Source organism: Cyanistes caeruleus, chromosome 20 (genome assembly GCF_971803275.1).
Source record: "Cyanistes caeruleus chromosome 20, bCyaCae1.hap1.1, whole genome shotgun sequence".
Classification (NCBI taxonomy): domain Eukaryota; kingdom Metazoa; phylum Chordata; class Aves; order Passeriformes; family Paridae; genus Cyanistes; species Cyanistes caeruleus.
This window is the reverse complement of record NC_141720.1, coordinates 10,140,536-10,284,714: the sequence shown is the minus strand read 5'-3', so window position 1 is coordinate 10,284,714 and position 144,179 is coordinate 10,140,536. Positions and strand designations below refer to the sequence as shown.

The following is a 144,179-nucleotide window of genomic DNA, read 5'->3' as shown; positions in this document are numbered from 1 at the left end:
TAGCTCCTTGGAAGCAGTTGATAAATTAATGTAAACAATGCCCTTGGGATAACAGATGATACCACTTTTTAATTTTTTATCTGTAAGCAAAATAAGACCCATTTCCACTGGAAATGCAACTGGCCTGGTAATGGGATCCCAGGCTGTGCTAGCTTCCACATTTCTTTATCAAAAGAGGAGACTGGAATGTCAATACATTATCAGGGTCCCACACTTGGAAAGAACAGCAGATGGGATAAAACATGGAAATAAAATATGAGATGAGATGTCTTCTTTTCATGAGAGCCCAAGTGTGATCAGTAGATGGTTGCAAAAAAATAAAACATGTGCAAAGATACCAACACTTCTGTGACAGCTGCTGAGCATTACTCCTCCTCCTCACCCAGCTGCTGACAGGTTAAAGAGCTTGGATCAGCAGCTACAGGAGAACTCTCTCGGCAGCTCCTGCTCCAGAGATGAATTGTTTCTTCCTTGCTAGCCCTTGTCAGGCTGGGAGAGAAAGGGATGCATCTGAGGCAAGATTGGGGAGCTGCAGACCACTGGAAAATGGCACGAGCTGCTGCTGCTCTGGCTTGTTACTGAGCTCTAGCAGTTCAGGAGAGGCTGGGATTGGCAGGTAAGCATGGGAAGGAATACAAGCCTGCCCTTACCTCATCTTTCCAATATTTTTCCTCTTCTCAAACATTTGGTGACATATGCCCCATTCCAGTAGATATGCAGCTACAGACAAACTGCAGTTGCCTGGTCACTGTGTTACGTAGCACAGCAATAATCCAATGCCAAGGTGAAGGCAGCAGTCCTTTGCCATACATCTATATTCCCAGATATATCTATATTCCTTTAGGATATATCTGTGCTGCTGCTGAAATCATACCTGTAGTCATAGCTTTGCCTGAAGACAACATATAATTCCTATGGAAAAGATATATCTTCCTTTAACCTGAGCAAACCTATATTAATGCTATTTGCTTTAGTAAATGACTCTGGAGCAGCACAGTTTTGTGTAAGAGCAGTTGTTTGGGCTGGTAGGCGTGAATCACTCTGGGTAGGAGGGCACTAGCTTCCATCAGCATGTCTTCAAGTGCTTTGCAATACTGAGAACAAGACTAGGTACATTTCTCTGTTCTTGTACCACTTGAATAATATATATGGGGGTTTTTTTGGTCTCGGTTTTTGGTTTTTTTTTTTTTTTGAGAGTGGAATGTGTGTGCTTTTGCAGAATCTGACACTCAGGATGCTTTGGTATGTGTGGGCATTCCTTTTTTCTTCCTGACAGAGGCTCACAATTTTTGACTCAGTCTAATCCCTCTCTTTGCCCTCACTGCAAAAGAAAATGGGGGGAGCTATACCTGTCACATAAATGCTTCTCTAAAATAACTTCTTTCTATTTTAAGTTTATTCTTCAGCTTATCAGGGGGACACCTGGAACTACCATCTGAAATGGACAGGCAGACTCTTCAAAATAATTCTTCTGTTTTTAGGGTACAGAAATCTATTCTGTGGGAAGGAGGGGAGAATTTGGAAGGATATAGCTGGCAGGATGTTTTTACAGAATATTTTATATTTGGCAAAAGTGCTTGTGTTATGGCGAGTAGTGCCATGAAACCTCTCCCCTGCATCCCATTTCTCAAATGCTGGAGAACCTGGTATCTCAGCATGATCAGTACAATGCCCACACACCTACTAAAAGCAGATTAGAAAGATTTTTTATATCTTCCTGAGATATTGCTCTCCCTTTCAGTAAGTTTTTACATGTGTCTTGGATGGACTTTTTAGAGGTTTTCAAGGTTCTTGAGACTGTTAATAATACTGCTCAGGGCCTCAGGGAATAAACAAGATGGTCTAACAGGTTGTTTCCGTCTCTTATTTCTGTGTCTCTTTGATTTAAAGATTTTCTGCATTTATTGGTTGTTGCTTCTCTTGGCCTCTTTATACACTGTGTAGTGATTTTACCAATCATAGGGAATGGCAGAGGCTACTTGAACCCCCCCTGTTGCCATAGAAACACAATAGCATCCAGCTGGCTCTACCCTCACTCTCCCATACCAGCCCCCATGGGAAGCAGAAATTCAGGCCTTAAAATATAATCAATATGATGTTAAGTTTTAGGACCAATTTTCTTTTTGTTGCCTGGTTTCCTGACAGATGTTTTCATGCAGATTTTATTATTTACACTACTAATATTTTATTAAAACTACAGCAACTAATTATTAGCACCAGTAACACTGTAGATTCCAGAGCCATCATAATTCCTGTTGTTTGTGTGCTTTAAAGACTAACAGTGTTTGCGTTTCAGTCAGCTACTGATGCAGTCACAGAGGGAAACTTGCAGCATAACAGGAGAGATGTGAACCCAGAGAGATGGGGAGAGCTGTTTGGGGGTCTGTGGGGCTGATGGCTCCTGTGCTGGAGTGTGTCCCCAGCCAGTCCCTGCTGCAGCACCACTGCTCCTCTTGCACGGGCTCACATTTCTGTGTCTGCAGCCCTAGGTGCTTCCCAGTCCCTGCAAATCCTGTCAAGTGCACAGTGCTGTGGCCTCATATTTGAAGCTATCTCACTCAAAACTGATTTTCCTCTTTTACTGATGGCTTTCAGATTTCTGTACCTTATATTGGAAAGTGCTGGCTATCCCATGGGCTGCAGCTTGACATAGGCCCCGTGTGAGTCCCCTGACATGATTCCATGATCACTTTAGCCTCTAGAATTCTGTTGCTTTCTCCTCTTACTCACATTTAAGCATGACAAGATCTTCAGGTCTCAAGACAGGGAAGCACCTTTGTAGCACAAGTTCTGCGGTGGGCTGTTCCTGTGGTGCTTGTCTCAGGTAGCATGACTACATATTTACATGCATAGAGAACAATAATTTCAGGTAATCTTTAATAATTTGCAGCTTCTAGGAGTCCCTGAGAACCAGAACATTTTTTCTGCATTCAGTCAGTGTGAGTTGTGAGCTTGAGTTGGTTTACTGTCATTGCACATCCTAATAAGCACACACTCTGGCATCAAAGCACAAGATTGGAGCTGGGACACTTTAGGCAGGGTGGAGAGAAACTACAGAGCTATTGCTTTAAATTGCCATTACCGACTAAAAAGTGATAGCAAAGGTTTTTGCTGAGTCATTTCTGCATCATGAAGTGAGCAGAATCAGGCCCATGGCAGATAGTGTGCTAGGAAAGGAAGGTTGCTGGAATCATCTACTTCTCCCATTTGCTTTTCTCTGGTGACTGCTGCCAGAGAAGTCTGGAGAAGGAAAAAAAAAATTATAAAGCATTTGCAATATGAACAGCTTCTGGCATTTAAATACTGTTTCTCTGATTACTTGGAGATGACATCAGGCCTTATAACCTGTTTCTTGTGCTGGTCTATGGGAATAGGAAGTATAAGAATTTTACCTGGGAGCTGGCTTTCACAGAATTTGCTTAAACTTGCTGTGGGAACAGTGGCAAACTTACCTCTAGCAAAACAAAGGAATTATTTGAGGAATAGCTCTCTAAGAGTGGTTTATACTGCAAAGGTTTTGTCTTGCCAGGACCGGCTTAGGAAATTACAGATCTGCCTGTAGGATCCCTGTTTCCTGTGCTCCCATGATTAGATCAGGCTGTAACCATTCAATACAAAAAATGTGCAACTCCAAAACTTTAGGAGACAACCTTAGAATCTACATGGAGTATAACTGGCTGTGTGTAACACAGGGACAGCTGCCTGTGTTTGACCAGAGTCTGAAGAGATAACTCTGACACAGTAAGAACTCCTGGCTATTTCCAATGGGTGTTTACTTCAAGAGCAGGAGCTCCCAGAGGTTACCTGTGCCTCTGGGATGGAGCTGTGCATAGCCAGTGAGGACAGTGCTGATGGCTTGGACATGATCAGAAACCAGCTGATCATGCTGCTGGGATTGCTGGGAACACGCTGCTGTCCCTGGGAGTCACCCAGATTCTGGGGGCCCCTCCACATCAGTACTGAGCTTTGCTGATAGTTTCATTTCTGCAACAGAAATGTACATGTTTTTCTTTTGTAAAACAGCAAAAGCATTGATGTCCTTGGTGTTGTTAAACTGAGTTTACCCCTGTAAAATCCTATGCTATTTTGGAGCTGGAAGTTTATTTCCCCACTCTATACTTTTATGTTTCTTGGAGAGCTTCTGTAACTTTACTCTTCCCTTCCCTCTCCTGGCTGACGTGTTTCTGATCTGTACCAGCCCATATAAAAACCTAGAGAGGAGAAGCACTTTCTGCTCTCTTTCCATGAACTGGTAAACTTCTTCCTGAGCCTTCACAATGCTTTGGAAGCACACAAAGTACATTTCATAATTTCCAGGTACAGTGCATGAAAATTCTGCTAAGTAAACACTATAAAGTGGGTTTTGAGAAAATATTAGTCACCATTATGCAATTCCAAAACCACGAAGAGAGTGCCAGTATATTTTGTTTTATTGGTTGTGACTGCAAATACTATGCACACAAAGGAAACCTTTGAAAACCAACCAGCCTATGTTTGCATGCATATTACTCTTATAAGGCAATTTGTCTAGTAATCTCAGTGTTAATTTTTTTCATCTGGTACACACTGATGATACACCAGACAGTTTTCTGTAATGTATCTGAAAAATTCCATGTGGAGTGGGGTTTTTTTTTGCTTATCTTATTCGTAATTTTCTAAAAATAAATTTACCTGCTTTTTTTTTTTTTGTCTTTGCTATTAAATGTATTGAAGATAATATTTTCATACAGTGTCTTTTAACTTCAAAGTTTTCAAAGTAAATAGAAGCAATGTGCACTCTATTAGAAAAAAATGCACAAATCCTAATTTTTCAGGTCTGCCAGAGCTGCATCTGTTTAAACACATTACTTATATGCATGTGTACAGTACAGGAAGCTGGGCTGCTTTTCAGAATTGCCTGGAGTTGTATCTTTTTTATTCTTCTCTTTCTCAAAACAATTTTAAATCTACAAAAAAGGTCAGGGGAGGTCATGATTCCTGACCCAACGCTGAACTGAGCCTGCCTATACCGTCTGTTTGATGATCCGACCAGGGTCACTGAACTGGGGGTTATTACTGGCTCCCTGTGTCTATGAGGCACAGCCTATCCCAAACAATTTTTAAATTACCACTGGCATGAGCCTGTCAGGAAGGATAGTAGCTGGGAATGTCTAGACACTGCCGCCAAGACAAGCTCCCCTATAGCGGAGCCACTGTGTGCCGGGGGTCAGCGAGAGGGGCTGGGAAGCTGCCTGGGAGCCCCAGGCTGAAAGACGAAACTCCCATCATGTGCCCTGCAATTTGCTTCAGGGGCTTAGCCAAAGAATTTAAGATAAGGAAATCTATAGGCATTGCAACTGGGAGAATTTTTAACTGCTTTATTGCTTTCCATAGATTCTAAAGCCAGTTGTCTGCTTTTATGAGCTCTTTAAATCACACATCAGTTTCTCTTGGCTTCAGTCACACTAAACTGTCTCTGAATTTATACTGGTTCTTCTTGACTTTATTCTTTAGAAATTAACATTGCAGTATGACTTTAAGGTTGTATCAATGAATTCTCATCCTTCTGCAAAGCTGCAGCACCTTCCAGGGCTAGCCAGCAGTCCTTTATGGTGTGCAAGGCCTGGGGGTCTTTAAATTGTGTCTTTTTCTGATCCGTCACTCTGCTTAATCAGAACTGCAAGGCGAGAGAGATTAAATACACCTATTCTTTCCAGCTCAGCTCATTGCAGTTTTTAGGAAATTTCGTTCAGAATGTGCTGGCAAATTATTTAATAATGATATATCGAAATTTATTAGTATCATCATTCACTCATTAATAAACACCCTGTTATTCACAATAACAACAGAGTCATTTTGAACTTGATGCTTAAGGATATTTTTAATAGAAAAGTGCCCTGATCAGTTAGGTTAGATTGGTAGTGGGCACTGCAGTGCCAGAGCCCCATTACACCGTGTAGGCACCACACCCTGGAGCAGGAGCAAGGAGTGAGGAGGGTGTGCCCTGCTTGGCATCCTGATTGCTGAACATAAAAGCAGCTCACAAAATCCCTGTGAATTTCTCTAAAGGCAGCTGAATGGTGATTATTTCCCTAAGGAAAAGTAAAGCTGTATGAAAACTGGAGTGCTTTCCCTTATGTCCCTTGTTAAGATCCACCATTCTCCAAAGGGGCGGCTTTCCTGCTTTTCCCCTTGGCTACACTATCATGCTGTTTCACAGTATTTTTGGGCTAACCTACATGTCAGTGGGAAAAACCTTCCATAAGCCCACACTTCCATTTCTAGTGTGAAAGCTGTGATGTGTCACACAGCAGAGCTCCAGCCCCTCAAGCCATTGCTAAGCACAGGGCAGGCTGGCACACAGCAGGGACACCAGTTTGGTGACAGCACAGCCAGACCTTCAGCCAGTACACCTGTCTGAAGTGAAACAGTGAGTGTTTTCACTCACTGAGTGAAACATCAACTTGCTCTCTTACTGAGCAGAAAACAGGCTTATACAGTCAAAGCTAAATTTCAGCATAAATTAATTTTGCTTTTCAGTTGTTAGCTTGTGTGCAATTTAAAAACAAAAGAAAAAAACCCCAGAGATGATACTACACTTACTATATCTAAGCTCTTCTAAAAGACAGTGGCATTAGGGAAATGACAGTCCTTACCTTGCTCCCAGCAGAAATCTTTCAGTGAAGCTATCATCACACCTGCGCCCCAGCCTCAGCCTGAGGGGTGCAGATGGACTTAAGAGAGATTCCTTTGCTCATGCACTGCATCCTGCTAGCCCGTCCAGAGTGGCACTGGGGCACACTCCTGGGAGGAAGATTACAGGTGCTAAGCTTGTCATAACCCTCAGAGGTCACAAGCAGTGCTCTGCTGTTGAGGTTCATCTCTAGGTCTGAGATGCAGCTGGGATGTGAGAGCTCCCAGTGCTCTCACTGGCTCTTCCTGCTGCTGTCTGCGCTTGGGGCAGCATCAGCACAAGGAACACAGCCTGCTCAGCCTGCTGATGTCCTGGGAAAGGAGAGTTGCCACGTTAAGTTTAAGGACAATTTTTACCTCTTCCTTTGGCTAAACTACATTGGAAAATCAATGTACATAAAGTAATGCACTTCACATTCCTCACACAAGAGGAGCTGCTTCTAAGGGTGCTTTTCTTTGCTTTTTTCCCCCGTGTTTCTCCATTAGTTTATTCCATTTTTTAATGCCTGCTAGTTCACTAGGAAAAAGATGCCTTTGTGCCTTCAAATGGGAGTTAATCAAGAACAGTAGAGGCAAGTTATTTTACACTAGTTGCCTTCAGGAGCTGGCTTTCATCTGCTGAGATTTTCAGCCCAAGTACAACTACAGGTTAGTGCACCTTGCATTACTTTTTCTTACATCCTGTAATAATTGTGTAAAGCAACAATTTTTCTGAAGTTGGATCTGTCTGTCAATAATCCTATTTTAAACTAAGCCTCTTTCTCATGAGCTCATACGCAGTTTTGTGGGGCAACAGATCCTGTTTCTGAGGATGCAAGAAAAATCAGTCTGTTCTTCTTAAGGCAAATGTTTGCAAAGAAATGTATTGTTCATCTATGACCTGCCTGTTACTGCTTCAATCTGTTAAGCCTGGGATGTGAGTGCATGTGCAAGTAAGAACTCTTGCATGACTTTCCCTGCTCATCCTGGCAGCTCCTCTCTGGTGCATCTGATCTGTGTTGGCCTAGGTGTATTGGCAGCTTGCTCTGTGCACCCAGTGCCATCCTAGGCAGCTCTGAACAGCATGGATAAACAAGTGACAGACTATGGCTGCACAAATTAGCCCCAAATGCTTTTAGAGACTGAGGGGTCAGCCACTGAGTATGGGAAGGGGCAGGATTTAACTTGTGCTGAGGTAGATGAAAATTCAGTGAGCAAAGAATGAAGTGGGACAAGAGCCTGGCCAAGAAAGATTCTCCTGGGCACTCCTGTGAGTAATATGAGTTATGTCATCTGGAGCAGTACTGGTTTTGCTGAATGTGATAACTACATATGGCATAAAAATGCATTTCTACAGAAGATGATGTCAACATTTGTGAGCAGAAAAGAGGGTCTCTGATTTAAGGCATGAGATACAGTTTTGATGCCTATTTTTAAAGAATGCTTCTCTGGATACTCCAACTTGAAAAATGCTGTTGAATGTTAAATCACAGAAGCTGAATTGTCTAATTCAAAAGAGAAAATTTAGAATGAGAAAAAAGAACCCTATTAGTCACCATTAAGCACAAAAGGAAAACACAAACAAACAGTGCTGTCCAGAAATCAGTCAGTGAAATATCCCAGTATCTCTGGACTTTGCTCACAGTATAATTGTGCCTCTCTTTCCCACTTGTGTTTCTTGCAACTAAGACCTTCCTGGCTCTTAAGTATTTAAAAATATGTTTTAAAGAAAAACTGGTAGCACTTTTCAACAACAACAAAAAAAATGAAACAAACAATTTATCTCGCAGTGTACATCAGAATTAGAGAAGCCCAAGGAATAAAATTATTGCTGTAACATCCATGCTTTTCATGCAGTTGATGAGCAGAGGAGAAGGCACAGCCCCCCACCTGGGACCCCCAGCAGCTATTCTCTGGGGCTGGGAGCATGTGAAGCCACCCCAGCCCCAGGAACAGGAGCCACAGAACAGGTCCTGCTCCAGCTGGCCATTTTTGCTTACCTATGGCAAACAGCTCAAAACTCAGGAGTAAGGCAAATTATTTGTGGAGATAATTGTTAACTGTCTTCTTCACTTCCAAAGCAGCCTCTCTCTGTGCAGTAGGTGATATAATGACACTGGTGAGGAGCCATGCTGGAGCCCTGCCCTGCCCTGCCCTGCCCTGCCTGCGAAGCAGTGGCATTGCCTTTCTGCCTTTCCTTCTGGCTCTTGCAGCCTCTTTGGGATTTTTATTTTTTATCTCCCTGGTTCTCCACACTCTTGTTTATACAGAGGCTTCCTGTGTTTCTGGATGCATGAATAATATACTTGATGGGATGTATTTGTGTGTGTTCTCTCTCCTCAGAGGTACTGGCTTGCCCTGATTTGTGTCATCTCCTGGGCAAATATTTCAGTGTCATGTACAGTTTAGGAATTCATTTTGGAAGCTTCAAAATAATTGTAGCAAGCGGGGGAAATATAGCAAGTAGAGAAAAAGAGCATTTCCCTATAGATTTCTCAGTCATGGGAGCACCATAGTTTTAGTGAGGAAATAATACTCCCCAAGAAGCTGAAAGTTGCAGGTTTAGTGTTAAAAAAATTCTGAAAATTAAAAGAAATCCTATAAGAAACCCACAGAATAAAATTATAATGTTCAATTGGATGAGAACAATTTTCTTTTAAAATATAAATTTGAAAGAATTTTCACAATTATGTCTAATATTTTGTGGATAAAGTCACTTGTGTGCCTAACTACAGGGTAAACCTTTAAATAAAAAAGTAATTGATTTATGTAGTCTGAAAATGTTTACTGAAAAGAATTAAAAAATAAACACACGTTTGTGCTAAATTATTCAAATCCAAGCCAACTGATTCTAACTTGCACTATTTTATCTATTGTCACATTTTTCTTCTAATTTTCTGATGTGTTGATTACTATAAGCTCACAGCAAACCCAAGCTGGATGTAAGCCTGTGTATAACATGTCTCTCTACATGGGCTATGAAATAAATTATTTTTTTTTACTAATTATAGCAACTGCAAAGCATTTTCAGTTCAGTGATCATTCAAAAACAAAGTATTTTTATGTAAGCAAAGCACTGTACCTTACAGCACTGACATAGTGTAATTTCACACATTTTTGTAGGACTTCTGTATTCTGCTTTTGACCTTTTAAAGTATTGCAGTGTATGATGATAGTTATCTTTTATGGAAAAAAAGTTAATAACTTTCAAAAAAACAAAACTAGTTTTCATTCTTGAAATTGTTAAAACGATTTTTTTGATACAGATTATTAAGAAAGGCCAGCAGTTAAGAATCTGCTACAAATACTCTGTATTGAGCGTGATTTAAGGAACACAAGTTTATTAATAGCATGTTTAATAAAAGGAGCCTCTTGGTTCTTTCCGTGCCTGACTATCAAATCGGTTGGTACTTAGGATGATGAGATGTAGTTCCAAGTGTAATACCCATTTCAAAAGAATTTTTGATTGCTGACCTTCATAGAAAGCTGCACTTGTTTTTAAGTTTAAATTGTAAGATACTTTTTAAAACAAGGTGAAAAGAATCTTGTTAAATCACACATGGACTAAATGCTTTGAAATTAGAAAATGCCCCTAAATTCTGGGGGATGGCAAGCATCACTCTTGCCCTCTTAACCTCCTCCAAACTTTGATGATAGAGACTGATTTCAGCATGTAGCAGGAAAGTAACTGGGAAAAAGAATTCAAAAAACCCACAAAGCTAGATGTGAAATTTCGACATCGAGTCGTTCAAGAGCAAGAATCCTTTATATAACATGAGGGCAGTAAATCAAAGGATTTTGTTGTTCCTTGTCATGCTGATACTCCAAACAGTAGCACCCACACTGCCTAGAACAGAAAAATTGTTTTTTAAAAAGACTTCTTTCTTTTAATTTTCCATCACTAATAAGCTGTGATTGTGGAGTTCTACCTGTGAAACTCACCCTAAATGACACTGCATTTATTGGAGAACATTTTAATCCTTGAAAAGATGAATGTGACTAAATTTTGTTTTCTTAATTATGATACAATCCAAAAACACTTGGAGAAGATCAATGACATTTACAAGGAGAAATGATGGAACAAGGTGTGATATTCTTCCCTTTAAAAAAGTATTTGTCTCTTTTCACTCATTTCTTTAATTTAATGTAATTTGAATTACAGCTGCTTCTGTGGAGGATTATTTCCCATTAGCTAATAAAGAGTAACATTTTTTTAAACTTTTATCTCTTATCAATGCTGTAGTTTAGCAAATAAATTTGTATTCTGATTATAGTTTTCAGAGCATTCTGTTTCTAAATCTCAGCATACTAACTATCCACATAGCATATTTAATTTTAAAAATAAAATTAAACTCATATATTAATTTATTGGGGTAGTGGAGTAGCAATAATACAGACACAGTTTCAACCCAAAGACTATTACAGCTTTGTTTTTCATTAGGCGTTTGAATCACAAGCAAGGTATGTAAAGCATCTATTTTGTCTCAGTGTTCAACAAGAATTTAATATTTATTCTTATTTAATCAGATTCTTCAAAGTCTGTAATAAACCAATTCTTTGTTGTTAATTTTAACATGAGTGAGCTTAATTTTTAAGTGTGTAAAGGAGCTTAAGGTAAGTAGTTTGGAAGTTAAATAGAAAACCCAGGGAGCAATATTTATGAGGCAATGTGGACAAATGCATTTAAAATGCAGAATATTTGTGACTTTCCTAACCAGTAAAGCCTTTTCTATTCTCTGCTTAGCTACAGCAGCTGGTGATTTTTCAGTTTCCAGGTACAGTATCAGCAGCATAGCCTTTCTTTTGTGACAAAGGAATATAAGTTGCCTTGGAGATTTTTAATTAACTCTTCTCCTGTAGCTCTGCCTGCTTATCATTTCAGCAGTTATTTAGGCTTCATATCAGATTTTGGACATGTTCTCCAGAAACGTCTTCTTAATCTACACAAATTAGCATTTCAGCAAAACAATGGACCATGGACCATTCATTACACATTTTTTAAAGGTGTAGATACTATTTACATCCATTAATTTAGCCTTGAAAAACAGATGAACCCTAAAGAGGGTAATGTGTGGATTCTGCACCTAAAAGAAACTATTCTGCATGAAAGAAGTGATTGTGATATCTTAATCAGACTAAGATACTCCTTAATTACTTTTTATGATTTGTTCTTGTCAATAAATAAAGGTGAATAGACTATTTTTGGATAAATTTGGATTCCTCAGACTAATTTGTTATTTAATGCACTATTATTCATTTAACAAATAAATTTACCTTGCAAAATGTTCCTAGCTTGCTCACTGCCATTTTGAAATGGCTAGTTGTCTCACCCAAGTGAGTGAAGATATACATATATATATTTCTATGTGTGAAAATAAAAGAGAATAAAGTTGAAAGAGGCAGAAAGGTGCTTATGACAGTCACATCCCCTGATGTCACAAATTTTTTCCCTGTACCGCTTTTTTAAAAAGTCTGGAATTTACTGTCATCCTTGTTGTTAATGCCATTCAGCTAGCAGCTGGGCTTTAGGGCTTTTTTTTTTTTCCAGACGAATTATAAATGTCATAAATGCTTCCAAGAATACAGAATCAGAAGCATTTTCTACCCTGAAAATGGAGGTAGGAGTTTGAGCAAATATGATTTACAGGCACGGGGTTAATGCTATAAGCTAGAGGGAGCTCCACCACAACGAAATGCAGAGGCTCCATTTCATTTATCAATGTGCTTCCCCGGCTTTGTCTGCTCGTGAACATAAAAGACCCGGTTTTATTACAGATATTATCTACACCATTCTATGATATGAATGTTATTGTCTAAACTGTTGCTGAGACATAAAACAGCTGAAACCCTCCACCAACACCATATTTATGCCAAACCTTTTGATAAATATACAGGTCTTTTTGTTCACCTTCACTGTCTTTGTCTCCATCTTACCACTCAGCCATTTTTAATGAAAATGCATCCTCTATAAATTCTGAGCACAGAAATGCACCAAGAGCCAATCTGGTGGCCATAATTGTGCAAGATAGTGTCCAGCAGTTCAACAAGAATTCTGGGCCAGCCCCAAGCCCTAGGTCTACAGATAAAGATATCTCCCCAGTTATTTCATAGTGCTCTTTCCAAAGCAATCTACACCACAAATTTATCCCAGTAACAACCTGGTTTATTCCACAACTGGGCCTAAAGAGAGATCAGTGAAGGGAGGTTGGAGTGACCTGCTTCAAAAGGACATAGTTATTATAACTGAAACATTAATGATCTTTAATAATTGCTTCTATTGAGCATCTCAGAGACACAGTGACCTATTCACAGCTCCAATAATTCTCTAGGAATCCTGTTAGCCTTTCTGTAGCATTGGCTAAAGGACAGTGTTTGTCCACTATTGTTATTATTAAAGATACCTTTCTAGTGTAAGAAAAAATTCTTAGTTAATTTGCATCCATGCCTCACCTTTGTGCACTGAAGTTCTGGAGCCTACATTTGGGGTTCTTCTTTCTTACCTCTTAGTCCTCTATCTCAGCAGATGATATTGCACTGCTCATAGAGATAATAAAAAATCACCTAATATATTTTTATTGATTTTTGTTAATAAAGTGCCACTTCAAAGAGAAAGCAACAGCTGAAACCATGAAGGTTGAGTCATGGCTGTGTTAATGAACTTTATTTTTGTCTATATTTGGTGTCTAATTCATGGTGAATCATTTACTAAGTAAATGTGTCCTCCTCCCTGTTTGTAGGATACCCACAAGCAAATTATGACCTTATTCCACTTTTTAGAAACAATAGTATTGTTTTCTTCTATCAACTTTAAAAAACTTTTAAACATAATTGATCAAGTCTCTTCTTCTTCATGTCACTTGACCGCATCTGCAGGGTACAGTGCTCTCAGAGCAGAGAACAGGTATCAGCTTTCTAAGGAGCCTCACCACCAGTGTTCTCCCAGTAAATATTTAAAATGGGATTTCCAAACACAGTGCGAAGAATATTTTAAGATTTACTGCGTAACAGCATTCCTGAGTGTAAAACCTGGTAGGCTTGACCTCATTTGTGGGAAAAGGCCAGAACAAGGCTTAGAACTGGGTCTGGGGTTGGTCATCCGAGACTCAAGAGGAGGGATTTGTCCCTTTGTTTCCACCAAGACTTAGAGCCTTGCATTCACACAGCTAGCTCATGAGTTCCTTGAAGCTGGAAACAAAGTATAACCACAACCTTAAAACAACACGTAGTTATTAATCATATATATGATCTATTTTCTACATTTAATGTTTATTTTCTAACTCCTGAAGAGTTATTTTTTTGAATGAGACAACCAGAATGTCTGTTTCTCACATATTTATGGGAGACATTTCTGCTCCTTTTATAAGTTATGGCACCTTTACTGAGTTATTCACATATTTCTGCACTATTTTTTTATGTCTCTATGCTTTAAAAAAGAATTCTGAGTGTTCTGCTCACATATGGGCTTTCCAGGATACCGAGAAGGGAAGTTTTGCTTCTGGCTCAGGGCAGGGAATAGAAGTTTTAGTATACCTGTTGGCAATTTAGGACCCACTTTTAGGGCTGTCTGTATACAGGCTAGAGCTAACCTCACAGGGCTTTAGGGCAAGGCTGTTGTCTGCTTCATTGGTCTCCAGAGTGGGTGAAGGGCGGCTCTGCCTCAGTAAGTATGCCAGAAATGTTTATCACTCTGAGAACTCTACCCGCAGAACTGGCATTAGCTTGCAGGTCAGGATGTTTGTTTCCAGCAAAATATCTGAATTTATTTCTTAAAGGGTTTAAAAGATACTTAATAATCTCAATACTTCATAATCTATAAATATTCTCAGATATCACACAAGAAAAAGGACCTCTTTTTGAAAAGGACCTTTTTCCTTTCCCTTTCTCAACCTGGAATAAACTTTTCAATGCAGATGTTCTAAGCAAAATATGCTTTGGTCAGAAGTGGTGAAACAAAACTGGTGCTTTCCTGACAAGTTAAGGCTGCCAGCAGAAATGTTTACCAACATCTGTCTTTAGAATATGCAGTCATTCTCCTCTATTTCTTTAAAAATATATAAAAAAAGTAGAATGTGATTTCTCATTTCTGAACCTTTGGTATCACTTAAAGTCTTTTATCTGAGAAGTTCTCTCTTGAAAAGTTTTTTTTTGCTTAATCTGCTATTTAATATTAAATAATGCAATGTTAACAAGCTCTTAGTGGTCTTACAGACAAACATGAAAGCAGCAACTCTTGGATTTGCTCCAAAGGTGAGCTGTCAGGCATCACCCCTGTATCACAGTCACGAGGGGCTAGGGGAGTGATATGGTCAGAAAGGATTTCCAAATGGCAATTTTACAGGCAGCTGTTCGCCAACCTTCAGTTTGCTTTCTGAGTTTGCTGTAAAGTCCTGCTGAACATCTTTTTAAGATTTTAACCAGTGTTTGCTTCTTTTCCATATGGGATCACCCTCAGATGCAACCAGGGAATGCAGCCCCAGTGCAGGTTCTGCTGCACAGTGCTGCATAGGTTGCCATAGTGACAGACAGGAGAGACTTTACTTCAGAAACGTTGCTTTATTGCAGCTAAAGTGTACTTTGAAACAGGATCACATTTCAAGTTACTCCCTGTGTTTCATATAGGAACAAGCAGTACTATTGGCTTCTCCAATTAAGAATTAGTTTGAACTGCCCATTCCCCAGCAGTCTCTCAGAAATCCATCACAATGTGCTGCATGTGCTTTCCATTCCTTTTGAGTAAAAGAGGCCAGAACATCCCTCCTCCCTCTCAGTATATTCACAAATACACTTTGCCTCTCTGCTGCCTTCAGAACTGCCCCTGCTTCCAAACAGGCCCACAAATCCATGGCACTGCTGCCTCTGATGTGCCATGTCTTTTATTAATAGAGTTTCTTACTTTGGATTCCATTTTGATTTTTTTTTCCACAGCAATGCAGAAAAGACATCAGGTGAGATTTCTGAAGGATTCCTTGTTGTGTTATGTCCTGACAAATGGACCAAATAAGGGGCATTCTGCAAGAACAGCACTGCCTGGCCAGCCTAGGCTGAGACGTCCAAGCCAATGGAAATTCAAGGTGCAGAATCCATCAGCCATCCTCTCCCCTGCAATGCCAGCTCCATCCCAAAACTGGGGCAGGCCTAGGGCTACCAGCATCCCCCTTCTCCGCCTTATGGTGGAGATTAAACCATCTCCACCATAAATAGGATGAGGGGGTGTGCTGGTGAGGGGAGGAGCGTGGGTACAGTTTAGAAACAGGTGAGTTGGCAGTTTGCAAGAGGAATGTTCAGCCCTGAGAGCCTTCCAGCCACAGGGCTCCTTCCTGCAGATGGGGTCACTGGACCCTCTGTACATGCACAGCCAGCACCAGGACATTGCTGACTGACTTCTTAATATAGGAGCAATGCAGGACAGAAAAATCTCGCTGCTTTTTGAAATGGAGTTTTGATCTATGCCTTGGATTTTACAGCTTGTTCTTTTCCATCCTTTCCATTTCCGTAAGTTAGACAGGAATTATTTTTTCTGCAGTACATAGCTACAAAGGTCAGAGACATGATACAAATCCTGTGCTCTTGTGCATCTACTGTGCTCACACTATATACTAACAGTATAGTCACAAAATAAAATGTTGATTTCAAACCTGTCCAGCACACTCCTTCCAAAACACACAGTCCAAGTCAGATTTCTTTATAAGAGAATAAATAACATACTGTTCCACCAGCTCCTTCCTTCCTGGCTTTGTGACCCTTTGTTCCCTGGGCTGTGAACAATTAGGAAGATTAAACTTCTTATTTTACTTGCTCATTCTTTGTCTTTCTGCCGAAGCAGATATGACTCTATTTCAAATTATTTTGCACAGATCTCAACTACCAAGACAAGTAACAAGCACAGGCATTGGATGAATTCTTGTCTGCCTTAATTTTACTTTCTTGTCCATCAGTCTGCAACTAGACAAAGAACTGGATTAAAGTGAAATGCTCCAGGTTTGTTGTGATGCTAAAGAACAGCAAGAATAACTAATATGGGGAAAGCATCCCTATTTTCCCATCTGGAAAAAAATTATTCTCTCTTCTATTGAAACTTCAAAAATAAGAGTAGACCCCTGGAACAGAGAACTGAAGGCATCAGCTTCAGTTTGCTACAGGAATAGTGATCACAATGTGCCTATAGGTGAAAACCTTCGTGTCCTGCACAGGGGATCCATGATTTGAAGCATTCTGTGAATGAGGAGGACACAGAAACCAAGGGGCAGTTTGCTGCTCACAGCAAAGCCTGTGGAAGAAAATCTGTGCCAGGAGTTACAGCACTGGCCTGTCACAGAGAGCCACGGGTTTGCGTCAGGAGAGGTGAGCCTAGCGGAGGATCTTTTTACTGAGCTTAATTTAAGCTGTGTCCTGTCTTCTCTCAGGTGCAGGAAATGGGCTGAAAGGAGACAAAATGCAACAGACTTTATGCCTGGATCTTCTGTACACCCTCATGCAAACACTGACTTTTCTTTCATTGTATTCCTGCATAAAACCACACACTTCTGGTTTGCTTTGTAATTAGCTTTGGTGCTGAGAGAAGACAAGAGAACTTCTTGTTAGACGGATTAAAGGGATCTGTGCTCTACGCCACTTGAGTGACAAGAACCATGTCAGACCAGTCTGCTGTCAAGTGAAAAAAAGTGACAGCACAGTCTGAGCGAGACGAGTTCTCCCACTTGGCGAGTGGTAAGAGGCAGGCATGAACTAGCCCTGTCAGAGAGCAGCCACAGGTGACTGGGTCAAAACAACTGGGACAGAGATGAAAACACACAGCGTGACTCCTCCGTAACTCAGCTGAAACTCTCCTGCTGAGACTTGTGCCTTCCTACCAGGAGAACTGGAGAACACCTTCAGGTCGAGGAGTGGGAAGGGGAGGATCCTGGAACCAGCTCTGCACAAGTATTTCCTAGGTTGCAGCCGCCGCTTTTTAGCAGTGTTTGCGTGCAATGTGCAGTAACAATAATTCTTGCTGAGTAAAAGAGGATGGAAAGTAAGACAGAGCTGTCTGTGCCTGTGGCACAGTGTCAGTGTGGCTGAAATCCAGGCTCCGAGTCAGCTCAAGCCAAATTACGAGTCAGGGGGGTGCGGAAGAGATTCCCCTTTTGTTTGGTAGGGCTCTGCTGAGGTCAGTGCAGCAGGGGCAGAGCCTCTTGCTTTCCAGTCCCGGAAAGCTCACTGGGGCTCTGCCTGCTCATTGCTTTAGAATTACTGGCTCAACTAGTTCATTCTCAGCTTCACAGGCTCTTAACATCATGCCAGAAATATCACAAATATTCAAGATCCAAATCCTTCAGGTGCTGTAGAAGTAAACTAGTTGGGAATGAATGGCCCAAATTTGAATTCATAGAATAAGTCCATGCTGGAAAAACTTCCTTTCCTCTGAAATTCTGCCTTAGTTCTGATTACTGAAATTCTGAAACCTACAAACAAATCAAATCTGCTTTTTCTGCCTCTAATCTATATAAACACATCTTTTAATGCAAATTTTACCAAGCATGACAATCAGTACCTTGAAATTATATGTCAGAAACCATCCCATGAGGTCTCTCCCGTGAGAGACTGTGAGGTTTGTTTAACTGTTTCCAAGGTATTGGAAAAGGGACACTGCAGCTCTCACCCAGCCCCCTGCACAGAGCAGATGCCCACAGCAGTGTCCTTTCCCCCATGGGCTGTGTCTGGCCTTTGCTGTGGCTCAGGAGTGCTCAGCTCTGCACGCCTGTGACCGCAGGCGCACACTGCCATGGCAAATACGCTATCAGAGCATTGGCACGGCTTCAGCTGCACGTGTGTTGTGACTATTCTGACCACGTGGACCAGCATCAGCTCATTGGTACTTGATGTTCTGCAGATCTTTGTGGTCTTTACCTGTTGTGAATTGTCCTATATTGAGACTGTCAGTGTCTCAGGGCAGATAATAATAATGCTAGCACGAGTACAGCTGCAGCTTAGAGGGCTTCATGTGTGGCTGAAAGATGTGTGCCCCAGCCATGGTGGAAGTGCCATGAAATATGTGAAGACTAACAGGGCAGGAAGGACAGACAAAGTGATCCAATTGCTTTAAAGAAGAATGAACAGGTCTGTAATACTGATGCAGGAGATGAAGAAATAAATAATTTTGTGATGATCAGAAAAATAATGGCATGAAAATAACTAGTGAGGTGACAACAAAACCAGTCATGTGCAGAGTGCAAGTGTCAGCATTGCAGCTATTGGATTAATGGCAAGTGTTGAAGTTGAGAATTGTATGCAAAGCTGTCAGGGCACATATAAACCATAAAATCTACTGATTTTAATCTAAGTCTCTGATTACAAAGTGACAACTGGTTTTGGTTTTCTTTATCTTGGTTTGCACCTTACTCTATGACTCCGAAATGTGGACAAGTTAGGACAAGAACATCAGAGGAAGCAGAAATCATTAATCAACAATACCTCCAAGTTATTATGCATGTAATTGTCAAGACAAAGATTATGAGTAATGATTTTCTGCAGTACATTTTAGTAAATTGTTTTTTAAAAAGTGCTTAGAAAAATATCAGCTTTTCTGGACAGCACCTCTTTTCCTGGCTAAAAGGAATTATTATAAAATTATATTTTAATGGATAGATAAAAATTCCAAAAAAGGGATGGAAGATCTAGGAAGAGCTTTTTATCATCACTAGGAGCTCAATAGCAGCAGGAAGTCCTTATGGCACATTGAGAACTACTGTCATAGGTTGGTTACCAAGCAAAGAAGGGCTTCTGCAGAACTTGCCAAGTTTTGAAGTGGCGTAAAAATCAAAAGTCAGACTTTTTATCTCTCCTGCCTCTCACAGAAGCCTTGGAAAAACTGAAATTCATGATGGACAAAAGTGACTAGGACTTCTTCTTTTCCTCAAATTTCTGGTACAATGGGCTGTCTCCAGCTGAAGAACATCTTTCAGCTTTTCAGGCCAGGAGCTCTAACTGACAGCATGCAGGCATCTGATATTTCCCTGTAGCCTAGGGTATCTGCAATGTGATTTTTGAACACTCAATGCTTTGCATACATCCTGCTCTGTTACCTCCTTTTCATGATCTGAAAATAGAATTTCTTATTAAAAGTTTTCACACCAGGAATTTTTTCATTGCATATGAGATGAACAAACACCTCAGGAGAAATAGCATCAGCAGGAAAGGTCACAGTGGTTGCTCTGTAAAACATTTTAAAAAGGTCTTAAAAACAATATTGGGATAGGTCTGACAAAGTTTTCAAAAGTCAAATAACTGGGAAATGGTCAGTCCACTTCAATTAAATGATCTTACATTTATACTGTCAGCTGCAATAACACTCAGTTATTAGTCTCTGTGAATTTTAAAGCTTGCATTTTATACTCCTAAAGCAAAGCACTAGGAAGGGAAAATGAAAGCCAAGGAGCTGTCTGTGGATGCAAAGTTTCCTACTGACCTCACCAGGTGGGGCCAAGGGCCTTGGTGCAGGTGTGTGTGGCCAGTCCCACCTGGCCAGCACTGCCACAGGACCTGCTGCTGTGTCCCAGCTCTGTGCTGCCACAGCGGCTGCCCTGGGCACAGGCTGACAGCAGCCACAGAGACTGGCATGGCTGGGGAGGCCAGCAAGGTGATCCTGCTGCTCTCAGCCCTGCTGAGGCCAAACCTGGAGTGCTGTGTCCAGTTCTGGGCTCCTTGGTACAAGAGAAACGGGGCCCTCCCAGAGCAGATCCAGGGGAGGACCACAAAACTGATTGAGGGACTGAAAGGGACTGAAATTTCTCTCACTCAGGAATGGCTCAGGGAGTTGGCCTGTTCAACCTTGAGAAGAAATGACTGAGGAACGTCATCAGCTTATCAGTGTCTGAAGGGAGGATATCAGGAAGATAGACCCAGGCTCTTCTTGGTGATGCTGTGTGGTGACAAGAAGCAGTGGACAGAAACTGATGTGTAGGAAATTCCACCTGAACATGAGAAAGAACTTCTCTGCTGGAGGGGTGACTGAACACTGGAGACCAGAGAGGTTATGGGGTCTCCCTCACTGCAGATTTTCCAGAACCATCTAGACACAATCCTGTACCATGTGCTCTAGGATGACACTAGCTGAGCAGGGAGGTTGGACCAGATGATCCACCATGGTCCTTTCCAACCTGAGCCTTTTTGTGATTCCGTGATTCTCAAGCAGTGTACAGCACACAGTGGCTGTGCCAGTGGGGAGCAGCTGGGTTCCCTCCCCAGGAAAGCCCCTTGCCAGTTGCCCCCAACATCTCCTTTTTACGTTTTCCTCTCTGGAAGATGCCATTTCTTCATTCTGTACTGCAGTCACAGATCCCATGTCCTTATCTTGACATTAAAGAAAGAGATTTAATTGTCAGTCCTCTTAAACAAGCGTTTAATTCCATTCTGTGGGGACTAAAGACAGTCTTAAATAATTGAGTGGCCAAGAGATTGGTTATTTCTGTTTTCATTGCCCATATTGATTTAAGTGCAGTTAATCCTTTCAAATACCCATGTCACACTGGGCCTGATGGCTCTCTTTAGGGCAATATTGTTCCTCTGGCTAGATTATTTGACATCAAGCATTGTAATGTCACAATAAATCCTTCATGTAGGCTGTTCTTTTCAGAGAAGTAGCAGATGGGGACTTCGGCTCTTACATTAAGCTCTTGGTTTTACTAGTCAGAAGTTGGTCTTGTGAATAATTTTCATTAAATTTTCTTTTGTGCCTCATAAAAACTACCTCTTCAGCAGTGACATTAAATAATCAGAAGTCCAATTAAAGAGGCATGTTGGCATAAAACAAACCAAGGTGTTCCTCTCACTGAAAATTAAATATAGTTTTTTGTGTAAAATAATCTCATTTGGGGTATTACTCAATACAGAACTCGTGCAATGGGTTTTACAAAGAAAAGTGGGGATGGCTTAAGCCAAGATCAAACAGACATGTTTTACAAGTCATTGCAGCATTTCTCACTTTTGGTTAAGTCCTAAATTTGTCTGTCTACCTCAAGCTCCATCCAATTAGTTGAATGATTCTCCTCTTGCAATTCATCAATGGATCCAAGCGAACACAATAAATATCTGTTCTCTGAAACTTCCCTTGGCTGATGTGCTCATCCTTGCTTCCTCCTTTACTGTGCATTTCATCACTGCAGAGCCTTTAGAATAACTCTGGAATTAGTTGCCAGTGGGAAGCGGGAAAGCAGAGTAGTGGATGAATTTCCCTTGAAGCAGAAGGTCTTGTGCTTTTGCCTGCGCTATTAATGTGGACAGCTGCTCTATAGAAGCCTTTCTAACTTTTTCTTCTCTGGTCTTCCTTCCCTTTGGTAATGATTGCGTTGTCTGCTTTTATGGGGTTTTTGGTGGGGTTTTTTGTTTAGATTTATTATGAGAATGCTTAATGACCAAACAGTAAAGAACCTGCATGGTGGTTCTTTGTCTCTGTATCCAGAGAAAGTAATTACATGCACAACTTTATGCTGCCCAGTTAGATGGAGGTGTCATGGGGTGAGGCACCACAGGACCTCTTGGCAGCACCATGGTTGGGGGGACTAGGCTCATGGCACGTGTGCATTGTCCCCATCTCCCTACTGAGTACTAGGGGAGCAGTTTTATCAAATTCAAGATGAAGGGTTTTTTTTGAGTTCTTGTTATTCAGCCAGGAGGTCTAAAGTTCTGGACAACTCAGCAAACATGGCTAAACTCTGCTAATTTAAGCCATTTCTCAGCATTGCTTTGGAAGCAGCAATGACAGGACTTGGGCTCATGGTCTTCAAGTTGTACTGTGGGGACTGGGTCCCTTAATATCAAGGATCTTCATGCCATATGCACCAGCAACCTTTATATTAACCAAGGAAAATAGATTCTTCAGTTATTAATAAGAAATTCTTCTTTTATTACTGCTTTCTTACTACACAGATGTGAAGTTGAAATTGCTGAATTTTAAACTTCATCTGGATGAATCATCTGGGTCCACCTCACTGGGTAGCCTTTAGTGACAGAAAATATTTTGGATTGGCAGCTAAAAGGACACAGAGTTTATCAGCTGTTTCAGCTCTGCGCACATCATCCTTTTTATAGCATCTCCCCTTACTTAGCTCTCTTTTTCCTGTTGCCACACAGGTTGCTGGTGCACTCTGAAAGGTGTTCTTACACTAGCAACTTTCAGAATAAAATTATTATCTACTTCTGCAGCGGGAGCCATCTTCATTGAACATGAATTAAATGATGTTAGAATCTGTTCCCTGTGGACACCCTGTCTGTCAGAGCTGCCTTTCTTCCTAAGCAGAAATATGATGTCCAAGAGCAAGAGTGTACTAGAAAACCAGTCAGACAAACGAGTTCTGCAAACCCAAAGAGGTGTGTGTTTTAGGCTCTGGTTTTCTGGACAAGGATACAGATATTCACTGCACTTGTGGGTTGTACCAAAGAAGTTTCACTTCTGTTGACTGAGCAGATTGTGTAAAGTACTTACCACTGTTTCTTGTCTGCTTGGGGTATTTACAGCATAGCAGCACACTTTTTTTTTTTACAGTTGACTGCCATTCTTCTGTTCACTTGCCTCAGACCTGCCCTAAACTCATTCTGGGCAGCTTCAACTGCTCTGGGATCAGCAGCAAGGCACAGATAAATGTATGGGTCACTTCTGCTGTCCATTTAGTCACTTTTTTTCAGTTAATTTTAAGTACAAGTTACTGTCAATTCCTATCCTGATTAAGAGTTTACATATTTGATGCATTTTTAAATGACATTTTAAAGGAGTTTTCTTAAGATCATAATGGAGACAGTCTGTCAAGAATGCAACTCACAGCAGCGTGAGAGCATTCCAACAGCATTACCAGCTTGACAGCCACACACCCAACGTGGCTCTGCCTTGTTATGCCCAGAGGTATAAGAATAGCTGTGAACAGCTAATAAGAATCAATGCTATTGGAGACATCTGGTTCAGTTTTCATTTTTCAGTGTTATTAGTGCTTATTGGTACAAGGCTCAGGAATGCAGCCAATCCCTTTGAAGTGGAGTGTATTGTAAGGCTGGAGGCATTGTGAGCCTTGTTGATGACCCTGTGTGTAACCTTTCATTTAAACATCCGTAATGCACAGAATCAGAAAGGCCTCCTGAAAAGAGAAGACTGGTATACTGGAAATCTTGTTGCTGACATTTTAGTATTCATTTTAGATTTTATAATCTCCAAACAAAAAACCAAATTCTTCAATCTTTCAAAATTCCTTAATTTCTAAAAAAAACCTTTTACTCTGGTCATGTGAAGGCATCACCATTCTTTTAGTTATTAATATGTAATGGAGGTCCTTAATTTGTGCACACTACAAGCAGACAGGGAAGATGTAGCTCTTTGACCTCAGCCTAGAAAATAAAGCAGAGACCAAGAGGAGCTGAAGTCAGCTGCCACCTGTGTCTTGTTCCCCTCAAAATCTCACCACATGCATCTACAGCAGCCTGGAAGAGGAGCATAATTTGACTTGTGAATAAATTGATCTGCATAAACCCTGAATTTTGGAGTGAGGTTTTCAAAGGCATTTTGCAGAGGGAAGGTCACACAAGGAGGTCAGCAGAGACTGAGGAAGCTCCTGTTGCAGGTCAGGCTCAGAACAGCAGCATGGTGAGGTCAGAGGGTTCTGTGTGTGCCATGCTCTCTGGAGGCTGATTTGAGTAGAGACTGTCACTAATGCAACAGTGACGTCACCTGGAGAAAGCTGGGAGGGATGATTTGTGTGACAACCATCACTACTCTGAAGACAGTGCTAGTGTACTTTGATCTATACACAAGAAAACTTTTTTGAGCTCCCTCCAACAGTCTGATTAAATCAGTTCCTGCCACCTGTGAAAGGCACTTTTATCAAGACAAAGAGAAGGTCCCCCAGCTACTGAGTATTGGATGGTAGCTAGCTGCTGCTCATTCATGGATCACAGCACAAAGTTTTGCTAATCCTCTGCACAGATGTGGCAAATCTATCATAGTGTTTATCTTACCATGAATGATGCAAGCCCTCCCTCCCAATTGCCTTGAGGGGAAGCAAGTGACAGTGTCTGCCCTCTTTTTCTGACTGCTGAATTGGGATGAAGCTGATGCTCAAACAGCAAGATGTAACTCCAGTACCTGGCATGTGTTAGTAAAAGACACCTGGTGCTCTCTGACTTCAGCATGGACAAGTAAATGCAGATGAACAGAAGTGGAATCAACCATACAGCATGAGACAAAGCAGTACAGTGGGTGGCAGTGGAACCCCCGTCAATGTTCTCTGCTTCTCATTAGCAGAGGGGAGTGTCAGCTTGGATTTTTCAACAATTAGTGAGAAGATTGAACTCATTAACTGGTGGGTTTTTTATAGATTATATAAAAATTATATAGATTAATACAATTACTGAAATGGAAATAGTCACAAATATTAATGAGAATTAAAATATAATAAAAAGAGGTCAGTAGATGAAAAAAGTGGCAGAAGTTGGTTGGCTTAAAAGGCAAGATGTTGTAGCAGATTTGTAAGTGGGAGAGGAATAACTTAGGGTCATAAAAGCAGGAATGATGGAAGGAATGAATAATGGCAAAGCTTGGGCTGGCAGTAAGATCTTCAGGGTTGTGAGAAAGTCTCATAAGTGAAGTGTCAATTGTATCACTAAGGACATTTAAATCTACTACAACAAGGTAGATCAGAAAATGTCATCTGAATAAAACACCTTAGTCCTTTGGGATGAGATCTAGGATGTTACAGCGCCAGCAAGTTCTATCTGTCTATTTGGAGTGGCCACCAACATTGCTGCTGGCATCATGTGTGAGGAGGACAAAAAGTGTGGTAGTGATCATTCTGAATGGTATGGACAAAATAGGATGTAGATTTAGTTAGAGATGTACACCAGTACAGAAAGTATATCTTTTCTGCATTAGAAATACACATTTGGTTAAAAATCGTCCCTTTCAACTCCTGTTTGCAGGAACCCTTGAGTAGCAAAAAAAGCAACAAATCAAGTAAAGCTACCAAGATAATTTTTCTTCACATGGAAAGAGTAATCTATGATTTTTTTAAAAGTCTAGACACTTTAGAATTCTTGTTTCCCAGTACAGATAGCAAGGATATGTTTTAAACCAAGAACATTCTTTCTGTGTTAATCCATATAAGAATGAACTAATGTATTCTTCATGTCATGACAAAGAAACAAGGTGGCACATTGGGCAGTGTGTAAAAATCTAGAACAAAGAAAACTAGCCCACCATGACAGTGGAAATAAGAAAACTCCACATTCCTCTGCCTGGGGCTTCTTCGCACCTCAGTATCCTTAATTATGTTCCAGGGTATTTTGGCATTCCTCCTATTTGCATTTAGATCTTTCATCAGGAAGTTAATGTTCTCAGAGCAAGTAAGATCTCAAACCCCATAAATCCTAATGTTTAATACGTTAACGATATAGAGATAAGTATTTAATTTTGCTTTATGCATGACAGAGAAGCCAATGACAAATAGCACTGAGTAATATTTATGAGTTCCATGCCTGAAGGAATAATAAGCGCCTTAAATTATTGTAAATTCCAACAAGGCACATACATTGAAGGCTTTATAAAACTTTATACTTTATGTATATTAACTACCACATTGTTCTCCCCACCATAGTTCAGCTTCTGGTGTTTCCAGCTGCTGTGATTACAAAGTAGCATCATTCCAAGCTGAAACAATCTGTGGGAATGTATCTAACTGTCCTTCTTGATATTGTTCTGGTCTTCAGGTTCCAACTATGTCCTGAAAAGTGCCATGAATAGGGCAATAACAAAATTTATTGCAGTGCTAAGCAAGTAGCATATGGTTACTAAATGTCTGTCATGGCTAGAAACAAAACAGGGTTCATCTTTCTTGCTTCTTTTTCATTATTTGGATATTAACTTTACATGCCAGCTTTGCTGACCAGCATTTCCTGGGGTTGCTGAAGGGCAGCTGGAGAAAGGAACCTCACGCACCAAGGTGCACAGCAGCAATTTCTACATGAATCTTACACCAGCTCAGCAATGAAGAATGAAGAGTTATGGAAACAGAAGATGGACTTTAGCAAAGGAAATCTATAGGAAGCCACTTAATTTCTTGGATTTTCAAGTGCACCTTATAACAGGACTCAGAAGAAGTCACAAGTGTACATGGAGGTATGAAGTCCTCTGGCTGAATTTGGGTCTGATAATGGCAAAATGAAGATGCCTTGGTAAGTAAGGAAGTATTTATAGATATTTGTGAGAGAAGATGACAGCCTGGTGCCTGGTGATACAGTTGCCAGTTGTTATCATCAACACTATTATGCTGCAAGACTTAAGAGATGGTGGGCATGTGGGCAGATCCCCACATCAGCTCAGTGCCAGAGGAGTGTGCTGACACTGAGCCACAGCAGTGGCTCAATCAAACTGACAATGATCAGACATGTAACTCATCAGGTATGGGTCAGCTTGCAAGGGGCCGGAGCTGCTCAGATTCCCTGTCCTTGGGGAGAGTTGCTGAAATATGTTCTTCTCCTTTGAACAGCCATGGGTGGAAGCCAGTGGGCTGTGCTGGTCAAGGTCGAGCACCTCAGAGAATGTCAAGTCTCCTGTTGTTTTCTGAGACTGAGCATGGGGACCCCCTGGCAGGGTGTGGGAACCTAGGGGTTGATAACAGGACAATAAATGGGCAATAAATCCACATTTAGGGCCCTTGTCTACCACTGTGAAAAATCAGCTTCATGGCTCAGACAGTTTTTGCTAGCATTCATTTAGGAAAAATTAATTAAAAAACCCATAAACCATTTGGTTTGTTGGAAGTGTTGCAATGAGATTTTTGAAAATGTATTTCAGAACTTTGCTTCATAAGGATATGTGACACTCTTGACTTTCTGCACTGTTTTACCAGGATGCTCTGAGGACCCTGCCCCCCCTCCAGCCTTTGCTAGATTGACTAAGTCTCCTGAATGTGGAGGAGGATTTTTAAGTGCTTGGAGGAGGGGCAGGCTGGTGACCAAGCAAGGCTTAAATCCTCCAAGTAGGTCTCTACTCTTCAAGTTAGTGAAAGCATTTCTCTGCAAGAATTTTCCTGCACTCCCAAACGAGTATTGCAAGAGATTATTTAAAACATTGCTGTTAATGCCTTCTAGCACTAAGCCTGATTAAATTTCTCTCATGTCTTGGAGGACTGCACATACTTTCAGGAGGATGGCAAAGCACTGGCACTGCCAGGAGATCCATGTCAATGTGTGAGGTACCTCTGCAGTAAAAATGACAGCCAGAAATTAGTAGCTGGTGCTTATAATTTAGACTCAAGAAGCTAAGATTGGCATTTGCTGGCAGCAGGTTAGTTGTGGTTAAATATATTTTTTCTTTAGCCCATGAAAAATACTCACACAAGAATTACTTGATCCACAGCAGAAGAATAGGATTAACATCAGGAAGAGGTGTTTGGTGGCAGCCTCAGTAGTGTGAGCTTCCCTCCCTGAATGGGATTGATTCATTCTTCCCCAGCTGAGTCGGTGGGAAGTTCTTGCCTCTACAGGAAAGTGCATGAAGGGCTGCTTCGGTGTTGTTTTTTGCTCTCATGTTATGCCCTTTTGCTGGGGTCAAGAGTTCTTCCATAACACTCACTCCAGGCTAGAGGTCTCAGCATGAGGAGCCTACTTGGCACATCCTCTCGGAAAGGAGTTTATACATGGGGTGACGGAGCCCTCTTGAAATGCTTGTCAGCCCAGCACTGTTTGTTTATTCCAGGTTCACTGGAAGGAGACCTCACTTCACTCTTCAGCCTGGCCTGGCAACATTTTTCATCCCTTTTTTGTAGCACAGCCGTATCTCAGCAAGATCTCTGTGCCACAGCCAGGCAGCTCTTCCAGGCTGACAGTGTGGCACAGGCACACAAAGCTGACCCAGCCATTGACAAAACCAAGGTGCCGCCCATTATTTGAACATGCTGGAGTGGACAACTGCTGGGAGATCTCGAGTGCCAGACAATGAACGAATCCTCTGCAGTTAATTGTCATCCCTGCCAATGAGAGGAGGTTCGTTGCTCTCACAATCAAGGACAAAAGTCTTTTCTTCAGCCTTTTATTGCCTGTCACAAAGCTGGTTGGTGCAGCTGGGATCAAGCCCACAGCTGATCCTTCTCTCCCCCGCCCTGGGCCATTCCTCGCAGCTCAGCTGGGGTCACCCAGACAATGGGGATACTGCGTCTGCTATGTCACAGGATGTTGGGTCTATAGCCTGGACAGCCCGAGAATATGTGTGTATTCTCCCCCTTGATGTTCAGGGGCTTGATACCTCTTTGTTTGCTTTGTTTTATTGTAAGGTAAAATGGAAAAATGTCCCTGCCTAGAAATACAGATGCATTGTGACATAATAGGGATGAGAAAAGCACATTTCATCCGTGATCCTCACATCCCAGCTCAGCACAGGGGTGGTGTAGCAGGAGGCTGTCACAGTAGCTGTGCTGCCTCACTGCAAGGGTTCTGCAGACAGGATCTTCTCCACAAAGCAAAGCCTGTTTCATGTTCAGGTAACAGGCTGCCTACTGTAAGGTGCCAGGATAATTTGGCAGTTCCTCTGGCAGATCACTCTCCTTGCAGGAGTGAGCAGGCAGGTCTGACTAACCTGCAAGCAGATGAGCCATCAGAAAATGGTGATCAGACAGTCATGCTGCTCTCTGTTTTCCTGTGTTGAAATTTTGCTTCCCTGATGTGTTTGATGTAGGTTCCCTAAAAGCATAGAATAATTTTTTCCACTCTCTGTGTTTTTGTGGTTACATTTCTCCCAGCTTGGGAGCCAGCAAGCAGATCCCAGCATGCCCATTTGCTACTACCCACTTGTGCCTCAGCAAGATTAGCACAGCCTGTGCAACCTATGCTTGTCTCATTAGGACCCAACCTGGTTACCTGCTTCCCAGCATTTACCTAGTGGACCTTACAGAAAATCACTGCCTTGTGTCCTCATTTCCATAAAGCTACTTCTACCAAGAGCATCAGAGCAGCTGGCTGCTTTTCCCACAGTTTATCATGTGTGATGACTAAACCGCATTTATTCTGCATATCCATCTAAACAACTGCCTGTGTTCACACCTATACTAAACACCAAAGGAACAATGACCAGTGGTGTGGGTTAAATAAAAGTAGGCCCTTGCCAGATCACCACCAAGGAGCTGGAAAAAGGTCAAAACTGCAGTGGTGTCCTTCCCCTTCTCCTTGCTGTTATGACTGTTACTACGCCTTCAGTGCAAAAAAGCAGCAGAGGCTGATAAGCATCCTGAAATAGATGATTTAACTTGTATTTACCTATGCATATAAACCAGGCTTGAGACAACACAGGCATCTAATGTTAAAGAAATGAATGGCTCTTAGTTCATCTACTATTATGGAATAATGTGTTTCCTGATTTTTCAGGTGTCATTGGATTATTGATAGTTATTGTGTTCTATCTGCAGCTCAGTGCTTGTACTCCCTCTGCAAAAGACGCTCACCTGGAAGCCTGTGGAAATCGAATACATATTCAGGACTCAAAACAACTCCTGCCTGATGTATTCAAACACAGCAGCAGAATTTCATCACCTACCTCACCACCAAATTCTTTTCAGATCTTATCTTTTCCAGTCATAAGCTAAAAAAGATGCATGATACAATATCCTAGCAGTGCTGCAGGGGATGTGACTCCACCAGTAATTTGTGAGATAGATGTTGGGAGTGCCCCTAACTAAAATTGTTTGAGGATAAAATTACTGAGCACAGTGCTGAAATGGTGCATCACCCACTGGCCTGGTCCATGATTTCCAGAGGGCTTCTAGGACCTACATGCCAAAATGCTACTGAATATCAACGGGAATTTTGTTTCTAATTCAGTTGCCTGGAACCAAACTAATCCTTCCCTTAATGTTTCTTTCAGGTTTTGGATGGTGAATAAGTTAGAAATCCTATAGAGTTTGATCATTACAGACAACATTTACTTTGATATGGTATAGCTTTGATAGCCACAGCAACATGAAATCAAAATAAAAGAAAAATTTAGAGTTTTGTATCAGTATTTTTGCCATCGTAAGATGGCAGCTATTCATAAAAATCTCTGATTCAATTGGTGCATATGTGGTATTTATGTACAGTCTGAGAAGCACAAGCCAGGGGACCAAGGTCTGATGCAAAATTTAGGTGTTGTTAATGACAAAAAACTTAAGCACTCCCATAGTAGAAATTATGACACTTGTGAACCCCTGTTCCAGACCAGACTGGGGGTCTAGGAGTTGCCATGTCCTTCACTTGTCACCACAGGTGAGAATATGGGTTTTTTTTAACAAAGAGACAAGAAATATCAGTTGGTTTCTGACAGAACATAACCAACATGGGTTGAGAATTGGGACTTGTTGAGCTCTGGCTGCTGGTTCCGTAGAGAAAGACAGGATTTTTGGTACAGGTTTTCTTCCTGAGAGTAGGTGTGCAGGGACAAAGTGCTGGAGAGACCCTGTCCCCTGAGGAACATAGTCCTGCCCTCCATCAGCATCTGTGGAATTGGCCACAGGGGCACTGAAGGCATTTTGCATAACTGGAGGGCAAGATTTTCCTTTTGCTGGCCACAGTGTTTGTACAAGAAAGACCTGCATGACTGACTGGAAGAAAAGAATATTTGTACCTTATATATTGGAGAAATTGTCCAGGAACAGTTAATCCTTGTGAAAATCCTGCTCGGAAATGCAGCCAAGAGCAGTGGCTATGTTGGTATTTGCAAGGTCAAAGCCAGTCTGTGAGGAGCACCTTCTCACCATGGAGCCTGTGACTCTGGCAAATAGAGTGGGACATTTTTCTCCCAGCAGGACACAGCAGATTCTGGTATTAATGCTGCCTGGACTCTGGGAGTGCCAGCTTTTCCTCCTCCATGGGTATCTCCTGGCAGTGGTCAGGCCAGCAGCGTGGAGCACATGGGGCACCTTGTCCGAGCATGCCTTACCTGGAGAGCCTCTTCACACGTCATGGACATATCTGTGCACTGAGCATCTGTTTTGTCTGACTGATAGCAACATGTATCCTCGACTCACAGTCCTCTGCACTGTGTGTCACTCAAAATCAGGCTCTCCTCAGCCTGCTGCTGTCACACAGGACATGTCTGTGAAATCTGCCCACCTCAGGGATGATGCTCATCGTTTAACATAATATTGTGCTTTCCTTCATGCTTCATTTTTCATGCTCTTAGCAGCTATAACAAGTCTGAAAGGTAAATGATGAGAAGTCTGAAGTATGCAAGGAATGACTATTTGATTCTCCTGCAATACTGGGAAAGAAAAGCCACAAAGACCTTTGAATTTTCACATATATAAGAACTTGTTCGTGCCACACCCATGCTGGGCTCAGAAACATAAAACATGCCAACTTATATTTATACTAAAATCAGAACAGATACCTGGAACATAACGAAGTTTTACAAGAGCACTTCTGATGAAAAATAGGTCTTATTCAGATATTCTTAATTTTAATTAAGAAATATAAAATAATATTTTCATAGAAATATCATGTCAGGTAAACTTTGTGTTTACTTTTCAGTTGTATTGAAATAGTAATGCCACCATTGTATTTCCGTTTATAAAACCTTTAATCACTCATATGTGCATTTGGTTCAAAACCAATAATTTCAGACTTTTTTTTCCCAGTGCTCAGAAAGTTAGCTTTCTGTTCCAGTCTGTTAGATTTTTCACTACAATAAAAAGTTCTTTTTTCTCCAGTGCTATCAAGTTTGACAAAGCAAAATAATGATGATTAATAAAATACTACCTTTGCTTTGACTAAACCTGTTTGGTTTTATTGCCTTATTCTGTGGATGTTTGTTTTTATTCTTATGGTGTTACTTTTGGCACAGAAACACAAATATTCCAGACTTGCAGATACCAGCTCCAGTTCTCCAAGACTCACTCCCCTCTGACAGCTAATTGAGGCTTCATTAGCAGAGTGAGCAGGAGCAGCACTCACTCCCTTGCCCCCATGGCATGGCTCCTTTGGGAGTGGGTGAACAGAATAATAGTAGTAGGGAAAAGCAGCACTGGGACAAAGCAAGGACTGTCAAGGCTGGGTAGGTTTTTCATGGGGCAAGACAGCTCTGAGCTGTGAAATCCTGGTCATCTAGAGGAGGGTTGTGGTGTCTTGGCTATCCAGGGTACCTCTTCTAACAGCAGCTGTATGCTGCTACATGTTTTTAGAAGATTAGAAAAGAAAGGTAGAGAGTTCTTTATTAGAAGCTGAAAATTACTGAATGCAGTAATAGATCTGGTGTGGAAGTTTGAATAACAGTTTGAACGTGTGAATTAAAGTTCAGAAATTTACTGTGATCCCCTCAGGGGCATGTCTTCACAGTAGTTCTGTGTCGAGATAAGCAGAGTACCATGAGAATCAATTCCTGCTTTTTGTAGCTACGGTAATTTGGGCTAATTAGGGCAGGCTGAGCACCACCCTGGTGCTGAACAGAGAGCTGTATATAAATTCAAAATAACTAAGCTGTCAACTTCAGTGAGTTCCTCATCCAAAAGAGCTCACTTGCAATCACCTGTAGAAAAAAGCTGCTTGCACAGACAAGCCATCCTGAGAGCATCCCAAGCCACGAGAAAAACATTTCTGTTCTGAAGAAAATGCAATGCTTAGAGCTTCATGCCAAACTTCCCTGGTGTTTTCTGCAGGGTGCCAGGCTGCCGAGACTTTGGGGAAGACTCAGTGCCCAGGAACAGCTGAGTGCTTTGCCAGCTCTGGGTGGCTGACCTGGCTCAAAAGGGCAGCGAGAAACGGAGCACACTTCCCATCTGTTCTGCCCAGCACCAAGGCCGGTAGAGCCTGGCCACACTTACAGCAGCACCTACCAGATGAGAGGCTGAGATCTGCCAGTGGTTGCCACCTTCCTCCCGCCCAGCCCAACCTCAGCAGTGCCCTGCAGCTCCCTGAATCATCGCAGCAGCAGCAGCAGCAGCACAGACAGTTTGCTTTGCAGAGTATTAGCTCCTTAATGCCTGTCACTGCTCCAGTTCCCACTTGGTTGAAATGATGAAACCCTGCACAATATCGGTCTGACATGGCTGCCTACTCCTGGAGAGGATTCGTTTGCTGCATTGACAAAGCTGCCAGGTATGTGGAAGGGGAAGGGCTAGGCTGTGCTCACATGCTCCAAAAGCAGTTAAGAAACCTGAAAACACAGCACAATCTGATGTAAACAAACAAGTTCTGCATATTCTCCCTTCCCAAATATTCAGAAGTCTTAAAAGAATTGGGTGTGTAATTGAAAGTAGCCGAAGGCAGCTCTATCCTGTGCTACCAGCACTTACACAGCCGATCACCCAAAGTTTCACTTGGCAGCTTGACAGAGTTACGTGTTTTCACATGGGTGAACAGTTCTCTGACAAAGCACTGCAGCCTGAACACTGAAAACCATGTTGTCTTGTTCCGTGGACTCTGATTTCAACAGACTGGAAAAGAAATTTTCCTTTCTTTGCTCTAGCCTTGCCACCGAGTCCCTTTTGCCTGAAAAAGCAGCCTTCCAGGGCCAGGAATTCTCTCTGACCTCTTGAATCTCACTTGCATTCTCACTAAGAGGTAGTGTCCCCTGCGTTCTGCCCCATGTCCTCACTAAGCTCCTCTGGAGACACAGTTCCTCATGTCGGGGTCTGGCTGTCAGGAAAAAATCCGAACCTGCCATATTTTGGATTTTGGAAGACCATTGATCAAAAAATTTGACACTTGCAAGGGATACAACTGTTCTGAGAAATGAGAAGCATTCTGCTGCAAACCCAATCACTCCAGAGGATCAGCTACAGGGAACCAGGCTGGCTCCGGAACACCAGGCTGGCTTCCTTGTATGCCATCACCTGCACTTTTTTCCTCTTATGGGCCAGAGAGAAGAATCATTCCAGGGAAAGAAAATTCAGTATGTAAGAAGCTGATGAACAAACCACGAAGTAGGGGGCAAGATGAACCTCTTACAGTTCTGCTCTGAAGAAGCAGAGAAACTTGTCCTATCTATCAAGGCGGCTCAATAGGGCTCTTAAAAACATTGCATTTCCCATCTTTTGAGGAAAAGTCCCACTTTTGATGACTTTGTTCCATTCTAAAAAGAACTTTTTTTTTTTTTACTGAAATATGACATGATAAACAGAAAACTCCACAGCATGGGTAGACACTACATAATACTAAAATGTGACATGTTTTTCTAGCATTGCTGTTTTCAATCATGTATATGCTATTTCTTTCCTACTTGCATAACTTAAAAATATGTGAAAGTGCTAGAGTGCTCCTGAGAGGTCCATTCTAGGGAAACAATTTGTGGTGCTGAGCTGAGGCAGCACGAGCAGTTCAATAAGGAGTCATTACTAAAAAAAAAAAAAAAAGAAAAAAAAAAAGAGTAGCAGTCTTCACGTAGTTGATTTCTGTTGTTTTGGGGGATTAAAGATGCTTTTTTTCACTTGTCACTCTTGTGAAGTACATAAAAGTCCACCTACAATACAAATCACACTGTTTACCAAAACCACAACCAAGTGCATTTCTGTTTCCTTCTGCAGTAAGCTTTGATGTCAAGTGGCGTTCCCAGCATGGAGACAAATTTATTTATTCATTAATTTAATATATTCAATAAGCCAACCAGCACACAGACTTATTCTTTACAAGTAATTAGAATGTATTACAAGCATACAAATGTGCCTAAGATTGAGAACTTGGGTTATAATCTAATGAAAATATTGTCACTATATTAATTTCCTATGTGGTGCCAGACTCACAGAATAAAAAGTACATTGAAAGTCTTCAGAGACCTACTGTCAACAGCCCAGCACTACCTCTGTTTTAAGCAGGAGAAGATTAGATTTCAAAAGCCTGTTCCTTTTCAGGCATGTTCTAGTTGTCTTAGAGGAATCTTCTGTACTTGAAAGGCCCAATAAAAGCTTCAGAAATTAAGAAAGTGAAGAAACTGGCAATTTTTTTTGCTATGAATATAATTAAAATTGATGCTTTACTATTAATAACTTATCTATTAATTAAAATCTATTCATTTATCAGGTTTTTTATCGTGCCATTGATTTATTATTAGCCATTAGTCATTAAAAATGCATTGGTCTCACAGAAATGGAGTTCAGCTGTCAACTTACCGGGCTCAAGGCAGTTGGTCCTCCCTGTGATGAGCTGCAGTCCTGGGAGCTGCGGCTGCATCACGGCAGCAATTAAAAACTGGGGTGGGTCCGAACCTTGCAGCCGTAGCTGTGGTCTTTGGCAGCAGTGCAGCAGCACAGAGACCTGCACTGATACTCAGTCCTTGCCAAAATAACTCATTTCACACTTGCCTAAGATTTTAATTTCTCAGTGTTTTGCAAACGGACTGTTGATGCAGCAGTGAGAAATGTTATTAAGCATGGGCCATGTGATGTCAGTAACACACACAAACCCTTCCCAGCAAGCTGCGACTGACGCGGCCTCGGCTGCTCTAGAGAACAGCTGCTGGGACCTCTCGTGCAAGGCAGGTGGATGAAACACAACTGGGACATCGCTTCCAACTTGCTGTTCTCATCAGCTGATACAGAAACCAGGCAGAAATAGCCTGGGCTGTCTGGGCTCAGTGTTTCAGACAGGCTGCAGCCCCATGTGAAGCTGCATCCCTGAAGCATCCCAGGAGCTGCCAGCCTGATAACAATCTGCCTCCCAACACACTTTTGTTTCTTTCTGCCTAGTGCATAGCCTGGGGGCTTCTCCCTCTTTACAGAAGTGGGGGGGAAAAAAAATAAAAAAATTTAAGTATCCAGGACCACAAAATTAATTGGTTTTAGTCAGATGTATTTTCCATTGCTGTGTCCTGCACGAAAGATGGTTGCTACTGGGAGTATAATTACCTGTTTTCTCCTCTCAGTCCTAAAACAAAAGGTTTCCGGATAGAACTGAAGTGTAAAGAAAGATCAAGGGAATGCTCGGGGTTGCTTGAGAGCACTTCAGTGCGAGGCTTATCAGCGGCTCCTTATCGCCACTGATCTGACAGCACAGGTGTGATGGGATGCCCCAGCTGGGACGGATCTCTGGTAATCTGATCAGGAGTAACTCATTGTGTGCTGCTGGACACAAGTTTACCCGTTACCAGTTGAACAAAGGGGCAAATTAAGCCTAGCGGAGTGGTGCTAGTACCCGGAGGGATGTGGTGGGGAGACCTTGGCTGTGTGCGGGTGTGCAGCTCCCAGGAATTGCAGAACACCCCTGGCATGCTCCCTGGGGGTGGGGAAAGAGCAGGCAATTACAGGATGGGTGTTCAGAAGGAAAAGACATTCCATATCCCATTTTCCTCATTTTAATAATACAGATGTCTCGCTGGGAAGCATCTTCCAAAAACAAAAACCCCAACCTCTGTGACCCACATCCTTGCTGCAGTGGGAGAGCCAGAGCAGCAGCCTGTGCCTTCCCCTGCTCTGAGGAAAGGTCTCTGTCCCACCCGATGGACAGGACTTGTCCCCACGGCTGGCTCAGAGAAGCTCATGGCTGAAAGGGTCAGTGTCTGCTTACAGCCAGGATCACAAAGCAGAGAGGTGCCCTCGCCAGGCTCAACCCAAAATGCCATGAACAGAGGTGGACATCAATGCATGCTTGATTCTACTCCTCTGTGGACCAGGTCTCCGTCAGCTTCCTCATTCCAGCTCCCTGCATGTGCTCCCTGGGCCCCAGCACCTGAGGAGAGGAGGCAGCATGCCAAAACATTGTCTTGAACACTGAACTGAAGCAGCAAGAGAGCTAAAATTTGGGGAAGAACTGTGTTGAGGTCCAAATGAGGTTCACTGCTTATTCAGGAAATAGTATTTCAGACCACAGAAGGAACCCTTCAGTGCCCTACCCTTTTCTACAGCAATTTGAATGGAAAAATGGCTCAACTCTGACAAAACCAGTTGAGTTCTACCTAAGCCTGTTTAGAAGTAAAATATCACATCATATGGAAAGATTTGTTTGGAAGGGGAGGGACACAGAAGCACATGACAATGACAAAATTCTCTGTCACTGATGGATGACATAAGGGGTTTGATCCAGGCTCCTGTGCTTTATGTACAGCTCCAGCCTGTCCCTCCTGTCAGCTGCTAAAGGCTTGCCATAAAAACACTGCTTTTATCTGCCTGTCTTACAGAATCCTTTTGCTTTGGACATCATCTGACTATGCCAGGGTCTGATTAAACCCTCACTACCTGCAGTTTCTGGGAACTGGATCTGTCCTGTCTACCAGTCAGTCAGCAGGTACAAGGGATGGCAAGAAGATTTTGGAGTGAGTAGATGTTGTGCTAGATCCCTGCACGGTTCCCTGTGGATGTATCATCCCATAAGAATACAAAAATATCATTTCACTCCGTATTTTGGCTAAAGATGAAAAAATGTGGTACCCTCGTGCTAACTAAAGGTCAAGATATTGTTAGTGTAAATCCAGAGGTCAGATCAAAGACTCTGTCATTATTCAGTGCATTGCTGAATGCAAGCATGTGCATGAAACATGCACTGCTTTAGTTCATGTTGTGTTTTACATAATTCTCCATATTTTCTTTGCAGTTGGGGGTGTAGCTTTGGCCATGTCCAGCACTGGGCCTTACTCACCAGGTGATAACTGCAAGAGCCATGCTGAACTATCTATGACAAAAGCATCCAACCCTGGCCATGCCTGGTGGGAACCATCAGACCTGTGCAAGGAGCTGCAGGCCAAGGAGATGTGCAGATCCTTTCTGAATTTAAGATCTTCACATACAACTGAGACTGTGCTATCACTTTATCCAAGCGATTCATATTTAGTTCTTGAAGTATGAGAAAAAACCAGCTGAAGATTGAAAATGGTGGCTGTAGCTTTGACAAAAACTGCAGGCCAAATTCACTAGTAAGCTTTAGAGAGAATTGTTTCATTTTCCCATCATAAGTAAACAAAGAAATAGCATTTCTAGCACCTCATTTCAGAATGTACCTGCTAGTTCTGGGGCTAATTATCATGTTCTTTCTGTGATGGAAAACAGCCCTACAGCATCTTAACTGCAAAATTTGGTTTTCAGGAAAGAATGGTTTTCTGAGGACATAAAAATGTGTTTCATTCTTACTGAGTAATTGGTTTATATTTGAATATAAATAAATGAGAAGCAAGTATGCCGTCTATTTCATAGCATTTGATGTACAATCATTTATACAATGGGGCCATACTCATAATATTTCTTCTATGTTATTAAAAATACTGATAAAACACTAGACATTCATTTGTTACACCATTTTCAAGTGCACGGGAGGATGAACAAATGTGTTTTCATTATAAGAGGTAATAATAATTAAGAGTGACAGAACCTTATCCTCAGGATCTGCCTCCCAGCAGCAGTTTGGCTGATAAAAAACCAGAAGTTAAGATAAGACAGCAATTATTAAGACAAATCTTTTGAAGGGCTTTTTGAACTCCTGTGTCCAGCAGATAATCTGATTTTACAAGGTGCTCCAAGGCGGGGGAGGCTGCATGGGAAGCAGTACCCAGGTGCAGGCCTTTAGCCCCTTGCACCGGCATTTTTACCTCTAGCCATTTCCCTGGTCTCTTCTTCTTTTGTTTGCTACAGCTGTGGCACATAAATCAGTCTCCATTCTGTCTCACTGACACCAAAGAGAAACAGAACACAAACAATACACAACACCAAGCCCCAAATGTATTCATCTTTTTTTTTTTCCCTCCCATTTTTTGTGATCCCTTTCACTTATTTTTGGGGGAAGATTCAAAAATGGCTATGGGCAACTCTAATTCTTCCTTCATGAATATTAGATGCACACAGAGCATGAATATTTGAGTAGCTAATTCTGACTTAGGTGAATCTGATTGCTAATGGCAATTCATTTTTCCTCAGTGACATTCCACCAATAACCAGTGCGAGTGGATGATGCAGTTTGGAGCTGGAAAGAAAAAGGGAATGAAACAAGGAGCAAAAATGCTTTATTGATTCAGTCCTCAGGTGGGACTTGGGGCTGTGCCTCCTCCCTTACCTTGGGGAGAGTTTGAGCAGGGAGATCTGTGCTCAGCAGTTACGTGATCTTTAAGAACAAAATAGAGGGAAAAACTTTTAAACTGATCTTTTTATGTCACTGAGATACCGCCTCTGGATATGTTGTGCCATTTGTGGTGTGGCCCTCATGGTGTGCAAACTGCACTGGGAGAAACTCGGTGGGTGCCAGCAGCCTGGCCCTGAGGTGCAGCATGTCCTGGCTGCCGGGCAAGGCCTGCTGGGGCTGGGCAGTGGCCCCTTTCTCCAGGCAGGTGAACCCACCTTGCTGCACAAGGGCTACAGGGATGTGCTGAAAAGGCATGAGGGGTGGAAACAGGGCTGTCCCCTTTGGTGATACTAGGTTATCTGTAAAACTGCATGCTTTGATTTTTATTAAAAAATATAAATTGTGACTTGATGTTCAAGGCATAGAAAAGAAACGTGGTGTTTCTGGACCTAGGGAATGGCAGTGAGTAACCAGATGTGACCAAACCAAACCTCAGCTGAGGTTCCATGTTTATGTTTACATAGCCCAAGAGATACAGCAAGTACCTATAATTTTATATTAGTCTTGAATTTTCCATTATTAGATGGATACTTTATAATCCATTGCCAATACTTACACACTTTTTTCTCCTTTAGCATGAGGCTGCCCTTGCATGCACTTTGCACAGGAAAGATCCCACTGGGTCTCTGAAATCAGCATGGAGCAGCTCCTCTGCCAGGGCTGGGTCTGGGCTTTGCGCCTGGCCAGCCAGCCAAAGCAGCCAGGATGTGTAACAATCTGTCATCATCCCTACAGACCAGCTCTCAACCGCAGAGGCCAAAAACCAGCGCAGAAGGAGCCTCTGCCATCACCCTTGCTGTGTCCCTCCACCAGACAGGCTGGACTCCAGTTCCACAACACTAAAACCACTGAGGCAGAGCTCAGCTGGCCCTGCCCCTGGGTTCTCCCACCTGTGAGAGCACTGGTGCCAGCCCCAGGACGCAGAGAACACACTCTCAGTCTGCAAAAACAAAGAAAGAACTGCACACTGAGAGAAAGTCCTGCTTAGTTTACAGGTTGCTTTTATTTACAAATATACTGAAGTGTAATCTCTCTCCTTTTTTTATTTTTCTGTTTTTGTTTAGACTCTGTGTGCGTGTGTGTCTGTGTCTGTGTGTGTGCACGTGCACGTGCACATGCACGTGGGAAGGAACATGATGCATGAGAAACTCACGGATCTTAGCTGCCAGCAATGGTGGCAGGAAAAAAATTGAAGTGAAATGAAATTTAAAAACACTAATAAATAATTTAATAATGACAAATAATTAAATTAAAAAAAAATCCAATCTACATACATTATGGTGGTTTGTTTCCAACAGGGAGGGAAAGGAGCAGCGAATCTACAGTGAAAGGAGCTGGTTAAGTATGAGAGAGCACAGTCATTTTTTACAAGTTAAACAAATTGTAACAGACAGCTACAAAATACTACATTTCAATAACATAAATACAGAATATATAAATATACAAGTAATACAGCCATACACAGCTAAAAAATAGGGTGTTCACCTAAAAACAGAGTTCCCAATGCAAAGTATCTGGCAGCCCCTTCCCAGCTGCTGCCAAACAGAACCATAGTGCACCAAGCCAAGGTGATCCAGGCTGAAGCTGCCAGGAGGGAAACAGCCGTCAGCATAGTCAAATTGGCCCCACAGAAGCAAGACCACGTTGAAAGCCCACCAAAGCCAAAAGACTTCAGGCAAGCAAATGCCCAAGCATGCCCCTAGGCAAGGAGCACAGGGACCTGAAGCCTTGGCCTCGTGGCTGCCCTGTGCCCCTAGGCCACAGAAGGGGGCTGTGGAGAGACTGCATACTAGGGAGCAGCTGCTGGGCACAAGTTCATGGGGTGAGCTGGGAGTGGGGCTGTGTAAGACATGGTCCAAAGCACTGAGACTCCAGGTACTGTGGCTCCAGCTCCCACAGCCGTGTTGTGCTTCAGCTGCTTTTGTCCTGTCACTGCTGTGACCCAGCTCCAGCTTATGAGAATCCTGCCCTTCCTCATGATTCTGCTGTTCATTTCTAGTGACTTTCAGGGAGAATCAGAATTCTTATGACAGGGTTCATGGAGGTGCTCTTGTAAACCCCAGCTTGCAGTATCCCAGCAGCATCCCAGAGCTGGGTTCGCTGGGGTACCTGGGGCAGTGGCTTGGGATGTACCTCTGACCCTTAGGGAAACTGGAAAGGAGTCCTGAGCACAGTAGGAAGAGGGAAGTGGATTCACATCATCTCTGCAAGGCTTGCTGGCATGAAGGACCTTCCCCATGACATGATACACAGCAAGGTGGCTGAGCAATGACCCCTTAAAGGATCTGGTAATGATCATCTGAGTTCTGCAGGGTGGATTTGAAAAATCCACTCAGCAGCCACTGTGTGACTAACGTGAGCCACATCTCAGGCACAGTTAGCTGCAACTGGGCCAAGCGATCTGGATGTTTTTGATGACGAAGTTTAAAGATGAAAAGGAGATCAAAATGCCCAGGATGATGTTTCAATAAAAGTGAGTGCAGCCACCGCCATTTATTTACAGCAACTTAATTGTCATCAATATTGTGACTGTGAAAAATCTGCCACCAGCCCCAGGGTTTACCCCCCAGTGCAGTGACAAGGAGGGTCTGTGAGCAGCAATGCACAGCCACAGTCATCCCCTTGGCAGTGAGCCGTGCCAAGGGAAGATGCTGCTGCCTGTCCCAGAGCCCAGCTGGAACCCAGCACCAGGCAGCTCAGTCTCCCTTCTTGGGTGCTGGGAACTCTCTGCCACTGTCACCGACCTGCAGCTGCACAAGGACCTCTGAGCTCGTACCCAGCATATTCATTCTGATCTCACAATCACCTTTTTTATACATTATCGAGCACACTGAAACGTAATCAATCATCTTTTACTTAATTGCATCTTGTCACCACTTTAGCTGTACACGTATTCCTTGATTAGCCAAAACAATATGATGGAAACACCATGAAGAGCTTACTTGATGCATTTGTGTTAGAGAGGGGTTAATATCCTAGGGAAAATGATCAGTGTAAGGTGCATGTAATAAACTGCTGTCATGACCTCTAGCCTTTGAGCTCCCATATGAGCTATCATTGTTTGTGGTTTCTGTGGAAGTGCCAGATGCTAAGAATTTTTGGCAAGAGTTTATCAATTTGACTCAATATAAGATATTACTGTGATATGACCCATTAAACATTTTGCTTTCACCTGACTGGGGACATTCCCTTGACAACAGAAGAATAAAGCAGAAATCAAAGAGGTCAGAGGTTGCTGTATAAACTTTTACTGCAAGGTCCCAGGTTAAAACCACAATGATCACACTCCAGTAGAATAATTTATTCCACAAAAAGAAAGTGACATTTATTTTGCTTTAATGAACTTTGGCCTTTGCCAGCTATCGCAAGCCCACTGGAAATCCTGCCTATGCACCTTCCCTGGACCAGCAGCAGCCCAGCTGGCATGGAAAATGTTACACATGCCAAGGGCCTGAATGTCTGTGTGTATGTGGCTCCAAAGGTGGCAGAACATGGGGCAACAAACAGCTAAGGCATCATCATATGACACACCAAGGGAGAGGAGATAGTATGTACAAGCATGGAAAAAAAGGTGTCAAACAGTAATCAAAAAAATCAGCAAAGAATTATACTTCAGCTATAAAATGGGATGTCTGATTTTTTTCCCTTGGAGATGGATTATTTTTCAACATCCATCCCAGATGTGGAGGTAGAGTTGGGACAAGGCAGTTCTCCAAACTGTAGGTCGCATTATAAGTTCTCGTATAAGTCCCTGTAAACACCAAAAATGCCATTTTGATCCTGCCAGTAATGAGATATGAAGCAAGGTTGTGCCTGTGTGAGGAATCTACAAACTGGAACATCTGAGAGGCTTTTCTATGACTATAAAGTAGCACAGCAGAGGGGAGAGGAGGGAAACGATGAATCCATCGAGATTGGTGGTGCCAAATGACAAATGTCTACATGTGCCATATGAAACCTGCTTGCTTCTGCCCTGCAAGCAGTGAGGATCACCTGAGTTCTTTATAGATGTTGGCTATCATGCAGAGAGAAAGGAAATTGTTATTTATTTTGATACACAAGGAAAGGAAAAAATACTTGAACAGGATGGTCAAGAAAAGAAAATCCTTTAAATTTCAAAATGTATCCAGGGGCTCACAATGCTTAGTTGAAACCACATCCTTGCCAGAAAGCAGGGAATGGTCATTAGGCAAAGCATATGGACACAGCAAACCCACATTCCTGGGGATGGCAGCAATCAGAACCTACACCGACAGGGACAGGGACAGGGACAGGGACAGGGACAGGGACAGGGACAGGGACAGGGACAGGGACAGGGACAGGGACAGGAACTTCCCCTGGAACCCTTGCAGAGCCACCAGCCCCTTCCCTGACCGAGGCTGTGTGTGGCACTCAGGGGCTGCTCTGCAATTCAGCAGTGGGAGGGCAGCCCTTGGACTGAGCTCTGCCCCCTGCACCACGGGCACACACACAGACAGACACACGGGCACACATACACAGACAGACACATGGACACACATGTATGTAGACACACACACAGAGACAGACACACAGAGACACACAGACACACATGGACACACAGACACATGGACACAAACAAACAGACACACACGTACACACACGTATGTAGACACGCACAGGCACACACAGAGAGACACATGGACACATGGACGCACACAGACACACAGACACATGGATACACATGGACACACACGCACACACACACACACAGACACACACATGGACACACGGACACACACACAGACACACATACAGATTCACGGACACACAGACACATGGACACACACATGTACACACACACATGGACACACCCATGTACACACATATATGCACACACACACACAGAGCCTCATCCACAGTGCTCTCGTCATCTCTGGAGTGAAACCTATGCACTTACCCTGCAGATAAAACTTGGCTTTCTCTAGAAACCTCCAACATGCTCAGTGCATACTTCCATGCTGGGGGAAATGGTATTTTTCCCCTTGGACCCATCATCGAGTCCTTCCCACTGTGCCTCTGGAACACCAGGAGGGCCTCTTGCAGCAGCTGATGGGAGCTCCTGGCAGGGCTCCCGCGGCTGAGCCGCCAGCCCCAGTGGGTTGCACCCTCCCTGGGTGCTGGGGCTCCATGGGTCCCTCTCTGGCTTCCCCCTCCATGGGACACCCACGTTCCCACAGAAGATGCCAAGCCCCACAGGGACACTGCGATGCTGGCCTGGTACCAGTCCTCAGCCTGGAGGAGTTAGATTAACCAAAGCTTTGGACTTGTTTTTCATCTATTATGGTCAATATATTAAAGGTATTTATTTAAGAAAGTGCCTATCCTGCCAATCTTTCCCCATGAGCCCTATTTTGAACACACCCTATAATTACTGGTATTACCCTGGCAAATATTCCCCATGAAGTTCTCTCCAGTGAGAGCCATGACTGTACTTGTCTGCTTCTCCACATTATAATTATCACCAGGCAATATTTATAGCTTTACTATTATTATTTATGGTATTTTATGCCCTACGAAAATCTATATGACATACGCTCAAACTTCAGCACCAGAGACAGACTTCACTGGGCCCTCCCCTTCTGTCGGTGCCTGTTCCTGGCAGCGCTTGCGTGGATCCGGCAGCTGGCACCGCAGCCAGGAGTCCTGGCAGTGTGGGGATTTGCAGGCCAGGTAAAATTTCAGCTCAACATACCTGAACTTCCCATCGCAATTTCTTTCATAGTTTCCTGTTCCTGGCTGGTGCACATTTCAGGACTTCTGGTGTTTCAGGCTAGAACTGTGTACCTTGGTTCTTTGCTGAGGCAAGGTAACTAAAGGAGTGCTTGATTATTCCAGATGGACAATAGAGAACCGCACATTTATGCCTCATGCAAAACAAATAAACAGAGCAGAATGAAAAACACTTGTTTGCCAGTCATGGTCTAGACTTGAAATTTGGCACTGCAATACTTACAAACAAATGTAAATATTTTAATTCACACTCAGAAAAAATTAAATAAATCTGTCTCGTAAGCACCTTTAGTTTTAATTATTTAAGATCAATACTAACCTATATTCCTCTGCTCCTAACATGCATCTCCTCTCCAGGATCATAGACCTTTCTTACTCTGAAATCACTGGCTTTCTCCACAAATACTGTTAACCAGTTTCCCCAGTATCATATGCATAAGGGCTATAAACTAATGAGCGGATCTAGGTTATGTAGAAAAGTGTAGAAAGGAAACAAATGTTGAACGTCACATTTACATTAACTTCTCACAGTTCAAATGGCAATTTATCCACAACATAGTATGAATCATGCAGTAAGAAAAGGAGGAATCTCCAGTTTCTTTGATTTATTTGTCATATGGTTGACTGATATCAGTATCAGTGGCTTAAAAAAAAAAGTTTAGACATCCAAAAGAAAGGAGGAGAGAGAGGAGGAAAAGGTCTAGCTTTCCACAAAATCCATTTCCTTTAAGATGATGAGCTCAAACCAAACCAGATCAAAGGCTGAGGACGAGCAGGTTCTTCCGTTCCTTCCGTGCTTGTCTCGTGGTCTGGCGCCAGCTGGGAATCAAGGGTATGGGACGGGTGGATGTGTTTTGTATTTCTATATATGTATGTATGTATGTAGGTATTAAAATATATATACATACATACACATATATGCAAACGGGGATAGTCTTCCTAAAAAAACGCTCTTTGCAGTCCAGAGGCAGCAGAGTCACTGTGAAGGAAGAGCTGGGCAACATATGGCTGTAGAGTCTGCACTGGAAAAGTCACTGGCTAAACAGACGCCGGCTGTTAGTTCTCTTTATTTTCATGAGGCGAAATAGGAGCTCTGCATAGAGTACAGCCTGTCAATGGGATTTCCTACTCTAGCCTGCATGGAGTTAACTTCGGAAGAGGCAAGAAAACAGTCGCTCAAGCTAGTTAAAGAGGTATCACTGTCGATATCATGAAAAATGGAGTCGTTTCCTGCAAATGAAATGTACACGTTAAGCGGGATGCTGCGCAGCCGGGGAGGCACAGTACACACGGGCGCTCGCGTGCTGCGCCACAGCAAACAGGAATGCTCCTGCTTCTGCGGCCACATATTAACCTACTTCGGCTCTGAGGGTCTGCCCTACATGGAGGAGGGTTTGAAATCAACCACAGGGGTCAACTGGCAGCAATGTGCCCAAACCCGCCACGGTTTCATTTCAATTTCAGTCAGCAGCACAAAACAGAGTCTTGGCTGACAACGGGAGCAAATGGTGCTGGGGAGGAGCAGGGACCCAGCTTCTCCAGGGCTCTGGCACTCATGGGAACACTGGCACTGTCAAGAAAGGTGGGACCAGATATCGAGTGCCCATGACAGGGAAGCATGGTCTAAGAGCCATAATCATACTGATCTTCATAGACATACAAGGTGAAAGTTCTACCAGTGTGACAGGACCCAGCAAGTGACCCAGCTTCCCTGGCCTCAAGTGAGCTACAGTTGTAAACATGCTCTCCTTTTAGAAAATTCCACTCTTTTAGGGCTGGTTTGGAACTACTTCCCTTAGTAACTAAGATTTCAGCTTACTTCAACACTGAAGGTTCCAGAAAAAGCTCTAGCTGAAGTCCTGGGGGCTCTGAAAAAGTGTTAGTCTGGTTCTTTTTCCTCACACACTGATTCAAAAGGGCTTTGTGCTGTCCCCTGCATCCCTTTTGGAGCACAGAACCTGCTTCCCAAGGAGTTTTACTCAGAAAGCCAAGCAAACCAACAAAATCACAAGCCACCTAATGCTCGAGGGCATTTCATATGTTCTCAGCTCCTTACAGGACCTCCCAAACTTCCCGGTGTGCACCATGGACTTGTCTCAGTGGCAAAAGTATTGACACAGACCCAAAGCAGATTTCCTGTTGGCCTGTGCACGCTGTGCTCAGGACAGTGATGCGCATGTGAGCCTCTACAGTGAAGTGCTCCTGGTCAGCAGAAAGGAGTCTGAAACAGGCCCTTGTGGGCTACCGCAAGGCCGAGAATCACAGTCTGAAAAATCCTCTGAAATTCTTTTTAAATGCCACACTGCAATTGTCCAGAATCAATAATAGAGCATTTAGTGCTTGCAATGCGTTTGATGTGTGGTCAAGCAATCCTGAAAGCAAACCGTCATCTTGATTTGGGACAGAGAATAAAACTATGCAGGAGAAATGTCCTGTGGTAACCCATCTCTTAGTAGCTCAAGAACTGTTCTTTAACAAATCCACGCATCCAATCTGAGTGGTCTTACAGGGCTGCTTATTCATTTTGTAATGAATAGATTACTTCTCTTTATTGAAGGCACTTTTTCCTCAAAGCTTCTATGAAAAAAGGAAAAATTTGTGAGGGAGCTAGAATTTGGGAGTGTTTATTTTTCAGTGTCTTGGACAATGGTTTAAAAAAGTGGAGCTAGGAGAGGTAATGTTGCTTGCTTATAATTTATCAGAATTATACTGTGAAATAGTTTTGAAAGGTGTCCAGAGCTTGAGATGAGCTCTGTTCTACCCCCTTATGTGTACAAGAAAATACACAAATAAAACTGACTGGTACAAATCCCAGAAAAAATATTCTAAAAGCCAGTAAAGCTGCTGCCCCTGTGTGTGATCCAGCACATGGACCCAGCTACTTGGGATGTGGCAGAATGAGGCATGCCTTACCATAGGGGTTCATGTGGTCGCCTGGCATTTGTGGAGGGGTAAGACCCTGCTGAAATGGATCTGTGCCATAACTGCTTTGCTCCATTGCTACAATCTGCTGCTGTGGTGGTGCAAGTGGTGTGTAAGATGTCATCATCCCTTCCATTCGGTTGGACATTACTTCTGCAAAGCAAAGAGGAGGCACAGTTACTGCTGGGGAAAGGGCAGAATCAGTGGCAGCAATGAATCCTAGCAAACACAGCTAGGGTATCCTGTCAGTCAGAGAAACTTTCCAAATTTTGTCTGAGCACAGAACCCTGAGCAATGAGCTTGTAAATGTAAATGTGAATGTAAATGTAAATGTAAATGTAAATTGTAAATGTAAATTGTAAATGTAAAGACTTGTAATTTCTGACTACATAATTTCTGGAGCTCCTAGGTCCTGGCCCCTATCCTCCCGAAGTCTTTATACTCTGTATGACTGAGCCCAGTTATCCTCTAACTTCTGCTGGTCCCAGTTTTTCTGCTCTGGGTAAAATGGAGGACTTGAGGCTGAAAGGTCTTGGGAACTGGAGATACTCAAGAGTATCTCCAGAGCAGCAGAGCAAGTCCCAGTGCCTCTGTGCAGTCTGACACTTGTGGGGGCACGGGGGGCTCTCCGTGCCTTGGCTGGGGCAGTAACGCTGACACCTGTGCAGATTCCCAGCTGAGCACTGTGCCCCTTACTGCAGAAGAAAACAAACTGGAGGATCTGTCTGGAGCAAGCCTCCTGGAGATTTCCTCCAGTGCAAACACCTCCTCGTGGCACATTTCTACCAGAAACAAGGTAACAACTTCTGTGTGAGCGCCTCTGGGGTCTGATCCCACCAGGAGAACTTGGGGTAAGCTGGCGGGGGCACTCGGGCACACCTCTGTGTCCTTCCACTGCTGATGGCACACGTCACCCACAGACCTGCAAATCCAGATCACGCCCTGGATCGCTGTATTAAAGTATCATGTGGGAATAGCACTTGCAGACAGCTGCAGATTCTCTCTCACTGCTTTTTCACAAATCCCCTACCTTGTCCTAGTCGCTGCGAGTTCTGTTGCTCCTGCTGCTGTTGGTGCCTTCGTGCTAGCTTTTTCATCTAAGAAAAGCAGAAGAACAGAACAATTTTATAGCTCCAAATGCAACAATTTTATTTCTTTACAAAACTGTAATGTACATGTCTGCAAACATGCTATCAGTTAACGCAGGCCATTTATACTTATGCACACACTGTTGTGGGTTCAGTTTCAATTCTAAGCTTAAACATTTAAGTTTCCAGTTCAGATTTACATGCAAAATTTACTCCCAACCCTGAGCTGCTTTGAGCATATTTAATTTAATGTCTGTATTTGGAAGTTGCCTTTCTAGTGTGGATGTGGAGAGCAGAGCAGGCAGAACACATAGAGCTCAGCCAAGGGGCTTCTGCAGTGTGAGCTGCATCCAGGGCAAGAGCCCATGTCGAGGCACAGCCTGCATTTGACTTTTGAGAATGTGACAAACAGCCTACCTTTGCTCTTTGGTTTTGAAACCAGACCTGGACGACTCGCACGCTGAGCCCTGTTTCAGCTGCCAATGTTTCTCTGACCTGCAGGAGGAAATGCTTAATGATGCAATTTTTCATAAGTTAAAAAAAACCCAAAAAACACTAATCTGTTTTGTTAGGAGGAACATTTGTACTTACAATAAAAATTGAATGTATGGAATTACTTTTAAAAATTCATCATATTTTTGCAGAGTCTTGTCAGGTTCTGCCCCTGATAGCGCTACCAGCTCTGTAACTACTGAACAAAGAGTGTGAGCTAAGGAAAATGACACTAAATTTTACCCATAAAAGACTTCTGTGCAAAAAGAGTGCTCTGCTCTCACCCCAGGGGAACTGCTATTGCCCCAGGAAGGGGCAGGGCTGTCTAGGGCTGTGGCCTGCTGTCAGAGCTGACTTGGACCCTGATGAAGCACCTACCTTTCTGCAGGGCTTAGAAGACACTTCAAAGGATGCTTTGAATGCTCGTCTCTGCTGTGTAGTAAGTATTGTCCTTGGTCGTTTAGGTCTTCTTGGGTCCTTCCCATCATCGCTTCCTTTTCCTTGGGTTACTTGGCCTTTGGTGGGCTTAACATCTCCATCTTCATCGTCACTTTTGACTGGTGAAAAAAGCATATATAATTGCAATTGTTCCACCAAGAAAACAGAATGTTTGAGAACTGTTCTTCAGTCAACAGGCTCAACTATTGTCCCATGGTTATTTGAATGCCTAAAGCAGCTGTGGGCAGGAAGAGACCAGCTTTGATCTGTGTGCTCTGCCTAAATCAAACGCCACAAAAGCATAAAAATGTTTTCAGTTTTTAACTGAGGACATGGGACTGATCAGGGGATGGAAATTCATAATATGCTTCAGTATTTTCAGGAATTGAGCACAGAGAGACTTTGCCCTTCCAGCACTTCATGGTCCCATGTGCTCACCTGCTCCAATCTCACCTTTAAACACATTTACCTTCACAGCTGAAGTCCAGCTTCTCCTGGAGCATTATCTGCAGACAGGTACTGCTGCCTGCACTGCTACAGCAGCAAAACAGCATAAAGCAAGTATCACACAAATATCTCAAAGCCCATCTAACTAAATATAGTGCAGATTCCCGTTACTGAATACTGTTTTGAATGTTTTGAAGCTCCAGAGATAATATGAAATATAATCTTTGTCATCTCATTTATTCTTCCCACAGAAAACATCAGTAATCTTCCTCTGTGTTTTAAAATGTGTCTGAATGTACAAGCACAAACTTCTCTTTCTCAGTAAATGCATACAAGTATCTATGTGTTTGTGTAGACCAAAGAGATCCTTTGTATTTTCTATAATTAAATTCTGAATACTCGTAAAATCTGGTGATATTACGTGTTAGTACATTGTCCTGGAAAATCTCAAGCACAGTGGCAAAGGTTGAGGGGTAAACACACATTTTGTTGTGAAAATCATCTTCTCAACTCTGCATATTTTATTTGACCAGACTACTGATTTTTCTTTCAGAAAATACTATCACATTATTATAGGGACTTCAACCTGAAGAAACACACTGAATTTTTTATGTACTGAAAGACTACATTTGGGGAATCAACAAATTAGACTTTAATTCATTTTTGGGTGTGATTATTATGCACCTAGCTGTCTAATCACCTTTTACTTTAATGAGCATCTTTGGCCTAATGATTAAAGAGAAGTTCAGTCATTTTAATAACCATGACATTATTAACTTTCCAGCATGCCATTTCTAAGGAAAGGTGTGTGAGGATTAATACTGCTCATTGGAGAGTTACTTTTGTGTCCAGTGTTTGATTGAAGCAGGACACATTCTCAGCCAGGGCTTTACAGATTGTGTGCTCTCACACAGACCCCTGGGAGATCAGTGTTTTCACTGTGTTAGACAATGGGATACAAAAACTTTGTTTAATTTGCCAGCTTGTTTTTCAGGTTTGGGTTTGGCTAGCAGAGAATAATGAGGAAAAAAAGCATCTCCAGGAGTAAGAAACTCCCCTTTGTGCCAAAGGGAAATGAAATTGAAACCGAGACTGGTTTGTGCTACTGTGGTAGCTCCTCACTGTAGATCACAAGCCAGATCTGGTCCCGAAGAGGAGCCCACCCCTGCTGAAAGCTGATGCCAAACGCAGCTGCCAGCACCGGTTGTTAGTGGGACAGGGGTGGGGGAAGGTGCCTGTGATCAGCCCCAGTGTGGGGACAGCCTCACGTGGACAGCTGGGCAAGGGCACTTGGTGGACACCAGGCAGGTGCACAGTGGGTCTTTGGAGCTGGTGGGGGGCAAGGTATGCTGAAAGTCAGGGGGGAACTCCCACACCTCAGGCACATTCACCGAAAACCCAGAGCCAGTACTCAAGGCCCTGCAAACGCAGCGTGACAGTAACTAAAACACTGCTCCAAGAGTGGCTGGTCCCACGCATTGCCAAGTCTGCAGAGACCTTTGTCTTGAGACATTCCTGATGTGGAAATAAAAATTTTAGCCATGTGGAGACTATGGCTCTCAGATTAGAGATTAAGGATAATTTCTGCTCCTAGTTAAAATGGAGTAACACATTTTCCTATAAACCACAGGCAAACATGTCATCTGTACATGTAATGGAATGGTAGCTGTTGATTTTCTTAAATATTTTCCTGGGAAACAAGAGTGCAATTATGATGGCACAAACCCACATCTCACTTACTTTCAGATTCTCTTCAGTACATCTGTGTTGCACTTGCAATCTTTCTTAAAGGTACTATTTGTAATTTGCAGTGAGATTCCCCATAGAAAATCATATTACTGCTGTGCCCATTTTCCCAGTTTAGTGCTGAAATTGTATGTGCAGAAGATCTTCATAGGAAGAATGTCTATGGAGAACAGCATACTGATGCCTCACTTGAGTGAGGTCTCAGGTAGCTAAAGTCAGCCTGATTAATGCTTTATGATCTTACAGAAAAACACTTCGATGGAAGCAAAAAGATTTTGTCTTTTACTAAGCAGGAAGTTAAGGAAGGGAGTCAGGTTAGGGAAAGCAGACTGCCAGTAGGAATGTTTTCAGCTGTGCCTGCAAATTTGCATAGGTGGCACATGCATATAGATGAAGTGGATGTGAAAATGGATGCACTTTTCTATAAGAAAGCTCTACAGACTCATGCAGTTTTTCCAGTCAGAGCAGGTGTGGGAAAAGCTCACCTGAGTCTGAGTCGTCTGGGCTGACCGAGCTCAACAAGTCTTTCTCTTTCTCATAGTCACTTTTGCAGAGCAGCTGCCCTTCCTTGAGGACAAACTCGTCCCCTTTCCTCAGCTGGCGCTCGCACACGCAGCAGCAGAAGCAGCTCAGGTGGTACACGCACTCCAGGGCACGCATCACGAACTCCGTTGGAGCGATCTTCTCCATGCAGCCGCTGCACTTGGCAGCGAACAGCCTGCAAGGAAGAAGCAGCACAGTCAAGGGGAGCGTCAGATCATACCCTGCACGGATCTGAATCCAACCATGTCTGCACAGATCAGCCTGGGTCACGCTTCTGCACACTGCAAGGTTTACATCCTTAGGCTTGGAAACATTGTCAGCATGCAATTTTTTCAAATCTCAGTCCCTTTGGTCTCTTTCCTTAGTGGACAAAGCCCACAAAGATCTGTCCTTATCTCAGTGGTTTTTTTCTTTTCAAAATGAGAAACAAAAGGCAGCTCCCAAAGTCGGACAATTGCTTAAACCTAAATGTATTTTAATTCACCTTTTGGAGGAAGGACCAGCTCATGCTGTACTTGTTTTATGCAGGGTCTCTGGTTTCAGCACTTAAGCCCTATTCTGAACAGATTTCATTATTCTCCATTTTTGGTATTGTCTGTCTCTGAGAAGACTGATAAACACAGAAATGAGCGTGAAAGCTGTGCTTTTGCTGAGGCAGAGCACGTGCGCGTACACACATGATTGTACATATGCAATCAATAAAGAGAGGAGTGAAATAACACAGCTTTTCTTTGGATGTTGAGTTATTCCAGAACAACCTGTCTCTGAAGGAAGTACTGTGCATTTTAAATGGTGTGAAACATCCTTTGGCAGAGATAGGCAGTGATACAATCTGTCAAATTACCAGTATAATCACAAACCCTAGAACACACACTGTATCCAGACTAGTTCTTATTAATGCTCCATAAACCCTTTCTTTCATCCATCATTAATTTTCTAGGTTTAAGTTAGAATTATTTAGATTAATTTTATTTTGCTTTTCTAAGGGCAGCTGGGAATGACCCTAAGTGAGATTTCAGAAAAGGGCTGCCTCAAATAAAGAAGAATTGCTGTTACATCCCTGTGTCACATGGTGTGCTGGTGATTTGAAATTCAGTGTCTTTTATGGCAATACATCACAGTGCAAGGTGCATGAACATTTACATTTCAGAAAGGAAATGAACACCACTGCACCAGTATGCTCACAGAAAAAAAAAAAAAAAAAAAATTAGATTCTGCCTTTTAACATGGGGTATGCTGACTTTTTCCTATCATCAAAATTATAATTTTTCACAAAAAAAGACAATTCTCTCTGATTTTAGAAGGCTAAGGCTGTGGTAGTTACTCATTCCTCCAGAGCCTCCATTTTGTCTGAGCTGAGAAGTGTAGGAAAATGGCAGTACAAGCCCTCAGCAAAGGGCTGGAGTCAGAGTGGGCAGGAAGGAAAAGCAAATGTCAATGTGGTTGCACACAGCATCCAGAACACAGCTGAGAGACGGGAGCTGGGAGTGACTGCACTGGGAGCCTGGCTGGCTCAGTGCACACCTTTGCACAACCTCAAGGTAGCTGCCATGCAAGGTGGGCTGAGTGGCTCTTTTCCAGGTATGTAATGAATGAAATCCATCAAAAGGAAACTGATGCCACACAGGACCCTGGGTACTGCCATGAACAGGATGGCTTATTCCATATACTCAGTTTGCTTTGTCCGCAAGGCTTTCCTTACAATGCTTTAGCCAGCAAATTCCTAGAGCAGAAAATATTTTTATCTCTACACGATTTTATAGCTGAAAGGATTAACACACAGAGGGGGGGGGGGGGGGGGGGGGGGGGGGGAAAAAAAAGGTGCACTGAAAAACCGAGAAAGGTTTTTTCTATTTAACTGCTTAACCTTATTTGATTCATTTAACCAAGCCTGGCCTCTCTGTCCGAGGCACACCTGGAGAGCTCAAGAGCGGAGGAACTGGTGCCAAGGCTCTGTGCCCCATCCACCCCCACTCTGCCGTCCCCGCCGGCCGCGGGAGGGACGGCTTGGCCCCGGGATACACCGGCATCGTGCCGGGATGTACCGGGATACACCGGCATCGTGCCGGGATGTACCGGGATGCACCGGCATCGTGCCGGGATGTACCGGGATACACCGGCATCGTGCCGGGATGTACCGGGATACACCGGCATCGTGCCGGGATGTACCGGGATACACCGGCATCGTGCCGGGATGTACCGGGATACACCGGCATCGTGCCGGGATGTACCGGGATGCACCGGCATCGTGCCGGGATGTACCGGGATACACCGGCATCGTGCCGGGATGTACCGGGATGTACCGGGATCACACCGGGATGTACCGGGATCACACCGGGATGTACCGGGATGTACCGGGATCATACCGGGATGTACCAGGACCGTACCGGGATCATACCGGGACTGTACCGGGATGTACCGGGCTGTACCGGGATGTATCGAGACCGTACCGGGATGTACCGGGACCGTACCGGGATCACACCGGGATGTACCAGGACCGTACCGGGATCATACCGGGACCGTACCGGGATGTACCGGGACCGTACCGGGATGTATCGAGACCGTACCGGGATGTACCGGGAGCGCGGGGCTCCGCTGCCCACAGCGTGTCCGGTCACAGTGCGGCTGGACTGGAGCGCTCGCTCCCGGCTCCAGGGCCCCGCTCGGAGCCGGGAGGTCGCGGAGCTCTCCCCGGGAGCGGCCACGCAGCGGAGCCGGCGGCTCCCGTCCCTCACCCATAAAAGTGCGGCGGGGCCGGGGCCGCTCCAGGGTAGGCTGCGACTGCCTCCAGTTGTCTCCCAAGCAAACCGCACGATACGCCACCGTCCAGTGGCAGTGAAAACATAAATGGAACACAGATTACAGGTAATTTCAAGAAGGAAAGCTCAGGAAAGCATAAATCCCCTGCACCTTCCCTCAAACAGGCACACGAAGATAACTTCCTTGTCCTGTGGAACGTGTTGTTTTGCTGACTTGCACCTTTGCTGTCATACTGCCTTAGTAAGTACTTACTTTTCTTTGTAAAGTGTTTTTACTTTTTCTTTGAAATAAATGTATCCAATGTGAACAGAAAATACTTTCTGTTATTTACTGACAACCAACTATTCCCGTAAAGATGGTGCTTTTGCAACCGTGTTTCCCAAGGCAGCCTTTTAGCTATAACGAATTACACTGTCATCAGAGTCATTCAAATGAACATTAAATTGCCCTGACTGCACGGACTTCATATCCTGAATTTAACTCTTATCAAGAAAATTCCCTCCCCTGTACACAGGTACTCTGTATTATAACATCCATTCACACAAATACACACACACACAGAGCAGCATATTGGGTTGAATTCTGAGATTATAAAATCTTCATTAAACCTATCTTATAGGGTGTTTATAGGTATTTTTTCAGCTTCCCAAGAGGAACACAAGGTTATGCACTCTTTTTGCACAAGGCAATCTCACAACAGGAAACTAATCTTGACAAATGACCAGACTTTGATAGGTGTGATCTAAACCACTGCTCGTTAGACTGTTCATTTTATAAACGAATGGTAATAAACCTGTTGGGAAGTGTAGGATAGCAGGAATACTTTACAGATCACCCCTTTACAGGTTTCAATCAAAGCCATAAATTTGGAGGGGAGCACACAGATATTCTGTGCTGAGACAAAGACTGTCCCACACCAACCACATTTAAAGGAATTTTTTTTTTTTTTTTTTTTTTGCTTTCTATACATTTTACAAATAATTTGCATAACTCTGGCTTTTTAGCCCCATGGCTGATTATCTCCAGCTCTCTTAAGCTAATGTCAAACCTCAAAATCCTTGGATGTGTTAAAGTATGTGGAGAGTAGAAATCAAATGCCTTTATTAGAAGCTGCAGGAAATCTCCGACTCCTAAGCACAACGAAAACATTCCAGAGAAAACAGTTCAAAGAGGACAAAGAAGAAAAGCAGAACAAGAAAACCTTGTTTTGAATCAATGATTGCAGAGTTTTATAAATAAATTCTGTTGCCTGGACAATTTTGAAAGACAACTCAATGGGTTTAGGGGTTTTTAAGTGTGCTTGCCTCTATGCCTGGAACACTTGGGGGACTCAGCCAAGCTAAAGCTCAGAACAATGGCCTGTCTGTCCATCAGACTATTTACAATAAATGCTGTGAAGCAACTTTACAGTACTAGATAATCAAAAAGCCTTTACCAGCTAAAACTGTGTGAAACTTAAATTAATTTTACATATGTGTCAGGGACAATGCAAATGCTAAGACATGTCCTGACTTTAACCAGTACATGAAAAAGTTCACCAACGGAAGAGGCCATAAAGATTTTATTTGTTAGGATATCCCTGTGAAGGCAGGCTGAATCAGTAATCCTTAGAAACAACCACAGTTACATGATCCACTGTGCCTTCCTGCATGGCACAGCCATCTGGAGTGCAATGCGAACCCCTGATTTATTATATCCCGTGCACTTATCTCACAGTAAGTTTGACCCTGCTTTGCTCCTGAGAATCACAGCTCTGCTGTTTACTCTCCTGGTGTCCTGACAACCCACCCTTTACCTTTCTGTGGCTCAGCCAGGTCCTTCATTTCCTCCTGTCTGTGGACAAATAGATTTTAATTGTTTTATTATAACTAATTTAATCTGTGCTGAGAGATGTCCATGTGCAGTGTGAAATTTACCATTCACATTAAGCATGGTTCAAGAGGTTTGTTATACAGGACAAAGGTAGAAAAATAGACTAATTCAGTCAGGTTGTTTATTTACTGGGCCTCTGCCATGAAGCAGTAAATAGGAAGTTACTAAGCTGTGTTTGATGTATGCAAGAGGACAGATGCTGCTTCCTACCTATCAGAGACCTTCAGTCATTTCCCTTTCTGCGTTACTCTGACATTATGTGTTGCAACAACCACAGCAGACACCTGGCTTTTCTTTATTTGATAAACATGCAAAGGCAGTGGTCACAGCTTTTGTAAGTACTCTTGGTGCAGTCTCTAAGTGTGATGCTTTTCCCTCTGCTCACAGCCCGGACCCCTGCTGGCCTGCTCTGATGCTGGGAGTTCACTCCACACTCCTGTGCTATCAAACAGGGTAGATCTAGTGTAAAATATAGTATGTTTTCCACACAACTGAGTTTTATTAAGAGAAGAAATTAAATTACTAATGAAAGACATCTGGTTCTTTGGGATAAATTTTGATATTTCTTTATATGACATAGGATTGCAAAAACGGTATGCATGGGGCTTTTCTAGTGCAGGACTTGAATATATTTTGTAGTGTCTTACAGCTCATCGGTGCTTATAAAGCGGAAAAACTGTTGTTTGGTTGCACTCAATTAGGAATATACAAAACATCCTGAATGCAGTAAAGCAGAACAGGAATATTACAAATTTATGATTTGAAACCCCCCACCCCCTTAAAAAAGAAATAATCCATTTAAATTATTTTCCCTGCTGAAGAAATAATGACATTGTTTATTAAAGCAAATTTCATAGCTGAAACTTCAGTATGAGAAAGATAATTCCCTTTCATCAAGTAGTAATAAAATGTGCAAAATTTAAAAGTTTCTAGGAAAAAACCTGTAATATTTAGAGAGAAACTAAAACAAAGAAACCTTTTTCTTCTTCAGGGAGAACTAAAGAAAATATTTATTAACCCTCTATCCACAGGTGCTGTAGTATGAATACCAGCCACTGGTGAAAGCTTGTATTAAATCTGCACTTCACAACGTGGATTTAGACTCACAAATTACATATTGCCTATCTTGGTAATGAGTGACTTTTTCTTCATGTAATATTTTACCTGTATTTCCATGAGGAGTACTGTACTCCCCTGCCAAGACAAGCTGATGGCTGAAATAGTGATAGGGACCACATCTTATCCCAGCCAAATCTTGCTCTGAAGCTGGTGGGACGTTGACCATGGGCACTGTCAGAGGCACCAGCGCCCACTGTCACAGTGCCCACCAGCCCTCGCTGGCCACCTCAGACCTGTGGGCACCAGCAGCTCTGGGGTGGAACTGAGATGCTTTGACAAAAGCACAAAAACACACAGAATTTAAAGCTTACAGCCTAATGCAACTTGCTCAAGTGGGACCAGAATGACCTAAATAGTTACATCTCCCTTAACTATAAAGTACAACATAAAATGCAAAGTGCAGAGCAGTTTCTCGCTTTGAGCAGAATGTGACAGAATGAATTCTTCTCTTTGCTTAATTTCCATCCCCTAATTGACCACTTCGTTCAACTGTCTTCCATCACTGCCATGCTGTTCTATTTTATAGAATTTTTCCATACAACACTTTGATGGAAAAATTTATGAAGAATAGAATTATTGCTGTTAGAAGGGAATTAAAACAATTTTTCATTTACAAAGTCACTGATATTGCTCTACTGTGCTCCACCTTTGGGAATCCAATTGCTCTTCTCAGCTACTCCCATTCCTCTTTATAGCCCGGCAATTGCACTGTACAGATTATGGCTGCAATTTTCTTCTAATCTTTTCTGTAGAACAGAAACTGTTATAAAAGTTAAGGGCACCAATTGAATTGATAAAGCTGGGGCTGCAATTAAGAAGACTTAATGAATTAACAAAACATGATGATTTTGTTAGAATTATATTTCTAGGCAGTGCAAACATTTGTGAAATAATTTTATTTTTGTCCATGAGCTTCAAAGAGGCTAAATAGGCTTCTGCTGCCATGTTTTTTTGCATTCTCCGAATCCCACTGATGGGCTATAAAAGCATCTTATTTGTCTTGGCTTTTGTGCTTCTGCTGCAGCTCTACCTAGCAGGGGGCAGTGGTCACCAAAACAAACCAGGCACTCCCTTTTTTACCTTTGGATTTTTATTCAGTTATTTAGACAAAGTACATTAAATCCACCTCCGTCTTCTCCCTTTGTGCCCTCGCCAGTATGCAGTGGGTGAAGTGGCCTGTGCAGGGGTGCCGTGGAACAGCCCCTCTCGGGGCCGGGATGCCGGCTCCAGCCTCTGCTCTGACAGACATTTCATCCTTCTTGTTCTCTAAATGGCACACTGAATTTACATCACCAACAACACAGGGAAAGTCTGCTAATGCAATTTTTATACCAGATTTCACCCTAAAGGCCCCATAAGCAGGGAAATTGTACTGCTGTGATTCAGTGGCCCAGTCTTCACTTTTACAGGAAAAAATAATCATGTCAAAGCAATTCAAATGTAATTTCTAAGTTATTTCTTGGCGGGCAAGAACGACTTAGGGAAAGAATTTACACAAGGCTTTCCTCGCAACTAAGAACATTGAAAGGAAGAAATGTTATTTGCCAGTATAAAACAAAATCACTTCCTGTGCCTGCTGCAGTGATGCTGGTGGAGAGCTTGTGCCCAAACTCATCAGCACAGCCAATTTAGCAACTGATTTGCAAGGGAAAGATACCTTAGTCCTGTGGTGTTAATGTCTTTGCAGTGGGGGGTCTATTGCCAGCTTCTCCAAACTCATCAACACAATCTATTATTAATACCCAGAAAAGCTTTATAGTATCTTTATAGCACAAGGCAATGAAAGCTCTGTGGTGTAATATGTTATCTATATTGCAAAAACATGTGAAATAAAACAAAACATAGACACTTCATAAACAAAATGTTTCATCTATTATATCTCTCTGCCTCCCCTGTATATAAAGCAGTGGGGTGCAGGAAAGGCATTCAGAGAGATTTGCTGTTAGATGTGGCACTGGTTCCTTTTTAAATTCTATTTGCATTGTGACAAATTTTCCACTGAATGAAAATTTCTGCTTCTTTCACTGAGATGGAAATATTCGAATATTTGCAAAATTAGGCTGTGTTTTGTCAGTAGAGCAAAGGGGATTAGGAGCAAAATACAGTTTCTAAACTCCTACAGGAAAACTTTGACACAGGGATGAGCTGGCTGAGCCAAAGTGAGGAGTCAGCTGCAGCAGGGAGAGGAGGGGGCACAGCCTGCAGCAGGGCCAGGTAGAGGTGTCAGGGCATTGCCATGGCATGAGCTAAAGAATTTGTCTCCAGTAAGCAACAGCAAAACCCAGTGCCCACTGGAGGAAGTTATTTCCCTGGAAAGCATTCAAGAACAGAATTTGAGCAGAGTTGTATCTTTTCTCCTACTGTTGATATGCATGACAATATTTAATATTGAAAAGCCCAAAATTACCCTACCTTATGTCCCTAGGAACAGACACAGTTAGAGACATAATTTAACAGCTAATAAATAAACACACAGTTTAAAACCCAAGAAGGTTTTGTTTCAAATAAACAGCTTGTGGCAAAGGTGGAACTGGGAGGGAGGCATGATGCAGTTTTGTGTACTTGGTGCATGTATGTTCGCAGTACAGTACGAACCAAAAAAAGTCCTCAACATAGGGCTGTGTCTTATTTCCCAGATGCCTTTTTATGTTGTTTGCCTGTTGAAAATAAATTGTTCTTTTGTAGTGTTTGTCTTTTCAGTCCAACTGTCAGCTATTATTTTTCTATTTCCTCTTTTTGTCACTTAGCATTATTTTTGGTGCTGTAATTCCCATTTGTTCCCACTCCTATCTTCCTCTCTCCCATTGTTCCATTTTTTAATCCCCAGTTTTACTCTTCTTTGGCTCTTTTTTGGCCCATTCTCAGTAGGGTTTGAGAGAATACCCAGGCGTGACTCCCTGCTATAGCAACCACACCTCCCCAGGAAAGCCACAACAATCTCTTTGGGAGGAGGAAAGTCTTTCACAAGCTGGCAGCAAAAGTAAATCCTTCTTCAAGGAACAAGAAGGATTAGCAGGGAGCAGTGGGCTGCAGACTTAACCCTACCCTTCATTTCTTTAAAGCACCAGTCACTCAGAACCCTGCTGTGATGTACAATTAAACAGAACCCAAAAAAATCCTGAATGACACAAGAGCAGGATTGTGTAAAGGTTTAATTCCACTTTAATACCTTTCCAAGTTCAGAACTCAAAGATAGCAATTTAACCCAAGAATCCCCATCTGAGCATGAAAAGTTGCTGCTTGTCTTACAAAGTTCCAGCTACATTCTGGCAAAAATCGTGCTCTTTTAGGCTGACCTTTAATGGATGAGATTTTTTTTTTCCTCCAATCATCTCACATGGTTTCTCTTTATAGTCCTTCTTTCACAAACTTTGTTCTTCTGATAAAAACAAAAGACTCTTACCAGAGGCATAGAGCTTTGTAAAAAGGACCATTGAAAAAGGAGAAGGAACACTAGAAAACCCCTACTCAAACCCCCAAAACTCAGGTAACTAAAGGGGTCTGCTGCAATGCCTAAGAAAGGTAATTTATTCTTGTAATGTGAAGTGGCTCTTATTAAGCTTATGTCAATTACTTACTATTAATATTAGGATGGAAAATAAATACTTCTCTTAATACAGTGTTTCTTGAAGACTTGAAACATCTGATTCATCTTTTTTAAATTAAAGAACAGATGAGCCTGGTTGTTCTAGTATAGATGACTACTAAAGTTGCTCAATAAACTGAATTTTTAAGATTAGACACAGAACTATGAAAACATCCTGGCTTCTGTAAGGCTGAATATGGTTGACAGAGTTCTAAAACTCAGCTATCAGCATCTGTGTTTGTATTCAGGCTTTAGTAACTAGATGCTCTAAACCCAAACAAAGAGATTTATCAGTAAGCAGGGCCCTACAGCACACCCAGACCCTCCTCCTGCCTCAAACGCCTGCACAGGATTTAAGTTATTCCAGCAGTCAAACATTTATAACACAGGACACTTCCACATGTGTGAAAATGAAATCCCATTAGACACCAACAACATTATTAGGCATGCAAAGAGGATTATTCCTTTAAGCTCACGAGACTGAAAGGTTTGTCTAAACATTTTATTAACTTTTTCACATTTATTTTTAATTAAATGAAAGTTGTAAGTAGGTCAAAGCTGAAATACTTAAATACTACTTAACTTTTGGTTAAGTGTATGCATATATACTATACACACACAGAGAAAAAATAGAGATGCCTGTTAGAGAAAAAGTGTACAAAATCCCCTCATATCTTACCAGCACATTCCTTTCTTTCAGCAAGAAAATTTGTATGGCTTGGAATTGTTCTATAAAAGCACCAAAATGCTACATGGTGTTGCTCAGAGTTCCATATATGTTTCCAAAAATGAGATGCCTTGTTGAGTATCTGATTGAAAAGAAATCCTGCTGATTGCACTGCCCTTTCTACAGAGTTGACAAAGCCCTTTTTTCCAAAATGCAATATTTGCTGAAATGCATAGAAGTTTGCTCACCAAGAGCTCTGATGTTACTAAGATGATCTGTTAAAGAAAAACAAGGGAGGAGAAGCTGTGTCAGCTTTTGCTCCAAGTAAGTGAGATGCAAAACTCCTCAGGAAGCATCAGGAACAGGATTGGGTCCTCTTTCACAGAGACCATGGCTTTAGAAACATCAGCTCCATCGGCAGTTTGGTCCTACATTTTGGCATTTAAGGGTTGTTCACAGTATCTCAATTGGTTATTGGAAGGCAAGCAATTGCCTCTTTGGATCTCACACCAACACACATCCCGAGTCAGAGAGCAGCCTGCCCTGGGAACTTGAGGGCAGTAGGCAAGATGCAGCACACGCCTGTCCGTGCTGGTCACAGTGCTTGGACAGGCAGGGCTGACCTCCACATCGCTCTTGTCACTTCACGGACAATAGGCGTTAAAATATTTAAGATTTGCTTCTAGCACTGCATGGAGCAGGCAGGAAATGTAGAAGCTTGGGTGTACAAGTTAATGAAATATGGTTGGTTGAACATAAGCTCTTAATTTAGACAATAACAGTTACCGCCACAGTGTCTTTGTGCCCGCTTTATGAAAGTCATAAACTCTCCAAAGAAAAGCAGGAGCTATTTCACCCTGATGGTCTTTGACTCCCTCTCACTACCTGCTGGCACAGTTAGAAAGTATCAACTGCCTTTGAACAGATTAGGACCAAGTTAAAGTGTGACAACATCTTAAGCTTTCTCCACATGTTGCCAATGATTTCCAGCTAAAGATGTTACCCTCATCACTTCTGCCACAATGATAAGAATCTATAGCCGGCTCACTTGAGGAGATAAAGGCAGTTTAGCAGGAAGTATAAAGTACTCCAACTTGCTAAGCTAAGTGACTGGTTGTCCCAAACTAGCTGAATTTTTTCCTCTACAAAGCACAAAATCCTTATCATTAGGGACTTAAGCTGCTTTTTATTTTGAGACAAAAAGAATACTGTTTATTGGCATCCAACTCAAACCAGCTGTAAACAATTGCTTTGATGAAGAAGCAGCTACAACTTCAGTGTGCCCAAAGGCACAAACCCACCAAATGTCAATCATTAAGGGAAGAATGTAAGGTGTATATAGGGTCAAAAGAAGGCCAAGGGACATTTGCAACCTCAGGGATCTTGGATAGCTCACTTTGCCTTTAGAACCAGAAGAGGAATTGAAGCTATTCTGCTGTGTGACCTCTATCTCCAGCGGCAGCTCTGGGCTCGGCTCAGAGTTCACCCACAGGAGCAGCAGACCTGCAGTGTAAGGCTTCTCTCCCCAGCACGACTGTGGGATCCACATCATGGATTTTGATTTGACAGAGCCTGAATGGGTCCAGGATGCTGTACTCATTTCACCCATGCAGGACCCACACAGAAGGCTCTGGCAGCAAGAGTCCTGTGTCATTTGAATCACTGATGTGCAGGTAATTTTAATTCTTCTTGTAACTTATTTCTTTCATCTAGAAACAGTTTACTGGTTGCAACAGCTATTTAAATTAAGATGTCCCACCAACATTAGTGGTGTGGCAGCCAGACTGATGTGGACCCTTACAGAGTTAAATGCCAGCTGCTCTGGGCAGCCCAGGAGGGTGGACTGCCATCTTTTTTCCTCCTCACCCCTCTGCCTGGTAGATACTGATGTCTCTCAGTTGCTCCAGGCTTCCTCCCACTCCCCATCCCTGGCACAGCATCAAAGCTTTCCCAGAAAAAGCAGCAGCACAAAGGGTTTCCGCACAGAATGGCGGTGATGGCTGATGGGGCATGGGGTTCCTGGTCCTTTATAAGATCAGAGTGGCTTTACAGTGGGAATTCAAAAGCTGAGTAAACTCAGCTACCAGGTTGCACATGCAAACCAGCTCTCACTCATGCCACATGAGCTGGGACGTTTTATAGGAACATGTTGTTTCTGCAGAAGGCCCTGGTGCCACTAGAGCTGTGGCTCCTCCAGGTACAGGCTCAGCCGTTCTTCCTCCTCCCGATGCTGAGCAGATACACACCAACATTACCAGTTCCCCCGGCCAGAAGCCGGGTGCATCTCCCTGCCCACATCCTCACAGACACCACAAACAGTACCTTTGGGGGACTCAGTTCAAAGTTGCTGCCCGGGTGTGGAGCCCTCTCCCAGGCTCCTGCCAACCCGACAGCCTCTCCCTGGCCCCATCTGCACCAGCAGCCAGAACTCTGCTGCCCAGCCACACTGGGAGCCAGGCTGCCCACTGCTGCCCCACCTCTTCACCCACCACAGCCTGGGTAACACCTCCGGCCCCTGCTGGTCCCTGCCTGCCTTCAGCTCCGGGCATTGCAGTGCAGCGGCTCCTCCCAAGTACTCCAACATAACTGGAATTGCAGGTATTATTTCGGGCTCACATGACAAGCAAAAGGCAGTAGAAGGTTTGCAGTGCTGTTAGATTATACAACATTACATACATAATACAAAAAGAGTAAGTCTTTGTAATTTATTCTGTTAAGAAATTTTCCTATATAAAACCCCAGAATTATTTTTTTTTAAAGAGACAGTGGTTCATCTTTATTGTCACATTGATATCTTTATAAACTTACTCTAGTGATCTACAAGAAAAGCAAACCAGACAGCTCTGTATTTATGAGCATATTTTAAAAGCCTCTTATATTTAACAACTGCATTTAGCTGTGTTAACTGTGAGTTGCAGTAATAAAGGCTCTGCACACTTCGATGCTAAATTAAAAAAAGTTCTGCTGTTCAATAATACATAGATGCTGGTTTTTTCATTACTCTTTAATATCATTTCCATTTAGTTTATAAATAATTGTAGCTAGCTAATGAAACGAAATAAAACCTGCCTCCAACCCATTCCCTAGAGCAAACTAAACTCCTCTTTTTAAAGCTTCTTAATCACCGCCCAGTTCTTACAAAATTAGCATAGTAATGGGCTTTAAATTGAGCCTCTTTGTTTTTTAATTAAGCTCCCAGCAGGTAAAAATAAAACAGATTATTGAAGAATATGCCAACCCTAATAGCCTGCAACTCTTTTGACAATTAAAAAGATCCCATGTTAACCCTTTTGAGGAACCCTGCATGCTAATTAGTCACTCTGAGGCCCAAATCCATCAATATTCCATCCAGACACCTTGTAAAGTTGAGATGGCTGGTCTGTGTCCATACCTGCCCCATTCCCCACAGAAGGTGAGGAACCAGCCCTTGGTGGTGGCCACGTACCATGGGCAGCTGTGTGCCAGGACAGGATGGCAGGGGCAGCTGGAGCTGCCACCTCCTCACGCTGGCCAGTGCCCACTGAGCTCCTAACCACGAGCTGCAGCTTAGGGCTGCCCCACAGTTCGCCTCGTGCCTAAAGAGCCCTTCTCCCACCCTGGAAACTCCAGCACAGTCTGGCAGTGCCTCCTTGGAGCCTCTGCCTCGTTTGAACAAAGGGGCAGAGCAGCCCCCAGTCTAGTCCTGGGGCTGGTTTGAGTGTGCACAGCAGCACCAGTGCCCCAAACATGCCAGACACACAATGACTGTGTTTTGCTTAGCAACACTGAGCTGCCTCAAAGGCAAAGGTAAATCCTGAGCAGAACCAGGGGGTTAAGAAAGTGCAATATTGGAGCCATGTCGAAGACAGCAGCGATTCTCTGGGAAAATTTACTAGACACGGCTGGCAGCCTAGAAATAGGAATAGTGCTGTGCTTCCCTGGCAGTTCTCTGTCAAATATTTGGAAAGCTCTGTCTGAGTCCCACGCTTTATCTTCAGTGTCTGCTCTGAGCATCAGTGCAAAGGGCTGGCTGCCCTCCACTTGCATGCAGCCAGGATGATGAATTGCCACGGCTGGAAGTGTTGTGTCCATCCAGAAATGAAATCATCAGCATGAAAAGCCCATTCATTTCCACAGACACTGGTCATTTTGCCTCCTTCAGAGACTCCCAACAAATGGGGCTGAATGCCCTTGTGTGCCCAGAAGGGCCCTGGCATGTCCCAGCAGCTGCAGGAACTACTGTCAGTTGCTGCTTTATGTTCTACCTTAGAGAGCAGGGGTCACCATGATGGAGTTAGGGGCCCACAGAGAATGGGATCAGATTTAAGGGCAGACTCCAGCCATGAATATATGCTGCCTTCCTTCACTGAAGCATTTGGGAGCCTCTACGTGTACTGACATTGTGTTTTCAAAGGTAAATGACATTTGTTGTGTCTCTCAACTGATACCAGAAAATTTGGAGAAAGAAGGATGCACCATGCTTAAAATGAATAGAAATTCATTAGGCAAAGACCTTCATTTACCTGTTTCACAGGGACAGGCCTCACTTACTTTACAGGGCCCCTCTGGACCATGCCCTGTTACAAATAAAAATTGCCAGCAGAATCATTCAACACAATGTAGATCTACCACAACAGAATTCCCTTCCCCTGAGCTATGCTGGAGGAGATCACAGACAATGTACATCAGAACTGGGGAGGCTGGACTGTGAGATGGTGATGACAACTTGAAGTTTCTCAGGTGGGATCCCCAGTCCCACAGCCTCCACCACTCACTGCTCCCACTGTCTGCTGGACAGACAGCTAATATGTACAAAGATGCCAATTCCTCCTGTGACCATTTCAATGACGGGAGCCTCTCCAAGAGTATGTTTCTTCTAAAGCAAAAAGCTGTGATGCTCATAATAAGCTTGCAATATTCCCAACACAACTTGTTGAGAACAGCTGGAGAGGCAATACTGGGTACAAACTTCCCTATCCTTGGCTTGAGGTTTGTCAGCTGTTGGTGGGGCTGCAAAGTGGCTGCAGGAGAGCAGCAACTCGTGAGGCATGCGTTTCCCAAATTCCAAAAAACTGACTTTAGAGAATGCAGTATCCCCTGCACCAAACAATTCTCCCACCATTTCATGCTGGAAAACATTCCATCAAACTGAAGACAAAAATTCCCTGTGCATATGAGATTCATATGACAGATTCCAAGCTGAAAAGCATGCTTTTACATTGTGTGTTACATACATCATGCTATGTCACATGAAACAATATTCTACTGAACTCTTCTGCCAAAAACTCTTTGGAAACATGCATTCACACCACTATATCTTGGGAATACAGAATGGTGCATTTAAAAATGCTTCTGCCTTTTTTTAAGATTTTTACCAAGCTCAAAGTCATCCCTTACTATGTGAGAAGCTCCTTCTCTACTGTAGCATCAGTCAAAATGGAAGAAACTTTTTTCCATGTCTGATCCTGACTGGTTTTCAGCTGTGACTGCAGATGGAGCTAAAATGAGCCCACCACCTTCTGCTCTGTGTGCACAGGCTGTTATCTCCACCAGCTCTGACCTTTTGCAAACGTGATCCAAAGTGACCTTTTAGTATTATTGCAGCACTAAATGCAGTTTTTCAAGTAATCCTCACTGGAGCATGTTCTACATCAGTAGTTGGTATGCACTGGAAAATCCAACCTTTCTGCTGTGTTGGGTTTATTATTGTGGCCATGTCTATGGAGCTGTATGATTTTATATGAACCTGGCATTCGTACTGCCAAGCCATTGGCAAGCAACACCTTTGAATGGGCAGTGCAGCTGTCCAAACAGTGCCTGGTGTACCTGGACAGCATAGAGGTACTTATTTACTCTCTTCCAGAATACACAGAGGTAATTCTTCTGGATTTCATCATTGTCCATTGTTTTATGCTTTATATTCAACCTGTCAGGAAATCAGAGGAAGATATTATTTCCTAACAAAAATATCTGTCATCTGATTGCAGCTGGCAGCCTCTGCACCCCAAATGTGGGCTTTGGTTTAATGTCTCCTTGTCAGGAGTGTGTTTTATACTGGCACAGTGTGATATGATTTCTTTTGCATAAAGGAAGCACCAGTGACAAAATTGCTTTCACTCACCCTTGTGGGTGAGGACAATCACACTTCCAGGGGCCTGGGGGGCTTTGAGAAGCAGTTTCCAGGTATGTGCCTGCTGCAGCCATTTGCACTGTTCATACAGGTAAGCAGATGAGAGCAATCCTGCACCATTAGCAACTCCACTTCGTGTTTTCTTACAAAAAAATAAATGTAACTTGACAGCAGCAAGGAGAGGGACAGGTCAGGTGTCAATTCTTTTGGTCATGAAAACCTATGTTTGCTAATGCGATTAAATTTTACCATTGACCAAATTTATAAGCTTAACTGAAATCTCATGCTTTCACATGAGTAAATCAATACAAACAAAATCATTTGGCACAAAAATGCTAAGAACAAACACAATCAGTTCCCCTTCCACTTTAAGACACACATCTAAGTGAGATGACCAGTGGGTTGAACCACTGGAGTTGCAATCTCATTTGGAAAATATACATTAATTTTTATTTCCAAATTCCGTCAGAACTGGGAGAAAGACTGTGCAGGTTTCGTAGTTAATGACAAAGCAGAAATCAGCATTTTCCAAACACAAGACTAGCCAGATGTTGAAATATCAAGAGAGTGTGTAATAGTCGCCAGTAAGAAACTTCCAGACCGGTCAAGAAAAGTTCATGTCTTTGTGAGTCAGTGCAGGAGGAGCTGCCCCACGACCATGCCCCATCTCAGGCACTAAGAACCCCTGGCTTTGCCTCACTTGGCAAGAGCTGCTTTGGTCATCAGCTGCCAAAGGGCAGAACCTGCACAGGACAAAAATACCCAGGGCCCAGCAGCGAGCCCAGGGGTGTCATTTACTTTGGTGGCTTCTCCTGCTCTCCACGTTCCAGGCTCTGATCCCTCACAGAATGCGTTGGCCACGACTATCACAGAACTCCAGTAATGAGCCCTTGGATAAGGGCCAACTCTGGCTCTGGTCATTTCAGTTGAATCCAACTCTGAGAAAAACAACTACCTTTCAAGCTGTCATTTCTCATAGTGCCACCATTTCTGCCTGCCCATGAAGCACACACGCTACATCCTCTAAAGTCCATCTTCCACCTCACCCACATCTTGGAATTCCAGCAGTTTTTGTGATTCCCGTGAAAAAAATGAAACTGCACAGTTTTGTGCACAAGGCAGTAACTTTGCAAATAATTCTGTAACTCTGAAAAATATCATTAAATTGAAAGCAGGAAAATATTTGAAGACATTGTCTTCAAATTTTTCCTCTTATTTTTAAGCAGTATTTTCCAATTTAATTTTTGTCTATTTTAAATCGTTTGAAAGTGAGAGAAGCTACTATGAATATTTTATTAGGCTTGGTGTTATGCAAATTAGAGGAGTTTGGACTTAACCGTAAATTACCTCTCAGCCCCCAGAGCACTGTTTCCATGATTTCCCACCTACTAAACACTGACCCTCAGCATTCTTCTGCTCTGGAGAATCTCAGTGCAATTCCTGATTTGACCCTGTATAGATAGAGAGTGAGGTAGGTTGGGACTTTAGGAGCCAGCCTGGAGAGCAGAACTCCTGTGGCTGCTAATAGAAGTGCAATTGTTTTTAAAAACCTTCCAGTGTAAGTGACAAACAGTAAAGAGGCAGAAACACTCTTTGTACAAATCCCACACTCTAAAGCAGTGCTTCTAATTGGGCTCATAACACTGTAGTATTTCAGTAATTCCCACCACTCATCTCACAAATAGTAGGGAAATCCATAATTAAAGGCCTACTGAAATGCTGAATTCCAAGTTTTTGGACTCATCTGTTCCTCCCCTGCAATGTAGAACGTGAATTAGAGCAGCACCTATGTGCAAGCACAGCCCCACAGTAACCAGCAGCCTCCTGATCCAAAAAGCAGAAGGAAACAGAAAGGCATTTCTTAGGGAAATGGTCACTACATATTATGCACAGTTTATTTGCAACTACCAAACACTTCAGGCTGGATGAATCTCCAAGCTCTTATTTTTGTAATTCCCCACAATTAGAAGTATTATATGTTTAATTTAAACCATATTTCTCCAACCTCTAAGTGCTCCAACAGAGCTGAAAAGTTAATCTTCCCATAGAAAACAATTTTATGTCATTTTTCTATCAAGAAATTCACAAGCACTAATAAAGAAACTGAAAAACTAGGTTATGAATGCATTTGTACCAGTGTATATATTCTTTCTTTCACCCATGTTTTCCTGAGCTCACAGCAGACTTTGTAACAGCAGACTGCAGCATAGCAAGATGCATTTGCTACAGGTATGTAACTTAAAACTGTTTGTAAGAAACATCCTAAACATGTCCCTTGCTGTAAATGTGACATCTTTACAGCATATGCTTAGTAAATGAAAGCCCTGGGAAAAGTAGGAAAGTCAGGATACCTCCCATATAACTGATTGTAAATTCTTGGGCACCAGGTTTATATTCTTAATAACCTACTAGTTAGACTTAGTGTGTCTGTTCCATCTAAGTCAATTTAAATGAGGTGTACCAGATACAGTACATAAAGTGTTTCATACTTGTGGAGATATGTTTAAGTATTGTTTCTTTAGGAAAATCTAATAGCTAGCTCCAGTTAATCACTGTCAGATGTTCTACATACTGCAAGTGGTAACTTCCTTGACACAAACTGCTTTTAATCAGGAATCTCCAGCATATCTTGCTCACATCTCAGACTGACTTTAGCAATACATTAAAAAGTCTTTATAGCATTTAGTTTTTGTTCATGTTACGCTGGTCTACCCTTTTCTTTACTGTGTAGGAAACCCCCTACAAGATAACTTCTTTCCTTGGAAAAGGAGATGAATTCCACAGGGTTTCATAAAAATTAAACCACAAATGCAACCCCCCTGCTTCCCCCTCCAATGGTGCTCACCACACGTAGCTGGAGTGAGGGTTATACAACCAACCCTGTGAAAGCAGTGCCAAGCCCAGCCGTGGGCCCAGGGCAGCATTCCTGCTTCCCCCACCCCCTTCCCAACCCTTGTTTGTAAACACATCTTGGCTGAGAGCACGCGGATGGAGCACTGATAATAAGAACCTTCAAACTACGTTCTTTAACTTCTCTGACTCTAAAAAGGCAATCAAAGCTACCCTGTAATGTGTGATTAAATATACGCAGGGGATAATCTCTCCTTCGAAAAGCTGGAGAAAAGGTGGTGTTGAGACTGGTTTGAAGTGGTCTCCTTAATAGAAAAGGACGGTCCCTTTCTGTGTACATCATGATTTGCTTTGGGATTTCTGTTGTGCCCCGTAAGCCTACAGGATATTACAGCAGCTTTTGTGTTGCTGGTGACCCAGCTGTTCATTATTGAAAAATTCCACTGCTTGATGCTAAGGGCAGGAAGGCTGACCCCTCATCTTATGGACGTTACTATCTTTCAAAAGATACAGGATTAAAGGGCCGAGCAAAATCTGGAGGAAAGCTATGTCTGGTTCTCTGTGTTTTCATTGTCTTTTGCTATATTGGCCCAGAGAGGGATGTTTGTACAGGATTTAATTAGTTGGAATCAGGCTGAGATTATTGTTGAGACTATTTACTCAGCAAATCTCCAGTCTGAGCTGGAGCTTGAAATGAGTCTGAATAAGAAAATCGAGGAGTGCTCAGCCTTACTGCTCATATTCTGTAAGGAGCAGCAAGACAGACATGAAGGGTCTGCTTATGTGAGGTGCTGAATGCCCTTCATTCCCACTGGAATCAATAAACTGTGGGGGGAACTATCATTATATCACATGATTGAGCCCTAATCGACTATACATAGCAAGAGAGAAGATCACAGAGGCCACCAAGGTTTAAGAACTTTTCCTACATTCTCTTAAGGAGCTACAGCACCAGTGCATGATGCAGGACAGGAAGCAAAAATAGGCATGTTGCTATCACTACTGCAGTTGTGGAGTTTCACAATATTATACAGAATGAATTTTGTAATAAAAAGGTTAGAAATAGATTTTTTTTTACATTCTTTTTTTTTTAAATGAAAGCATCAAGATTTGGACACAAGACTTGACCTATCAGCTTCAGTGGAAAAGAAGACATCACATCTGATAGGTACAAGTAAGGCAGCTAGAAGAGCCATCAGTAAGGAAGAAAACAATTTCTGTGTTCTATGGCAGGACATGACATCTCTGGGAACACAACACATTCACTGCCTCCCCTAGTTCCAGGAAAAAAACTCTGTCAGGAGGTTCCCTGGGATTCATACCCTAAACTCCTCAGTAATTCCAGGCCCTTTGCTCTCTGCACTTCAAAGGGTAGGCAGTAATTCTTAGAAAAGATTTGTACAGGTCATTAAGCTGCTGTTCATACTTTGTAGAGTTGAAACTGGTACTTCAGGCCAGTGTGCAAATGCAGCAATACTGACCAGGGTACTTCTGGAGCTCAGGAGCAGGAGTGGCTCCTCCATCTGCTCTTGCAGTAGTGCTCGCTCAGGTGGGAACCATGGTGATACAAAGTCCCACATCTTCATTCCCTTCTAGGAGGACCTCTACCAAAATCATGAATAGCTGCTTGCAGACACAAGTAGTCATTGTCCAGTGATTAGAGGAGGCATTAAGATTGCTGAGAGAAGAAAAAATGTGTGCAGTCAGCTCCCCTTAGACAGGTACGACTCATCAAAAAGTTGCCCCCTCTGATTAATTATGCTTGAAAACTTCATGATGAGCTAGTCACCAGGACCTATCTTGAACACTAAACCAGCCAACAGTATCACTGCAGCAGCATGCCAGGGCTAGCTGGGAGTGCACAGGGAACCCCTTGTTGCCTGGCTGTGCTATTTCAGTCCAAATAATATTGTTTTAAACTTTCTAAATTGAAGAGTAAGTGATAGAAAGAGCAAACATAGAACCACAGCAGTTTCTCACCACGTCAGACACCAGTGACCTCCTGCTCCAAAGGACAAAAGCAGGTTCTTACCCAGCCTCTGAGCAGGAGACAGGAGGCATACTCAACATCTTCTCAGCCCCAGAAAATTAAGATTAAGCAACAAAGTAGAATTCGGTACTGCTCTTAGGTCCCAGCTGAGTTTGAGCAAATTCTTGGCACTAGCTCAAAAGGCTTTTTGTGAGCAAGCATGTTGTCAGCATTTTTCCTTTAAAGACATATAACCTAAGGTAAAAGAATAAAGCCAAACTGAGATTTATGCTGCAGCTTTCTTCCCCCCCCTGCCCCCGACTTTGGTAAATTACTGATGTTGCTGCATCAGTCAGCTCTGAGAGCTGGGGGCACGTGACTTCAAAGGCAGAGGTTTTCCCTTCCAGGAGAGGGGATGGAATGAACCTTTCCAGCGCCAGGGGTGTGGATCCTGCAGCTGACCAAGGCAGAAAGGCATCTTATCTGTAGCTGCTGTGTAGCAGTGGGAACTTCCCAGACCCTTGCCAACTGCTCTCAACATGCCTGATGGATCACAGGGCCTAAGGAAATCATTGCCATGTTTATATTACATGGTTATATTATCTGCTTGCAGAAACCACAGCCCCTTTGTGCACTCAGACTCTTCCCGTTAAAGAAAGGAAGAAAATTTGAATAGAATAGAGTATGAATAGCAGGGAGATGCAGCAGACAATGAGCACAAAACCTTCTTTCAAATATTTTGCTGGTGATTTTGTATGAAACAGCAAGTCTGCATTCCTCCCTAAAATGTGCTGTGAGCTTTCATAAACAAGGATTTTTCCAGAAGTTCAGATTTTATAAAATTCATAGTAAAGAGGAAGAGCTGCCCGACTCAGCTCCCAACCAGCGCTTGGGGAAACCCAGCTCTGTAGCTGGGGGGATTAGGCTGAAGAAAAGATGGCAGGGCTGAGCTTTGCAAGTGTTGAATAGAGATCCCATCTTGTAAAAGTGGGAAAACTGTTCATCTCCTCCAAGAGGAAAATCATATCTACTCACAGATTTATTGAGGAATTAACTAGGAAAGCCTCTTTGGTTTTTTAAGTAGTGGAAAAAAAGGTTATTTTAAACAAACAAAGGCCCTGCAAGGACTGACTCCTTTAAAGCAGCCATGTCTCAGAGGCTTGCCTAAGTGTGAGCTGCAGTGAAACTCAAACCCTTTTATTTTAAGCCTTCAGAGTGCAGCAGGAACTATGTGGCCTGTGAGTATATCAGCAGGAGGCACTGGACTGCCAGCACAGGCACTGGCTGGACACAGCACCACTGGAAAATGACCTAAGAGAAGGTTTGGGGATGGGATACCTGGGGATTTAATGTGCTTTGCAAGACACAGGTTGATCATGGACTTGCTGCAGTACCTCAAGGGCAAACCATTTGAGTTCTTTACTAGTGATGCAAATACTGAGATGCTGCTAAGCATTCTTGGAGCACCACAGCTCCATCTCCAGCCACAGGCTAAGGAGCATCAGGCCTTCACAGTCCCTTGGACAGTCAAACCACCCCACAGCACCAGCAGCATCAGGATGGGACCTCTGGCAGCTTTAGGACCCCCTTCCCTGGACAGCCAGGTTCTTCGTGCACATGCCAGTGCTGAGGACCAGGGCTGTGTGGCATGGAGGAAGGACAAAGGACAGGCAAGGGTTCCAGGTATGGCACCAGCCCCTGGTTCAGCAGAGCACCCACAGCACTTCAGCAATGAGGATGCAGCACCTCGGCTGCAGAAGCACTTCCATGCAGGCTGTGGATTCTGCATTGTATGTGTCTACCCATAAGATGACAAGAAAAGCACTGCAGCTAACACTTGTTTGGCTCTGCAGCCACTGTCCTTTCTTGAGCAACAGCCACAGAAGCCCAGTGCCAGCCACAGGCACAGCCACAGAAGCCCAGTGCCAGCCACAGGCACAGCCACAGCCCAGTGCCAGCCACAGGCACAGCTACAGGCACAGCCACAGGCACAGGCCAGTGCCATGCTCTGTCCATCACAGCCTGGGTGCCCTGCACAGCCAGACAGCTACACACAGAGCACCACTAACCAGATCTGTGGAAGCCCTTCCCCCTCTCCCCCCTGCCCCCTTCTCTTCACAAAGGGCGAGTGGATGGTTAAAAAGCCTTGATCTGATAGCTCTGTCCAGGCTGTGTCTTGAGAGAATGGACATCCAACCTGCTGACAGCCCTATCAGCTCATCCTCCCATGGACAGCAATCAGGGCCAACACTTCTGGTGATTCATAAAGAAAACTGTTGTCACAGACACAACGTGAAAGACACAAGCTCTAGATTACCACCGAGATTAGCATGCAAAAATGTATTTGAATTTCTGATCAGCAGGAGGCTTCAAAGGGCCCAGGCTCAGATTAGCAGGTGTTACGTGAAAAAGGAGAGAGAGCTTTTGTGCTACAAAGTTGCACCAGCAAAACAAATATGTCTTTCACTTTGAAGAGCTGGGGAGGAATTTGTGGTCATTTCCATGGAAACTCAACAGGCCTTACACTGCAAAGCCAGATTTTAGACACAGAACTGCTCTTATGTCTGTATGCTGCTGAATACAACATGTCTTTATCAGAAGGATGCTGAGAAAAATGAAATGACAATGTGACACCATTATAACACCTTTGTTTGGTTCAGATGAATTTCCATTATTTGGAAAAGGAAAGAGCACAGCAGGCACTTGCTTTCAACAGAGGATCCCTTGAAACTATGCTATTTAGAGAAAAAAATATATAGAATTCAGACGGTCTTGATTATCACTAACATCTAACTAAATTTTCTGGGACAATATAGTCCAACCCAAAACCAGTGTAGGAACAGTCTTTGGTTGTATGATTTAAAATTCTTTTTCCACTCCTTTTTTCATTCATCCTATCTCTGCATCATAAGTGAATGGCCTTCATCTGAAGTGCAAGACCCTGGCTAGATACCGGTGACCTCCAACCAAACCAAAGCAGGCTGGAGAGGATGCTGCTGCTGTTCTCAACAGCCTCAGTGACCTCACTCGAGCTGTGACAAGCCCACCTCCTCGAGCCCTCCAAACGGTGCTGTGCTACACAGCTGGCCATGTGGACTGGTGACTTCACAGGGCTGTCCTCATCCACTGGGCTCTGGGGGCCATGAGCAGTTGAAATGTCCCCAAAAGGACATTTGGGGAAACAAGGCCTCCTCAGGGTAGCAGGGAACAGGAGCAAAGGTCGATGCAGCAAAGACAGGAGGCAGTGGAAAATGCCCTCTCCAAGGGGTGGCAGCACTGCAGGCTCTGGAGCTGCTCCTGCCTGTGTGCTTGCCTTTGGCTGCCCAGCGTACCTGACCTGATTACAGGTATTGTTTTATAAACAGAACATATCCACAACTAACCAGTTAGTCCACACTAACTCATCACCATCAGCATGGTTAAAACACACAATTAAATAACCGATACCAAGATATTATGCTGAAAGGTCACAGTATCTCCCCTCTCCCTCTTCAGTTCAGCTCTGGCTCATCTGGCAGCGTGGCGGGGCAAAGACGAGGTCCCTGCCCCAAACCCCGCCTGGGGGGCACAGACCCACACGGACACAGCCCTGAAGCTGGGGGACAAAGGGTCTCTGTCCCTGGAGGGCACCCAGCTGAGGCCTGCAGCCACAGGAGGTCTCCTCACACCTGCTGCCAAACAAGGAGCCAGTGGAGGCAGAGGTTTCCTGCAGGGAAAGGCTCGGCTGCTGGCACTGCCACGTGTGCCTGCCCCCACAGCTGGGGAGGAGTGACTGCTCAGAGCACCTGGGAGCACTTCACGTAGGGTGCAACACAGGAAGGCAAAGAAATCTGTGGAAGACTCAGCCCCAGCCTCAGGCCAGGGTCATTGGGATCATGGCAGAAGGTTCTGTCTCCAGGCACCTCTGAAGGTGTCCAAGGTGCTGGGCAATCCTCCCAAAGGACAGGTTCCCCAGGGACTTTTGAGCTTTAGGGGGCTGAAGGGCAGGCACAGGGCAATAATTCTTAGCCTTGCTCCACTTGCACCTGGCCTTTCTAGAACACCTCAGGCAGAAGGATCCTGGCGCCACATCAGACATGGAGCCATCTCCAAAAGGCCTGCTCACACTGGGCAATGCTGCTTTTTTTTGCTCTCAGACAGGAGTGTCAGAAGATACTTCTTGGATGTACAAGGTTTTGCTTAGTCTCTTCCTGTTGAAAATCTGAATTGTTATTTAAAAATTGTAATCCACTGATATCTAAGTGAGCCTCATACAAACCTTAAAAGGCCCTGCTGCATTGAATAAGAGCGCATCCAGTGAGAGGCGATGCAGCAGCACTGTCCAGATATTAAGATATCAACTACCAGTGAAAAAAACATGTAACAATAGTGTAATGAGTACAACAAAGAAACTGGGAGCACCTGAAGCCCAGTATACTTGCTAGAACATGTATTCACTGTCTTAGATCTCATTTTTAGCTTCCACAACTCCTTGCATAAGAATACCAACTTCCTCTCCAGCCTGCCACACCTTCACAGGCTTCATTCACATTTGCAAGAATGCATTTTGCCCCAAGAAATCTGGCAGAAAATGGAACTCCTGTCCTTCTCTCCTTGCTGGCTACTTATGAAAAGACTTACAGTTTTAAAAGCTAAAGAACTGGTTCCACAGAATTCCGCAGAGATAAATACACAGTTTGGTGCAGATATCACCTGAATTTCAGTGCCATTTGCATTCAGCTAAGAGGGAGCAAAGACTTCTGCTTTTCATCACTAACCAGTCACATCCCTGCATACACAAAGTAAAAGGCAAACAACACTTGCACGTGAAAAAAGAAGCATGCTTTAAAATATTTATCCTTGAAGCAAACTTCATATGGGCCAAGCACTTCTACACTAATTAGCTACATCCAGGTATTTTTTGAAAGCTGGTAAGGCAATATTTAGATCTTCCTTCATAGCATGGGTTTAGGAAAAAGTATTTCTTCAAGTGTAAACATAAAAGAAATATGCAAAGACATATTTTATCTAAATGAAAAAATAATTAAAAAAATGCAATCCTTACATTTATAGCCTGTTTACATTTCTAGTTAAAAATATTTAAATGAATATTTAAGTCCAAGATATATGTGACACAATAAATATAATCAAAACAAACCAAATTAAAATAATTTCAATGTATGAGTTGGAAATGCTCAAAGATTATTCTGAATGAAGAAAGAAATTTTATGATAGAGATCTAGAAGCTGAGGGAATAACTTACAATCAAATGCCAAGGTTTTACACTGTCAGTTATGTAAAACAGCATAAGACAAGGCAGCTGAATTTGTAACTCACAAAACCCTGACAAGTGTGGTCAACCTCCTGAAAGCAGTAATTTATTATCAGAAATGTCACGCCTACACAATAGCCTTATTGTTGATTCATTAGGTAATTTCCCTTGAAGACCAGCTGTTTCTAGTGTGGTGGGATGAATAATGAGAAAGATATTTAATGTTCAGGGTACAAATGACAGACATAAGGAGGTTCTAACACCACCAGTGTCTCACTGCCTACGGCACCAGCTCTGTTCCAGGGGGTAAAGGTCCTACACCTCCCACTTGCACAGAAAACCTCCCAGGTGTCAGATATGCTCAGAGGGCAGGTTGCTGTGCAATACCTTCAATAGAATCAGGAGACCCATGTGATATGGCCAAGCAGGCCTTGGGCTTATTGTCACCTTCTATTTTCATTGACATGCCCCAGGGGTAGATACTTTCCCCTCCCAGCAGACTCAATTTATTCCCAGGTGCTTCGCTGAATGTCTCGCCACCAGTGCAGCTTGCAAAAGACAGTCCCCATGGCTGTGCTCCAGGCAAGCTTTCATCCTGTTTTCCAGAAGTGCCTCTTTTTTAACCTTAAGCCAAGTACTATCTATGTAATAATTATTAAACTACAATTTACTACAGCTAGTAGTACTATCTCCTAGTTGTTTGGTTTATTTTTTTTAATTTTACACAAATACATTATTTGTCCCTCAAATGATCCCTCTGAGGGCTACTTCTCCATCATGTTAAGTAACACTGCAATTAAAGTGAGTTAAATTCACCAATAAGCAGACAAGCACCATGTGCTGTATGGCTGGTGTTCATTATGCTCAGTACATTAATGCCAACAGTTTGTCACTGCTTCTCCTGTTACAGCCACCTAAACTGCAAGAACCAGAAAAAAAAAAAAAATTTGAAAATTTGTCTAAAAGCTGCAATTGATCAGCCCTTTAATGTGATCCTGGGATACAAGAATCAGGTGGAACCATTTCTTTGCCTTTCAGAATGTATTGGTTTGGAAATACACTGCGTGCCAAGCTGGACCACAGTGCTGCCCGGAGCAGGCTCCGGGGAAGCGCTGTGGCTTTGGTTGTGCTCCCAGAGGCTGCAGCAGGACAGAGCCTGGATGCTGACACGCTGGCAGCCACCTCGCAGCCGAGCCAGGAAACATAACAGTGTGCTGGTACAGGGCCCAAAACTTTCACTGAAATGTCAATAGAAAGGAAAATAACCCTGCTCTACCTTGTCTAGTGACAGCTTAAGCTTTGAGATGATGGAAGGACAATTCAAGTTCTAAAGGCCTGTCACTTGCAAGTGTCCCTATTTCTCCTACATTTTGCCTTAAGTTGCAATTATATCAACACTTTCAATTAGACATGGCTTTAGGAAAACGAACAGAAACCCCAGACAGTAAACACACCTTCAGTATTTCTTTCTGAGGCCAGCTGCACTGACATGGCACTTCAAACATGATTGTTTTTCAGTGACAGCACTATATAAGGTAAATAATTTAGTAATTATCTTCCTCTCAGATCTTACTTGTGCTGCAGCTGAGATCAAAATCAAGTTATTGTCCTTCTCTACCTATGGGGGAGTGTAATAAAAACCTGGATTTACAGTTAATCAGATCTGATGATTTTGTGACTTCTGTCTGCATTTTAGTACTGCACCACTGCTGAGTAGCTCCGTATCCTCTGACACCAGAGGAGGTGTTCTCTGTAATCTCAACCCCACTAGTAATTCTGTTGCTTTTAAAACTGTTTCCCTAAATGCTTTATATAAATCATATTCAATATTTTTATTATCAGAAGGAAATATCTCTGAAGACCTTGTTCCCCTCACACATGGGAACACTCGCCCTTAGTGCAAGCTCCCCACTCTCAAGTTCTATATCTCTTCCCACAGAAAGGTGCCCATTGATTTGGGTGTTCAGGCCTCCCTTGGCAAGCTTGAAACCTTCCTCCATGTTTGAAGTCTCCTAATTTTAAGAAGGGTTCCCATGATCCTTAAAACCCTGGCATAAGTCACGGCCTGATGCTATTCTCCGTAGTAGGGATTTCAATTTGATGTCACTAATTATCTAAATGTAAATAGAGCTGAGAGAACTGTTTTGGATTTATATTGCAGAACGTTGCCTTTATATTCCCTTCAGCATGCCTCTTTAAAACCTGGATACAGATCGTGGTTTCCTTCAGTCACAGGGAAAACCCCAGGCACTGGTGAGAGGGGGGCACTGCAGCTCAGTTCTCCATGCCCTCCACCCCAGGGAGGATGAGAATGCAGTGCTCCAGAGGCATCATGTGGTCAGTGCTGTGGACACTGGCCACTCTCATCTCCATATAATCTTATTGCAACTAGCAATATGTACTAGCAGTCATGTACTTCTTGCTATCAGACACTTGTGATCACCAAAATCCCAACCCAAGGAACCTGTCTGCCCTTCTGAGAACCTCCCATGGCAGAAGCATCCCTTCCATCTTGGTGCAAGGCTCCTTTCCGTGGAGGATGGAGCACCCTGCATCAGGATCTGTACACATTAGGAACCCACATGAGCTGAGGAACCTGTCCCTTCGCTCAACAGTCCTACAGGGACACAAGCCATGATGCCAGCTGCTGTCATCTCACTATGTTTGAAGGAGGGGACGAGACCTCTTTTCCTATTTTTTTGTCCATTAGACTTTCAAGTCCAAACGTGGAGATGCGCTCAGTGCAATTTCTCCAAAAGGAAATTTATAAACTGTGCCCCATGACAGAATTCTGCCAGCAGAAGAGGTTTCACAATTAGCAAAACCTTGTTCACTGCTCTGTTTTAGAATCTGATTATTGTTCTACATTTATCTTACGCAAAGTGGCTGACAAATAACTGCAAAATAATGTGATAAAAACCATTTATAATGCCAGGTTATTCCAGGTCTTTCTCCCTAACTATTTATGACAAGGTAATAATGCTGGTTATGCATTTGTCTGTCTTTAAATTGGTTACTAACAGCCATGATGGATGAGGGGAAGGATCGCCTTATTCGGAAAAGCAGCTCCTGATTTCTGATCTCATTCTTGCAGGTAATGAATTATATCTAATTAGTAGGCTCCAAATCTAATCAAGAGGTTGGGATGTTGACCCAGAGCAGCAAAAGAGAGCGAGGAAGCCTTCTTCCATGTTTTTTGCTAATCTTAAATAAAGAATACTTCCCAAAAACAGTTTTCTGTAGAGCACTGGCTAAAGATGGAATCAATTCTAAAGTCACTGTTTCAGTTAAGAGTTTAATGAAACTCATCTCCACAGATGTATTCTTTCCATTAGGAATGTAAACTCTTTATTCCCCATTATGGTCTATTTATTTTATTATTGAGGAAAAATATGAGAAATTGTGGTTGTAAACAAAGCAAGCTCCAAGTGAAAGAAATTATTTTTCGTACGATGAAAAAATTCTGTGAGTTAAGAAAAATTTTCATCAGAATCCTTGAGAAATAAACAATAATAAAAAAAAAAAAGTATAAAGGAGCTGGAGTGGAAAAAATAGCACAAGGAATGGACAAATTAAAAAATGTTTTTCAGTTTTACATCTTAATAGCTGCAAAGCAAACAGAGCTCCACTTCTAATCACATTTTGGTCTTACAAGCATAATTTTCCCCACCTGAGACACCAAAGAGAATATAGGAAAAAAAAATCTACTCTGCAATTCAGTCAATGAGTCATGTTTGTTACTCTGGCTTCACACTAAGCTTGACCTAAGCCCACTATTTAACACCTAAACAGGTTCAAAGGTACCTTGCAATGTTAATACCTATGCTGCAATTAATCACTTGTCCAGCTCTGCTTCTAACAGTGATGGGCCTGCAAGAGGATCCATGGCCACTGCCTTGAGCCCTGAAATGTAGAAGGACCTTTCACAGCTTTTCTTATTTTCCTTTAATGATTAATTTTATATTCTCTCTTTCAAGATCTTTCAAGAAGCCTGTTATGAAAAGAAAATGAGCATTTAAAAGACAAATATTTTCTGAATTAGTAGTCCGGATATACGCTGTATGGTTTATGTTCATAAAAAAGGACAATATTTTATACAAGTTCTTGAGATGCTGTAGCTAAAGCTAAAATAAATCTCTGTTTTAACTGAAGTCCTAAATAGGCCTACAATTTTCCTAAATATTGATCCAGTCCTTCTACCTTAAACTTACACAAGTCTTCAGTCTAGCAATAAAGATTAGTCTAAAAAGGGCAAAATCCTAACCCCTTATTTATAATTTGTGGATTTATTCTTATCCACAGCAAGCTCCAGCTGAATATGACCACAAGGGAATCCCAGCCAGCCAGCCCAGGGGCAGGCAGGCAGGGCCATCTTCGGCCATGAAGTCTGCTGGGGGAGAGCTGATGAAGTCAGGGCAGAAAGTAATGTCCAGATAGGACAACAGCAGCAGGAAATGCCCTGAGTGTTCAGCTGAGCCTGATCCTTCCACAGCTCAGACAAACTGCCTGGTGTGGGGGAAGGTGCTTCCCTGGGACCGAGCCCTGGGCACAGCAGCCCACCCTGTCCGGGCTGGCTACAGGACTGGGCTGGCTCCTTCCATGGGGCAGGGAGCAGGAAACCTTTAGGTCCTTCTGGAGTCACAGCTTCTGCTGCATGTGCCAGGGGTGGCTTGGCTTCACTCAGTTAGGACCTCTTGCTGTGTGGATAAAATTATTCCCCAGGGAAGGATTTTGAGTGCTGCAGCTACACTTCCCCAAGTGTCAGTCAAGGGCCAAACCCAAAGTTTGGGCACGATGGGCCGTGCTGTAGCTGCAGTGAGTGCTTTGGGGTACCAAGCTATCCTAGGGTGACTCCTAAACCAGGACACAAGCCATCAGGTCCCCCTGCTTAGAAGGGATCACAGTGCTCAAAGAGAGAGCTGAGGCAAAGAGCTTCTGATTCATTACAGCATAACTTTCTACAGCAATATAGCAAGTCTTAAGGCATACTGAGGGGGTCTGAACCCCTGTGTTTGTGTGGTTACACTGTGGGCACAGAGCAGCTCATGGGAGCAGCTCAGAGGATACACACCCCCTCCCTGGCCCAGGCAGCTAGAGTGCACCAGTCTCAGGACTGCTGGCTCACCTTTGCTTTCCCAGGAACAAGCAGAATTTGACGTGATCCATTACAAGTTAAATAATCAGAAGTCTTCTGGTATTTTTACCTGCCAGAGTCACTATGTAACACTTACTTTTTGTTTTGATCCTAATTTGAGAATCTCTTCAGTGCACATGGTGTTCAGATCATTGCCCTCTTCAAGGATGTTCTTTGTGCCAAGCCACAAACCAGTTTTGTGCAGGCAAACAACACAATGAGACACTTAAAACCCCTAATGATTGCAAAAGGAGAGCTGAACGGAGTCAACTAGAGCCATCCAGTGCCCTGCTTATGTTTAACACTGCTAAGACAATGCTACAGCTTGATTAGCATGTTACCCAAGAGGAGCAGGGCTTTATTGTTTCATAATGTGGCACCCATGCTCCCAGGTATTATGTCTGCCCAGCTCACCTTGTTCCAGGGCACTGCAAACAATATTGTTTGGGAAGAGGAGCATTTACTTGCCAGGCAGACTAGTAAAATGATGGATTTATAGTGCTCTGCCTTTCATCTAATGAGGTTAAGTGACCAGTTCCAACTACGCCTGCTTCTCAGGCAATACCAGTTTTAAGAGCTCATTTTTAAAGCCAGACAACTCTACATCGTGTATTTACTTATTTATTTATGCATTTCCGAAGATCACCACAATATATACTCTGTTATTAAACTCTGTGTCAGGCACTAATGGCCTGTAATTATCTTTGAAATTGGATTTGATGTTGCAAAGTTACATAGTATAGACAAGTGTCCTACTGATGTCAGTTTCATCATGAGAAACTGTTCTGATGCTGCAATTTACTTAGAAAACACGCCTGCCATGCAGCGCATATGAAAACAGATCAACAATGAGCCTGACTTAAAAGCTAAACTGGAGCCCAAATATCCCAAATTTGTATGTCAATCCACTTCAAAGTAGCCAGAAAAAAACAGTTACCCATGCTCATATTCTGCTACTTGTACCTCCCTGCACAAACATATTACTACTTTTTCTTATTTAACAAAATAGTTCACAACATAATTCCACAAAATTAGCATAAAAACAAACGTTTGTGAGTGGTATTTTCTTTGTTCCCTTGAGCCTGGCCGAACTAGCACATTCTATGTCATTCTTTCTTGTGAACAAATGGCTGAGAGCTATCGGCTCCAATTCCCCATTAAAGCCCTCGCCCTCACTCATTCTGTCTGCAGAGAGCAGAACCCCCCCAGCTGCAGAACCTGCTGCCATTAATTCAGTTACCCAGGGAATTTCACACCTTTGCCAGGCCCTTTACGGTTCTCATTTTAGTACAACCTAATCTCCAATGGATTCAGAAAGCTGTGAAGAAGGGCAGCTCAAGCTGAAGGCAGCAATTAAATGATAATTAGGGATTTACTTCATCTTGTGATTGATAGAGGTTCACTGGACCCAAACTGCATCTTGTCATGTGCTAATAGGCCTGGCAAGATACTCCACTGCATCTGAAGGATTTTGCCTTATCTCAGGAGAGATAATCTACTCAACAAGTAATCTTCTACCTGTGGTAAAGTGCCACTGTATATTTACCAGGCCAGTATTCTTCATGGTTGAGCTCTGAACAAGACCTAGGATTTCCTTGGGAGCAAGGAAGCCAAGGCTTTCCTTCCCTGTTTTCAGACTTCTGGGTGCCGAGGTCTTGGGTCTCCGTGTACAGCTGCTCCATCTCCCCTAAGTGCATCCCTCACCAGCACAGACCCTCGCAGGAGCCACCACCTTGGGATCTCAGCCATGGAAAACTTTTGAGCCATTTTTAGTCCATTTGCTGTTCCTGAGGAAGTGACCAGTCCTGCGGTTCTGAGCCAGGCAGGCAGGAGCCAATGCCCATGGTCCAGGGCTGCAACTCCCGTACTCCTCTGTGTCTTCTGGGCCTTTGTCAGCCCAATTACTTATTATAAACAATACAGTTTATCTTTATCAGAATCATTATCTAAATTGGCTACATGACACATGCTGTTCTCCTAACTGCACTCCCGGGAAAATGTGCTATAAAATCTGTGATTTTGTACTTTGTAATTATCCCTCTATGGGCTATAAAGCATTACTCTGGTGTTTAAAATAGGTATAGCTAGCATTTTCCACTCCTCTGAGTGGAACATTTATTCCACCTCAGAAAATAAAATGCAGCACAATATTTGGTGCAATCAAGCAGAGGATTGCTGCAGCCGTGTTCTGACTGCTGAGCTGACTGCACACACAAAGGAGTTTCTCATGACGTGTTCCATTTTATTATGGAGTCTCTTTTTCTCTGGGTAAGACAAAAATGGCCTAAGATAGTGTGAAGTGAAACATGGCCTTAGCTGGCATTTTAGTCTGGAAATGATGAGGTGTCAACAATAACGGTTAACAGGATCATACTCCCAGTGCCATTAATTTTCTCTTTTCAGTATCCTCCACATTTCCTGTGGTAAAAATGCTGGCCAATTCTTCCCTGTTGCTGACTTTTGTTTTTCTTACTGTTTTGAGAAATTCCTCCTTCCTCAGGATTTCTAAATCTATTTCACACAGTGCCAAGCCAGCAGCTCTCCCCATGATTAAAACAAAACACTTTAGTTCTAAAGAGCAAAGACCTCACCTCCCATCTTGCACAACATGAGGTGTCCCCGGCCTCCCTTTTTAGCTGATTCTGCTTGCTTGATGCACTTTCAGAAGTTCAGTAACTAGCAGTGGAGGGGTCATGTTTGCCCTCAAGTTGCTGCTTTTCATGCTTGACATGTTTTTCTACTGTCCAGTCCCTTAGCTTCATCAGGGTCAAGAGGATGGAGGGAAGGGTGGGGGTTACAGAAAGAGTATTGTATTACACAAACCCCAAAAGGTTTTGGTTACAGAACGTATATTGTCCATGTCTGTTGGGCTTGTGAAGAAGTATCAAGTTCACCACATTCTCATTTAGGGACTTTGATCCTTTCAGTTAAAAAGAAGCTGCTGAGAGTTACTCTGCAGAGCAAAGAAATGAATCAGTTGTACTCTCTCACCCAGCGCTGAGGAATGCCAATATTTCTGTTAGCCAGCCCAATCCTAGGGAGATTTACCCAGCTGCAGAGAGGCTGGAAAGGGCTTAAGTCTATCAACACAACCATAGGCTCCCCCTCCTTTCAGAAGGGCTCAAGCACCTCTTATGCTGCCTTTCAGTGGTGTGGAGCCCTTTCTCTGAGTTTGAGCATTTTTATGCTCCTTCTGCAGCTAAAGCAGCCATGGGAACAGCAGCCACATCTCATGTCTTCTCTCCCCATCTCTCCTTCTTTAGATGATCCACCATTACCCAGGTATTCCTACCTAGGTAATTTATTTGTCAGATAAAAATAATTTCTGCTGCTCTTTCCTGTTGCCCTGAGAAAGGCTCAATGACCTTTCATTCTCCCAGAAAGTATGAAATTCTGTAATTGTCTTTTCCCATAGGAGTCCCTGTATTTTTTGCCTGGAACTTATTTATTTGTATACTGTGCACACTGGCATTGCTAAATCAGGGAAACTTTATTTATATATGGGGGTTTCATCTGCATGTACTAAAATAAGGGAGACTCAGAGCCACCAGGTGTTTCAGGGTTCATGGCTGAGCATTATCCTGAAGGCAGAACCTACTGATGACCTAGACAGGGACTCAGAACCTGCCATAATACAGACCATGGGAGTGTTAGAAACTGGCTTTCCTTTTGCTGCGAAACAGTCTGTTTCCTCTGGGCTCCCCCTGACCAGGACACAGGTCTGAGTTTTGCTGAGGAGCTGCAGGTCCCAGGGCAGCGTTTGGGCTGAGTTTCAGAGAAATCTTTCAGTATTCCAGGATCCCAGGGAGCAGCCACATGGAGCTCAACTCTTCTGTGTGAAGTGATGCTCCCATGAATGGGAGTCAGAAAGGACACAGAAAGACATCATGAGGCCTTAGCTAATTTTTCAAGGGGCTCTGTTCTGTTGCATGAACAATTTTCTACAGCTTTAAGCAGTTTCATGGTACATTGTACAGCACTGCCTGAGATGGGACACAGACTATTTTCAGCCCAGAGAGGTGACAGATCATGCTGGGAGACCAAAAGCAGAACAGCAGACAAGTGCCATAAGCTTCCACCAGACCTGGTCTCCCTTCTCAGACCTGCAGCGCCATCGGAGCCCCACTCCAGACTTTGGCAAGTTGCTGCCTCAGTGCCTGGGAAATTCCACATCTTCATTAATCACTACCTGGGCCTGTCTAGCCTGTTCTCTCACCTTGCTCCTTTCCTTCATCCTTTCCCCTCTTTCTACCTTCTTACCTTTTCTCTTTAAACAGTCTTCATCTTTTTTTCTATTATCCAGAGATACTAACAACAAATAGAACATCTTAGATAATTGTACGGTCAAGAGTTTTCCTTTTATATGACAAAAATATGTATTTCAAGAACTATTTCCAGTTAAATTTAGATTTCCACTTGTCTCTTGAGTCCTGTCACTGGTCAAGAGAGCAAAGAGATTGGTACCTGCCCCTCGCTTCCCCTCATGAGGATGCTAAAGCCCACAACCAGGTCTGACCTCATCCTCCTTCTCCAAACAAAGTGTCCTCATCTGGTCCTCATAAGACTTCCCCTCTCTGAGTTGCTGAGATGTGTCTGCAGGGCCTTCTGCCCTCAAGGGAGTTGGCTGTTCCTGCCAATTTAGTGTCATCACCAAATTTAGTATTGTTTTTGAGTCCTGTGTCCAGGCCATTAATGAAGATGTTGAAGAGCCAAGGATGGAGCCCCACAGAACCCCTCCAGTGATGTCAGCCTCATGTCACCCCAGGCACTGTAACTCTGTACTTGATCCATGAGCCAGTTGCTCACCCATCACATCACATGGTTATCCAGCTGTGAGATGGACAGTTTGTCCAGAAGCATAATATGAGTGTATCAAACCTTTGCTGAGGTCCCAACAGATTACATCTGCTGGATTCCCTTGGTCATCTAGGTGGGCTATCCTGTTTTAGAAGGAAATCAAGTTTGACAAGCAGGACTTTCCCCTCATGAAGCTGTGCTAGCTATGACTGATGACTGCATTTTACTCCATGTGTTTTTCAATACCTTCCATAATAATCTTTGCCATGATTTTACCAGTAAACGTTACGTTCCTTGCTGCCTTCTAGAAAACAACTTGACTAAATGGAACTCACCAAATCCAAACTTCCCCTCACAGAGCAGTAGAAGGTTGCTTTCTTTGCTAATCTACAAAATTTTTCATAAATTGTCAAAGGACATAACAGGCAGCCCTCCCTTCTCAGCCAGATAAAATCTGAATAAAAGAACACATTAAAAGTCATAGAAAAGCATATGTATGAAGGAAGAGCTATTCACTGGAAAGGGACACAGATAAAAAATCCCTGGAAATGTCATCATGCCCTGTTTGTAGATACAGCTGTACCCGTATCTCTAAATTACAAGTGATAATGAGGTGTAAAGATTTTATCAGATACCTGGCCAGCTCAAAAGACCTTTGTGTGCTGGCTGGTGTAGTCTCATATTAGGTGGTAGGAATTCTGTTTTCTTTTCTAAGTGGAACATCAGATTACACAGGTCTTATTTCACTGTTGATTGCAGTCATCCACTTAACATCTTGACAGATATTCAAGAATGGAGCAAAGCTGGTGGTGCTGCTGAGTGAGGTGCACATCCATCCATCATCTGCTAGCAGATCACTTGGAGGGCCAGGCCTCATGTCATTAGCCTGCAGCACACCACAGCTTGGTGGCTTTTTTTTTTTCTAACTCCTGCTAACTAGGTTTCTCAACAGTTTTGGGAGGGCCTGCTAGCTGTCATTCCTGCAAACAGAAGCATCAGCTGAAACATCCTAGGCCAGAGCTTGAGTAACACCGTGGAGGTTTGATATATTTTCTGGAGATCACACAGTTGTGTGATATTTTAGCCTATTTCCAGTGAGCTATTTAGCCTAGTCGTTTTTTTTAGCCCACTTGCCACTGCACAGTCTGTGTATCACCAAGTAGTCTCCAAATGCTTGGAGTCCTTTTTACAGCAGCAGGACTCCTGTCACCTAGTGCACCATCTCCTGCACTCCCCTCCCTCTGCACCTCCTGTGGCAGAAGATGGGCTCCCAGTTGAGCCTGTGACTGTCATGGGAGGGCACAGCAGAGATGATGAGGGCAGGACTGTGCTCCCAGCAGCCACAGTCCCCTGCTGAGGTCATGCCCCTGCTCTCATCTGCACTTCAGTGCCCCAAAAAGAATCGCTGCCTGTGATCTGATCCCCTCCAACCCTTGACTGGCCTTCCTGCAAAGCAGCTTTCCAGAAGGGTCTGGCCGAGGATCTCTGACTCCAGGTCACCTCCACACCACCTCTCCTGGCACAAGCAAACCAAGTGTCCAACAGTGCTTCAAACAAGTACAAGCCAAACAAGGACTAGAGAAGGACTTTTGCCCCATTGGAAGAAATATGGCAGTTGACACTTTCTCCTCTAGATGATCACCTGTGCTCTTGTCACTCAAGAAGTTCAGAGAAAAATTGAGGTTTTTTCATGAAAAATTTATTTAGGGGAAAATTTTGAGATAAGTTACAAATTAAATCAATGTTTGCCACCACTGCTAAGTACAGCACAAATGGCGGGAGCACCCCTGTTACCTTGCTGTGAGAGGTATTAGAAACCTCGATATCAGCAGATGTAAGAAATCATCCAGAAAGCAAACAGGTCGGTCAGCCCAACACTGTGAAACACAAAGCTGAATGTTCTATATTTATCTATTCCTGCTTTTGGCACCTCATTTGCTCCTTTGTGACTCCTTTTTTTTTTGTCATCTTTTCTACTTGGTTACATTAAAAGAACTCTCTTCAGCTTCTTTTAATGTTCTTAAACTCATAAACCACAAAGCATATTCTAGTTCTGTCAGCCTGTAAGATGCATTACACAAACTGGACTTGTGTTCACCTCTGTTGAAAGACAGAAACAAATTCTTCAGCACTCAAGAAAAAGAATCATTTCTTGTCAACATGCCACTGTGTAGTTTGACTTCACTGGACGTCAGAGGAGAGTGACATTTCTCTCTAACACTGTTCTCAGTGAAACAGTCTCTAACAACAAGGAATGAATTCATATGCTACCTGCCCAAGTGAAATGGTTATCGCCCTGTCTTCTTTCATCTAACAGTGCAAAAGTGTGTTTGCTTCTATTTGGGAAACATTCAGTGAAATCATTAAAAACCATGGATGAAACCATATCAAACAGATTTGTATTTTCTTGTACCTTGTATTTTTCTTGTTCAAGTATTCTTGTATGTCAAGAATACTTGACATAACAAAGGGCATATACTCCTTAATGTAAATAGATCACACTTGCTCAACACTATTCTAAATAAATCTGGGGCTAATGTAGTTTATGAGATACACTGAGGAGGTTAAATTGTTTCTGAGTAGGTGGTTAATTAAAGGATTTATTTTGCAGTTGCAGAGGACCCATAACTCATGAGTTACTGCACAATAAAAGTGTTGTAGATGTGTAAAATAACACCATGATTAACTCCTCCAAGCAGCTCTGCCCCACACAGTTTTGTGTGCCCCTTCATCCTGCCAACAGCCCTGACCCAAAACTCAACCACACCATGGCTTGAGATTGGTGGTAGTGGTGGGCTTGCGTTTTGTTTTGTTTGTTTTTTTTTAGTGAAATAGATGCATCTACTCAAGTTGTTGGCTCAGGACTTCTGTGAGCTACAAAAGAGGAAAAAATATACATGGAGGATTAATTATCAATCACAAGTAGTCTGGAACAGAAGTGAGAAACTGCCAGGAAAGACTTTTTAATCTAATAGCTCTCATTCTGTTTCTCTCTGACAAGGCTGATGAGGAGCTGTGAGCTGTGCGCTGAAGGTTCCAAAATGCAACACGCTGCACTTGTGTTTTGTTTGGTAAGGTCAAGCATCTGTTTTACCATTTCCTCAAAGTAATCTTAATATTTAATGGAAAGTGACAAAGAGGAAGTGTGAAAAAATACAACATGGTTTTCCTTTTAGTTAAAACTCTGTTCGTTTTGGTCCATATTAAAAAAATTACTTTCCTATATATTTAGCCCTCTAAAATCCATGCCATTCAGCTACCAGCATTAATGATGTTAGGATGAATTATACAGAGAAATCAAATTTTCCGTAGCATTTGAACGCCATTAAAATGCCAAACAATAAACTACCAGACTGCAAATTAGATCACTGGAAATATCAAACACATTGCAGTATAAAATCCATAATTGCATTTAGCGCTTTGGCTCCCAGGGGACAGGCTGCTAAAGATCATCACCGTGCCACATATGAGAAGCTATTGACAGAACGATAAAAATCGACAGGCTAACCAAATAAACACTGCAGGCTTCATTAAATATTCAGCAACTGAAATTTGACTATCATGTGCCTTTTTTCCCACTAGATGTGTCGTGCTGCAGCACTCAGGATTTCACCGTGACAGCGACGTGGGCGGCTGTGCCCCTCAGGGCTCGCGGCCGTGCGGCGCAGGGCACGGGCAGCACCAGCAGGTCCTGGCGCCATCAATAAACACACTGCAGCCCAGACAGGGTGATTATTCTCCTGAATACATTATTAGTCTTGGCCCCAGGAATACCTCCAAAGACTTTAATTAGAGGAAGCATAATATCTGCAGAAGTTTAACACTCCTTCTAGGAGAACAGGGACATTTTGTCCCTAGTGAAGCTGAGCACTGAATGGCCTCCTGTGTAGCCCCTTCTGCAGGTGGGTGCCCCAGCAGCTGTGGGACCCTGCACACCCTGAGACACAGGCGTGCCCAGCTGTTCAGGCTGGCCAGGACTCCAGCGGGCACCTGTGTCTGAGGAGCACAGGGCATGGTGCCCACCCCAACAGCCTGACCCTCAGAAGGCACCCATGGGCACAGCCTCTGGGGTGCTCATCTCTGCCTGGCTCTGACCTGGATCTGCTTTGTGTAGCTCTGTTGCATGATAAGAGGGACACAATAGAAATGAGTGTCCCTGGCAGAAGACAGGATGGTGCTAATTTTAAATTTCACTAACCACTTATTGTCTGTTGTTTTCTTGGATCACTTGCTGGCAGGAAGAGTGCTTTTGTGGCTTAAATACTCATTCTTTCTGATGACAGTAAAAGAAATAGAGCTACAGGAGAGTTGGTATAGGCAGAGGGCACAGAGCCATGCCATGTGCTTGTGGAAGAAAAAAGGAATCTAAGCAAACCCAGTGTGCTCCAAGGAGTTCTAGAGCCCAGCAGTACTTGCTGTTTGTGGACCCAGCCTGACCGAAATGGTGAGAGACTGGGACCTGGAACAGAGCTTGCCTACTACACTGTTTAAAATACTTGAAATATACTGTTGTATTTCTTGAAACTACATTGAACACTTCAAATCCTGGAATTAGTTCCCACCACCCTGTCAAGACACACTTTTGCCTGCTTGCATGCTCACACATGCAGAGCGTCACACTGCTGCAAGAGAAAAGAACAACAAAAAGGCTGCACGTTTCCTCACTCTTTTCCTACAGGCCTTGAGTCTGAAATTAGAACAAATAAAATGTATAATGCATGCTCTGGAAGCACCCAATAGGGTTATAAGCAACCATTCCCTCTTCATGGAGAAAAAGTTTATGTAAATGACTGATGACAGTGTTATTGTGTGAGGAATATCAATGGAGTAATTACAGTTACATAGCTTGCTGCTGCACTGCTGCTCTAAGCCTGTGTTAATTTTTCACACCACTCCCCTGGGAAGGATCGCAGTGTGCTCCTAAGAGCAGAGCTAATAATCGGAGCTCTGAGCCACTGCCGCTGAAACTAGCCCCAAGGTCTTTCTGAGCAGACTGCTAAACACTGCCTGTCTCCCCAGAGAGAAGAGAACAGAGATAAAATGATTAAAAACTGCCAAATTGGACTGGCAATCACTTGGCTATACTGTCAGCCCAAGACAAGACAAATCTCAGTTATTTCTCCTTTTGTGAGTTGGAGAACAAGGCCAGCACAAAGCAGCACAACTGCTAGCAGAGCAGTGGGCTGACCATGCTCCAGGTCCTCACCACTTCTGTGTCAACATCTACAGACTCAAATGATACATTAGTGATTTTATTTACCACCAGCACAAATCCAGAATCTGAGAAAACCAAGTTCTATTTAGGCCTACGGGGACACGTACTAGAAGTCAATTCCACTTGTTTGATCCCAGGAATAATTTCAGCACTGAGCAGATCACAGACCCAATAACTACATCTTCTTCCATATGAGCAGTTCTTTGAGGTTGGATACTGCTGATACCATTTGTCCTGAAGTTTTAGACAAATGACATGTTCCTTCCAGCTCTACACAGTGAGGTGTAGTACAACGAAAAAGAGACAAAATACATGCTAAATGTGTAAATTAAAGTAAATGCACTTTTAAAGACTCAGGTGAGGTATCTACACCTCAGCTGTGTGAACACTGTGAGACAGTCTTAAGACACAGCTGATGATCAGTAACACAAGGCATCACTTCCTACAGGCTTGGAAGAAATACTCCACACCAAAAAAGTGGCCACAATTAGCCTATCAACTGGAAACCAGCAGCCTGCATAAAGCAAGCTTGCAGTCCTGACCAAAACCACCTCACATCGGTGCATACACCTTTCTTGGTGAGGGGACAGGCAAGAACAACAACCAGAATGGCTGTGGAGAATCCCATTGACCTTATGCATGGCTGGTCCATACACCCTGTGCCAGCTAAATTTCCTGCGCAAAACCTTTCAAAATTGGTCAGCATCGCTTCATCCCTGTCAAGGGGCAAAAGCTAGGGACCTCTTCTACTGCCCATCACAGTATTTTTAGTTTGAGTTCACTGCATGAAATCATAAGTGTGGGTTATTTGTGTAATCACCTAGACAGATCCTTTTCCAGAGTCCAATTGTCAAGTGGCTCATGCATATTAATGACAAAAGTTACACCAGTCTGAACCTGGGGCTCCTCAAACCCCCCCTATCTATCCACAGAGAGGGGAATGACACAGGGGCTTTTCTCCTATACCCCACAAATTTCTCAAACATTTGTTTGTGATTAAACCATTTGTTTGTTATTAAAAATACTTTAGCTAATACCCTTTTGAAGCAAGAAGAAGAAATCTGGCAAGATTGAACACTAGCAGCTGGCTGGGATAAACGGGCTACAGAAGGCAACTTGCTCTGATAAATCCTCCAATTCTTCCAGTTTTCACTGAAGCATCAATTGCCAGGCATGCTCCCCAAATATCTTGTTTACAGGACAACATTGGAGTTTCACAGGGATTAAAATGACCTCTCACTTCTGTTTCTCTATAGGCCTTTGGCAGTGCCCCCGGGACAGGGCTGCCAGGGCACCCACATGTGCCTGGGCACCCCAGCCCTGCACCTGGGGCTCTGCCAGCCCCAAAACCCTGCCTGGAGCTGTGCCCAAAATAAGTCTCATGCACGAGCAAACCAAGGTTTGGTCCCCCATGTCCCAAAAGAGATTTGGAAACAGGACATTTAAAAATCTGCAGGTGAAGGAGGGAGGGAAGAGAGTACTCCCAGCCTGGGAATTATTTTACTCTGTTTCTATTTCACAACAGTCCTGTTAAAATGTTTTTGCTTCCATCTCTCCATCATGTCTGGGGTTGATAGTTGGGGATTCATGACAACCCAAGGGGTTCACAAGGGGAATGCCTGCAGCAAGCCCTCCTTATTCCATCCCAGAGGGAGTGGGTGAGAGTCATGCCCCGAGGGCTGCCTGAGCTGGGGGCCCTAGGGACCCCTCCCCACCGGGGTTCAGCGGTGCTGCTGAGCTGGGCAGCCTCTCCCCCAGGAGGGCAGCGTGCCATGGGCTGGACCCCACACTGGTGAATCTAAAGCACATCTGAGTGAGTATCCTCAGTTATTAAATAGTTTATTTTAGTTTATTTCACTGATAGCTCATTTTTAGCTGATTGTTTTTGACCTATCTCAGTGTCTCGTCTGACATGCCTTGTACTTCTACCATGGCTCACTCTGGCTCTGTTGAAAAAGCCCCATCCCTCTGTACAGCTTCGGTTTTCATCAGACTAAGATAAACTGAATCCTTTTCACCTATTCCAAAACTGATCTTGCACAGAGACCAGACAACATGACACTAAAGTCTGCAAAATCACATTTATTACCTCCCAGTTATCTATCAGTTAAAGAGAACATTTCCTCTGTAAAAGAAGCTGTTGGGGAAAGTCTCTAAAGTACAGTCAGGAATGATATGACCACATCTACATCCCCTTTACCCTCAGCTGGACACACTGCTATTCAGTTAAAGAGAAACTATTCAATTAAGTGAATCTAAAAAGGCATGCACTTGCAGCCTGGAAAAGTTTAAGTTGCTGAAGGTGTCTGCAGGGCATTTGTGGAGTGGAAATGCTTTAGGCTGCTGCAGTTCAAAGATAGTGAGGATGTCTTTGTGGATGTGACACAGACTGAATGGACATCCCTCACCTCCTTGTCTTCAATGTAACACAACCTTGCAGTCAGCTAACAGACATTTTCCAGTGTTAACAACATGGGCTTGCTTACTGTGTTTGTTTCTTCATTTCCAATCCTAAAAAAACAAAAAAAAAATCACTATAACTTTAACTTTGGTGCACAAAAATACATGTTTTTCACACACTAAATATATAGCCAATGCACACCAGAGGCATTTCACTTAGTTATTGTGAGCAGAGAGTCATATTGTAAACAGAAAAACAACTTTCTACTTCAGCTGCTCTAGATCCAGATGCTTTCTCTGTTCTGCAACACTCCAGACACTTATGATTAAACAGAACATACCAGGTATTCCAACTATTAAACTGTTAGATACAATTTACAATGGCAATAACCCCCTTGTCGTTGGTCCTTCCTAAAGTTAACCAGAAGTTTGACAGATATTTAACAGCTCATGGAGCAAACTGAGTTTGTGACTTGTTTCACAGAAGTTTGGTCAGTTATTTCTTAAAATCATCAGCTTTTGGTTTAACTCAGCTTGATCAAAAAGGCAGCAGACTGGCCTGAGTGAGGTACTTCCCTGGCCTCCAACTGCACCAGGAGATGCAGGGCACAGCTTTGGCATAGGGTAAGGTGGACAAGGGTGGCAGGATAGCCAAAAGACAGGAGGAAAACAAGCATCCAGTGGTGTCCTCATTTTATAAGAAAATTAATAACTTTACAGACCAGGAAAGCTGACAGGGCTCATTCACTGAAAGTAATGAGGTTGGACAGATTTTTCTCAAGGATCACAGGTTATAGACTCCCCTACTCATCAGAAGCAAGATGTTGTCTGGGTGGGTGTCTATCTTCCCCAGAAAATATGAACAATTTCAACATGTGAGAGCATGTTGAAGTCATCATAAAGTTACTGTCATTTGTGTCCCTGCTAGGGTGAGCACTGCAAATGCAAACCTGCCTGACCTCAGGACACCCACCAGCATCATGCATCCCTGGGAAGGGTCAGCAAATGCTGAAGATGAGAAAATGATCGGATTAACATTTCCTCACTACACGTCCCCAAGCTGAGTGTGTTGCCTGCCACCTCTGGCTAAGTTCACCCAGAGTTTAGCCGCAAGCTTTCCTGGATTTTCAGTTTAGCAAAGGATCCCTGGGCTTAGTAACTCCACAAGATGATAAGAGCAGTTTACAAAATGTCTTAGCTTTTCTATTTCTGGAGAGTTGATAATTTAGGGCTTGACACCACGTGCAAGTCTTGCCTGAGCAGGAGCCCTGTGTGGTGTAATCGCTTCTTGCTGCATGGGCACAGTGTCTGGAACAAGGCTCACAGCTGACATCAGGCTGGTTCAGGCACCTCTCCGTGCCTCGGCACACTCCTGCAACCATTCCTCGCCAGCCAGCTTCCTCTTTCAATGGCACAAGTGGTGTTAGTGTATGAGCTGAATATTTTGATTTTGGAATGATCTGGGAGGTGCAGATTTTATTATGCTAATGAAATAAGAGCACAATAGTCCTCTGAAGCATGCAAGCCAGAGGCCAGGGCCAGTGCTAAAACCTTCTCCCACAGGAAAAACAGATACAAGGCTGGCTTTGAGAGTGGGCGTCTTCTACACTAACCACTGCATTGTCAGAAACCACAGCTGTCCACCACATGAGCGAGCTCAGACAGGCCTGCCTTGGGCGTGCTGACAGGTCAGCGCCTGCAGTGTGGTGCTCCCCTGGAGCACAGGGCAGCTCCTCTGGCTCTCAGCTGGCAGCCTTGCACCCGTGAGGACACCTAGAGCACCAAGCTGAGCTGTGCCTGAGTTGCCCGATCTTCCTAAAGGCAAGGGGCTGGATAGCCTCCCTGGGCACTTCAGACACAGGCATTTACACACACACGCTGCTGTCTGGCACTTTTACACGTGGCAGGTTTTACTGCTATGTGTCTCGCAGCACAGCATCGATGTGAGGCTGCAGAGCAAATCTCCAGCTGAGCACCTGCAGAACCCCTGGCTGGCCCAGCTTCTGAGGTGCTGTGCACGGTCCTTCTCTCAATCCATTCTTTTCCCTGTCATGCTCATACAGCACATGCAGAACAGCGTGGGTCTTCCAGGAGAAAAAATGCACAACAAGCCATTATTAAAATTAGTTTAGTAAACAATAATCAGAGGAATAGTTAATAAGCACAGCTTTGCTGTGTTAAGTAGGAAATTAGATCCACTGCCCCATTACTATTTTGAGTGAGAAAGCAATGATGCCTTTAATTATGCATAGTCTGCTTTATTTGAACTGTGTTGGCTGTTGTGAAGGAAATAATCAATGTAAACGCCTCCTGAGGTCGCTCCTGAGGCAGCCATGAAATGAACTAAGTGAGAAGAGCAGTGCGTATAATCATATCAAGCAAATCCCCAGGTACCAGCTTGAGAAACACACACATATGATTTATACACTCTCCACAACTCAACACTGACACCCCGAGCCATTTTAACAGCAGAGCCTGCACATTGCTCTGAATTCTTACCTACACATGACAAGTCAAATTTTTGAAGGTGGAATTAATCCTGTTCATTTTAAAATTAACACAGCCTACCCTGAACTCTGTGGGAACCCTACTTGATTAGAGATTGTGGAACTCAACTCCTGCTTAAAACCAGTTGGCATACTAGGGACCTTAAGCAGAACACCCCAAAGAATTTCCGCACACAAAAGTTATTCTTCAGAAGTTCAACATAAAATAAAGTTTAGAACCAAACTCTACTGTACTGTAGTACAGTACTCTACTGTAGTGAGAGAGGCAAGATTCAGGCTGGAGGAATTATTTTTTAATTTCTGTATTTATTTAATAGCAAACTTATATTTTAAATTTGTTTACAAAGCTAATCAAATTTTTATTTGCTGTTTTTCACATTTTTGAGTTCAAGCAAACATTTTAATTACAAATATCCATCTTTAGAGGTAATTGGCAGAACCTGTGTTATACCATGAAGGAGAGAACGCAACACCCAAACAACACTTTCTGTGTAGGCTCCCTCAGCAGCCACCCTTCGGTGACTGTGCTGCCATGGTAGTGTCACAGCTAACCCCACCCCTCCCCACGTTCCACTTCTGTGGAAAATGCTGCAACGACAAACTTAGTTAAAAAAAAAACAATAAAACCCCCACAAACATAAAAAGGGAAAATAATTGTGTTGTGATTCAGACGATCACAGCTTGTAGGGAAATCACGGTGTGCATCATGCCCTGGAACAGCAGCTGGAGTCCTTTGCTGTGCTGCAGGAGCCCACCCTGCTGCAGAGAGCAGCACAGAGGGGTCTGCAGTGCTCACAGAGCCAGGGGTCTCTGCCCTGCAGATGCTCCCCCTCTGAGCCACTGCATCCTCACCCATCTCGGTCTCTGCTGAGCTTTCACACTGCTGCTCCCCCCCACAGAATAAAGTTTCTCAGCTGTCTCAGCAAGGCCTCCTGCCTCAAGAATCCCAGAGGGAAGGTTTTTTCCTTGCAGTTGAAGTGGCACAGAGTTTGTTCAGCACAGTTCCCTGACACCTTGTCGCTGCCAGGCGGGAACCATGCCACAGCACCACGGAGGTTTCCCAGGACACGTTTGATGTGCACAGACATCTGCTCCACACACGGGATTTCTGCAGGTCCCTCACTCGCGCTGGAGGGAGCTTGGGCTTTCACTGAGACATGCACTGGCGTGAACTTCACCCTAAGGAGTTAAATCAGCTTTTGCTATGGAAATTCACATTAAAAAAAATAGATCCTCCTGCTCTACAGGATCTGTAATGTGTGTGATTTAAGGGCCCTTACTGAAACCCCGTGCACTTTGTTTTGTTGCATAAAAATCATATTTGTCAAAAATTCCTTTCTTTCCCCAAGATTCATTTGAGTAGGTGATGCTGTATGGGCCTCAGAGGGAAAATGCAGCTTCTTTTTCCCAAATGTAAAATGCTTCTTAGCATTTTGTCAAAAAATAAAAGTTTTAAGGAGTAAAAGCATATGGTGGCTCATAATTTTTATACAACCCATCCCTAAGCATGCTACCATAAATCTTAACAGTAAGTAAGTCTGAATAGAGGTATCCAAGATCATAAAGTAGTATTTTGTGTGTTTTCAGACTTTTCAAGTCTACAAACAAAACAGCTATGTCCAAAACATGCCAAAAATTTCAAACAGGAGACATGGGGCTATTGTTTGCATTCTTTGATGGATTTGGCTATTCAATCTCTTAAAATTGAAACGCTGTAATGGTGATTGTAAAAAAAATATATCCACCCTCACGATTTCTGAGAGTTGGGTAGACACAGATTTATGTATCAGGACCTTTTTTCAAGATTATTTGAAATATTGTTGATTGATTTTAGTTTTAAAGGTTGTTTTGAAGTGGGCTGTTCTGGTCATCTGAAAAGGCACATCTAGTCACTACAGACAGGAAAAAAGCAACTGGCATGAGCTCTGAGTGAGGCTCACAGCAATGATACATGGACTGTCACCTTACTACCTGCCCAAGCAGCACTGTGCATTGACGATATGACCCTTTTGAATGAGGTAGAGCATTTCTCATCCCAACCTCTTGCTTCACCCCTCTGTAACGTGTACAAGACATAAAAGCCATCTCTCAGCAGTTTCTGAGCATGGAATGATGCTCTGGTCATTGTGGTGCTCGTGCTGGTCTGCCAGCAGGACTGGGACCATGGGCACTGCCAGTGTCTGCAGCCACAGAGCCAGAGCTGCTTCAGCAGCCTTGGATGGATTTTTGTGCCACACACAGAGCTGGAACAACCTGGAACTGCTGTCCCCTCTCTTGAAACCATAAGGGCAGATATGAACAAGATTTCCAGAGTGGGGTCTGCCTGCAGGACCGCTGTCACAGCGCTGCCACCCCCTTCACCTGTGGGGCTGCACTGCCCGGGGGGCAGTCCCACAGACCTCCCCTCCTGGCAGAACTTGGGGATCACACGACCATGCACACATGTGCACGCTAACACATCTGCACACACTCACATTTTCCAGCCCCTTAAAGAAAATAAATCGCATGAGAGTCATGCATATTTTAAACTGATACCCTGGGGGATTTTCAGACCAAAAATGCCTTAACCAGAAAACTTCATGTTTTCCTTGCTCTCAAAAACTCAGAAGAATTCATATACAAACGATGACAAATGCTTCATTCAAACAGACAGTTACTCCCAGAGCAGAGGGAATACGGCCAGCTCAAGTAGTTCAGATGGCTGCATGCAGCTAGGCCCTTTGCTTCAAGACCACAGGAATTGTTTATCACTGAGACTCTCCCAAGCTAATTGAAACCAGCCCTGACTTTTGAACCTGCCAGCACTAAAGAAACTTTAAGTGTTTTCTCCTACTGAGATTTGGCCTATGGGGACTGCTCACTGCTCACCCCTCAGTCATTTTCAGTTCTTTTTATTTTCACCTTGAATGAATCCTTGGACTAAAAGATGCTTAAGCAATTCTCTGGCAAAACACTTCATTTATATGACAATTAAATTTTGAGACCATGTTGCTCATTTTACATCTTTAAGGACATTGAATCCAAGTTTAGATTCATCATTAAGAACTCCTATTATAAAACAGTTTCAACAGTTTGGGGTTTTTTGTGGTTTACAACTTACAAATGTGACTTATGCAAATGGCATTTGCAGCATACAGCATGCTCTCACTTTGGATTTTCACAAGCTCTTGGTAGCAAAAATTTAAGTAAGGAGTTGGAAAAACAGTCCAGTTAACCTGAAGTTGGTTTAACATTTTCTAAAAATGTTAAACTGAAAACTGAAAAACATTTCCATCTGAGGGCAGACTAGCCTGGTATGTGCTGCACTGGACAAGTATGCTGGCCTGCCCTACACAAATGGGGAATCAATTTTATCCAGTATATATCTTCATTAGGATGCTGTTATAACAGGAACACCAGTGTCTAATGCTGCCTTCCAAAAAAACACTTTGGAAAACATTGCAACCATGATGCTCTACTGTTAACATGCAATCCACAGCCTTATCATTGACAGAGAAACAGATACAGGTCATAGCACCAGATTCTGGCAGCCTGACATCCCAAGCTTGCTTCCAGCCTTCCTAATTCCCCCAGGACACTGTTTGGTGCATCACAGATTAAGTCAGGACAAGCAGGCAGGCAGCAGCACATTTATCTTCTCTGCAAACATCAGTTCCAAGAGAGATTCCACAGATAAGACAAGTTCATTCAAATTCATTCATCTGAGAATAGAAACCTAAGCCAAAACTAACACGCATTTTATGCTTATTTACAGACCACCAGAGACTAAAGGATTCACCAAGAAATTCATAGGTACCTTGTCTGCAGCAGCAGCAAAATGCCACAACTCATTCTCCTGGGAGGTTTCACCACACACCAGCCTGAAGTTCAGCCTTTCCCCACAGCTCTTCTCCTCCTGTGGTCCTGCTCCTGGTGCCGAGCTGACCTTGGGCCAAGCAGCAACAAGGAGGGCACTCTGTGCCTGGTGCTGTCTGGACAGATAATCCACCTTGGTACCACAGCAGTCAAACAACTGCTAGCCCACAGGTCTTGATAAACACTTGCAATGGGATCACAAAAATAACTTCTCTGCGCTCTTAAACTTAAGCACATTTATCTGCCCAGAAACTCAGGGTGCCCTGAAGAGCAGCACCACTCTTGTGCCTCCAACCAGTTCAGCCCTGCACCCCAGCCCCAGGAAACAGCCAGGGTGGAGTTGCCATTTTCAAACTTCTGGGGAACTTGGCAGCAGGTGAGGCCAGTAACAAGGAGCTATTGCCCTCACCCATGTCTCTTGGGAGGAGAGGCACAGAGGCTCAGGAAAGAGTAATGAAATGGTTAAGTGCTTGTCCCCAGGATGGTTCCGAGTTGCACTCATGATGCTCTGCTGGATCCCTTGTTTAAAGTCCCTGCAAAGATCAGCTTCATCCCTTGCACTTTCTGTATGTGGTACATTCATTGCTTTGGTATATGGAATACAACTGATGGCTTGGAAAAAAGAGGTAAATAGTTTCATCTTTTGTTTAGGTTGTGTCCAGAGGAAGTCTGTGCCCACATGTTGCCAATTTATTAACAGTCAGTATCCAGGTCATATCATAAATGAGTAAGATAGTGATGATGTCAATGAACAAGAGAGAAGAAAGCATTCTCTCAGTGAACACATCTTTATCTTCTGTAGAGAAAAGGAAAATGCAGTGCTCTTTTTCCTGTTATGTACCTTTTCCCAAACTTGTCTCTTGAATGTGCAGCTGATAGTCTGAGGACTTCATCAAAAGAGGACACAGAGCAACCTTACCTGTCCTGTTGGGAAGGACAGAGTAGAGTAAACAGCATATGACAGATGGCAGTCACAGTGCTGACACACCTTGAGATGATGTTTGGCTCCAGAGATTCTAAGCACTGAGACATTTACCTGCTATCATCAGGAAGGTGAGAGGACTATGTGGCTTTGAACTCCATATGTCCTGAGACTCAGCAACTGCAGCAAGGGACTGCTGGAGCAGGAGCTGGGGATGCAAAGCTGTCCACAGGTGCAACAGGGCTCCAGAGAAAAGGGCTGCATGGGCTGGAGTGTGTGGATGCATGGACATGAACCAATATAAGCCCTGTATTCACAGTCAGGGTCCTGTTCACACAGCTCATGGGCACCAGCACACAGGTTCAGACGAGGAGGCTCTTGGCTATCCCCCTGCTCACCTTGTGAGCATCTCTCCAACAGGCTGCCAGCAGTGCTGGTGCACATCAGCAGGAATTACAACTTCCAGGAGCTCTCCAGACCACAGAACCAGTATTTTCCACACATGCCAATATTTTCCAACTGTGGGTACTCCTTCTTGACAGGATTTGGGAATGCTTGGGGGCTTTGGATTCACTCCTGGAGCTGGAACAGCCATGTCAGCACGGCACCGTGCCCAGGCTGAGAAATGTGGGGGTGTAAGAGTCAAGTTTATCTGGAAGTGGGACAGGGGGTACAACAGCTTGGGAAATGCTGACAGAGGCTGTTTGACACTCAACCTGTCCTGAGGAAGCTTCAGGAATCCTGCTCAGTATCATGCAGGGATCAGCCTGGCAGGCTCACACGTGCACACCAGTTATTTCCCCCAGGACTGAAGCAGCAGCAGCATCCCATCAGCTTGTGTGTGGGAGCAGTCCTGGTGCCAGTGTTGATCCAGGTGGAGAGTCAGCCTGCTGAATCGTCTCCTCACCCCACGCATCCTCAACCTTTAGGAAGGGAAGAGCTTTACACTGCACTCCTGCTTTGGTTCTGCTGCAGGCAGGGCCGCGTGTGTGACATCTCACGGGAAGGGGATGGCACCTTCACACCACGTGTGGACAGCTCCACACAGACCTGAGAACAGTGCAAAGGGGCTGCTCATTCCTCCTTCGTAGGACACTCATTGATGTATGTTATCTTACAATACTGCAAAGAGTAATTAGGGCTCAATTGCGTGGTCCTATGGAGAGGCCTTTGCCTGCAGCCTGCAAAAATGACATTTGTGGACTGCAAGTTTGTGAGTTAAGGATGTGGGAGGCATTAGCTCTTCTCTCCCCTTCAGAGATTCACACCTTTCACCAGCCTGGAGAACACCTTCACCTGTGAGCTAGGGGGTGACAGGTCCCATCTTCACCCTGCACCAGCCAGATGAGTCACCTGGGGCGAGCACCCGGGGGCTGCTGTGATCGGGGTGGGCAGCAGCGAGGACACTCATCCACCCAGGGCTGCAGGTGCTCCAGGCTGCCCAGCGCCGTGCCCAGGCTGCTGCCAAGGGCAGAAGGAGAGCACCACCGGCTCCTCCTCCGGCAGTACTTTAAGAGAAGATTTTGGCTGCCGCTGCATTTTATGCGAAACCTGATCTTGTCAGCGCGCACGGTGAGCTCCTGCATGCCTACCGCGGCGTCGAGCCCCGCGGGCCCGGGCGCAGCAGCAGCAGCAGCAGCAGCAGCTCCCCTTGGCGAGCACTCAGCTGGGAGCGGGCCAGCTCCTCGGAGCGGCCGATAGCCCCGGCACCGGCGGGGTGCTGGCCTGGCACACACGGGGTGCTGCCCTGGCACACACGGGGTGCTGCCCTGGCACACACAGAGCACTGCCCTGGCACACACGGGGTGCTGCCCTGGCACACACAGAGCACTGCCCTGGCACACACGGGGTGCTGCCCTGGCACACACAGAGCACTGCCCTGGCACACACGGGGTGCTGCCCTGGCACACACAGAGCCCTGCCCTGGCACACACAGAGCCCTGCCCTGGCACACACGGGGTGCTGCCCTGGCACACACAGAGCCCTGCCCTGGCACACACAGAGCACTGCCCTGGCACACACAGAGCACTGCCCTGGCACACACAGTTCTGCCCCAGCACCTGTGGAGCGCTGCACCAGAGCACAGTCCCAGGCTCTGGCACAAGGGACCTGTGCCCAGAACTCGCTGTCTCTGGAACCAACCTGACAACTTTGGATCAGTACTGATTTGGGCCAAACTGCTCACCACCACCAAAACCTGTTTCTATTTATTTAAAACTATAAGACATCTTAATTATAGCTATTAAAAGCTACTCTATATTTATACTTAATAAAAGCACCTTTACTGGGGGCTTGAGAGTTCACACTCATCTGACAGCCCTGTTCTGGAAGGTCTGAGCTAGAGGAAGTTGCATAAACTTTGCACTAGTTTTGCCCTGCATCAGTCAAAGTATTTTAGATTTACACTACTGCCAGACAAAAATTTAGATGTAAAAATAGGAAATTACAAATCCAGCCTCTACAAATCCTACCGTAACACAAGCTGAATCCCTGTGTCCTGACACAAAATATTTTCTTTTAAAAATCCTTACATTTTTAAGCAGGAATCCATTCCAGCCCATGTGACTCTCACTGGCAGCCAGCTTAGCACTGCTCCCTACTGTCAGTCCCAAACCCAACAGGAATTTACAGCCTTTCTTCCACTCAACATTGTCACCGAGCAAATTGCTGAAAATGAACAGTATTCCTCACCACAATTACTCTGTCTCTCTTTTGCACATTTTCCATGTTCTAACCCTAGTATTTGTACTCTGGTCATTATCCACCATCAGCTACCTCACCTTGCATCCTTGTATTGCTTTAGACAACCTCTATTCCCAGCCATTCCAGCATTACTAAATGTACATTGTGAGATTAATTTGGAAGAACAAACAATAGTTTATTTGTTTTGCTTTTCACAAACACTTGTACAAGTAAAGCTTAATGGCCATCCCACTTCAGAAACAGGATGCAAAAGCATATTGAAAACAACTGCTTTAAAATAAAAAGCTGAGGGAAATGTTCCCCCTGTTTCCCATTCACAGGACACAGGGAGCGCTGCCCTAATGTCCCTCAGCAAGGAAGCCAGGATCATGTCCCTGCCTCTGGCCACTTGCTTCCTTACACTGCAAGTCTGTGACCTGTTTAGAGGAGCAGAGATGGTAAGAAAAAGAGAGAAAACTGCACCTAAGGTGACACAGAACAGCTAAATGCTCACATCTGCCTGCCGAGCATCACTGACACAGAGGATGCACACGGATCCACTCCAAGGGGAGATTCAATTAGTTCCCACCTCTTGGTACAGCAACTGGATAAATGTGGCATCAGCCTGCACCTACCTAAGTTCTGCAGATCTGCTAAACAGGAGAGTGTACCCTTTAGGCAGGAAACACGGCATCAACAGTTTCTTTTTTATTTTTCACCTCTGCAGCACCACAATTTGGGTGTTTCAGCAGCATTCCAGCCCCTGTTCCCTACCCAGTCATCTTGGCAGGAATGCTAGCAGTGCTAAAACACAAGATAGCACTGATGCTGAGCTGTGACTGACCCCAACTTGATAGTGCCATTTTTTTCAGAGGATTAATTCATAAAAGATTCCACAGCTCCACCTAAAGCTCCTTCCTCTCTGAATTTCCTCATGATGCAATCCATTGAAGTTTCAGGATGGCCTTTATTACAGCATATGCTGAGGTTTCAAATGTAAAGCAACATTTTGAAAAGGCAGCATCTGTCTGCAGGCAGGAAACCCCTTTTGTTGCCATATTGAACTCTTACACATAGAGAGGGATGCAGTGCAAGCAGTAAACTCTTGATCTTCTCTCGAAAGTCTCTACTTTCACTTATCAGCCTGACATCTCACAGTGGGGCCACCTGAGCAGACGTTGGGGCTGGCTCCAGGGCTCGCAGACTGGAACCAGACCTCCGAGGGATGGAGGTGGCCAGCTCCCTGGGACCCTCCAACACAGTTCAAAGTGACATGTTTCAAACAGCCCTCTCCTCCATACCCCATGGCCTTCAAAGCACAAACAGCTTTATTGCCTGGAGCACGTTGAGGAGCCGCTCAGGGGTGTGTGGCAGTCGCTGAGCGAGGACAGAGAGCGGCTCGGCGGGGACCTTTGCATCCTGTGCTCCCAGGGCTGTTTGTAAACGAGTTTAAAGTGACTCCATTCTTTGATTTCTGACATCCTATTTCTGCCAGATCTTTGCAGTTCTCTGTCAGAGCTCACACACAAAGAATTTTAAGCAGAAATACAGCAAAACCCCACAATTTTTTTTAAAAAATTGAGTAAGTAGATAAATAAGTAAAAGCTTCCCAGCAATTGGACTCTGAAGTTCAAGGCAAAACTTCTCTGAAGTAGAAAATGAGTTAACACATAATTAGGGGTTTTCCCAAAGAGACTGAATAATTTATGGAAGGTTACCGACATGTTCCTGACATGTTTGGTCCAGTTACATCTTTGCACAATATTAGGCTGTGACATCACAGCACCAAAAGACTTTTTAAAAAAAAAATTTAAAAAAAATCAGTTATTATCAAGCAAACAGAACAGAAGCTACAGAAACTGCTAAACTTAGACCCTTTTCCTAAATCACTGTTTTATAAAAGGAAAACATTCCTAGCTGTGTGCAATGTGTGCAGAAGTCACAGGATCCCACTTGTAACAACTTTCCTTCCCCTTGTCACAGCTCAAATTAATGGCACTTGGGAGGCACTGAAGTGCTCTGCCCAGCTCTTCCAGCAATTTCTTACATGAACTGTTCCTAGAGCAGAGGCCCACTCACCACTGGCCAAAGAATCACTCTATATCCAAATAGAGAAATTTTCCAATACTGATAAATGGATTAATGGACCATACATTCTGCAGAGACCTTCAGGAAAACAACTGTCCCCAGACAATGTGAGGGTGCAGCTCTGTGTGAAGACACAGACACTGTTTATCTAACGGCTGGAAAGTTTACAAGAAAACAGCAAACTTCGTGCTGTGGTTGTTGAACTGAAGTAGTACTTTACTAGAACCAGGTTTTTTCGGTAATTCTGCGGTTGTAACAACTATTTTCTTTACATACTGCTATAGAAAAGGGACTCTTTTTAATTTAATTGAAGACACTATCAAGAATAAATATACTGGAGTTTTAATAAAAACAGTATGAGGGGAACATTCAAAGCTAAATAATCAGAAGCAATTTGTGTTCATGAGCAGAATGATGTGTCATTTTTTTTCCTTGCACTGCTCTGTACTGGATCAGTTTTGAGACTGTGGCAAACTTTAAACCTATCTTAAAATAATGAACAGCAGTGAGGGTTGAAGATAGTTTGAAAAATATACTGGAAAGAGAAAACATATGCCACAGAGTGTGGTGCAAAAGTCATATTTCATGCATGACTTTGGAGAATGTTAATAAGGATTAGAACCATACTTCAGCAGAATAACAATCAGTCAGAGAAGTGTAATTAATTTTTCTTTAGATCTCTGTTAGACAAAAATACAGGAGAGATAGTAAAGTTGCCTATAGATTTTGATCCAGTTAAGAAATACAGCCCTTAAATACTTGTTGCAATTGTACACTGTAACTGCAGTGCAGTACATGACTCATCTGCTTTATAGTTGTTGATTTTATAATATTATGAATCCAAAAATATTTTAAAATTCAAGGGTTTTTTTTTTGCTTTGGCCAATAAATATGATTAAGATAATACATCCAAAAACACATGTAAGCTGTGTTTGTGAGACATATGGAAAGCAGATGTGTTCTTAATTTACATATGACCTAAAAAAATCAGCTGATTACCAGAGATGGTACTTTGTGGAGCTGTTTTTGAGGCAGAAGCTTTGTTGCTAGCTCAGCACCATTTTAAAGTAGGCAGCTTGCTTCTCTTGTGCCTGAAAACCCAAAGTCAATGCAGCAGATTGCATCCCTGGAACAGTGATCATTTGGCTTCACACAGAACAGTCCAGAAATGGAAAACCAAGGTCATTTGTTTCTAAACATGATTGTTATTGAAAACCTCTTTTTAATATCTTAAGCGTGTGTTCCAGCATATGCTTACAAAACTCCAGTTGTGCCTGTAACAACACTCCTTCAACCATAATGACAATAAAGGCCATGCTCAGATTCCATCATAAGCCCAGTGCTGAGTGCCAAAGTCAAAAGGCAAAACTGTGTCTGTCCCACTGGCGGGGAAACACACTGAGGTGGCAGCCACCTCTTCAAAATCACAAAGTAAATTTTATCACAATCACAGATCACAAATGAGGCTTTTCAATTAAACCCCCTGTGACAGAAGTTCTCTGGGGGCAAAGTTCTGGTTTCATTTTTTTAGCCATAGACAATAAGAAAACAGTAACCTACCATCAGCTACAGAAGGCCCAAAGCACTTGCCTCTTGATAGCAAACACAAGAAGGCATGTTCCCATTCCAGTTAGCATCAGAAGTCAAAGATGGGCTGCAAAAGGGAGCACCAGCAATAAGCAGTTCCTACACTTTTTTAAAGCAAAACATTATCTAGTGTTTTCCTCAGTGGTTCAAACGGCGAGGGAGACTGTCAGAACAATGAGACAGCTTTTCCAAAGCTCAGGCTAATTGAACTCACCACTGATAAATAAACACACATTTTTTTCAGGCAGGCATTTGTCACAGTTAGGAAATTCTCGCTCTTCTGCCAGGCTCCAGCTTGGCAGCGTCCACGGGAATAGTTCCAGCCAGAGTCCCCTTGGCAGCAGTGCCAAGATGCAAACCTGCTGCTGCTGCCTTGCCCTGGCAGCTGCAGTGCTCCAGCCCTGCCTGTCACGGGCTGGGCAGGGTCAGGTGCCAGCACCGACCCCACTGCAGCCCCTTCCTCATCCCCTCCGACAGTGGGTGCAGGGCACACCCTCCTCCCAGCAAGGCAGATGTCAGGAAGACCTTGAAGAGCCTCTGCACTCCCCCAAGCCAACAGTTGGCAGTTGGCTTTTTTTTTAAACAAACAAGCAAGCAAACAAATAAACAAACAAACCCCCAGTATTTTAAGTTCTGTATCCTATTTTCTCAGTGCAGATGTAATTCGAGATTTGCTGCTGCAGCAGTGGCTGCAGGACACCCAGTGAGGTGAGCCCAGGCCCAGCCCCACTGCCAACATACTCTGGCAGCAGCATGGGATGGGACTTTCCTCCATGGAATCAGGAAAAGGTGCTCACTGTCACTTCCAGCTGTGTTGGGACTGACTGGTGAGAGCATGAGGTGCTTGCACCCATGCCTACCTTGGTGCTCAGGCTGCTCTTTTAGGTCTCTTAGGCATCTCACTGTGATCCCTGTCTGGGAATAAGGCCATCTTCAAGCCCCACAGAGCCTCTGGTGCCTCAGCCCTGCACTGAGCTTGGTATGGGCATGGTCTCTGACCAGCAGAGATAACAGCAGGCACAACAGGCCTGGTGGCTGCTGCTTCTCATCTATTATTAGAACAGAGAGAAGCAGGGTTTGTTTCTCCAGCGTGGGCTCCATAGCCTGTGCTGTTCTCCTGGTGCTTGAACACGTGTTCGGTACAGAATTCTGGCCTACTTTTCCACCAGCCCGGGTGTCAGACTTACATGCCTCTTTGGCCCAGCAGCAATGCTGAGGGATGCTTTGCAGGTTCAAATACCTGTGCTGGGGCCTGGTCCCAGAGCTCCTGTCCACAGGGTGGGTGCTCTCCCACTGGTCCTTCTCCACTCCTCCCGAGGGCAGGAGCACCAAGATCAACAGGCTGGGACTGGACAGAGCCAATATGGCAAGTGGTTGGTGCCTAGATGTTTAGCAGACCTACTGCTGGATCATGAATGATTTATCCTCCTCCTTCTCCTCCTCCATCAGTATTTTACTTTCCTTGTTCCAGACCTTTCCTCCTTCCAGAAAATCTCTGTCTATATCAGGAAAGACAATGGGACATGCCATCATTGTTGGACTCTTGTCTGAAAACTCTTGCTCTTCTGGCTCACCTCCATTCAGCCAACTCTCCATGGGCCACTGTCAGGGCTGGCAACACACACAGCCCAGCCCCATCACCACTGCTCTGGGTGCTTCTGCCACCACCCATGGGGCAGAGCAGTAACTCACTTCCCAGTGGGAAATTAAAATCCCACCCTGCTCATCAGAATTACCTAATGCAAAAAGCATCAAGATTTTTCCGTGATAAACCCTAAAAATGTAATAAAAATGTGAGATGTGACATTATACCAAGGAAAAAGGACAGCAGAGAAGACCCCAGCCCAGAGGCTGTTAGGGGCATTTTTCTATCATCCTCAGAGACCTCATGATCTGAAACATCTGCATTGTCTTACAATGGTCATCAAACCCACTGTCCCTCTGAACTCCAAATGTTTCCCTTCTCTGCTGCTTGATGACTCCCTGGGTCACAAGACCTGGCTCACAAATCATTTCAGTCTTCAGAGGGGGCTGAGAGTAAGGCAGGGAGGCTCTGAAATTCAATCCCCAAAGGGGGGGGGGTTTGTTGGGGTTTTTTTTTGGGTTTTCTTTTTTTTTTTTTTTTTATCCAAACGAATGTTATTTTTCTTTCAATGAGAATGCTGAAGCATCAAGTGCTGCTGATGCAGGAACACCAGCCCAAACACACTGTGGGTGGATGTTTTTTCCCCTGTTTATTGAGCCTCTTGCTCAGAGAAGGGTAGGACACGTCAAGGAAAGCAAGAGGAGCTGTTCTGTGTAGTGTCAGGGCACACAGTGAGGCTTGGTTCCCTTTGGAAGACGTAGAACACGCTTTATTTCCTGCACCTTTCTGCAACAGACGTGTTCAGTATCAGGGCAGGACCCTCCAAACTGGCACCATGGCTGGTGGAGCTCCAAGGGGAGGGGTAAACAGCCCTCAGGTTCAAACCTGGGATACTAACAGGATCTCAGCTGCTTCCTGAGGTCCCCTTCTCTGACATATACACAGCCTCATATCACATTGCTTCTGCTTGCATTTAACACTTCATATCTGTTCAACACTCCAGTATTTCAGTACAGCTTTTGCCAATGTTTTGATTCCCTTCACAGTTTTACTGAACCTTCTCCCCAAGCTCACCCTGACATCACACTGCCTGCTCAATTCATCTATCAGTTAATTGACCTGAGAAGTTTACAGACATGCATGGATTATACCAGCCTCGTGAACTTCCAGGGCACATAATGCTCTGTTCAGCAGAGCACCTCCAGCCTGTGCATGCTGCGGAGGCCACAGCAAACTGACACCAGATTGCACTCCCAAGATCCCAGCAGAGCTGGCTGTTCAAAGAAAACATGCTCTGCTGCAGGAAAACCGCAGCCTTGCAGGTTCCTTTGTGTGCTGTTTTTTAAAAGTAAGATCCTGTGTATACTCCCTTTTGCACTTCACGTTGGCAGCTGCTGGTGCTTACAGCGGAAAAACAAACACAGGCAGAGCAGCAGTGAATGGCTCCACACACCCCAGACATGGGAACATTCCCATCCTGGCTCCTGGGGCAGCCTGGTCCTAAGAAGACATGGGAAGAAATTGTGTGTCCCAGGAATAAACATGCCTGGGACAGGCCCCAGCCTGCAGGAACCCCAGGCAGGTCGCTCTGCAAAGGACTTTGACATCTGCTGGAGCAATGCACCACAAGAGAGGCAGCATCTGCCCAGGATGGGATGTGAGTACCCACCAGGGAGCACGAGGTCGCCAGGAGCTGAGGTGGGGGACAGGGGGAATTCCTGAAGGATGACTTCTTAAAACATTTAATTAGCACTGACTTTTTGCATCTAAAATTACTTTAAGAATGTGCATAGAGATGAAAAATACAGAGAAGCTGGACACACCTTCTCAAACGGGGACTGGTGAGTAGTGCTAACAGAACCAGCTTGTAGCAGATGAGTTGGAGGAAGTTTGATGCAGTTTTTTTGCCAGTGGTGCCAGGCTGGATGAAAAGAAAAAAAATCTGAAAATTTTCCCATTCCGTTGCTTTTGATTGCAGCTTGAAAAAATACTTCATGCAAGGAAAAAAGTAATTAATTGGACTATGCCCCAGAATGCAGCATTCTTTCAAAATTTCCCAGACCTCTGTTTCAAAAATTACAGCAACCAGTATAAACTTCACAAATCCACTGAGGAGGCAACTCTTCAAATAGCTGTGGTTTCCCACATTTTCCAAGGAAAACAAAAAGATTTATAGTTTCTCATGTTAAATCTGAGGGGCTAAACTTTGAAAGATGTAGTTGCCCACCTGCTGCACATGTATTAGTTCTAGCTGAAAAGAAGTCAATAAAAATGGAGAAAGAAGAATTTGCAGAGCTGGTTAAGGTAATAAGATTTGTTTCAGAGCATCTGATCTTTAGACTAACAGACTTCCAAACAGTTGGACAAGTAAATAAAGCACCACAGGGAACCGCTATTTGCAATAGGTTACCGCAGGGATACGCACAAAGGAATTCCTACAACTAAGAAAGGGCTGGAGCTATGAAACTTATAATACCAGCACTGGGATCGATTGCTGACTTCTACAACATTGATCCTATGCTTCTGAAAAGATAGGGGTTTAGTTCCACTTACTCTTTTGCCTGGGTGCAAAGTTTGAAGAAGCTCAGTAAGACATTTCACTACATGATCTTCCAGACACAGCACAAGAGGAAGTATTCCCTTTAAAGGTCTTCCGCTCTTCAAAGAAATAAAACTAGAATATAAACAAAATATAGCCTGTAAACAAGATAGCCTGTAAATCATCCTACTGTCTCTCAGGGATTCTCCTGCCCTGCAGCCAGTTTGCCCAGGCAGCAGCTGTGCATGGTGCAGAGCAGTGCTGGGCAGGACACGCCAGCCCTGGGCCCAGGAGCAGGGCTGCGGTGCCGCAGGCAGGAGCAGAGCACAGCCAGAGAACAAAGCGTTCCATGTCCCATGTCCATCCAGCACCAAGGGGGTGGAGGTGACACTGTTGTAAGATGCCATCTGATCAGAACTTCTTTTCTGTGCCTGACATGAATAAGGGGATTAGGACGGAGAGTTTCCGTGAGCTCACTCTATCGGACAAAAGGCCCCGAGGTTTAGTGTCACACTGCCTGATAAAAGTACAGGAGGCTGTCAATCACAGGCTCCTAGGTACTTGTGTCAGTGACATAATCTTATTAGAAGATAAACCAGTGAAATCCTTTTCATGATGAAAAGTTACATTTAATTGCTCCTTGGCTTTTCTACTTTTTTTCTTATTCATTTGTCCCTTTAACTTTCTTAATGTTTGCTATTACAAGAATATAAGAGAGTATGGATGCCAGCCATCCCCATCACAGCCATGCTTCAAGAACAACCGAAGGCGCTGAGGGATGGTGGTGTCTGGGCAGGAACAGCACCAGTTGGGATCTTTTAAACACAAGGTCAAAAGAGTTACTGAATTAATTAGCACAAGTGCTCATGCACAGGGATAAAGTTAAATGTTTTGTCATTTGATTTAATACCAAAGAAAGCTGACAAAAACACTAAAACATGGTAAAGCTCACTATCTGTACAACAAAGGGACTTTTAACATCCTCTTAAGGGAGCAAATCCATATTAGCCTCAGTAATGTGACGGTTTCACTTTCAGATTGCTTCTTTTCAGTTTCACAAACAAGCAACTGGTGCTGAGAGCATGAATCACCTGAGGATGAATCAGGAGAAACTTCATGGAGCCAGGAGGGGCAGTTGAGGGAGCATTGGCATCTGCACCCCTGTGTGCCTTCTGCAGCCTCTGGGCCCCCCATGCTGCTCTCTGGGCTCAGCCAGGAGGGTCAGGGTCAGCCTGCATGGCACAGGCCAGGGTGGCAGCACCGTGCTCTCCTGCCTGAGGAAGGCTTGAGAGGACACACACAAGGGCTGCACAGGACTCATTTCTAGGACAGAGGATGAGGACAGGACAGGACAGGACAGGACAAACCTCGAAGCCTGGTGCAGAGGAGGAGGGAGCTACACTGCCGCTGTTCCTGGGCACAGCAGCTGGGTCACCTGCATGGCTGTGCAGCCACTGCATGAGCCTGCACGTGTATCTGCCCTGGACAACAGGCAGGAACTAATGGATACGAAGTTCCACCTGAATGTGAGAAGAGCTTCCTTACTGCATGGGTGACCATGCACTAGAGCAGATTGTCCAGGCAGAGTGTAGGGTCTCCCACACTGAGGATATTCCAGAGCTATCTGGATGCAATCCTGCACCATGCTCTGGGATGACCCTGATTGAGAGAGGAGGTTGGACCAGGTGACCCACCATGGTCCCTTCCTGCCTTACCCATCCTGTGATCCTATGAACAGCCAGCCCCTGCCAGTACAGGTTACTGTGCTCAGACTGTCCCAGAAAATGCCCCTGGGAAGTAAGTGATCACTTACCGCACAGCCTGGGCACGTGAAGGCACCCAGTTCTTCAGCCAGTTGTGTGTGTAACTCTGCCTTGTTGCACTTGAGGAGATTGAGTAAAATTAGCCAATTTCTAAATGTGGGAACACAGCCCAAGCCAGAAGCTTTGATTCTCAAAATAAAGATTTTTAAAGCATCATATAATTGTTACAATTAATAAACTACAAACATATTCTCAGCAAACAACTAGTGCCATTTAGTGCTATGGAGTGCCACTAAAATCAGCTTTATACAAAGCACCTGAGTGTCCATGTTATCCAAACAATTTAGTTCCACAAATGCGAAATGTTCAAAGAAAAATGAATTCCATTCATTTTATACATACTGTTCTTTATTTTATCCAAGTGTCTGTTGAACTGAAAACAAACTAGCACTGGGAGCTGAACTGCTTTGAGAAATTAAATGTGTAACTCTCTCCCACAGTTCAGATGATCTTAAAGGAAATAAGTCCTCCAGAGTTCTAGAAAAGCACATTTTCATTTAAGGACTAACAAAAAAATATCTGACAAATGCCTTAATACTTTGCTTGTTTAGTGAAAGTTCACATGAAAAATTGTAAGAGACGGATCAGAGTGGCTGATGGAAGAACAAAAACAGCTGAAAATGTGATTTAACATTGTTTAAATCAGTGGTAGTTGGTGATTTAGTGGAGAAACAATTGTTGCCTTACTGTGGTACTGGTCACATGCCACTGACATTCCACAAACACTTTTCCAGTGGAAATCCAACTCCAGCCTTTGGCAGGGCAATTTCAAAACAGTGTAACATATTACAAATTAATTCTCCTACTTACTATTTTCTCCCAAAACAACAGTTTCCATATCACAGATATTTACAAAGTCTTTTGTAACATTTTTGAATATTTGATCGCACTTCGTATCTGTCAGTTCTCTGTTTGACTCCAGAGACTCCCATTAGTACACCCGAAAGCCTGACAAAGATATTTGAGTGCAGGTTATTTGCTCGGCACCCTAATTCCTCTGACATTTCTTCTGAAGTCAAGAGGAGATGTGGGACAAGTTCAGCCCCGCTCAGCCCCTGCCCTGGTCACCCCCATCTCAAGGCTGCAGGGTGAGACGTGGACTCAAACTCCTACAAATGAGCATTTCAAAGGTTCTGAAGCAGTGGTGAGGAAAGAACGATGGGTGAGCTCAGTACAGAAATTTATTTTTACTGATTGAACTTAAGCAAATCCAAGGAACAATTAGGAAGTGCTGTCAACTAAAGCCTGAAATCTAAGCAAGTCGCCATTCACAGCACAGTAGGCCCTTATAAACAGTTAATCCACGCAGCTGCAGTAGTTAAAGCAAACACACTGCCCTTCACTGCGCCATCAATTACACCTTCCCAGAAAAAATTACACAAACTTTGCAGGATTTTGCAGAGAGAAGATGGATTCTTTTGGAGACTTGAGGTCAAGGCTGGACTGTTTAAAGTATATTATTAACAAATAAACATTTATTGCAAAAAAACCCTATAGGCCTTTGGGGAGGAAAATTGTGTTATTTTTGGCATCAAATGACACAAACCATTTATGACATGAATGGCTATCACCAACAGACTGATGAAATGGCAAATGTCTCCCACTTAACTTCCTTTGGCTTCCTGAATAAACTTTTTCAAACACTTTTTTCCTTCTGAAATGGCAATAAACTCCATGTAATTTTGGTTTTCTCTCTGTTATAGCTATTTCAAGATCTGTAGGTGGAAAGGGTTGAAGGTACTTCCAGATGGAAGCTGAAGACTCCCCAAAGACTGGTAAGGTGATGAAAATCACATTGTTGGGATCCGGGGCTGTGGATTGCCCTTGTTTTGTGTTTTCCTGCCTGAGTGACAACGTCCAATTAGCTTTCCCATGGTTGGGTGAAAAACCTGAGGTTTAATTGTGGCATCCAATAAATTGAACGTTATAACTCTTGTCATTGAATGTATCCGCTGTGCACTCAGACAAACCCCTGCCAAAGCATGAGCTGAAATTTTTAAAGAAAAAAGCCACAAACGGGACAGGCTTCAATTACTCAAGACAACCAGTGTTCAATGCACATGAATGAAGCCAAGGCAGTGCACTTGCCTTGGGCCTGTTTTCCAGCCTTTCTGTAGGGCACATCAGCCGCACAAGCTGCACTGCTGCTGGTGCTCAGACCCGGCACCCTGGGACAGCTGTGGAGTGCAGTGAGACCAGAGACCACCCTGCGCTGGCTTTGCCACAAAGGATGCTGCAGCTACCAGCACTGCATCACCCGGCCCTCCTGCCCCCTCTTGCTGCCCTCTGTGGGGAACAGCAGCAGGATGGGAAGGACACTGCACTGGGCAAGACTGCACTCCCTGTAATTGCTCTGGAATCCCTGCGGATTCTCCCACATAAAATTAATGCAGGCGCCATTATGGCTAATTTATTCTACACTCACAAAACCATGCTGGGAACTAGCCCCAGCACGGGCTGCAAGGTGAGGTGAGATCGAAGGAGCTGGTGGGAGCCTCACATCCCAGAGAGTGCTGGCTCCCTGCAGCTCAGGACACCCCACCCAAGTTCAGCGACCCCACAAAGGTCATGCGTGTCCCTGCAGCCCCAGTGCAAGACATGAAGGAAAGCTGCTGCTGAAATACAAACTCTGCCTCCTCCCTGGAACTTTGTTCCACAGCAGCTCTGGCCAGGAGCAGCCAGGGCACAGCGGGAATCCCTGGTAGTAGGATCCGCCTGTTCCTCCATTACCAAAGGAGCTGTCAATGCTCTTAACACTTTCTGCTCCCAGCAGTTGAATCACTTATTTGTTGCTGCTCCAAGAAGACAGCCTGGCAGGTTCAAACGAATAATGCCATGCAGAGGTAGTGTTGCTGCAAGATTATTACACTGCCATTTCTTCCATCAAATTGTTTCCCTCCATTTGTATTTCTGCACTATTTGCACACGTAACAATAACCAGCCTCACTGCTGGTGCTAACGCTCATGTAGGGTCCCACCACACTTTCTATATCGACTCCAGTGTGAGTGGAACCTCACCCCATGAGGTTATGGGGTCAAACTCCATAGGGAAAAGTTTTCTTATTGCCAGATATGCCAAGATCCAACTGTGAAAACAACTCATGATGTTAAACTGCAACTTCTGCTTAAGGGGGATGAAAAGCTTAGGCCTATGAAAAGCCACATTCCCAAAAGCTGCAGTGAGCAGCTCCACTGAGCCTTCACTAGACACTTGCTGTCAGGTAAACTGACCTTGCATGACACTGCAAGCTGCTGCACGCCAGGGCAATTGGCTTCACCGGCACTGCTGGGAGCTGGGATTTGCTGGCTCAAGTGCCTGCCCGGGGCCTGTGGAGGGGCAGCGCCAGCCCCTCTGCACAGGGAATGTCCCTGGCTGCTGAGGGCTGCTGGAGAATGCCCTGCCAGCCCCACAAGCACCCTTCCCCATCGTGCACACTGCATCTAGGGGGGCTCCGCAGAGATGGCAGGGGCTGACTCAGGCTTGCATGTACAAACATTCATGGAACAGATATTTAGTCTGCAAACCATGATTATTAACAGTGGGGTGGAGGAGGGGGGAGGGTCAGGTCTTCCCCTTCTGGAAAGCCAGAAATGCTGGAAGACCAGCAGACCAGATTACCTGTACAAGTAATCTGCATGAGCCCACCCCACCCAGGCAGGGAGCAGCAGCTTCCTCCCCATGCCAGGTGCCATCCATCCACCACGGCACATGGCTTTGGACCCTTGGGAGCTTCCAGCCACAGCACTGCAGCTCCCATATTCTGAACACATCGTTCTGCCAGGATCTCACAGGTTGGATACAGCTGCTCTGGGGGTCAGTGTTGGAGGAGAGCTTGGCCTTTCTCACTAATGAGCTTTGGTGGGTATCGTGCCACAGCCCCAGTCCCAGGGTCCAGTTCCACAGAGCTGCCAGACCTCGGCTCCAGCTGCTCAAGCAGAGCCCAGCACCCTGCCCAGCTCCTCTGCTGGGGACTGGAGAGCTGTCCCCATCAAACTGACCCCATCCACAGGATGCAGCATACATGCTCCCTTGCTAACACACAAGGAATGCACCAGTGCCAGCCTCCAAAGAGCAGTGGTGCTTCTCTCTGTCCAAGCAATCCCTGGATGTAACCAAAAATGGTTTAAAATGATATTCATAGTTTCTTCTGCAAATTCAAGCTTGCTTGCTTGCTTCCTATCATAATACTAGCATGATGAAAGTAACAACCACAAAAAAAAAAGTAGACAATTATTCTTTGTTTGGTTTTGTTTTGTTTTTGTCATCAGTGAATGGTGATTCAGGTTACACCAAGGAACAAGCATGTGAAAGTGAACTTCCTGACAGCTACCAAAGGATTTGGTCCTCAGCATGTGCACATAAATCCCATCAGCTCTTACTGGGAGAGTGCACGTGCACTCTTGTACATTATAAATAAAACACTGATTGCAGTAAAATCAAGAGCCAAATTCCCTCCTTGGAGGAGTGAGAATGGCTCTCACTGAAGCCAGTAGGAATTCCATGTTCACAAGTTCATGTCAGTGTTTGCAGAGGAAAATTTTGTGCACATTAAAGAAAATATTATGTTTCAGAAGCGAAGAGATGACCTCCATGACAAACATTCTATTTGCCTGTTACAGGAGAATCAGACGAACACTTATCAAGTCCCGACGAAATGTGCTATACCTTATTTATGCTGATATCAAGGGCATTTAATCAATTTGTGCCGCAGCAGTTCTCCTGTATCTGTGAGGAAGATCACTGTAAAATTTCAAACCCAAGAAAATAATGAACTGAAATTAGTCATATTAACAATCCCTTTACTGTAATACAATCTCAGAAAAGTCTACTTGTTCACTGCCCACAGGCAAATAGTTTTTGAAAGGCAAAGCCCCCATTCTGTGAGAGTGAGGTGATGAGCCATGCACAGGTGGGCTGGGCCGCTGGGCTGCTGGTGCAACCAGACCCTGAGTGCCACTAGGCAGTGCTGACCTCAACACTGCACCCTCCTGAGACAGCAGACACTTCCCTTTAAGGGTTTTGCTTCCAAATGATCTGCATTAGAATGGCACGGCATAGCACGCGTGGTGTTTCTACTTATGAGGTGTATTCAGCACATCTGTTCGGGGTACAGTGTTGGCCATATAAGAGGAGAAAACAGTTACCAGTAATTTGTTTTTTAACAACCATTTTGCAAAATGTCTGTTTTGACAGCAGCCTGTTGAGGCCCAGGGGCAGGAGCCCTCGTCCTCCCACCCTGCTCCTGGCAGGGCCGCTGGGGCCAGGGGCTGTGTCCGGGCTCAGGGCTGCTGGACACGGCTCTCCCAGCGTGGCCAGAGCAGCTGCAGGTATGCCGAAGAGCAAGGCAAGGGGAAGACAGAAATGCATTTCAGAAGTATAAGTCTAGCTACAGCAAGTCCAGGAATGTAAAGTAAACGTAAGGTTGATATGTAAAAACAATTTTTTAAAAAGAAGGAAAAAAGTCAAGTATCTGTCTCAGTCTTGTATTGAATTTAAAGAGGCTTCTAAAACCAGTGAATAATTTGCCTGAACAATGCGCTGAAGATTCAGATCTATATTAGCATGAATGTTAGAAACACTAACACTGCATTTCAAACAAAAACTCAGGCTCATTTTACCTTATGAGTATTTTCATCTTTTTTCTTTTTTATAATTTACTCTCTCAGACTCAGAAATCTAGCTTGACTTTCAAAATTTATTTTAAGTTAGATGTGAAGCTGTTAATGTATTTTTTTTACTTAGTGACGAATGGAGAAAAGTGATGTCTCCTTCACAAATGTAACCAGTGCTGTTAAGGCTCCACTGCTGCAAAATGAGGTTATCTCCCTGTTACATTTTATAAAACACTATAACTCAGAAAATATCTCTGCTTTCTAAATAAATTCTAATACTTTTTTATCAAAAAGATCAGTTTTCATTCATAGCTTTGGCTATACCAAACCACAACTACACAGTCTGCAAGGTGGATATTCAATAAAAACTTCCTGCCCACTTCATTTAGTTATTTCAATTCATCTGGAGAAAGGAAAATTCTGTTCCTAATTGCACCCATTTATCTCAAGACTCCTCTAGTTCCCTCGTTTGGCTGCTGCAGACTCAGCTGTTGGGGCCCACAACACATTGTTACTTATAACTAATCTTGTCCTTTGTTTCAAAACAAATGTGGAAATTTTATGTTCTGCAATGAACAAGAAACTGTCATTTCATTATGAGTCAATCTTTGCCTTGTGAGTAATGTAATCATCCCAAATCATGCCAAAACCCCTTCCTACGACACCAAACCATCCCAGAGCAATACCTGGTTTGTTTACCTTTACTGGAGATTGCTGATCAAGTCACTTCATCATTTTATTTATCTATTTGCTTGTTTCTTACCTCACTTGAGCATTAACACAACTTATTGTGAGGGGAAAAAAAACTGCAAGTAAAGAGAAGAATTTTTCTGTTTTTTGCAAGTCTGTCATTTGCCCTTGCACACCTTCTAGAGAGGACACAGCAACGGCCTTTGTCCATCCTGCTGGGGTTCGAAATCCACAGTCTTTCTCTGACTATATTTCATGCAACTTGTGGCACGGTCCAAGCTGGCCCAAGCAGTGCAGAATCCTTTTCTAATTTTGCCCTGAAATGTTGTTGTTATATTTACCCTCCCCATTCTCCCCAAGCTGCGGAGCGCAGGGGGCTCCGTGCACGGCCGGCAGGCGCGGCCTCAGCTCTCAGCCTGGCAGTGACAACAAACACGAAGTGGTCACTGAGCCCTCTGTCTTGCCCCGAAATCGCCGCACGAGCCACACCAGCAGCCACCCGTGGGGGCTCGGCTGCGGCTGTACCCGCACGGCCCCGGAGAGCGCTCCCCGCAGCCGGGAGGGCCCAGCTGCTCCTCGAGCTGGAGCCTCCCCGAGCTCCTCAAGCTCCCCGAGTTCCCAAAGCTCCCCAAGCTCCCCAAGCTCCCCAAGCTCCCCGAGCTCCCAAAGCTCCCCGAGTTCCCAAAGCGCCCCAAGCTCCCCAAGCTCCCCGAGCTCCCCGAGCTCCCCAAGCTCCCCGAGCTCCCCGAGCATCCCGAGTTCCCAAAGCTCCCCAAGCTCCCCAAGCTCCCCGAGCTCCCAAAGCTCCCCGAGTTCCCAAAGCGCCCCAAGCTCCCAAAGCTCCCCGAACTCCCCGAGCTCCCCAAGCTCCCCGAGCTCCCCGAGCTCCCCGAGTTCCCAAAGCTCCCCGAGCTCCCCGAGTTCCCAAAGCTCCCCGAGCTCCCAAAGCTCCCAAAGCTCCCCGAGCTCCCAAAGCTCCCCGAGCTCCCCGAGTTCCCAAAGCTCCCCGAGCTCCCAAAGCTCCCAAAGCTCCCCGAGCTCCCCAAGCTCCCCGAGCTCCCCGAGCTCCTCGAGCTCCCCGAGCTCCCAAAGCTCCCCGAGCTCCCCGAGCATCCCGAGTTCCCAAAGCTCCCCGAGCTCCCCGAGCTCCCAAAGCTCCCCGAGCTCCCCGAGTTCCCAAAGCTCCCCGAGCTCCCCGAGCTCCCAAAGCTCCCCGAACTCCCCGAGCTCCCAAAGCTCCCCGAGCTCCCCGAGCTCCCCGAGCTCCCAAAGCTCCCCGAGCTCCCCGAGTTCCCAAAGCTCCCCGAGCTCCCCGAGCTCCCAAAGCTCCCCGAACTCCCCGAGCTCCCAAAGCTCCCCGAGCTCCCCGAGCTCCCCGAGCTCCCAAAGCTCCCCGAGCTCCCCGAACTCCTCGAGCTCCCCGAGCTCCCCGAGCTCCCCGAGCTCCCAAAGCTCCCCGAGCTCCCCGAGTTCACCGAGTTCCCAAAGCTCCCCGAGTTCCCAAAGCTCCCCGAGCTCCCCGAGCTCCCCGAGCTCCCAAAGCTCCCCAAGCTCCCAAAGCTCCCCGAGCTCCCAAAGCTCCCCAAGCTCCCAAAGCTCCCCGAGCTCCCCGAGCTCCCCAAGCTCCCCGAGCTCCCGCTGGCCTCCACACCGAGGGCACGGGGGGCTCAGATCTCCTCTAATCAATCCCTTTATCTGCTGCGCTCGCCGTTCCAGAAGAAAGAGATATTAAATAAAATTGAATCAATTCTTGTTACTGCAAGAAACAGAAGATTTAGTATCAATCCAAATTTTGTCTGGAGGGGCGGGGGACGACGACGACGACGACCCAAAGCCACAGCTGCCTTAGGAAAAGCATTCTCCTTTTTCTCTCGAATATTTCTGCCCAGATATCTGAATGCAGCCGCTGGCTAAATCTGCCCCCCCCCCCCCCCCCCCCCACTTTCAGGTTCACCAGAGCAGTGAGCACTTTTTTAGAGATACCAGGCTTTACATGCTGCTCCAAAACGGAGGGAAGTGACAGGGGTGTGTATTTACCATTGAAACACACTAATAACATAATTAGTTTAAAAACAAACATTATAATCCAGCTGTTTTATCACGATATATTATTGATAGTTGGAAAGGGGATGTATGCCTTTGGACTACCTCAAAACTTTAGACCAAAAAATAACAGCCTCAGTTTCTAAACAGAATGCAAAATATTTCTGCTTGTTCTGATAAGTGAAGAAATTTTTGCAATGTATTTCTCATTTATGTTTTTTTTTCCCTCAGGATAGAGGTAAAGCATTATAAATTACACTGCTGTTAATTTAACTGCATATTGCCTATACCGCACAAAGATTTTCCCTATCTTTTTCTGCCACGGATCAGCGCAAATCGCATTTTTCCATCGCAATTATTTTATCCAACGTTATAGTGATCGCAGCAGCAAACCAAAATGTCTCCCCAAATCCTCCAGACACGCTCCATGGCAGACCCCCGCCTCGCACGGCTCGGGCCCGGGTGGCCGCGGGCAGCGCGGCCGAGGCGCGGCGGGGCCGGAGCTCTGCGGGCAGCGGGAGCCGCGGGGCCAGCGCGGCCACCCCCTGACGTCAGCGCCTGAAACAACAGCCACATTTCCTCCGGGCTCCCGCCCTGGGGACTGCTTCGAGATGCCACAAAATCTGATCGGACACAGCCATGGGGGGGGGGGGGGGGGGGGGCGATGAGACCGACGGTGCAAGGCTGGTGGGATTTTCAGAAAAATGCCAGAGTATTCCAGTGACTTGGAAAAGCATTTTTAGTGGATGACATAACTTCAGTCATTGCTCCATGTCCCGGGCAAGTGCTTAGGCTGCTCCTGTCTCTAAGTTTCACCTGGTTTCTATGTTGTTCCCTAGTGACGAGCACACAAGGACCAGCGCCCGTCCAGCACAGGGCGAAGGCAACTGGAGGGATCCCCCGAGCCACACGGTTCTGCCGAGCTCACACTGCTGCACGACTGCACCCGTGAGCAGAACGGCTCCTCCGTTAAAAATAAAACAGGAACGCTGGAAACACATCAAATCCTGCCTTTAGCAGATTGCTATTGTCCACTGTGCACGCAGCAGGATCCGGGAGCTCTGCTCCCTCCTGCACCGGGCTCTTGCCACATTCCACAGCCCGTGCTCTGCGAGAAATAACAGCCACAAAACCGAGAGACACTCACTGACGGAAAGCTCTTGTTATATTTTGGATCAAAAAGGCAACTGAACTGAGAAACATCAGCCTCAGTGTTATGCTCACGTGAAAGCATTCCCAAAATCTGGAGAGGGCAAGGCTTCCCCGCAGCACCGAGGCTCCATGGGGTTTCCTTTCCTTCCTGAGAGGAACGTGTTACTCCGAGCTGCCTGCACAGCAAAACTGAGCCCAGCCACCGACAAGAAAGGACTCAAAGATGAACAACAGAAATACATAGTGGGTCTTTTTTAATAGCATCCAAAAGTGATGCTAAAACAATACCTGACACGTCTAAAAGAACAAAAGCCTGAATATTTCTCTTTCTCACCCTAAGCAAAACTTAGAACGCATTAATGAAAAATTAGGAAATAGCGGCTGTGGCTGTTTGCTGTCTGGTCCCTTGAATACAAACCTTTTTTAGAGCCTTTATTTCCAAAACTAAAACAGGAATACAGATCTTTCTATAAATTATATTAATTGCTTACATATGAAATACATATCCTGGAACAGTTATTTTTCATAACATATATATTTTTTTTTACTATCAGCAAGAACTAGGGCAAATTGTTATATAACACTGAGCAGTGAGAGAAATACAAACCAGAAAAGCACAGTCACAAGAAAAAAAAAAAGTAAATACACAAATGGAAAAGAAATGTAGCATTTCTAAATACTAATGTTTTGTAGTAGAAAGCACTGTTATCAGTGATACAATAAATTCACTGAAGCAAAGAAACAAAATACAACTACCACAGCCTTCTATTTTTGAAAAAAACCAAAACATTAATTCTGAAGGTTTTAGTTTGTCAGAAGGAAAACTTCTTTTAAAGAAAAAAAACCCACAGTGTAAGGTTCCAAAAGTGCGCCAATTTGGCAACGTTCTAATTAAAATCAAAGAGATTCTGATTGACTGGGGTTTGTGAAAGCCAGCCTTCCCTGATGCCACTGTTCTGGGATTTTTTTTTTCTTAAAATCCTTGCCATCAAATGCACCTGACCCTCAAAATCCTAAATTTTAGCAAAATAAGTACTTTGCATTAACTTAAAACATCAGAATGTACTCATGCAAGAATGTGTTGAATTCCTTCTTTAAAAAGAGACCAAAATACATGCCCAGCTTATCCCACTGACATACTGATGATATTTTTGTGATAAATTACATTTATCAGGCACCTCTGAGTACTTCAAACTGGGCTTGGGCTACTAATCCACCTCCCCCAGGACGTGCTATAACATTCCAAGCATAAGGGTAGATTCATACAGCCAACATTTTTCTTAAAAAAAGAAAAAGAAATAAGAAAAAGAAAAACTGCTTTCACCCTTCCCCCTAATGTGAAATGCCCTCATCCAAAGATGGGCAGCAATCATTCCTGACCCAGGGAAAGGTGTAAGGTCTGATATCTGACCCATCAGAAGCTTGCTTTCATTAGAAAGATGAGACACCATTTTCCCAAAGATATATACACAGCACTTGATTATAGTCCTGGGAGTTCTGGAGAAATCTGACCTTTAAAATTACATTACTACGTACAGAAAAATCTATTTAGGGCAAATTTCAGGACCTGAGATATTTAAGTAAACTTTATTTTCCTTTTTTTTTTTTTTTTTTTAATTATTTTTCCCAGATATCTGTAAATAGGACTCAGGATAACAAAAAGCATCTGATATTACTGATCCATGTCTTCATCTGTACCGGTTCTGTTCCATCTCACTACCCCAAGGCATTCTCACTGAGCACACAGGCATTTCCCATGCCGGTGTTCCAGCACTGGCTGTGTCCCCTCGCTGGAGCTGTCTCTCACAGCTCGCTCATGGCTTCACTGCCCACAGTCTGATGGATAAAACTGACCCTCTGTGCTGCACAGCCCAGGGCCACTTGCACGGACACACAGCTATTTTTATCCTCTAGCTACCATAAACGAATATGTCTCCAGCTCTGAAAAGGCACACAATCCGTGTCAGCACAGTTTCACATGTTTGCTCTTTTGGACTAATAAAATCTCAGAGAAAACAATTTTTGATTTAGCGTGTCTCGCCTCCCCTTCCCGTGAGCCGCTGCCGCTGTCAGTGCTCGGGGGCACACACAGCAGGGCACCATGTCATGTCACACTAGGTGCTGGGATTCAACAAAGGCCAACATGTTGATATCTTTTTATTGCTCGGCAGCCTGGTTACCCCATTTTTCCCCTCTACAATTGGAGGCTTTTGGAAACACGGGAAGTTCTGAAGCAGTAACAATTCTGTTTTCAGTCAGAAAAATATTTTTTGTTTTACAAAGCGATAGTGTCTGATCTTGCTTTTTAGGTCGCTGAGTACAATTCTTTATTTTACAGAAACTAAAGTTGGGGCTGTAGAAGGTACATTTATTTGAAATTAATGTAAATATTTACATTGCCAAATAATGCTTTTTTTAGGTAGCCTGAAGACTATTCGATATCCTTTACTAATTAACAAAAAAATATATAAGGTGTTACTACCTACAGAAAAAGAAGTTTCATCAATTTACAACTACGGCTACCACAGGGTGGTTTATTTTGTGTAAAAATGAAAGGCAAAGCCTGTGGACGGGTTTCCTAAACCGGGCACGAGAAAACCCTAAAGGTGCCGCAGCCCCACAAAGGCGGGACGGCGGCAGCCCACGGGCAAGCCTCGAGTTATTCCCATACACCGTGCCCGGGCTATGGAGGACTCTCTGGGAGCTAGTGAGAGCTGCAGCATGAAATAACATGTTTTGTTGTAATTCCTAAACAGGGGGACATTTATCTGCGCCATTTATACAAGAGTTATAACCCTCACAATATTTATACTCAGCATGTCATGTTAGCATTTACTACCCGTTTCCATGGAGATGGATTTTCATGCTGTAGCTATGAAATGCACATTGTTGCCACTAAGCCACTTCAGGCCTTTCTGGATGCCTGCTGAATGCCTGACAAAAGTTGATGCAAACCAATAGTTGTTGTTCTTTGTTTGTTGCCAGACTTCTAGCAGAGCCATATTATGTCCTAGTGATTGAAATGCCCATGTTCGCCCCCCTCCCGGCACAAAAAGGATCCTCAATTTAGGTGACAAGCATGAAGTGGGCTTCTGCAGGGGAGGGCGGCCCGGCGCGGGGCCGGGCTCCGTCCCTGCGCGGGGCCGCGACGCGGCGGGGGCCGCTCCCAACAGCGCCTGACATTTGGGGATAAAGCCGGAATAAGAGAGAGCGCGGGCAACGGCGGGGCCGGGGCCGTGGCCAGGCTCAGAGCCGGGCTTCTCCCGCCGCTGCCCCGCTCCCTCGGCCGGGCCCCGCCGCGCCCGACGGCCGCTCCACCGGGCCGGCCCGCAGCCCCGGCGAGCCCCGGCCCCGCCGCCGGGCAGCGGCATCGGCCGTTCTGCGGGCTGGCCGGCGCTGCGGCTGCCCTCGGGCCTCTCGGAGCGGCTCCGGGGCAGCGGGCGGCGGCGGGACGGGACTTGCGGCGGGCAGGAGAGCGCCTCGGGACGGCTCTGAGCGCGGCGCCGCCTGAGCAGCCCGGGCCGGGCCGCCCCATCACCGTCCCGTCCGACGGCGCCGCACGGTACCGGACCGCGGCGGGCCCGGGGCGGGGGGCAGCGCCCTGCCTGGTGGGACGCCGCGGCTCGGTGTCTTCGGTCCCGTTCGTGCCCGCCGCGCAGCCTACGCCGGGGTCCCCTCTCACCGGGGCCGCCACCCGTAGCCGTGAGCCCGGTGCCGGGCTGCCCCGCTCCGCCGGGCACGGGGTGCGGCCCGAGCGGGAGCACGCCCGGCGTCCGCCGCTCGCCCCGGGCCGGGCCGGGTCGCCCCGGCGGGACCCCCGCCGCCCCCCGCGCCCTTACTGTTGGTAGTCCTGCTTGCAGTAGAGCTTGCGGTCCCGGAAGTAGCAGCTGGTGGTGAGCGCCTGCTGGCACGCGGCGCACTGTAGGCACTCCTCATGCCAGGAGGACTCGTTCACCCGCATCAGGAACCGGTCCGAGATGGGCCGCTGGCAGCCCTCGCAGACGGCCTGGTGCTGGCACTCCGACCCTGCAACGGCAGACGGCGGCGTCAGGCGCCGGCCCTGGCCCCACCTGGCCCCGCTCCCAGCCCCGACACGACCCGGCCCCGCTATCCAGTCCCCGTCCCGGGCAGCGCAAGTCCGCCCGGCCCAGCCGGTTGGTAACACCGAGCTCGACGGCTGCCGCCGGTCCCGCGCCCCGCACCGGTCAGGGGCTGAGCGGCCACAGCCCGCATCGCATCGGCCGGGCCCCTCGGAGCGCAGCCCAGGGCACCGAGCGGTGCGCGGGGCCGCTTTCGGCGTAGTCGAGAAGCGACCGGCAACTCACCCAGCAGCACTCCCAGCGTGGCCGGCCCCGAGCGCAAGGGGTGGTCTTCCATTTTAATGCCGTCCAGCATCTTGGCGCAGTCCGGTGGGCCCCGCGGGAAGCACCTCTCCAAGGATTCGGGAGCCGTCGCGATGTCCATGAGCGGCGGAGCGGCCCGGCGCTCCGGGCGGCGGGGAGAGGCGCTGCCGGGCGGCGGGGCCAGCTCAGCCCCGCGTCGGGCCGGGCGCGGGGACACTCTGCGGCCGGGAGGAAGGAGTCGCTTTTATTTTTATCTGGAAGACATGAGGAGCGTTTCCTGCCCGGGCTTCCAGAGACGGGGGGCAGAGGCAGGAGCCGGCGCCGCCGCCCATGGGGCCGCCCCGCTACACGGGCGCGCACATGCCGCGCACACGGCGCCGGGCAGCCGCGGTGTCACCTGCTCGCCGGCAGCGCCGGACCCACGCCCTGCTTGGCGCGGAGGGCCCTCCCGGGGCGGGCCGTGCCGGGCGGAGCGCGGGCGCGGCGGGCCGGGCGGGGCACGGGGCTCCCGGCGCTCCCAGCCCCTGAGCCGTGCGGCGGCCCGAGGAGCCGCGCCGTTTAGAGCAGGGGCCGCGGCGGAGGAACACACCCCCCGGCGCCTCACCCCTCCTCAAACTTGCTGACATTTGAACTCCATTGGTGCGCGGCGTATCGCTGCGCCGCGGTGATCCGTCTCCTCGACGTCAAATAGTGCCCTGGCCCCGCCGGGCCCCCGCGGCCCCTGAAGCGCGGCGGCGCCCGGGGCGGCCGGCTCCGTGCACCCCGGGGCGGCCGAGCGGTGCGGACAGCGCGGGCCCGGGTCGCGCCCCCGCGAGCCGCGGACGGGGAGAGAGATCTTGGCTACTGAGGGTGACGCACGAGCGGGGCCCCGGCTGCTCGGCACCCCGGTCCGCGCCCCGCGCCGCTCCCGGCCCGACGGCGGCTCTTGGCTCCTGCCCTGTCCGGGGTAGGTAGCAGCGCGCGTCCAGCGCCGGGCCGCGGGCAGGTGGAGGCAGGAGCCTCCCTCGGGCCGCCCGGCTCCGGCGGGGATGCGGGCCTGACCCGCGGGCGGCGGCGGCGCGACCGGCCCCGGCGGGCACGCGGGACGGGGCACCGAGGACTGCGCCGCGAACGCCCTTGTTTCCAAGGACGGCTCCGAGCCGTCGGGCCGGGGCTGCCAGCGGCAAAGCTCGGGCGGAGCAGCGGCCCGAGGGCTGCGGCTGCTTCTGTGGCGGCGGAGCCCGTGGCCGCTCCGCAGCAGCGCTGCCCGCTCGGGTTTCTCGCTGACGCTTTTGAAGGCGCAGCGCTCGGTGCGGTGTGCGGCACGTGCGTGTGCGGGACAGCCCCGTCCGAGCTCACCGCATCGGGATTCCCTCTGACGGAAAAACCCACGGGAAAGGCAATCCTGCATGGAGCGCCGGACCCCAGGCAGCCGGCTGCCCTTTCGTGATTTTTGTATTTGTTCGTTTTTGTTTGTATTTTTGCTTGATTTTTTCAACCGATACCTTTAAAAATCTAAATATGAAGAAAGGAAAATCCAGGAAAGATTCTTTGCGAAGATTCTTAATGTAACCCGTGATGTGCCGTGACCCTGCCAAAAGAAAGAGTTTATTTTGTAATGCTCCCAAAATATTGATACTTAATAAGCAGGACGAGTGTTTACTTGAATTACTTAATGCTTCTATTTTGTGGGTCTTAAGATAAAACTTATTTTTATGCCATTTTCGTACGGAAAAAATATTTTAAATAAATTCGTCACTGTGTTTTAGTAAATTATTTTGGAAAAGGTTTTCAGTAATAGAGCTCCTTTGTTTTTGTTCTAGACAGTAGAAATCGGAAAATCTTTGTCGTTAATACAGAAAAAATAATATATGGTTATTTAATTCTGAGATCAAGATAAAGGCTGCTAAGATTTCACAGTTCAATCAGTGGCGCAAAAGCTGCTCGTTCACATTAATTTTTTGTGATCCCTTCCTATTTTCACGTAAGGATTGAGAGTTCTCCATCACACAAGGCTTCCATCAAATTATCTTCAATAATTATCTTCTACAAAAAAACCCGTTTCCGCGGGAGTTTTCATAAATTCTCGCTATAAAAAAAAACAAAACGAAAAAAAACCCCCAAAACAACAACACAACTCCTCAAAACCCAACGAAAAGGCGGCGCTGAGCAGCGGGACTGGGAAGCAGAGCGAAAGTCCCTAGCCCTGCACCCGCAGCAGTAATTCCAGCTTTGTTCGTGGGCTTTTACTCGCAAATATCACACTAAAGGTTTGTTGCTTCTCTCCGTGTGTATATACGAGCACTGCGCCGGGAAATTGTTATTCTCGCTCCTGCCCCGAGAACAATTCGATGAGGTGTTATATAGGTTTATATAATGCTTTTAACGAAAAACTAAATGCAATTAAAACACCCACGCGCAAAACCATCACAGAAATAAACCCAAACCAGACTAAGCAGCCCCACCTCCCCGCGGCTTCCTTCGAATTGTCCTTTTATTTGCAAGGCAAGTCTCTTTGTTGTGAGTTAAATTTGAGAGTCGAACAAGAAACGCAGCCGGTCCCAATCCTTCTCAAACGAGGCAGGAGGAAGGAACCATCGGGATAACTAAAAACGGCCGAGCCCTCTGCACCGACTCCCGCAGCGGCCCGTCGGTCCCGCTCGGTGCTCACGCCCGCGGTCGCCGGAGCTGCGGGGAGCGGGAGCAGGACAGAACCGAGCGGATCCCGGGAGGACCGCGGGCGTCTCCGCACGAGGGAACGGGGGCGCCGGGCTTTCTCCGCATAAGCGGGCGGTGCCGGCGGGCGCGTGGGTGTCCGCGCAGTCTGTCTGTGCACATTCCCGGCTGCCTGGACGCGTATTTTCCCCAGTACCAACGGGCCCCGCCCGCTCCCTTGCTGAGGTGGGCACGACTATTGGGGTGCCCGGAGCCCGCAGGCTGCGGTTTGCTGCGGGCCCTACGGTCCGGTCGTACGGCGAGTGCTGTCCCGTGAGGTGTACGGCCGGGGCCGTGCGGGCAGGGCTGCCGGGGGCGGGGGGCGCGGCCCGGCCGGACTGACCCCGGTTCGCCGGGCCCGGTGCCCGGTGCGGCGGGGCTCGGGCGCAGCCTGCCCTCTGCCGGCGCACGGCGGCACGGCACGGCTCCAAGGGCTCGGGGTCAGCCGGGGAGATCGGCGGAGCCAGGGAGCGCTGGGCCGGCCGCAGCGGGTGCTGTGCAGAGCGCAGACGGCAGCGCTTCCCACCCTGCGAGGGCCGGACGGGCCTCCAGCCCAGCGATGTGCAGCCACCGGCCCCAGCTCTGCGGCACCACTGCGGTGGGGCTTGGGGGGAGCCCCTGGGCAGCCGCGTGCCGCCGCCTCACTGTGTCCTGTTTTTCTCCACTCACAGCCGGACCCTGCAACTCGCTCCCCGCGGAGCCCCGGCCTTTCCCGCTCGCCAGCGGCCGATGTCGGTGCGCAGAAAATCGCCCGTGGCGGGAGCTTTCGGGGAGCCGGGGCACCAGGCTGCCGGCACAGCGACAGCTGCCCAGCTTCGACACCGGCACAGAGACCGACGGCCGCCCCTCGGGCGGCCTCGCTGCCGGTTGTCCACGGAGCTCTCTATGCTTCCCACAGCAGGGCGCTCCCCAGACCGGCTCTGCAAGCCCGCAGCTCCAACAGAGCCCCCGGCGGCGGCTCCCGGCTCCCGGTGCCTCCACGTCTCCGGGCCTCTCCCTCGGCCGCCGACGTGCGGGACCGTCCCAGGAGCTGGCCGCGTTGGCTCGGTAGCCCTAGCGGAGCGGCCGCGGCCCGGGAGGAGCCGCCGCCGCCGGCGGCGCACGACGGTGACTGATTCAGCCCGCGCTCCCCCCTCGGAAGGATGGATGTGAACGAGCTACTAAGTGTAGTTACTAATAACAATAACAATAAATTATCGGACTGTTGCTCAGAAATGCAAACAAATGTTTCGTGAACCGCGTGGAGTTTCCCGGTGCCTCGCAGCAGCCCCACCGGGACCGGCCCGTCTGACGAGCGGCTGTTCCCCGGCCCAGGGAAACGACCCTGTTCGCCCGGCAGCCTCACGGACCAGGTGACAGGGCCAGTGATCAGGGACGGGGCCAGCCAGGATGGCCGATAGGGGAGGTGGTGCCGGAGGTATCCGGCAGAATGCGCTCAGAGGCCGCGCCGCGTGAAAAGCGGCGAGCACCGAGCCGGTATTTTAATTAAATTTTAATTTAATTTTAATTTTAACCTCTTTGATATAGGCCGCTTGATGCTATCTATCTCTGCGCTCTGTTCCCGTCACGACAGCATTTGGGTAGGAAAATTGCTGAGCGAGGCAGGTCAGGCAGGGCGTCGGGGCCGCGCCGGGAAGCCGGAAAGCCCCAGGGAGCGGCGGGTGCTGCGCCGCGCTGGGATCCCAGCCCCGCCGCGGTGCGGTGCCGCCGTGTGCCTTTTCGGGGGGTCTGGAGGAACGGGAGCCAATTTACCATGATTAAAGGCACAGGCGAGGAGGCGCCACGCATTTGCATGCGCCTTCATCTTCTCTAAGTGGATTTTTGAGGGCAACGAGGCAGACAAGCTCGGGCTCCGCGTTCCCTCCGCCGGTGGAGCGCCCGTCCGAACGGTCTCGTGGAATGAAGGGCTCGGGCCCCCGCCCGTCCCAAGGAGCCGCGGGACCGGGTTCGGCACCAAGGCCCGACGTGGAGCAGCTCCACCACCAGGCCCCTCCTGCGGCTCCGCGCTGTGCCCGCGACTAACTCGGCACCGGGCACGATCCGCAAGGGCTGCGCTCGAGCCGGAGGCTGCTCCTCAGCCTCGTCAGGCCCCCGGCGCCCTCTGGCCGCTCGCACAGCTCTAGCGCGGGCCGTGTGACTCTGGCAGCCCTGTCCCTCACCCGCCCTGAGCGGGCCGGCCAGGCGGCCGAGGCCCCGTACAGCAGCGGGGGGCGCTGGGCTCGGGTCCCGCTAGCGCCGAACGCGAGCGACCTGTCCGGCCTCTCGCCGGGGGTAGCGACCCGACGGGGCGGGCCTGACGAGCCCGGCTGGCAGCAGCGTGTCGTGCACATGTGCCCCCGCGGCGACCGATGCCAGGTGCGAGGCTGGGGGCAGAGTTTACGGCCGGTCTCTGACGGTTCCGCGGGTTTCCCAGCCCAGGGGATGTGGGAGGGGTCCTTTCCCAGTTCAGGGCAAATACCTTCGTTTCACTGGGAAATTCAACCTCTCCTTGGAGCTGGATCCATTATACGGGTTTAATATCCGCTCTTTTACAGCTCAGTGTTGTAAAAGGCAGCAGCCAGGTCTGTGAACTCTGACATGTGCACCGGGGAGGGTTGGGAGGGGGGGGCGACAGGACCTGACGGGGAACGCCTGCGAGCGCTGCCTTTCATCTGCGTAGCCTCTGCACCGGCCCCGCCGGCCGGAGCGGGATGGGGCTGCGGCCCCCGCCCCCCCCCCGTGCTGCCCTCGGGGCCCCTCCGCGGCCGCCGGGTTCGGCAGCGTCCGAGGCGCTTCCGAGGGTCTGGCGGTGCCCCACCGCCCCCGGGGAGCGGGCTGGGCCGGAGAGGCAGAGGCCGTGCCCGCACCGGTGGCGTTCCCCTCACAGACACTCGGCAGGTGCCCCAGGAGAGCGGGCGGCAGCCGAGAGGAGCAGCGAGCCGCCCCGCACTGCCCGGCCCGGGACTGTCCCTGGCGGCGGGACGAGCTCCCGCAGGGACACGCTCGGCAGAGCCGCATCTCCCGAGCTGGCGTGAGCGGGGCAGTGGGACGGGAAAGGACGAGGCCTCCCCAATGTTCTGCTTTTTCTCCCGAGAATTTCCAGGTGCGTGGAGTAGCCCGGGCGGGGGCACCGGGCCAAGGCTGTCCGCGGGGCACGGCGAGCGCTCGGCGCCTGGCGGGCGATGTCGAGAACGGGGCGGGATCCCGCTCCGCCGGTTCGGCTGCTGCGCCAGGCTGTCCGGCAGGATCCCGGCACCGCGGGACCCGCCGCCCCCCGAGCAGTAGCTAGGGTTCCCGATGCAGCAGGGCTGCCCGTGCCGAGCGGCGCTGGGAGCCGTCGGGCCGGGGCGGAGGCGAGAGCACCCACTCGGCTGCCGAGAGCTGCGGGACCGCTCGCCGGATGGAAGCGGGCTCTCGTCAGAGGGTCAGCTGCTCAGAGAAGGAGGGAGCTGGCCGCTCCTCTGCTTTTCCGAGGTGCTACGGGATCGTTTCTGTAGGTTTAATTGATGAACCTAAATATAGCTCGATTTTCAGCGGAGAAAAAAATAACAGCAACGAGAAATGGTTTCCTTTTGGCTCTGGGAGGCCTCTCCTCTATGAATAACGTTTCCCCCCGCCGTGCCGAGGGGAGCGCGGGCTGCGGCCGCCCCGAGCCGCTCTCCTTCTCCCACCGGGGCCGGCCGGAGCTCCGCGTAGAGCCAATGGAGCTCGTGGGCCAGGCAGGACAGCGCACACATCGCTTCGCCGCCGCGCTCTCTGAGCACCGCTGCCCCGGCTCTTCTTGAAAAGAGACATGAAAAAAAAAACCGCGCTGGGGAGGAAGAGAAGAGAAGAGAGGAGAGGACTCTGTCTGCAGAGGACGTCGCTTTTACGTAAAGATATGAACAGCGGGAGCTGCAGTCAGGGGTGACGGCGCTGCAGCGGCTCCCAGGGCTCCCCGGAGCTGCCTTTGTCAGTAGAAAACGATCACGTACAACGGGAAATAACAGAAGCCGCGCGAATAAGCGGCACTGCCCTGAGCGGAACGCTCCGCTCTGGTTTGTATTAGCGATTATTGTGCTGTCATTAAGGAATGCAGAGAGGGAAGGATTTGCTTCGGTACTCGAAACACACGCTGTTCAAGAGAGAAGCTAAACGCTGCATCCTGTGTGCCGCACAGAAAGCGGGGATAACGCTGAGCAAGCCTCGAGAGAGGCTAAGGGGCAGCCGGGGGACACCGTCCCTCCTAAACCCCGAGTCGAGCCCGGTCCCGGGGGCTGCTCCTGCCCCGTTGCCCTCAGACCCTCCTGCTCTCCAGCACTTCGCGCCTGGCAGCTCGTCGGGCCGAGCGGGGCGTGATGCAATTCCCAGCGTGGGATTCCTCACCTGCTGCCAGCTGATCGCTCGGAAGACGCACGTGAGGCTGCAGGCGCTTCTGACAGAGTTTCCTTGTCCTCTCTCCTTTTCTTGCACATCTGAGTTACCTGACATGCTAGGTGCTGGCATGGCGAAACCTGGAGCGGTTCTTGGAGCGCTCCAGGGCCGGAGGGCTGCCGTCATCCCAGCCGGCGGGCATGGAGGAACACGGTGAATTTTTCCTCCCATTATCAATATGCCCAGCTTATTTCTTACTATTTCTATTCCTCTCTAGACGTAAATTTATGTAAACTCAGATGCGGAATCGAATTGTTGAGGAATCCTTTCCCCAAGGTCTTTTCCTGAAAGAACCCCTCTGATCCTGCGGCTAAAAATTTATCATGGACAATAAATACCCTCAGCCTCAGTTAGTCAAGGACAGATGAGTCCATATGACTGCACTTCCCGCAACACAGACTCGCTCATCTCAAAACGAGGGACCTGCATATTTTTTCGTTGGAGTCGCGGTGACCGATTCTGCCTTAACCGAGGCGTTTTTGTGTCTCGGGGTCCGCATGTGAAGACGGGGAGAAAGAGTCAGGGCAATGGAGCAGGGTCCCCGTCCCTAGACCAGTTTTGGCTTTGCTCTTTCCATAGGGATTCCCTGGGTATTTCTGAAGTTCAGTATTTGCGTAACGGATTGGGAAAGATGTTCCCCAGGAGCAGAGAGTTTATGTGACACACATGTGCCCGAACGGTCTCATTTACTACAGATTGGAGCATCCTTCCAGCCTGGGTGAAAGCGAGTATGAAGACAGAACTGAAAGACCAGATCGAGAACTCCAAAGTGTGATTTTCGATGTGGTCCCTGTGGATATGAGCACATTCGCGTTTTCAGTCGCGGTCACCTGAAAGCTCTGTCGGGGTCAGCATCCCACCCCCGCGGGAATGATCTCATGCTTTAGACGAAGCGAGTTCCGTTACAAAAACTCTGATTTGTTCAACCACTTGCCCACATAGAACAGTTCCTTGAGCACTCAATTTCTCATCGTTGCTTAAGCCCGATTTAGAAAACAACAAAATCCCAACCCCTCAGTCCCAAGCAGCCCATCAAATAATGTGATCGATAGACGCGTTTGCTCTCGTGCCTCGTGTGACTGAGGCAGAGCGGCACCCAGCCGAGCCCAGGCTGCGCTCTCCGGCCGCGGACGAGCCCCGCAGCGGATCCAGCCCCGCTCCGCGCGGTTTCGCCTGGGGCTTGGGCGGCTCAGAAGAAGAATTAACAGCAGGACAGGCAGGAGAGAGCCGGTCTGCCCTGCTGCCCGTGCGGTTCCGCACCTTCCGCCAGTGGAGGCTCCCGGCGTGCGGACCCCGGGCAGAGATGCGGGACCCCGGGCAGAGATGCGGGACCCCGGGCAGAGGTGTGAGGGACCCCGGGCAGAGGTGCGGGACCCCGGGCAGAGGTGCGGGACCCCGGGCAGAGGTGTGAGGGACCCCGGGCAGAGGTGCGGGACCCCGGGCAGAGGTGCGGGACCCCGGGCAGAGGTGCGGGACCCCGGGCAGAGGTGTGAGGGACCCCGGGCAGAGGTGCGGGACCCCGGGCAGAGGTGCGGGACCCCGGGCAGAGGTGCGGGACCCCGGGCAGAGGTGTGAGGGACCCCGGGCAGAGGTGCGGGACCCCGGGCAGCTCCTGGTCTGGCCCGGCAGCGGAGCCAGCGTGTGCTGGGGCAGACACCGAGATCAGATTTTTAAGTACCAACAGCACATGAGTTCCTGGGTCTTAATTTTTGTAAGTGTCAAGGAATAAACCCATTGCTCATAAACGCAGGGGCAGAGCGAGTGTGTGGCTGGTTTTGTGTGTGAGGGTTAGAAGATTACTCCGGGCCAGTGCAACCCGCTAGAGCGGCACCCAAGCCCCGCTGGTGGAAGTTGCTGAAGGGGAAGATGCGGGGGGGTCAGTCAGGCTCTGTCGCACGGGGAATCTCGCTGCAGAGCACAGGGCACGGTTTCCCCCCGAGCCGGCTCCGAGCCGCAGCACACACAGAGCCTGCCGCACCTTCAGAATTCGTTTCTGACACCTTTTACCCTGGAGAATCCTTTCCCTACCTTTGTGTGGGAAGCAGGAATTGCAGTCAAAAACGCTAAGAAAAACTGCAGTTAATTAGTAAAATAATACATTTAAATAAGACATGAATGAGATACATTAAGTTATTGGTAAGATATTAAAATGCTACTGTTAAATAGGAAAAAACAGGTGTGAGGTTTGCAAGATTTTGGATTTTCAAGCTCAGTTCCACAAAGAAGACAAGAAGAAAAACGTTGCACATTATCATTTTGTTGGGGAGTCCTAAAGCATCTCTGCTGCCAGAGCAGGAGGTATAGAGGGCAAAACATGATACGAATGAAGAGGAATTTTCAGGGTAACATTCTGTTTCCTTGTGGCAGGTGAAAGACATACAGAAAAGTTACTATTGGTGGTTAAACAGAGTTTTCAGCACTATGAGATAGGGAGCTGAAAGCATCGTATCCTCAAGCAAGAATGTATGCTTCTAAAATATAATCACATTGGAAAAAACGGCATTTTCATTTCAATTACAATTGTTCTACGAGAGACAGATGTGAACTGCTAAAATGTTTATAATGTAGCTCAACAATAAAAAAAAAGAGATATTAAATAAATATGTGTCACTGATGGGATTTGATTGACATGCTGTATTAATTACAAGACTTTCACCTCTGTGACTGCTGTTTCAATCCCGACAGTGTCCAGGGAAAACAATTTAAAGTTTGTTCATATATTCTAAAATTATATAAAAATCAAGGAGGTATCTGAAAAAAATAAAAAAAGAAAGGAGATTAATTTCACAACAGTGAAACACTTAAAAAGGAGCAGCTGCTAACACGTACATTTTGGTCAGCATCCTACAACACCAATCTGGAATATTAACAGTTGCTACTACACACAAATTGTATCTGTTGGATCTGTAATTTGGAATGAAGCGAAAGATGTTACCCAAATTTCTCTCACATGACACACTGAGACCTGCATGTTTCCAGCAGGTGGAGGCAGGAATGCTGCTCATTGTTAGTGAATTAATAGAAATAAAATAATCAGCAAGAGGAAGCCAGTTCCAGTAACACTAAGCCAAGGTGCTCAAAATCCATCACTTAGCCTTAGAGAGCATATAAGCGCAGTTTAAAAGCATGGGATCTTAAGCTACCCTGCATTTTCATTCCTAGTGGCTAAAGCAGAGGGTCCTTACTGGTCACATTTGTAAGTTTCCCTTGCATCCAGAAAAAGAATTTTCTTAACCTTAAAGCATTGCTCTGGATGTGCCTGTGTGCAGGGAAAAGCCAAACTTCTCCCCACTGAGCATCTCAAGTGTATTCTGCACAGACTGAGCAGAGACATCCCTAACCACAGAACCAACATTAATACCTGCATTTCCAGGGCAGGCTTCTGGCTTTAGCAGGGGCCCCGTGCCCTGCAGCCATGGGCACCTCCCATCCCAGCACAGCCAGAGGCATGGAGATGCCAGGACCTTCTCCCCTCTGTGCCGGGAAGAGCACACACTGCTCTGCCAGGCTCCGGCAGCACCCACAGACCGCGGGAGAGGAGAGCTGAGCTCTCTGCTGAGGGGAGAGCATTCAAACTCTTTCCAGAAGTAAAGGATGGAAACAAAGAGAGGACAACCCATTTATTTAGAACCTGAAGACCTCCAGTCAAAGAACCTCTTTGGTCCTGAAGTTTCCACCAATTGTTAAGGCACTGTCTTGCACAGGAGCAGAGCAGAATGCACTGGCACTCCCAAGGAGAAGGGCTGATGTGCAGGGATGACAGGCAGCACAGGCAGCCCCAGCCTGCAGCCAGCCCCTCCCCAGGGCCTCAGCCTGAGCCCTGCGTGTGCTGGGGCTGCACCAAGACCGTGAGAGGTCACATCAGCTGCCTGGTGAGGAATCCTGAGTGAGATAGCAAGGGGTCTGTGCCACCCATGCGCTGATTTAGGGAAATGAAGACAATCAGTTTGTGAAGAACAGAGGTGTGTTTGCAGTAGAAACACCAACATTTGAAGCACCACCTTGATGTAAGAAACAGGCCCCATGTCAAAATGGGAGTGGTAATAAATAAATCTGCACTAGGAAAATATTTTGAACCGTAACCCCCATTTTAGCCTGTTCTACATGTTCTATGGCTAGGCATTTTATGTGATTTGGATACAACTCCGCTGGTACATTAAAGTTTATTGGCCTTGAAAACAATGGCTGCATCACTACTGATAGAAGACTTGGTGTTACACTGTCAGTGCATATTTTATTTGATCTCACTCTTAAATAAAACTCAGACCTTTGGACTCCATACTGAGTTGGACTTTAGCCTTTTCCTGTAATTATCTTGTGTCTTGTTAACATTTTATGAGCACATCTGCTTAAACAAACTTATTTGATGTGCATTTGTTTTGGCTGTAGCCTAATACATAGAATGGACGTGCTTTTCTCTTTGTCTTTTAAAAGAAATCAAAATAAAGCAAAACAATGGGATTGGAAGGGGAATAAATTTAAATATAGTGTTTGTTTCATTTAACAACAATATAATAAAGTTGAAATTAAATAGATCTGACAACATTATTTATGAGGATTTAATATTTATGTGCTAAGTGTAGAACATTTTGGTAATTACAAATCTAAAACATTGTTTTGTTTGCCAGTTGCATTGACTGATTGACATTGGAGCACCACGGGCACAATGTGTTTGTAGAAATGGACTGTAGAAAATGCTGGAGTTTTAAATCTTTTAAAAACTATGTTTCTATGCTTTTTATTCATCTTCTGAATGCTTTTAGAGGAACAGAATATTTTCATATTTTTTCCCTGTTTGCATGAAAAGAACTTACTCATTTGTTTCTATCTCTACATGGTGACAGCACATGGAGAAGTGACATGGGAAGGAGGAGGCCTGGCCAGCCCTTCCCAGACACCTGCCCAGGAGTCTGTGACAGGAGAACACACTTCAGTCCTCCTGCTGCCACAGTTCTCCTCCCCCAGACCTCCTGCAACCAAGGGGTCCCATCCCCCCCGCCCCCCCTCCCAAATACTCCTTCAAGTATTTGTTAAACTCTGCAGATTGAGTGCCCTTTGTACCTCTTTAAAACATCTGATTAATCTCTTTTGGATCTGTTGGCACCTTTGGATATGTACTAAAATGTTGTGTGAGCATCCAGAGCTGCCTGCCAGACTCTGCCTCCAGTGCCCTGCCTGCAGAGCGATGCTGGCCTTGTCACGCCCAGTGCAGCCTCGGGAGGGGAGAGACAGGTAAGAGCAGAGGAAGAGGGGAATAATGTTAAGTGATTTGTCTTTCTCAATTCTTCCCATGCAAAGTATTCCTGGCAAGGATTTAAATCAGATGCTGAAAGTGAAACAAACAGAAACAGAAAGAACTGGACTAGATTATATCTTGTCTTTCTCCATCTCACCTTTCTCCATGTGATGTTTAATGAAACTTGGAGCACACAGAGATGTATTCATTGACCACAAACAGCATCTTCATACAGCAACATTCAGCATGAGTTAAACCCAATTGAAAACATTAAACAAGGGAATGGTTTATGAGAATTGCAGGGAGGGTTCAATGTAGTCTCATTCATCTTTTCCTGTCTCAGATCCAGTAACTGCCCCTTAACAACTGCTTGAGCTGCTCGAGGTGTTCAGGTGCCAGTTGTCCCCGCTCTGCTCTGACCAGCCATCCCCTGCTCCCAGGGCCAAGACAAATTCCACCTGGCACAGGGTCACTGGGACATTGGGTAAATGCTCTCCTTGGTCTTGCTGAGCTCTCACTGGGACATTCCCCCACCCCAGTACCAGAGCTCCAGAGCTGGCTGAGGCAGAGCAGCCAGCACAAGATGGGACAGCCCTGGGTGGGGGCAGCTCTGCCCCCTCAATGAGGCACAGCCCAAGCAGCACAATTCTGAGGAGCCATCAGCTCAGCTGGTAACTATCCTGCACCAAAACCAGACTGTGAGCGCTTGACTTGAGGTTTTTTCCATTTCTCCTGGTTAGCAAAGTGTTTTCCCCCAAAACACAAATACAAACCCTCTTACAAACACCAAATACAAACACCACGCCAGCACATATTCTAGAATGTACCTTGAGCAAAATGTTATTGTTCCAACATCCATTGCAGCAGAGCTTGCTGAGCATACACCACCTCCACAGCTGGGGGAACTGTGTGGCCTGTGGTTAGAGAGAGCAGCCTTACAGCCATGGTTTGTTCAGAGCAGAGGGCCTCAGAACAAGCTCGTGCCAGCCCACTACAGAGCATGAATGTCACCTTCCACGTACCTGCTGCTGCTGCTGACAAGAGGACAGTTCTCTGGGGAAGCTCTGGACAATGAGTGGTGGCACCAATGCAACACCCACTCTGAACCTGCTGCCCAGCACCAACATTTTGAGTGCCTCCTTGGGCATGCTGGGGACAACTCCTGCCCAGCCGAGTAACTTTTCAGGACTCACAGAAGAAGAAGGAATATTTCAGTGCTCAAAACCCTATTGCCACCCTCCCAGATTACTCTCCTCATCTCTCAACTTCCCCCAAAAATAATACAACTCTCTTCTCTCCCTTCTGCTATATACTTCATCCCTCAAGATAAACTGCCTCCAACTTGTTATTTTTCCAAAAGTCACTGTTTTCCACTGGGTATTGTGCTGGCAGAGCTACACATAATTATTCCCTGTATTACCTTCAAAGCATCAGGAACTAAATGAAATTTTTTTTCTTAATCGAGTTAAGTCAAGCGCTAAACCTGCACCGTGGGAGAAATGCTGCAGTGCTCAAACCTTTCCTCTCTCGCTTGGCTCCATCTACTGCTGCCATCGCAGATTGCACACAGCTGAGGCACCGGCGCTGCTCTGCTTGCCACCAAGAA

The 144,179-nt window shown here is 45.5% G+C and overlaps 1 protein-coding gene and 3 long non-coding RNA genes across 4 annotated transcripts; 2 read left to right on the top strand and 2 right to left on the bottom strand.

Moving 5' to 3' along the window:
• Positions 1-36,086: 36,086 nt before the first annotated feature.
• LOC147649747 (uncharacterized) lies at positions 36,087-38,906 on the top strand. The gene is made up of 3 exons (XR_015278170.1): positions 36,087-37,504; positions 37,739-37,873; positions 38,152-38,906. It is a non-coding gene; the product is annotated as an uncharacterized LOC147649747 (long non-coding RNA).
• Positions 38,907-45,995: 7,089 nt separating this feature from the next.
• On the bottom strand, positions 45,996-130,473 carry LMX1B (LIM homeobox transcription factor 1 beta). The gene is made up of 8 exons (XM_086858174.1): positions 130,234-130,473; positions 129,748-129,934; positions 53,036-53,268; positions 50,298-50,476; positions 49,845-49,922; positions 49,370-49,436; positions 48,331-48,492; positions 45,996-46,647 (listed from the first exon to the last, which is right to left on the bottom strand). Exons 1-8 carry the CDS (start codon positions 130,370-130,372, stop codon positions 46,490-46,492), a joined length of 1,203 nt encoding a protein of 400 aa, XP_086714300.1. The 5' UTR covers positions 130,373-130,473; the 3' UTR covers positions 45,996-46,489.
• On the bottom strand, positions 71,796-79,358 carry LOC147649746 (uncharacterized). The gene is made up of 3 exons (XR_015278169.1): positions 79,268-79,358; positions 74,089-74,280; positions 71,796-73,734 (listed from the first exon to the last, which is right to left on the bottom strand). It is a non-coding gene; the product is annotated as an uncharacterized LOC147649746 (long non-coding RNA).
• Positions 130,474-132,859: 2,386 nt separating the features above from the next.
• On the top strand, positions 132,860-134,174 carry LOC147649745 (uncharacterized). The gene is made up of 2 exons (XR_015278220.1): positions 132,860-133,131; positions 133,617-134,174. It is a non-coding gene; the product is annotated as an uncharacterized LOC147649745 (long non-coding RNA).
• Positions 134,175-144,179: the final 10,005 nt, after the last annotated feature.

Excerpts from the sequence above, each read along its gene's own strand:
- LMX1B (XM_086858174.1), bottom strand. The coding sequence starts at position 130,372 with ATGGACATCGCGACGGCTCCCGAATCCTTGGAGAGGTGCTTCCCGCGG. Across the intron at positions 129,935-130,233 it reads CACGCTGGGAGTGCTGCTGG|GGTCGGAGTGCCAGCACCAG; the intron begins GTGAGTTGCCGG and ends CTGCCGTTGCAG. Across the intron at positions 53,269-129,747 it reads TGCAAGCAGGACTACCAACA|GCTGTTCGCTGCCAAGTGCA; the intron begins GTAAGGGCGCGG and ends TCTTCCTTGCAG.